Below are 144,179 nucleotides of genomic sequence, written 5' to 3' on the forward strand. Positions count from 1 at the left end.
GTATTCCCGTCCTCCGGAACTCTACAGAAAGCGCTCAGGGAACAAAAGCTCCTGAAAGCAAACCCGAGCAGATTACTCACCCCGGCCCCGGGTAAGGGCAGTGTAATTCCGCCTGGGGCAAAGACACTTGAGAATCACTACAACAGGCCCCTCCCCCAGAAGATCAACAAGAAACCCAGCCCAGACCAAGCTCACCTACCAAGGAGTGCGGTTTCAATACTAAGGAGAGCAGCAGAATTCCAGAGGAGGAGAAAGCAAAGCACGGAACTCATGGCTTTTTCCCTGTGATATTTTTTAGTCTTGCAGTTAATTTAATTTTTTTCTTTTTCATTTTTTGTTTTTTTTTCTCGCCTTCTGGTAAAATTTTTTTTTAACTTTCACCTTTTTCTTTTTTAACATATTTTAACCAGTTTATCTAATATATATATTTTTTCTTTTTTATATTTTTCTTATTTGTTTTCTTTTTTTAAAATTCTTTTCTTTTTTTTTTTTCTCTTTTCTTTTTCTTTCTTTCTTCCTTTTTGAACCTCTTTTTATTGCCTTTCTCCCCCCTCACGATTTGGGATCTCTTCTAATTTGGTTAAAGCATATTTTCCTGGGGTTGTTGCCACCATTTTAGTATTTTACTTGCTCCTTCATATACTCTTATCTGGACAAAATGACAAGAAGGAAAAATTCAACACAAAAAAAAGAACAAGAGGCAGTACCGAAGGCTAGGGACCTAATCAATACAGACATTGGTAATATGTGAGATCTAGAGTGTTCAGAATGACAATTCTCAAGGTTCTAGCCGGGCTCGAAAAAGGCATGGAAGATATTAGAGAAACCCTCTCGAGAGATATAAAAGCCCTTTCTGGAGAAATAAAAGAACTAAAATCTAACCAAGGTGAAATCAAAAAAGCTATTAATGAGGTGCAATCAAAAATGGAGGCTCTCACTGCTAGGATAAATGAGGCAGAAGAAAGAATTAGTGATATAGAAGACCAAATGACAGAGAATCAAGAAGCTGAGCAAAAGAGGGACAAACAGCTACTGGACCACGAGGGGAGAATTCGAGAGATAAGTGACACCATAAGACGAAACAACATTAGAATAATTGGGATTCCAGAAGAAGAAGAAAGAGAGCGGGGAGCAGAAGGTATACTAGAGAGAATTATTGGGGAGAATTACCCCAATATGGCAAAGGGAACAAGCATCAAAATTCAGGAGGGTCAGAGAATGCCCCTCAAAATCAATAAGAATAGGCCCACACCCCGTCACCTAATAGTAAAATTTACAAGTCTCAGTGACAAAGAGAAAAACCTGAAAGCAGCCCGGGAAAAGAAGTCTGTAACATACAATGGTAAAAATATTAGATTGGCAGCTGACTTATCCACAGAGACCTGGCAGGCCAGAAAGAGCTGGCATGATATTTTCAGAGCACTAAACGAGAAAAACATGCAGCCAAGAATACTATATCCAACTAGGCTATCATTGAAAATAGAAGGAGAGATTAAAAGCTTCCAGGACAAACAAAAACTGAAAGAATTTGCAAACACCAAACCAGCTCTACAGGAAATATTGAAAGGGGTCCCCTAAGCAAAGAGAGAGCCTACAAGTGGTAGATCAGAAAGGAACAGAGACCATATACAGTAACAGTCACCTTATAGGCAATACAATGACACTAAATTCATATCTCTCAATAGTTACCCTGAATTTTAATGGGCTAAATGCCCCTGTCAAAAGACACAGGGTATCAGAATGGATAAAAAAACAAAACCCATCTATATGTTGCCTCCAAGAAACTCATTTTAAGCCCGAAGACACCTCCAGATTTAAAGTGAGGGGGTGGAAAAGAATTTACCATGCTAATGGACATCAGAAGAAAGCAGGAGTGGCAATCCTTATATCAGATCAATTAGAGTTTAAGACAAAGACTATAATAAGAGATGAGGAAGGACACTATATCATACTCAAAGGGTCTGTCCAACAAGAAGATCTAACAATTTTAAATATCTATGCCCCCAACGTGGGAGCAGCCAACTATATAAACTAATTAATAACAAAACCAAAGAAACACATCAACAATAATACAATAATAGTAGAGGACTTTAACACTCCCCTCACTGAAATGGACAGATCATCCAAGCAAAAGATCAGCAAGGAAATAAAGGCCTTAAACAACACACTGGACCAGATGGAGATCACATATATATTCAGAACATTTCATCCCAAAGCAACAGAATACACATTCTTCTCTAGTGCACATGGAACATTCTCCAGAATAGATCACATCCTCGGTCCCAAATCAGGACTCAACCGGTATCAAAAGATTGGGATCATTCCCTGCATATTTTCAGACCACAATGCTCTAAAGCTAGAACTCAACCACAAAAGGAAATTTGAAAAGAACCCAAATACATGGAGACTAAACAGCATCTTTCTAAAGATTGAATGGGTCAACCGGGAAATTAAAGAAGAATTGAAAAAAATCATGGAAACAAATGATAATGAAAATACAACGGTTCAAAATCTGTGGGACACAACAAAGGCAGTCCTGAGAGGAAAATGTATAGCGGTTCAAGCCTTTCTCAAGAAACAAGAAAGGTCTCAGGTACACAACCTAACCCTACACCTAAAGGAGCTGGAGAAAGAACAAGAAAGAAACCCTAAGCCCAGCAGGAGAAGAGAAATCATAAAGATCAGAGCAGAAATCAATGAAATAGAAACCAAAAAAACAATAGAACAAATCAACGAAACTAGGAGCTGGTTCTTTGAAAGAATTAATAAAATTGATAAACCCCTGGCCCGACTTATCAAAAAGAAAAGAGAAAGGACCCAAATAAATAAAATCATGAATGAAAGAGGAGAGATCACAACTAACACCAAAGAATTACAAACTATTATAAGAACATACTATGAGCAACTCTACGCCAATAAATTTGACAATCTGGAAGAAATGGATGCATTCCTAGAAACATATAAACTACCACAACTGAACCAGGAAGAAATAGAAAGCCTGAACAGACCCATAACCAGTAAGGAGATTGAAACAGTCATTAAAAATCTCCAAACAAACAAAAGCCCAGGGCCAGACGGCTTCCTGGGGGAATTCTACCAAACATTTAAAGAAGAACTAATTCCTATTCTCCTGAAACTGTTCCAAAAAATAGAAATGGAAGGAAAACTTCAAAACTCATTTTATGAGGCCAGCATCACCTCATCAAGGATCCCATCAAAAAAGAGAGCTATAGACCAATATCCTTGATGAACACAGATGCGAAAATACTCAACAAAATACTAGCCAATAGGATTCAACAGTACATTAAAAGGATTATTCACCACGACCAAGTGGGATTTATGCCAGGGCTGCAAGGTTGGTTCAACATCCACAAATCAGTCAATGTGATACAACACATCAATAAAAGAAAGAACAAGAACCATATGATACTCTCAATAGATGCTGAAAAAGCATTTGACAAAGTACAGCATCCCTTCCTGATCAAAACTCTTCAAAGTGTAGGGATAGAGGGCACATACCTCAATATCATCAAAGCCATCTATGAAAAACCCACCACAAATATCATTCTCAATGGAGAAAAACTGAAAGCTTTTCTGCTAAGGTCAGGAACAAGGCAGGGATGTCCACTGTCACCACTGCTATTCAACATAGTACTAGAGGTCCTAGCCTCAGCAATCAGACAACAAAAGGAAATTAAAGGCATGCAAATCGGCAAAGAAGAAGTCAAATTATCATTCTTCGCAGATGATATGATACTATATGTGGAAAACCCAAAAGACTCCACTCCAAAACTGCTAGAACTTATACAGGAATTCAGTAAAGTGTCAGGATATAAAATCAATGCACAGAAATCAGTTGCATTTCTCTACACCAACAGCAAGACAGAAGAAAGAGAAATTAAGGAGTCAATCCCATTTACAATTGCACCCAAAACCATAAGATACCTAGGAATAAACCTAACCAAAGAGGCACAGAATCTATACTCAGAAAACTATAAAGTACTCATGAAAGAAATTGAGGAAGACACAAAGAAATGGAAAATTGTTCCATGCTCCTGGATTGGAAGAATAAATATTGTGAAAATGTCTATGCTACCTAAAGCAATCTACACATTTAATGCAATTCCTATCAAAGTACCATCCATCTTTTTCAAAGAAATGGAACAAATAATTCTAAAATTTATATGGAACCAGAAAAGACCTCGAATAGCCAAAGGGATATTGAAAAAGAAAGCCAACGTTGGTGGCATCACAATTCCGGACTTCAAGCTCTATTACAAAGCTGTCATCATCAAGACAGCATGGTACTGGCACAAAAACAGACACACAGATCAATGGAACAGAATAGAGAGCCCAGAAATAGACCCTCAACTCTACGGTCAACTAATCTTCGACAAAGCAGGAAAGAATGTCCAATGGAAAAAAGACAGCCTCTTCAATAAATGGTGCTGGAAAAATTGGACAGCCACATGCAGAAAAATGAAATTGGACCATTTCCTCATCCCACACACAAAAATAGACTCAAAATGGATGAAGGACCTCAATGTGCGAAAGGAATCCATCAAAATCCTTGAGGAGAACACAGGCAGCAACCTCTTCGACCTCAGCCACAGCGACATCTTCCTAGGAACAACGCAAAAGGCAAGGGAAGCAGAAAAAATGAACTATTGGGATTTCATCAAGATCAAAAGCTTTTGCACAGCAAAGGAAACAGTTAACAAAATCAAAAGACAACTGACAGAATGGGAGAAGATATTTGCAAATGACATATCAGATAAAGGACTAGTGTCCAGAATCTATAAAGAACTTAGCAAACTCAACACCCAAAGAACAAATAATCCAATCAAGAAATGGGCAGAGGACATGAACAGACATTTCTGCAAAGAAGACATTCAGATGGCCAACAGACACATGAAAAAGTGCTCCATATCACTCGGCATCAGGGAAATACAAATCAAAACCACAATGCGATATCACCTCACACCAGTCAGAATGGCTAAAATCAACAAGTCAGGAAATGACAGATGCTGGCGAGGATGCGGAGAAAGGGGAACCCTCCTACACTGTTGGTGGGAATGCAAGCTGGTGCAGCCACTCTGGAAAACAGCATGGAGGTTCCTCAAAATGTTGAAAATAGAACTGCCCTATGACCCAGCAATTGCACTATTGGGTATTTACCCTAAAGATACAAACGTAGTGATCCAAAGGGGCACGTGCACCCGAATGTTTATAGCAGCAATGTCCACAATAGCCAAGCTATGGAAAGAACCTAGATGCCCATCAACAGATGAATGGATCAAGAAGATGTGGTATATATACACAATGGAATACTATGCAGCCATCAAAAGAAATGAAATCTTGCCATTTGCGACAATATGGATGGAACTAGAGCGTATCATGCTTAGTGAAATAAGTCAAGCAGAGAAAGACAACTATCATATGATCTCCCTGATATGAGGAAGTGGTGATGCAACATGGGGGCTTAAGTGGGTAGGAGAAGAATCAATGAAACAAGATGGGATTGGGAGGGAGACAAACCATAAGTGACCATAAGTGACTCTTAATCTCACAAAACAAACTGAGGGTTGCTGGGGGGAGGGGGTTTGGGAGAAGGGGGTGGGATTATGGACACTGGGGAGGGTATGTGCTTTGGTGAGTGCTGTGAAGTGTGTAAACCTGGTGATTCACAGACCTGTACCCCTGGGGATAAAAATATATGTTTACAAAAAAAAAAAAAAAAAAGGAAAAAAAAATAGCCACTATCCACATATCTGCAATGAGTCTATAGTTTTTTTTTGTTTTTTTTTTTTTTGTTTTTTTTTTTACCCTTGATTTATGGTTGTCTAGTTAAATGATCTAAGTTTCCTACATAGCAGGTCAAGAACAAATATTATTGGGTATATCTTAGTATTCATTTTCATTTTATGGCAGAAATTCCCCCCATGTTTTCAGCCTATTCTTTTTTTTTTTTTTTTTTAAAGATTTTATTTATTTATTTGTCAGAGAGAGAGTGAGTGAGAGCGAGCACAGGTAGACAGAGTGGAAGGAAGAGTCAGAGGGAGAAGCAGGCTCCCTGTGGAGCAAGGAGCCTGATGTGGGGCTACATCCTAGGACGCTGGGATCATGACCTGAGCCGAAGGCAGCTGCTTAACCAACTGAGCCACCCAGGCGTCCCAGCCTATTCTTTTTATTTAAAAGATTCTAGCTCTTATAATGGCCTTATAATAATTATTAGTATGCAATCTTTCTTTTCCTCTCTGGCCTGGAGTTCTTCTGCTGATACAAATGAAGCAGGATGGGACAGATATTCTAGGACCTCACATTGTATACATTAGTGTTTAAGTGTCATGTGTTTTTTATTCATTTACTCAACAACTATTCTGGCCACTATGCTAGGCATTGGGGACAGAATGTCTTTTCACATTCCCTGAAAAGATAGGATTACTTGATGGTTCTTTTTTACTGATGCAGATCTGCATGAATAACCACTCAACTTGCTTTGAACAAACCCTAATGTGAAATTGCATGAATCTGTAACAAAATATTAAGAAATAATGACTATGAAACATTAATGACTAATGGCCATGAGCAAATGAGCTTCATTAAGTATGTTTTAATATTTGGAATACATTATTATTCATTAAATAAATTAATTAAAAGAGGTAAAAGAAGATAAGATACAACTACCTAATTACTGATGAAAAACAAAGTATCTTTTATTTGAAGATAAACTTTAGTTTAAAATTATATAAAGAATTGATACTTTATCTGTTTAAAATTATTTTCATGGGGCACTTGGGTGGCCCAGTTGGTTAAGCATCCAACTCTTGATTTCAGCTTAGGTCATGATCTCATTATGAGATCGTGCCCTGCTCAGCTCGTGCGGGGCGTAGAGCCTACTTAAGATTCTCTCCTTCTGCACCTTCCCCCACTCTCAGGCATGATCTCTCTCTCTCTCAAAACAACAACAACAACATAATTATTTTCTTTTTCTTTTTTTTTTTTAAGATTTTATTTATTTATTTGACAGACAGAGATCACAAGCAGGCAGAGAGGCAGGCAGAGAGAGAGGAGGAAGTAGGCTCCCTGTGGAGCAGAGAGCCCGATGTGGGGCTACATCCTAGGACCCTGGGATCATGACCTGAGCCGAAGGCAGAGGCTTTAACCCACTGAGCCACCCAGGCGCCCCCAAAATTATTTTCAATGAACAAATAGGTTTATGTTTTATGTAGGAACTCCTAAATATTCTTAGAAAATAAAGTGGAGTACATTTTACCAACAAAAGTAACGTTACTAACATTTATAATAGGTACCATTTATTAATATTTCCTAAGCACCATTATTACTGTTTTTCAGATATGTCACCTCATTCAATTCTATTAGAAATCCTGAGAAGTTTATCCAGATCAAGTACATGAGATTTATAAAATTTAAGCAAGTGACACACCTGGTAATTGAACCCAGGTCTATCCCACTTCATAAACAACAACCTTAATAAATATACCACATACAGGGATCCAAATATTCAGTATCTCTATAATTTAGGTGATTGGTTATCAATAAGCATCAGCTTAAAATTAGTTTAAATTCTGAAGATTAGACAAAATTATTTTTTGATGCATCATACCATTTTTTTAAATAAAACTAATGACATGTTTTTATATGAATAAAATATCTAGTTACGTACAGAAGTAACTAGTAACAATAGCTGACTCTGGAAAAGAATTAGCATGGTAGGTTGCAAAGGCATAAAGGGGATTCACTTTTGAGTTCATAGTCCCTGGACCTTTTGAGTTTTGATCCATGGCTATTTTGAGAAATTTCTCTTATTGAGAAATTTTAAAAATTACATTAACAAAAAATGGGAAAAAATTTTAAACTACTGAATTTAAACTTTTTCTGGGGCACCTGACTGGCTCAGTCCAAAGAACATACAACTCTTGATCTCAAGATCATGAGTTTAAGCCCAACTTTGGGTGTAGAGCTTACTTAAAAAAAAAAATACACATATACACACATATGTGTGTATATATATATATATATATTATAATAAAAAATATTAAGATTTTTATTTATTCATTTGAGAGAGCGAGAGCATGAGTCAGGGGGAAAGGCAGAGGGAGAAGCACACTCCCCACTGAGCCAGGAGTCAGACATGAGGCTTAATCCTGGAACCCAGAGATTAGGATCTGAGCTGAAGGCAAAGTTTAACCATGTGAGCCACACAGGCACCCTAAATTTTTTATAATCTGATAATTCAAACTGCTAAAATAGCGATATGTTATTATATAAATGATAATAATATTATGTGAATATAATGATATTTTATAGTTTTGCCTGAAAATATACAGAAAATTACTAGTAGTATGAGGACATAGTAATGTAAAACAACACATTTGAATCCCTAGTAATTGGTTTGAGTCTCAGGAATCAGCAATATTTACTGGAGAAAATCATTTAATCCCTAAGCTTGTTTGTATTTTTAATCTGTGAAATGGAGATAATACATACTGCCTTTAGAATTTCCATTATATTCAATGATATAAATTTATATAAAGCATCTGATGCAGGGTTGACTACATGTTAGATGCTTATTGTGGCTAACAATAAACATTAAATAAAAACCACTTTTATTTTTCTCTTGAGACTCATTTTCATGGTAGTTTGATTAACAAACAAGTCAAAAGAGTTAATTATGAATAGAATACTATAAAATATTGATAATTTTTTAGAATGCTACAAAAACAAATATATGTGTTATTTTCCCCTATTCATAAACTCAGATCATATTGCTTCGCTTTAGATATATTGTTCATTTTTATCAATAGGTAACATTATAAAATAAACATACTAAGCTAAATTCTATCATTTGTTTTTCATATAAAATTCACAATAATATATGGACACTTTTCTGCTTTGTACAGAAGGAAAAACTGGGGCCTTTGACTTTTGTAAGAAAACCAATTATATAGCTAAAATTATGCTACAGACACATCATAGATATATGCAACAATGAATTTGTCCAAAATTGCTATTTTTTTCTATTCTCAATGAAAATCCAATTTCCATTTTAATGAAGTTTTCTGCAAATACTATATACATATATGTTTTAATATTAAAATCTATGCTGGTTCTATTCTGTTGGTAAAGTTAGTATTTTTATTTATGTTATATCAATTCTGTCTATATTTTATAGTTTGTCCTTTGTATATAAACGTAACACTGTTAACCAGCTAACTATTGGGCACACGCATTTACTTGGTTTGTCAGTAACAATGAAAGTGTTGCCCTGAGCAATATTAATTCATACATCCAATTCTTTTTGTGACAGCATACTTTTTTGAGATATGAAAGTTTATAAGTCTATGACCAGGGAAAGCAATCATGCTGTTCATGTTTTAGCCAGGTCTTCATATCAGAAATGATAATAATTTAAGATGATAATAAAATATGTTATAAAAACTGTATTACTTAAGAGTCTAACCACTAGTAGAGATGAAGATGCTTTACACAAATTAATAATATTTAAGCTGCATAAAATAAATTAATAAATATAAAACAGTAACTCCTGATTATTGAGAAATAATTATTTGCTATTTGGAGAGGTTTATTTTTTGTTTTATAATTTACTTTTCAGAGTACACATAAAACTCTCAGATTAGTAGTATTAGTTATTTTAATTGTTGCTATTCTGCATAACCAGGATCTTTATATTAGAGGTTACTGACTATATTAAATAATCAAAAAAAGCCTGTTTTATGATATTCTCTATAGTAAAATTGTTTACTATATTTCATTTATGCAATCACCTAACAAAATTATTGAGTCCTAAGTAATCATGGAAGAGGTAAATATGTATTAGACACAGATTTATGGACACAGCAGGGCTATATTAAAAATATTTGCACACTACTTATCTTATTAGAAATATAACTGTCTATGCATAGATAACCAAATTGATTTATATAAGTAATTAAGTTATCAAAGATTCTATCAAGAGGAGAAACAGTGGGCGCCTGGGTAGCTCAGTTGGTTGAGCGACTGCCTTGGGCTCAGGTCATGATCCCGGACTTCCAGGATCGAGTCCCGCATCGGGCTCCCAGCTCCTTGGGGAGTCTGCTTCTCCCTCTGACCTTCTCTTCTCTCATGCTCTCTCTCTCACTCATTCTCTCTCAAATAAATAAAATCTTAAAAAAAAAAAAAGAGGAGAAACAGTATTATTCAATACAATTACTACTGGCAGAAACAAACAAACAAAAACCAAGTAAGGGTGAAATTCTACCATAGCATTATATTCCAAAAGAACAATTTCTCCAGGGTCTGGTCTCACACACAGAATTTCTTGAAATAAGCTGAGAAAGCACACAAATAGGAAAAATGACCAATATTACATGAAAACAAATGTTTACAATGTGTAGTTCAGTTTGGATAGTAAAAGTTCATAAATATATCCAGTGATAGCAATTGCTTACATTCTTCCAGTAAAAATTCCTAACAGGTTTCACCACACAGGCAAAGAAGATCAACTAATACAATTGCTTGAAAATAGAATGAAAATATTAAATTTAATCAATTATTTATTTGACAATTTTATTAGCAACTCTACTATGTTTTCAGCACTTTTCTAGAAAGTGGGGTTATTTGGGTGAATAAATTGACAAAGCATCTACTTTGTCAATAGAAGGATCTTACCTCCTATTCAAAACAATAGTAATAAATATGTTAATAGTAATAGTAAAAAATGTAAATAGATTTATCAATCTATTAATATACAATATTAATAAATATACAATATTAATGAAGTAACAAATAAATTAATGAATAAATGGCACCAGGGAATGACCAATTGATGCAGAGTAAAGAGAAAAAAAGAGAGGATACTTAGATGTTTTCCTTAGATATTTTGAAAATCTATTTTCTCATGTTATAATCAGTTCAGATACTTAAGAGAATTTGGGAATATATTAATATCATTTGGGAGGATTATCATTTGATCTCAAATGTTAACAGAGCCGTACTAGGGTGAAAATAAATATTTTATACAATTCTGAATGAATTAATATTTTCTCAGTATTTATGCACCAAATTGTGATATTATTGTTTCTCAAATTGATGTGTAGGACTAATATATTGGAATATGCAAAATTTTACAAACATTAGGGAGCAAAGGTCTATAACATGAATATGCAGTATCATTTGAGGTTGAGGGATATAGAAAAACTACACATATTTTTTATTTTGGGAAAGTATATATATGTATAAATATATAGTAGTAAACTACACATGATGTAAACTCATGTTGTACACTTTAAATATTTATAATACATTTGTCAATTTTTCTCAATAAAGTTTTAAAAGCTCATTAATCAGCAAACAAGAAAAAGAAGTAAAAATAGATATGTAATATTCATTAGTTAGACCTACTTGGTACTTAAAGAGTTACATTAATAATAGAATTATTTCATCTGAAGAAAGGAATTTTGAAAAGACTGTAATCGAATTGCAGAACTCAGATGAATTTTATACAGATTAATAAATATATATTTGAATAAATTTCTTTTTATATTAATGTTTTATAATTCACAAAAAAATTTCTATACTAATAACTAAACAGCTTTCAAGATGTTCATTGAAGTGGTTGTTTTAAAAATGATGAGGAAAATACCAAGTGTTAATCATGTCTGTGATTAGTATTTTACAGACTACCTCAAAATTAATTATCTGAATTCTTTTTTAATATCAGAGGGAATTATGGGGTGCCTGGGTGGCAAGTTGGTTAAGTGTCTGACTCGATTTCAGCTCATAGCATGAGCTCAGGGTTGTGAGATCCAACCCAATGTCAGGCTCCTAGTTCAGTGGGGCATCTGTGTGCCTGCGTCTCTCTTTCTCTCTCTCTCAAATAAATAAATATTTAAAATAAATCTCAGAGGCAATGCTTTTGGAGCTCACTCTGCGTCAACTTTAACTGACTTTGTCCATCAAATGTGATAATATATAGTAAAGACATTTATTATCACTTAATGATCTTCATCTCTTTCATTTAAATTTATGTTTCTTAATGTATCTGATGTTCTAAACTCCCAACATGGCTTACTCTTGTCCAGACAAGACAATCATTTTAAACTATTGTTTACATGAAAACAAATGTTTACAATGTGTAGTTCAGTTTGGATAGTAAAAGTTCATAAATATATCCAGTGATAGCAATTGCTTACATTCTTCCAGTAAAAATTCCTAACAGCTTTCACCACACAGGCAAAGAAGATCAACTAATACAATTGCTTGAAAATAGAATGAAAATATTAAATTTAATCAATTATTTATTTGACAATTTTATTAGCAACTCTACTATGTTTTCAGCAGTTTCCCTATTATAAACAGCCTTATTATACTGTTTAGAGTGAATCTATTAAATTGTCTTCAGTTCTCTCTGGTAAGGTAGTCATTAATTCATGACCTAGCATTTATTAGAACATTTAAAAGCTTCATAGAAGAACCTGTTGTATTCTAGACTCTCAGAAAAGCATTCTATTGTTCCTTTCTTCTCATTCACTGGAATTGGAGACCTACTATTACAAAAGCAAATTGCTGTTCTGAATATATTCTACCATAATTAAGGGCACAGATGACTAAGATCTCTAAAGAACTTCCTATACTACTTCTATTCCATTTATTCTCACCACTGATCACCCATAAGTTCTATGTATTTTTATACTCTTGGGAAATAGCTTTGCAACTATTAAATGCACCTGTGTCCTTCAGAAGAATTAGAAATTTTTCTATGAATTATGCAAGGGTCTAAGATACCCAATCTGGTGAAGTTTTATCTGCAATGATCCCATCTTTGTATCTAACATGCTTTATTATAAAAGCCAGGGTTTTTACCATATTTCTTTGGTAATAATACATAATATGGTATTCTAAAATATAGTTATAATAGGAAGGAATCTAATATTTTATTTAGCCACATATGAACACTAAAGTCTGAAAATATGCTAATTAAAAGGAACAAATCTTTTTTTGTTAAATCGTATCAAAGTCCCATGGCAAGTAATCTGTTAAATTTTGAAATATTAAGAGGTATTTGACTTGTATAAATGAAAATAATGTTTCTGTAATTATATATAGGATAGCAGACATTAAAATTTATATTTTATATTATTTAGCTTCACTTTTGCAGAATTTATATGGATTTGAACATGTCAACTTCTTTATTTCCAATTTAAGAACTTTACTAATATTATCTTCCTTTTCCTTATGCTTTTTTATAATATTAGAATATTTACTAAAATTTTTTAGTACCTTGTCTAAAATAAGACTAGTTATGTTTTTGTTTTTTCTTTTTAGTAGCTTTTGAACAATCTTTTTTATAACATATATCTTATGTATGAATACTATATTTAGTTTATGAGCCATTCACTTAAACTTGAAATATGTATATGCATAGAAATAGTAAGAAACATAAATCTGGTAAAATATGAGTTTGTGTGTAAAATATTTGAAATACATGTGTCTATCTATCCTCTATCATCAATCAGACAATTTATGGAAAAATAAAGTTTTTCAAAAGATTAACTGAGAGAAAAGATATATGATGCTATCATTTGAAAGAGGCTATTGAATGTCACAAGGAAAAGCAAATACAGAAGAAAGGTCCTTCTGTAGGAAGGTCCTTCTGTTAGGAAGGTCCAAGTGATTATGATTCACCATGCCCTATACTCTTCCTTCCAGCACTGTGGGTGAAAATTTCAGTTAGGTAAGATCTTTACTTCAAGAACACGGAAGTATCAAGGAGCTACTGTGTAATGTGTAGATTCCTGAAAGAAGGAAACAAGCCTATTATAATAGTCAGAATAACTTGAATTTGGGCCCAAATCTAAATAATTCAGCTGGGTCAAGTCTGAGAATTCTTGTTTCTCTCAAAAACTCAATAATAAGACCTAGGAAGTTAAAGAAAAAAAGAGAAAAAAATCTCATTAATAAAAACTTCATATTATTATTATTACAAAGCATCAGGAAAAAGTAGAATTCAAATTTTAATACCAGGAGTTTGGTTCTTTCCATTATCACTTTCCTAAAACTAGAAAAAACATGTAACTTCCCTTCACTTTTTTTTTTTTAAACCACTGACTGTGGTAGTGACCAATCAGTGTCAATCACTAATTATTGGGTTGTACACTGCTTCATGGTAATCCCCAAGCTCAAGGCACAGGACCTTCCAGATGTATTGCCTATTTCTCTTTAGAATCTTAAACTGCCTGAGTCGGTACTAGGCAATAAATTCAACTATCCATGTGTGATTCTTTTAGGAAGGAGTATCTACAGTCTTGTTCATGCCATTTACTATGCAGCCAATATTGAAACTTATGTTGCCTTTTATTAAAAACCACCATTACCTTCTTTCATTTAGCTTAGAAAGCATATATGTAAGATGAATGCAGTCCATCCACATTTCAAACAAATATCCCTTGAAATATATGAGTGATAGTTTTTTTCAAGGCTAGAAATTATAATTTGTTATTAGTTCATGGGTCTAATTCTCATGCATCCTGGATGGCAAAATCTATTGGCCTATTTTCTTAGCCTTTATTATACTGTATTACAGTTTCTAGGATAGCAAAACTGGCATCTAGATGGCTAATGAAGGGCTTACATGGTTCAAGAAGCCTAAGGCCAGTATCATAGTCTATCAGGGATCTGGATGTTGGATTAAAGCTTACTGCAAATAGTCGCTAACTGTTAAGAGGCCTGAATATTCTAGACAGCCATTCTTTGCATTACTTGATACTTAAAAATCCTGCATCTACATAGGCTGAACCCCAGTTGAAGACAGAACACTGTAATATGAAATTTAATATAAAACAATGAAGGTATGAAGAGGTCAACAGTGTTACTTTTAAAAATTCTAATTTGAATACTACAGTCATTGGTGTTGCAGAATTTTTTATTCTTTTGCTAAAAAGAGAATATAAAGAGGTTTTCACTTAAGGCAAGAATATCTATAGTTGTAAATGGCAAAAATCTACATTTACTGAATATAACTGGATAAAGAGAGAACATAATGTTATAATAAAATAACAAACTGAACTGTAAAATATGACAAACAATTTTCGTTTTAAAATTGTAGTGTCCACAACTACATGGTCAACTAGTCTTTGACAAAAAAGTAAAGAATATCCAATGGGAAAAAGATAGTCTCTTCAATAAATTGTGTTGCGAAACTGGACAACAACATGCAAAAGGATAAAACTAGGCCACTTTCTTACACAATACACAAAAAAAATAAATTCAAAATGGGTGAAAGATCTAAATGTAAGACAGGAAAACATCAAAATCCTAGAGAAGAACACAGGCAGCCAGCTTTTTGACCTTGGCCACTGCAACTTCTTACTTGGTATGTCGCCTGTGTTGGGGGAGGTGGAGAAGATAAATCTCCTGAAGCAAGGGAAACAAAAGCAAAAATAAACGATCTGGACTTCATCAAGATAAAAAGGTTCTGCACAGTGAAGGAAACAATTAAACTAAAAGGCAACCAAAATAATGGGAGAAGAAATTGCAGGTGACATATCTCATAAAGGGTTAGTATCCAAAATATATAAAGAACTTTAAAAACTCAACACCCACAAAACAAATAATCCAGGTAAGAAATGGGCAAAAGATATGAATAGACATTTTCCAAAAGAAGACATATAGAGGGGCAATAGACATAGGAAAGAATGCTCTATATCAGTCATCCCCAGAGAAATACAAACAAAACCACAATGAGATATCACTTCACACCTGCCAAAATGGCTAAAATTAACAACAAAGGAAACAACAGATGTTGATGAGGATCCAGAAAAAGGGGAACCCTTTTACACTGTTGGTGGAAATACAAACTGGTACAGTCATCCCCAGAAAAAAGAGTATGGAGGTTCCTCAAAAAGTTAAAAATAGAACTACCTGTGGTCTAGAAATTGCACTTGTACACTAGGAGTTTACATAAAAGTTACAAAAACATTAATTCAAAGGAATACATGCACCCTAATGTCAATAGTAGCATTATCAACAATAGACAAATTATGGAAAGAGTCCAAATGTCCATTGAGTGATGCGTGGATAAAGAAGGGGTGGTATATATAAACAATGGAATATTATTCAGCCATAAAGTGAAATCTTGCCATTTGAGACAATGTGGATGGAGTTAGAGCGCATTACGCTATGCGAACTAAGCCAGTCAGAGAAAGACAAATACCGAAACAAAACAGATGAACATTGAGGGGGAGAATAGAAAAAGGCAAACCATAAAACAGACTCTTAACTATAGAGAGCAAATGGAGGGTGGCTGTAGGGGCGGTGGGCAGGTGGATGGGTTAAATGGGTGATGGGTATTAAGGAGAGTATTTGTGATGAGCCCTGGGTGTTCTATGTAAGTTAGGAAGCACTAAATTCTATACCTAAAACTAATATTACACTGTATGTTAATTAACTGGAACTTAAATAAAAATTGGAAAAAGAAAACAAATATAAAATAAAATTGTGGTGTTCTCTTGTATTTTAAACCTGAATGGGCAAATCCTAGAAAACACTCGTATGGTGTTTATTAAATTTGGTATATATAAATACATTAGGATTGTAAGGTATTTGCTCTATTTTTAATTGCTTAGGTGTTCCTTTGCGGTTTTTCATTATAGTCCTATTGCCATTCAAGCAGCTAATTAACCTCTATTATTAGGTGTCTTCTCTACAAAAATACCGTTTCCTTTATATTTAATTACCTTTTTCAAATCCCAGAGCCACAACATTTATAAGATGATAAGGCAAATAACTATATGTGGAGTGGAGAGCGTGTATTTCACATGGAACAAATTATAATCTCCATTATTAGATAAAAATAATCCCAAGTAACTTAAAAGATCAAATTTAGCACTGAATATCTTTCTTACCAAAAAAAGAAAAGAAAAACAGTCTAGAGAGAAAATAGCTAGTCAGTGTATATCTAAAAAAATTTGTGTCCCTAGGAGTTCATCATGAGCTTTAAGAGTACATTCAGCATAAAATATTTGCTTATATGAAAACTGGAATGTCTATTAATTCCATTTATCAAATACTTACTCTTAATACTGCAATAGTCAAGTTAGGAACGTAGTCACTTAAAATACATAGAAACCCTGCCTATGTATGTAATTTTTTATATGCAACAAGTTATTTTGCTATTGATTCTGACTGAATAGGAAATGTTAGTAGCCTACCACTATTAAAGACAATGTTTGATACATAAAACTGCTCATGCAATCATAAAATTAGGTATCACTGTTTTTCCTGAAAAATGAATCAATGTTGCTTCATAATATGAAAGTTCTATGAAAGTTAATTATAATATTAATATTATTTGTAATGATCCATTTGAAATTTATTTCCCTTAATAAGACATTTTTATGGACAAAAGTTACATTAATTAATTAATTAATTAATTAATCTAGGTCAACAGCCTTGACTACAGTGTAGAGAATTGTTTGTTGGGTAGCAGGTGAAATAATGGGAGTTGGGGGATGCTCTCATAGCAGTCAGTGTGAAGTGATAGGTTATAGAAACAAATAACCAAGGCCAGATGTATAAAGTATATAGGAGGTAAAACTGATTTGGTGTTGTATCAGACACAGGAAGTGGAAGAGGGGAAGGATGATGAACACTTCCCAGGTTGGTTTGTAGAACTAGATGGAAGATGGTGTTCTGTTAGAGGGGCTATTGAAAATAATAATAATAATAATAATAATAATAATAATAAGAAGAAGAAGAAGAAGAAGAAGAAGAAGAAGTTGTATTCCTGGAAGGATGTGAGTTCAGTTGGTAAGTTGAATCTGAAGAATTTTTAGGACTATCTATCCCAGCTCTGGAATCATGATCATCACATAGGAAGCTTTCAAAAACACTTGTAAATGTTGTTATATAATTTTTTTCTAGGATATATTGCACATGTCAATAATTTTAAAAAGTCTGCAAGTTGGTCAACTTTGAGAATCACATCCAAAGGACAATCAAATACAGATAACTAGATATTGTGTAAATGTAAACCTTTATAAATATGCTTATATGTCAAAATCTGGTAATGAAGAACATTTTTTCCTAGTAAGAAACCATAATATTAACCCAGAATTTTCATCAGTATGTTGCTTCTTTTCTTTCTAGAGGATTTCTATATTAGTTTTTCAAAATACTTTCCTCCATTGGTAATATTGGATATTGTGATTCATTTTAGATCACTATCTATCTAAGCATGGAAAGATCTTTTCTTTTCTGGCATTAATGTTTGCTGTTTTAATTCCCACATATTGCTTTCTTATATTTTCTCAATCTTTCCTTTCTTCATTAACTCTTTCAATTATTTAAAATATTACTTACAGCTTTATCCTTTCCTCTATTGTTATTAGTAAATTCATAAATAAGCTATTGCTTTCATAACCGAATTTCCTATCAGATATTGTTTTTGGAAATGCTTAGTTTTACCCAGATGGACTTTTGTCACATTAAGTGAATGGGATTGAATTACTGCAGTTCATCTTATCCATTAGTTCACCAATTATTTGGTTAAATTAATAAACAAGTTCACAATTCCACTACATAACAATCAGTAATTTATGACTGTCAGAGACGAAATATCAATGAAACTGAACCTTTCAACCACACACACCACACACACCTATAATTCTTTAGGATATTATATTATTACAAATATGATAAATATATAAACTATTTTAGAACATTTTAAGTGTATGTGTATGTATATACACACACATATTTACCATAATTAGAAGGAAACACAGATAATTTAGAATTTTTTTATGGGAAATAATGGAGATGGATCTATTTTATAAACTAGAAAATGACTATGGAAGCAGGGATTAGATGCCATATCATTATCGTTTTTGCATTCCCCATAAGCAATGCTGAAGGAAGTATGCAGCAAATATTCTCTCTGAGACAACAGGGTTCAGGACTAACCTGCTAGTAGAATTTTAATACCAATATAATCTCATATCATCAACAGCAGCCTCAAATATAATAATTCTTTTTTTCTATTCTAAAATGATTCAAGTCTTGTCATAAAAATAAGTGTTCCAGTTTGGAAAAAAATGATTTTTTTTTTTTTTTTAGTATGCACATATAATGATTTACCTGCCTCTGTGAATCATAAAATAATAGAGTATTGAGGTTATGGATATTTCACATACCAGCACTTGTGGATCAAAATATAACTCAACTGACTTAATTTCTGAAAGGTCTACATAATTTTTTTCATGTTTATCATTAATACACTATGATGCATAGTCATTGGCAATGCAAATTCTTCATCATAAAATGAAAGATTAAATCAAATAAAAATGCAGTGTTAACTTTTAAAACCCATGTTTTAAAAATAAACATTCCATGGTTGTTTATGAGGCATCAAATAAAATAGTCACAGGAGCGTCATCATAAATGTGACTTCACAGGAGTTAAAGTCATAAATTCCTTTCCAAACGTTTAAGAGGCTAAAGAAAGGGATACTAGTACTTGAGAAGGCTAGAAATTGTTGTGTCACAAGAATTTCTAATTATTCTTTAGTCTCTAATGGATTATATTAAAAAAAAAGAAATAACTTTATTGTCTGACTTTCACCTTCAAAAGAAACAAAAATCCTATCAACATGAAAACATGTTTAATATGCTGTATTCAAATAATTTAACTGAAAATATTTGCATGATGGGAAGGGTGTGGGGTTCTACCAACATTAAACACAATGCTTTCTGTTTCTAAGTTGCTCCTTTCTCTACTCTGGTCGTTGGATATTGCTTGATACCAGTATCTGAGTACTGGTTGCTCTGTATACATATACGTATACGTACGTATACGTATATATATACTTATACATACACACACATATATACACACATATACATATATAAATAAATATACCTATTTACTTAATAATAAATTTCTGATCTTTTAAAAAAGATTTTATTTATTTATTTGACAGACAGAGATCACAAGTAGGCAGAGCAGCAGGCAGAGAGAGAAGAGGAAGCAGGCTCCCTTGCTGAGCAGAGAGCCTGATGTGGGGCTCGATCCCAGGACCTTGGGATCATGACCTGAGCTGAAGACAAAGGCTTTAACCCACTGAGCCACCCAGGCATCCCTAAATTTCTGATTTTTAAATGAGAGAACAGTGTCCAATAGGTTTATATAGTGTCTTATATAATTTTGTTCTGTTTATTTATTGGTCCATAACCAATCACCCTAAAACTTAGTAGTTAAAATATGAAGAAATAATTTTATTATTTCTCAAAATTGCTATGGGCCAGAGATTCAAGAAGGCCTTGACTTGGTGTTTCTCGCCTGGGTCTCCAATGTGACTGCAGTCAGATGCTGGCTGGCAGGAGCTGGAGTGGTGGTGGCTGGGAAGCACTTAGCTGGAGGCTGGCTAGATATCCCTGTCTAGATCTAAGCTTCTCCATGTGATTTCAGCATAGGCTACTTTGATTTCCCTCTGGGCACGGCATCCTCAGAACATGAAGATTGCTTGCTTGTCACCTGGAGGCTTTGAGAGTGAATATCCCAGAGAGCAAGGCAGAAACTTCATTAGCTTTCATGACCTAGCTATGAAAGACAGTTCATATCATTTCCAAAGTACTCTATTTATAACAATCAAAAGTTCGTTCACATTCATAATAGGAAGGTCAAGTAATTGGGGGCTACATTTTAAAAATAGAGGGTTTTGGCATTTTGTAAGAATTTTGTTCTTTACTTTGAATACATACTCTATAATATTGAAAAAAATCTGTCCAGTTTTAGTTTATTTGAATACTTTTTCATTTCTTTCCATTAGAATGTATTTTAAAATTTCTATCAGCATCTATCAGTATAATAAATATAATTATTTCATTCCAAAATATTTAATGTTAACCATGTGCCAGGATCCAAGATAGATCCTGAACACACAGAAATGAAACAGGCAAGGTCATTGTCCTTCAGCTGTTTAGACATGGCAACCATGCTGAATCATTTCAATTATTAGTTATAACCACAAACTTCCTGTTGTTCAGAGAACTATCCAACTAGCTTACATTTTGCTGAGCAGTTTTCTCTTATATTGGTCTATTCACCCTTCTCTTCTTCCTTTAGACCTGAAAACTCCCAGTTTTGACCCTCAGTTAATAATCTTGGAACCAATTTTGCTGGGTTGGGGTGGTGGAGGGACGCTATCAGTAGGTATATGCAGTATCATTTTATCATAAAAATTTCCCATAAAGCGGGGCGCCTGGGTGGCTCAGTGGGTTAAAGCCTCTGCTTTTGGCTCAGGTCATGGTCCCAGGGTCCTGGGATCGAGCCCCACATCGGGCTCTCTGCTCAGCGGGGAGCCTGCTTCCTCCTCTCTCTCTGCCTGCTTCTCTGCCTACTTGTGATCTCTGTCTGTCAAATAAATAAATAAAATCTTTTAAAAAAAAATTTCCCATAAAGCTCTAACTCCATATTCTGTTTTTCCTCCAGTTACAACGCATGAATTATTTCTGCTACTCTCTTTCCTCCTTCATTTCTGTACTAGAACATATTCCTTGACCTACCCAAATGTTATGATCCTCCAGTTCATTCCACTCTTAGATTTTATATTTGTCTATAGGATCATCCTCATTAGAATAGAAATACAGTTTTGTAGTTCTCATTTTAAAATAAGAAGATTTATATAAAATACATTTATAAATATATTTTATATATATAAATTTATAAATTTATATAAAATAAATTATATGAATCCATATGTTCTTCCATTTACTGTTCTGATTCTCTTTATAGCAAAACCCTTCAAAAAGCTTTTACTAAACTAAATGTTTTAACTTTCTCTGATGACATTCACCTTCGGATCCATAGGAATCTGCATTTTTCCTCAGAGATGACTGAAACTCTTGTATAAGTCAGCGATATGTTGCCAAATTCAATAGTCCTTTCTTAGTTCTCAGCAGCTTACTTCACTGCAGCATTTGACACAGTGATCCACTTTTTGAAAGATTTCCTTTACAGTTTTAAACTCATAGGAGTGGATTAGTTGCTCATCAACTTATTTTGTCCTATGGTCTACTAAAAATGTAAAGGCTTCAATTTATTTAAGTTTCTAAACTTATTTTGGTAAAAAAAAAAAAATAGTTGAACATCAGGGACAAAATGATCCTGATGAATAAATGCATTTCCACTGAAACATGTTTATATGTAAGCCTAAAATGCAGGTAATATTATTCAGAATTCTTTCTCATAAAATCAGTTAGAAAGATTTCTTTTTTTTTTTTTTTAATTTTCAGCATAATAGTATTCCTTGTTTTTGCACCACACCCAGTGCTCCATGCAATCCGTGCCCTCTCTAATACCCACCACCTGGTTCCCCCAACCTCCCACCCCCGCTGCTTCAAACCCCTCAGAAAGGTTTCTATTAATATACCTAACATGATCAGTTTCATTAATATAGAATTATCTATTTGTATAGCCATGTTCGAATTCCCCTACCTCCTCCATTCATCTTCTACTTGGGAACAAAAGAATCAGTAGTCCTGCAATCCATTTTCTTCCTTTATCAGGAGCAACCAGGTGAAGTAAGAAAGATGATCTAGTCAAAACCCCTTATAAGATGCTAATGATACATCTCCTGGAAAATATTCATGTTATTTACTAGTAGTCTTTATCCGGTCTGCCTAGGTTAGGATGTTAAACCAACCCGGTATCTATGGATTTATGGGATATGGCTCCCTGAAATTTTTATGTAAGTTGTGTGATTATTAGAGTTAAAAAAAAAAAAAAGAAGGTATCTTATCACTGAGATAGATCCCTTTTGTATACGTTTAAGTACCGCATGGCCACTAAGCAACTTTGTATGTTAAATTTGGGCCAAAAAGCATTCAAACATGGCAAGAAAGGATCTGGGATGTAGCAATCAAATCCTGAACTCTGTGCTTTCCCTATCCATTGCAACTCATATACATAACATTATTGGAATGTTTGGAATTGCTAAGATTTCTGATTCTCATGCGTCTGATTTGCCAACCTGGCACTTTGCACTGTTTTACTAACTCTAGTGTCAATTTTTAATTTTGACATAATTTCAAGTCTTCAGAAAGATACAAGAATAGTACAAAAAACTCCAGCACAACCTTTAACTAGAATTGTTTATATTCGCCCCCCCCATAGAAATATATTTATATACACACATACATACACACATTTGTATATTATATATAAACATATATAGCTCATATGTATTATATGCTAAAATGAGATACAAAATGAAGAGCAGGCTTAAAAATTTCCTGAGCAGACAAAACCAATTATGCCACATAAGCAAAACTTAATTTAGCCTATTCTGCTAAATAAGTAAAACATAACTGGGTTGCTGCTTATAAATGCTTCTAAAAATCAAAAACAAAACAAGCTGTTCCCCAAAAATGGCATAAGGTAAGCACTTTTAGCCAAATAACTAAATCACCTGTCACTAGAAAAACTTTAATGCTATAACCAGTCATTACAAAAAATAAACAGCATCTGTCTTTTCACTGTATGCTGTCCTGGAACAATACACTGGGGTCTCATTCCACTATTGGTTTAGGTCTCTCAGCTTACACAGTGTTTTTATGTTCACAGTAAACTCTTCCTAATTACTATTGTATTAACTTGCTGTTTTTAGTTTTGCTCCTGTTCGAGTGTAATCAAATCAAGATCATATTCATAATAATGACAGTATTAGCCTTTTCAATGTGTTGACATGTATATTTATTATGCAAAAGTTATGGTAAGTAAAAGTGTTAGTATTTCATCATCAACCAAAGAATTAACACAAAAATATAATATAGTCATCATTGTATCATCCAATCTCATAAATTTCATGGGTGAAAAAAACCCATTTTACTTAAGAATATCCTTGATGAAGGAATAAAATTGTTAAAATTATTAAATCCCAACCTTTGAATATACCTCTTTTTAGTATTCTCTGTGATGTAGTGAGAAGTAAGTATAAAGCTCTTCTCATACATACAGAGGTATGATGAATGTCTTGGAAAAAAAAAAGCATTTGTACATTTCTTTGAAGTATGAAAACTAGCTGTATTTTCATGGAATATTTTTTGCTTGGAAGAATCCATGACAGCCAAACTATGGTGATTCTGGCTTGAGTATTTGGCAGATATTTTCTTAAAAATGAATGGATTGAATCTGTCAGTTCAAGGGAATGGATAATATGTTTCCAATGATAAAATTCAGGCTTCAAAGATGAAGTTAGAACTGTTGGCAACTTGTATCCACCACCGTGACTTTGACACATTTCCAAAGCTTAAAGACTTTCAGAGGAGATCAGTGGTGATATACTATTTAATAATGAAATATGTCTATATTTGGAATATCTAAAACCTCAGTTAACCATTCATATTCAATATAATTACTGATAGATTTGGAGTTCATTTTAACATTTATCTATTTCCGTTCTATTTGTCCCACCATTTTTTTTTCTTTTTCTGTATCTCCTTCTCCTGTCTACATTGTTTTAAATGAATATTCTTTATTATTCTATTTCCTCTATGGGCAATTTATTTAATCCTTTGGTATCATTTTTCCCTATTAGGTGTTAGGATATGCATCTTTAAATTATTACAGCCTATTTAGAGTTAATTTTGTACTCATAATTTGAAATAAATACCTTGTAAAGTATATCTCTATTTACCCTCTGACACGCTGTCCTCTTTTTTGTCATATACCACATATCTACATAAATCTGTATAATATTATATGGGAAATATATCATTATAATATATATTACAAACTCCAAACTCTTCAGAGCATGTAATGCTGATTTAAAGCTAATATCAAGTAATTGGGGGAAAATACAAATTAGAAATAAGGAACTGGTTTATCCATAAGGAAAACGTTTAGATGTTCTTGACAGATAAATTCTGATAATTCTATGGTTAATGTCTACAGTTTTTCTATATCTATGGAGCATAAAGTTAATACAGTTTTGCAAGTAAAAAATATTAACAACTAAGATATTATAAATATAGTGTTAAATCTGGCAGAAGGTTGCAGTGGGAAGGAGGGAAAAAAGGTGGTGTATTAAATTAACACATTTTTCTCAAATAGAAGTGATTAGTGATATTTATTGAATTTAATGTGACAAAACAAGTAAATCAACAAGAAATATACTATAAAGCTTCTGATTTCTCAGAAGGGGAGAGATAATGAGAATTGGAGACAAGTACATAACTTTTAAACCTTGTAATTTTTGTAAAAGATGGATAGTTATTACCTCAGTTAGAAAAACCAGGAAATAGAAGCATAAGGATCATACTTAAATCTTAGAAAATGAACACCAGTAAAACTAAGCAAAAACAAAAACAAACCACAAATAAACAACAACAACTCAAAACACAAAAAACCACAACTGATTAAAAAGAGTTACTTCTAGGAGTGGATCCAGAAATAGGGAAGCACTGGAAAGGAAATTTTTAAGTTATCCTGTTTTCTTATTGATTTCTTAAAAACAAACAAAAACAACAACAAAATTGCCTTTCCATGTTGCTCCTATAATGAATTGCCACAAATTTAGGAGCTTAAATTGAATTTATTATCTTCCACTTCTCTAGGTTAGAATTCTGACATGTCTCACTGAATTAAAAATCAAGTTGTGACAGGGCTGCATTCCTTCTAGAGGCTTTAAGGGAGAATGTGTTCCCTTGTCTTTTCCTGCTATTAGAGGCTGCACACATTCCATGGCTTAGGGCCCCCTTCCTACATCTTCAAAGCGGTCAAATCTGTATTTCTCTGACAATCCTTCAGTAATTAAAATTTGTCTGGACTCTTCATATTCTGCCTCCCTCCTTCCTTGTGATACACTGGATTCATCTGGATAATCCAGAATAATTTTCCTATTTCAAAGTCGGTTGATTAGCCGCTTTATTAATTCCTCCTTTCCATATAAACTACCATATTCATGGGGATTAGGACGTGGGCCTCATTGAGGAGGCCATTATTCGGTCTACCACAGTATTAGTACTTTATGTGAATCTTAAAATAATATTAAAATAGTGTACTTGATTAATAATAAATTCACACACAACTATTCTTAACTATTCCTCAATATTTCTTTCAGCACTCATTTTTAGTATATGAAAATTTTGAAGATAGATTCCAGTACTCTGGATTCTTTAAGTCTCCCAAATAATTTTAACACATATCAAGGTTTAAAGTCTGCCAATTTAGGCCACTGAAAAAGAGTTAAGGAAATAGCATCAGCTTAGGGAGTTAAGAAGTAACAGGACACAAAGTAATTTGAATTATGTCTGTAAACTGGAAGCTCAGAGCAGAAGTGTTTAACAATTCAACGTGTACCAAAGTAAGATTTCCTGGAAGAATATAAATACCAAGTAATAAAGAGATTCAGACACAAAGAATATACAGTCTTGTACCTATTATATAATTTGTCAAATGTTTAACAAGTGAATATTGTTGATTGATGAATGTTGTTGAATGATGATAACCATACAAAAAGAAGAGAAATAAAACAAAACAAATAAAATACATTGTGGGGAAGCTTGATAATTAGAGAAAGACACAACTGAATACATAAACAATTGATCCCAGTATAAATTAGTAACAGGTACATAGTTTGTTCTGAGAGTTATTTGCTACTTTTTTAACTTATACATTTTACATAGTATATATAGAACTTAAGTTGAAAAATTTATATCACATATAAAATACATATATTTTAAAGATTTTATTTATTTACTTTTGAGAGAGACAGTGAGAGAGAGCATTAATGAGGAGAAGGTCAGAGAGAGAAGCAGACTCCCCATGGAGCTGGGAGCCTGATGCGGGACTCGATCCCGGGACTCCAGGATCATGACCCGAGCCGAAGGCAGTCGTCCAACCAACTGAGCCACCCAGGCGTCCTAAAATACATATATTTTAATTTTAAAAAGGAATCAGTGAAAATTTTAAATAGTACTATTCTTGTTTGCCTCTTTCTTATTTATGCATGGAAAGCCTGGCCATAGTAACTATACTTAATGAACAATCATTAATCACCTAGTGGCAGACACTAGCAATAAAAGCTGAATACATGGGAGGAATTTCAAAGTGACTCTAAGAATTGCCCTGAAACTTCAAGTTCTTTGAAGTGATAGAAAAGTTCACAAAGACACTGAATGCAGGAAACTGAAAATACAACTTTAAAACGTGACCAAGTCATAAAAGAAATGTGTTTCTTCATTTATTCTTTTGGGTCTCTTAAGCTCTTACTCTAATAGGCTCTCTGTATCTCTAGTGAAGAATTTATAACAGCTTTAAATTAGTGTCTCTGTGACTAAACCCAATTTTTCCTCCTAGACTATTTTCTGCTTACAGGGAAAAAATTCTCTCTCTCTCTCTCTCTCTCTTTTTTTTTTTTTGGATGTGGTGGGTGACTCTCGTGCCTTCATGCCTAGCAGAGTATCCAGCATTTAAAAAATGTTAAAGTTCTGAAGCATGCATGTGAGAAACAAAAAGAAAGGGTGAATGGCTATCCTTTAAAAGGTCATTTCTGAAATGACTTTTTTCTTTTTTATTTAAGAATAGATTCCAGGGCCCCTGGGTGGCTCAGTGGGTTGAAGTCTCTGCCTTCGGCTCGGGTCGTGATCCCAGAGTCCTGGGATCTAGCCCTGCATCGAGCCCTGCATTGGGTTCTCTGCTCAGCGGGAAGTTGGCTTCCTCTACTCTCTCTGCCTGACTCTCTGCCTAGTTGTGATCTCTGTCAAATAAGTAAATAAAATCTTAAAAAAAAAAAAAAAAGAAGAAGAAGAAGAAGAATAGATTCCATATATTTAAGCAAGGCAGCTATGCATTCTCATTTGCTGAATTGTTTATTTGATGCTACTTCCCCTCATGGAATATTGTAAATTAACTGAAGTCATATGTTAATAATTATTTAGATGCAGGAGGAATATTTTCCTTGTGAAAGTAGGGTTTACAAAAGCATTGAAAATTTTACTTCAACAAGCTCATTAAACTTAACAGAATATTTTAACGGTACAGACTCATCTTAAAGAAGCCAATATATTCCTAAGTAGGATTAACAGAAAGAAGCCTAATCCTCCAAATATAATTCCAATGAAGAAAAAATAATAATGCTCAGGATTAAATAAAGAGGTTATTAGGATTTCATGGTCCTAATAATCTGTTGATAGTACGATTTTCTTGAAATCAATGCATTACACTGCACTACAATGCATTGACTGAGGATAATATTTTCTTACATTTATTTGTAAGCTTATAACATCCTTTTAAAAATAAAAGGGGTTGGGGCGCCTGGGTGGCTCAGTGGGTTAAGCCGCTGCCTTCAGCTCCGGTCATGATCCCAGAGTTCTGGAATCAAGTCCCACATCCGGCTCTCTGCTCAGCAGGGAGCCTGCTTCTCCACTCCCCCTCTCTGCCTGCCTCTCTGCCTACTTGTGATCTCTGTCTGTCAAATAAATTTAAAAAAAATCTTTTAAATAAATAAATAAATAAAAATTTAAAAAATAAAATAAAAAAGTTTTATGTTGCATTTTTAGAATATCCAAGAAAAAAATGATTTTAAGTATATAGTGTAGGGGAAACATGTTAAATAGGGAATCTCAACCGAAGATTCATCCAGTATTTTAGTCATTAACTAAATATGTATTGAAAGTCACTGTAAACATCTAGTCACTTAAAATGAGTTCAGGTATGCTAGCTAAATCAACTGACATTCCAAAAGACCAAAAGTTTAAATGCAAATGCTGAGAAAAATCAGTGCTATATCTTAAATAGGAGTTTTGACCAGATGCTGGATTTAATATAGGGAGGAGGAAGATGAATCTAGAGACTGGGACTAGGGAATAATGTTATTTTAATATAATGTTAGCAGCTGAGGCAAAGACACTGCTCTGTAAGAAATAGGTTCTCTTTTATATTCTCAACCTTTCTTTGCAGGTGGGCTGGATATTGTACCTGGTTCTAGCCATGGACCCTGCTATAACTGAAATATATCACTTTTTGATTTCAGGGAGCTAAAAGCAGTGGTGCCTTCTCAATCTTGCTCTTATCTTGTTACACTGACATTATAATCTATGTGTTTAAAATGGGATATAATCTTGGGGAAGAGCCTAGATTTCCAATTCACTGAGAACATGATGTTTCTACCAATCCTTATCAGATCCTGCATGAGATAGAAATAAACTTTACAGAAAAATTGAAGTACAAGAGTACTTTAAGAAATAAGACAAAATATTATTTATATGTATAAATAATATATAAATATATTAAAATATATTAAATATATAAATTTATATATATATGGAGGTGTGTATATATATATTTGGAAGTTAATTCTAGTAAAACTTGAAAATCCCTCAGTGTGATTCTCCACATTAACCAAAAAATAATAAAGATATAACAATTATCTTGATAAATTCAGAAAATAAATTTGACTAAATATAACATCCAAATCATACTTTAAGAAATAAATCTATACTAGATAGATGAGAACTTTCTTCATCCAATTAAGCCTATGTATAAAAACCTACTGTAAGTTTCATGCCCAATGGTGATATAATAAATTATTGGGTATGTTCTAAAGTAGGAAAACTAAAATAGGAAATGAAGCAAGGATGCCCTCTATGGCCCTTTCTATTTAAAATTGCAATGGAATCTCTAACTAATATAACAAGCCAAGAAAAGAAATGGATGTCATAATATAACAATAACAATATAATTAGATACCTAAGAAGAAGAACTTACAGACAAACTTAACAGAATAAATATGTGACTTAGTAAAGCCACTGGATAAAAAGCCAATAGAAAAAATAAGTATATTTATAAATACTATTAATAAAATATTTGAAAATGTTACTATTTACATAAGATGAAAAAAACCTTAAAATCTAAAAATAATATTAACAAATAATATGTAAGATCACTACCCTTAAAACTCTTAAACATTAGGGCACCTGGGTGGCTCAGTGGGCTAAGCCTCTGCCTTCGGCTTGGGTTGTGATCCCAGAGTCCTGGGATCAAGCCTGGCATCTGGCTCTCTGCTCAGCAGGGAGCCTGCTTCCCCCTCTCTCTCTGCCTGCTTCTGTGCCTACTTGTGATCTCTCTCTGTCAAATAAATAAATAAAAATCTTAAAAAAAAAAAAAAACTCTTAAACATTAAATGTGATATACAAGTTTGTGGATGGAAAATTTTATTTTTCTTTAAATTCATCTATAATTTCAATATAATCCAAATCCAAATCTAAGTATCTTTTTTCTTTTACCAAAAATGACAAGTCAAATCTAAAATTTATACGAGACTGAAGCAAAACGATCCTGAAAAGATGGGGGGGGAGAGAATAAAGCTAGAGAAATTACAGTATCAAACAATAAGACCTATTACAAAGTAGCAGTACTGACTGAAGAAAGAGGAGAGACTGCAAAGGTGGTGATATATTTTACCAAAGTTGTGACAAACACAACACAGTGGTATGGGGTCAGGAGCAGGGGAGGGGAGTGAAGTGTGGGAGTAGGGAATAAAATTTGTTTGTTTTAAAGACTTTATTTTTTTGACAGAGGCAGAGTGAGAGAGTGAGCACACAAGCAGGGTGACCAGCAGGCGAGGAAGAGGGAGAAGCAGACTCCCAGCTGGGCAGGGAGCTGGATGTGGGGTTTGATTCCAGGAACCTGAAATAATGACCTGAGCCAAAGGCAGACACTCCACCTCAACTGTCTGAGCCATCCAGGAGTTCCAGGAATAATGTTCTTTTAAATGGTACTGAATCAACTGGCTAAATATGAGAAAAAAAGTATTTGCCCCTAGCTTACACAAATAATTGACTCCACATCCCAAGTTAAAACGTAAAAATATGGCTTTTAGTAGAATACATAGGAAAATATCTTTTGACTTAGAATATGCAATATCCAATGGACACACAAATGCTAGTCATATGATAAAAATATGACAAATTAAATTATATGAAAATAAAGGATTTTATTCCTCACGTCGAAAAGACATGCAGCTCAAATGGTGAAAGAAGAAATCCCTAGCACAGTTATGCAACAAAGTACTTATATCTCAAGGATATAATAAATTTCTATAAATAAATAAGAAAAAGGCAGAAATCTCCACAGAAAAATGGCGGGGGGAGGGGCTTGAAAAAAAAACCCACAACACAATAATATCCAAATAGTGAATGAACATATGATGAGGTGACTTTCCAGGAAATGAAATAGCACAATGCAATTTCACTCCACTCAACACTGACAAAACAAACTACTGAATATTGATAAGAATAGAAAACCAATGAAACTCGTTCAGTCCCAGTAGGAGTGTAAATTTATAAAACCACTACACAAAACTGGCCACATCTATGAAAGCTGAACGTTGGTATGACTTACGGCATAGGAATTTCACCCTGGATTACTATATACCCAATAAAAATGCATATGTGTTCCCTTAAAGATTTGTGTTAGCTTATAGCTTGCAGTAATTTTCATAAGAGCCCCAAACTGCAATCAACAGTAGAATGCCCATCAACAGTAGAATGGATAAACATGCTGTGGAATACTATAAAGCATCAGGGTTGAAAATCTACAACTACATGTCACCATATGAACATTTCTCACAAATAAAATGTTGATTTTTTTTTTTAAGGCAGATACAGAAGTGTTTACTGCTTCATTCCATTCATATAAGGTACAAATAAAATCAAAACTAATGTATGCTTTTAGAAATCAGGATAGTTAGTATCAGTAAGAGCAACAATTGGACAATAGAAAAGGACATTTCTCATCTGCTGGTACTGTTTTGATTCATGTTCTGGTTAGTGAAAAGACTTAATTTATGAAAACGTTTTGTTTTGTACTCTCACGAAACATAAAATATTTTTCTCTCTGCATCAAATTCAAATTCCTGAAACAGTTTTGAAGGTTATTTTTTTGTTGCTCTGTTTTGTTCAGACCTTCATTTGTTATCCTTTCATATACTTTTCAATTCTTCAATCCCTTCCAAACTGTATTATAAATCTGTTGCCAAATCCACCTGAATTATATGTCTTACCTTAGTTGATGTGTGTCTTGGTATTAACTTGTAGTAATCAACACTATTGATTATTTATTTATAAAATACTCTCTGGGGGTTTTCAGGTAGCTCAGTCAGTTAAGGTTCCATATCTTGATTTCAGCTCAGATCACAATCCCAGAGTCATGATCTCGGGATTGTGAGATCCAGCCCCTTGTCGGGCTCCACATTGGGCATGGATCCTACTTAAGAGTCTCTCTCTTCCTCTTCCTCTGTCCCTCCCCGACACTCATGTTCTCTCATACTCACTCTCTCTCTAAAAACAAACAAAAAAACTCTCTTAAATTTACTTCCATTAAACTATAAATCTCCTGGTTTGTTCTTATATCTTCTACTGGGTTATTAAATATTGGTGTTCCTGAAGACATCTTCCAATGTTTACTTTTTTCTTATTTATATAATTCACATGGTCACCACATTCACATATACAACTATAGCAAGCATGGATTAAAACAATGAATTCTACATTTTATCTTTACCCTCAAACTCTAAAACACAAAATCCTATGCATTACTCATACCTATCTATTGCACATATAAAATAGTTAGCTCAATCTTGGCAGGCTCCACATTTTTTCATGACTTTTCAACCAAACCTGCCTCTCTTCTAATATTCAAACGATCTAGAAATAGCTCAGTTAGCCCAACATTCTGCAGATGGGAAGCCAAAACTTGTCCTTGACTCATCATCTCCTTTATGTTCCATACTCAAGATATTCCTTACACTCATTAGTTGTACCTCCCCAATAATTTCTCATACTAATACTTACTCTCTATGCTCATTACCACCATTGTTCTAATTCAATTTTTAATTAACTTTGACCTGAACCACTGTATTTACTCCTATCTGGTCTTTCTCCCTTGGCATTTGATCCATACCAATACATTTTCTACATTACAGCCAGAATAATCCCATCAAAACACTAACCCGGTCTAGTCTGAAGTGACCCTCCCAAATCCCTTCTCCTATTGCGAAACAGCTACAGATATTCTCCAGTCACTACCAATAGATGCTGAACCCCTCAAAAGAAATTACTGTAGGTCTAAGTGAAGCGCTTCATCAATGTTGGCAATTCCTCCTTTTACCAGGAGGCAAGCCTTGGCCAGTGAATGAATGATACAGATTCCAAATACAAACTGTCATAATTTGGACCACTCTGAAGGATCACCTCAAAGTTTCCTGTAAAATAGGTTGCGACCCCAGCTGGAATTGCATGGTGGGCCAGCTTCTCCCTCTGCTCAAACTTGCCTTTATTTTATTATATGGTATCCCTAGAGAGCATACCCAATAAACTTACTGCTTACGACCTTCCATCTTTGCATGTGTTTCCAGAAAACTGTTCTAAGACACCCTCATTTACAAGAACGAAAACCACTGAATTGATTTCATGGTTTTTAATACAACTGTAAAGATCCTTCATTGTGGCTTATAGTGCTCTGCATGGATTTTTCTTTGCCTCTATCTCTTGCCTTGAACTCCGATCATATTCGTGCTCTTCCAATTTTTCAAATCAAGATGCCCCTCAGCAGCACATTTGTTGCATTTCCCATTCCCTGAAATGCCCCTCTCTCAAAACACTGTTACCTCCTGATCTTTCCTCAGATCTCACTATCTGTGAGTGGGAATACATTCTCCAGGCTTCTAGGCTACTTCAGTTACTCCTTCTCTGTTCAAACGTTTTATCACTATACACACATTATATGCTGTGGATTAGGGGACAACAAACTATGGTCCGTCCATGAGTCAAATCAGTCTGCCACTTGTTTTTGTAAATAAAGCCTTTACAGAAGAGTCATGCCTTTAGGCATTGTCTATGATTGCTTTCCTGATAATGGCAGAGCTGAGTAGTTGACACTATATGGGTATTCAAAGAGTAAACTGTTTATTATCTGGCCCGTTACAGAAAATATCTGTCCATTCTTTTTTTTTTTTTTTTTAAATTTTTTTATTTTTTATAAACATATATTTTTATCCCCAGGGGTACAGGTCTGTGAATCACCAGGTTTACACACTGCTTTCATTCTACACTGTATTATATGCAAACAATATATAACATAAATGTGTATAATAGATACATAATATACATATACACACTTTATACAACATAAATTACTGTTTAGGTGGCATTAAGAAGTTATTTAAGAATCTCTATGCTTCAATTTCCACAGCTATAAAATAGGAGTGATAAAAGATTATGCATAAAGCCACAGAAATCTATAAATGAGTAATGCCTATGGAATATCTGTCTAACAGAGACATAATAGTTATAACCGGTCAAAGCATAAGCACTTGAAAAGCAGTCTTCTCTTCTTTATTTATCAATATATTGAAATAAAATATTGTTATTATTAAGGATGATTACCTAAATATTTAGGGACATTATATTTTCAGTTATATTATATATATAAATATATATAATATAATATATATATAAAATATCATAAGATATATAATATTTATATATAATATTCTATTTATAAAATATATAAATAAATGTATAAATTTATAAAATAATATTAATAAATATAAATAATATTTTATATATATACACATATATACACACACACACAGGGACAGTTATATTTTCTTTTTTTTTTTTTACCTTTTTATTTAAATTCCAGTTGGTTAATATATAGTATAATATTAGTTTCAGGTGTACAATATAGTGATTCAACATTTCATACAACACCTGGTGCTCATCACAGCAAGTGCCCTCCTTAATAGCCATCATCTTCTTCACCCATCCCCCACCATCTCTCCTGTGGTAAACATCAGTTTATTCTCCATAGTTAAGAGTCTCCATCTTGGTTTACCTTTCTCTCTCTCTTTTTCCTCTGTTGCTTATTTGGTTTCTTAAATTCCACCTACAAGTGAAATGATATAGTATTTTTCGTTCTCTGACTGACTTCTTCTGCTTAGCATAATACTCTCTAGTTCCACCTATGTCCTTGGAAATGGCAAGATTTCATATATATATATATATATATATATATATATATATATATATATATATAATGGAATGTTACTTTGGATGGATATATGTAATATATATATATCACTTTTTCTTTACCCATTCATCAGCTGATAGACACTTGAGCTATTCCCATAATTTGGCTATTATAGAAAATACTGCTATAAACATCAGGGCACATGTATTCCTCTGAATTCATGTTTTTGTATATTGGAGCTAAATACCTAGTAGAACCTAGTTATATTTCCTATATGGAATTAATCTTTTTGTTTGTCTATTCAACAGTCGAGGATACTGTGATTTTTTAAGGCAATTATATGAGGTCCTCACTTGTGTTTAAAAGACTGATATTTTGCCCTATCTTTTGCAATTATTTTTCCAAGTATATATTGTTTAATTTTTACATATATATTTTATACTTTAAATGTGGATAAATTCATTGTATTTAGCATATATATTCCTTTAATTTTTAATAGTGCTTAAATAACTTATACTACTTTTACATGATTATAGAAACAACAAAGGAAGATGGAAATTACCATATGTAAAAGTCTATAATTTGATCTGAACTCACATAGCTTAGGTGGTTATTTTTAACATATTGATATCTCAGTATCACTGCATATTTTAAATAATTAAAATAATATGATGATATACATATAGGCTATTGTTCTTTATTTGGTTTGTATTTACATAATAATGCTCAATACCAAACACCTTGTGGACATTAAAATTTTTACCAAAAGTTATTAATCACAGCAACATTAATTATAATAATTACTAACAATTATTGAATAGCTTACATGCACAAACCCACTTTATCCTCCCATCAAACACATGAATGAGGGAAGTATTATGACCTGCACTTACAGTGAGAAAAGCAATAAGGGTATGGGCAGTAAGTAATTTCCCATTGTTAATGTCAACGCCAGAGCATTAGCATCTGTTCAGTTTATAAATGTGTAATAATAAATAAAAATTTCTTTGGAGAAAAAAGAAAACTTATCATACGAAGTTATGATGTAAATATTTGTATTATTCAATTTTAAAACTCATCCATTTACTCTTACTTCATTATAAATGCCTCCAAAACGGTCCTCACCTTGTGAGTCCTTCCTGTACAAATAGAAACTTTCTTATTTATACATACCCATTTCCAAATAATCAAAGTCAGGTTGTTGGTTGGTTTTGGGGGGTTTTTTTTTTGGAAATCCACTTTCCTATGCTTTAAGTAGAACAACAAACACAGGCCTAACACCTTAGGGCAGGCTGTGGTTGCAACTACATTAATCAATCTGCACAAAAGTACATCCAACTCTTGGTCCGATAAATCCTATTCCAGAGGCACTTGCCACCTGCAAAGAAAGGTTAACATTCTTCTCTGCCGTACGCTGCTGTCACAGCTCAAGACAAGGGGTCAAGTCAGCATGGTATGGCCCTGCTGAGCTGGCCATTTGGCAGTGTTGGAGAGGCTACCGTGGCTCTGTTCTGGAGCAGTGATATCTGAGGGGAATGGCTGGTATCGCTAGGGCACGCAAAATAGAACTTGCGTTTGTTCAGCACCAGAGTTCTTGTAGGTCTTCTCTATTTTATCACTCTGGTCCAAATATAAAGGAAAGCTGGTGTCAAAATTACCATCTTCCTACTTTTCTATAATTGCTCTGTTACACACCTACATAAGGTCCTGTTCCAAAATCATCTGTTTTCCTCCTGAATATTCTACATGCCTTTGCTTTCAAATTATTTCAGCTGAAATTTGATGAGGAAAGAGGCTATCGAATGAAGAAAATTGTGCTCAGACCAGGCATAAGCCGTGAAGGTAACATAAGCTTGAACTGTAGGAACAGGGTCTCTGCACATTTTTGCTGATACATGAGAATTTACTCATCACATATGCATAAGTATTTTTTTCTCAGCATTTTATGTTGTCTGTAAGCCAAACCCACCACTCTGAGGGAAATTTCCTTTGATATTTTAGCTGGAGGTTCGCTAACACTTCCCTTAAATGGATCACTTGAACTGTCCATGGTTCCTTTCTCCCGGGGTACAAGTATCAAGCAGATATTTGGGATATCGAATCTTATTTCTCAGGGAGGAAACTATGCATTTAAGAACTTCCACTCTCTTCATTTCTATGCAAGCTATTTTCCAAAAGGGAAATATGTAAGACTACTTTCCTAGATACGCATTCTGTTTCTAGTACACCGAGCAGAATTTCTTGCTTTTCAGGCTCCCCACTAACTCAATAAATTAATTTCATTGATTTTGGAGAAAGCAGCTGAAAATTGAGAAAAGGAATATATATATCTATGCCTTTTTTAAATCATTATCTTCAGTTTTTGTTTGTTTTAAAGCAAGGAAAGACATATCTGTTCTCCCGCATTATTTGATTTTCTTGTGAAATTGAAGGAAGGAGAAAATTTGTGACATCTATGTTTTAGCTTAGCAGAACAAAACTGCCTTATCTGGGATTTGTTATACCACTAGCTCAAAGACAGCCACTCCAAATTTAAATTAAAGCTCAGGGAGTAGAATTTAGATTTTTAGATTCTTAAGACTTTAGTCCTTGAGGGCTTACAAAAGGCAATTTTCTATGTTTATGATGAGATACTCATCATTTAATATGAAGCAACTTTTAAATGATGATATGAACATTTTTTAAGTCAGACTATGAGTTCCATTAATGTACTGTACAAACTAGAAAATGACAGAAATTATAAACAGACTAAACTTACTCAGATTTACTGCTGACAGGAAGGTTCAAATACTCCCATAATGGGACTTTTCAATCTGAGAAGTAGAATATGTCAGACAGGAGAGTTGGGTACTGAATGAAAATTTGTAATGCTAAGGAGAAGAAAGTAGGGGAATTGAAAGTCATTCATCATTGTAACACTTCCCTGTAGACTAAGCAGAGATAAAGGATTCTGTTCACATAAGAATTTCCAGTTTTTGAAAAGCTTTATCGTTCCTCTTCTACTACAATATAATATTGGAATGCATGAAGTGTTTGCAGATAAAAGTGACGAAGTTTAGGAGTTTATGAAAAATAGTTTCTGTGATCACCACATTGAATTCTGCATTCTAAAATCGAATAATATGAGAAATATGTTTCTTAAATGTCAACAAATACTTAACCCACAACATATCCATCTGACCACAGCAATCTGGATCAAAATATGAAATAATGTAAACGCTGGTTAGTGAATTCATGAAATGAGTATCATTTATGTAGTAAATCATGGTTTTGCTGTTATTATTTCATGCATATGTTTCCTTGTGTCATACGTTGAAGTTATGTTTCTGTCTCTCACTGAGAAAGCTTCTCTGTATTAGTTTAGACTCAAAAGTCCACAGGCCAAATTTAAACATTTCTTCCTATCTTATACAACCACACTCACATTTGCTGTTCCTGCATCAGCATACACTGTCTCTGACTTGTGAACTTTTAACTTTTGAACATCCCATCCACACAAATGAAGGGTGTGGGCCGCAGAAGTCCATGAATCCTTATGGAAACTGTGTAATTTAAAATTCTTTGGAAGTAATTAAGTTAAAGAAGTCTTTCCAATAATTAATAGGTGCACACACACACAAACCCAAACTCAACTAGCTCACAAAAGAAATGCTAAGTTAGGTGGATTCTGACTTTTTAAAAACTTTTTAATTGAACTTTTAAAAAATTATTTATTTGAGACAGAAACAGAGAGAGTGAGAGAGAGAGAACATGTTAGGTGAGGGGCAGGAGGAGAAGCAGACTCCCCGCCAAGCCGTGCTCGATTGGGATCATGATCTGAGCTGAAGAAGATGCCTAACCAACTGAGCCATCCAGGTGCCCCCCAAAATTTAACTGAACTTAAAATACATAGCCAACTTAGAGCAAGGGTAGTTTCTCAGTCCCTTTACATTGAGAAATCACATGCAAATAAGCAAACATGTAACATTTAAGTTAATTAATATTTTAATAGCAAAGAAAAATACCATTTATGCCTTTTATATCCTATAGCTTTGTGTCTAAAATCAATGACATTTAGCTAGAAGATCATGATTTCAGACTGAAAGACTCAGTTTTAATTTTCAACTCTGTCTCAGTGTTGGAGAGGATGCTGAAAGAAAGAGAAGCTTTGAACATTGTTGGTACAAATGCAAATTGGTACAGTCACAATAGGAAACAGTATGGAGGGTCTTCCATAACTAAATAACTAAATAAGAAAATAAAATAAAATAAAACAAAACAAACCTACCATTTGATCCAGCAATATCTCTTCTGGGTATACACCCAAAGGAAATGAAATCAGTACTTGTAAAGATAATTTGTGCTCCCATGTTCACTAGAGCATTATTCGTAGTTGCCAGGACATGGAAAATAGCCTAAATATATATATATATATATGTACATGTATTAACTATATGTATATATAAACCATATATAATAGGAAATATTTGTATATCTATAATAGTGAGTGTATGTGTGTGTGTGTGTGTGTAGTATTATTTAGTCTTAAAAAAGAAGGAGACTGCTATTTACATCGAACAGGATGAACCTGGAAGACATGCTAATGAAAATAAGGCAGACACAGAAAGAAAAAAAAAATATGTGTGATCTCCCTTTTATGTGGAATCTAAAAAAGTCAAATACCTAGAAGTAGAGAATAGAAGGTTGGTTACTGGGACAAGGCGGATGGGAGAAATGGGGATGTGGCCAAAGGGTGCAGAGGTGCAGTCATTTAGCATGAATAAGTCTAGAGCTCTAACATACGGCATGACGACTGCAGTTTATAACACTGTTCTGAATAGTGGAAGTTTACGAAGAGTAGATTTCAGGTGCTCTCATCATACATACATACATACACATAAAACGGTAACTAGTGAGGAGATAATACGTTAACTAGTTCTACTGTAGTAATCAATTGTTTTACAACACACATACACATATAAATGTTATATACCTTAAACATATACAGTTTTTGTTAAAAAAATATTTTTTCCATGGGCGCCTGGGTGGCTCAGTGGGTTGGGCTGCTGCCTTCAGCTCAGGTCATGGTCTCAGGGTCCTGGGATCGAGTCCCGCATCAGGCTCTCTGCTCGGCAGGGAGCCTGCTTCCTCCTCTCTCTCTCTCTCTCTCTGCCTGCCTCTCTGCCTGCTTGTGATCTCTCTCTCTGTCAAATAAATGAATAAAATCTTTAAAAAAAAAGAAAAAAAATATTTTTTTCCAAAAAATGAGGCAAGTATCTTTACTCCATTTGTTCAAAATCATCCCCTGTGATTTCCCTGGGACAACCTTTCTCTCCATGGGTGAACCATAATCCTAAATTGCCTCCTTTCTGCTTTCTTTTTTTTTTTTTTAAAGGGGAGTCCTGACTTTTTTTTTTTTTTTAAGATTTTATTTATTTATTTGATGGACAGAGATCACAAGTAGGTAGAGATGCGGGCAGAGAGAGAGAGAGAGAGAGGAGGAAACAGGCTCCCCAATGAGCGAAGAGCCTGATGCGGGGCTCTATCCCAGGACCCTGGGATCATGACCTGAGCTGAAAGCAGAGACTTTAACCTTCTGAGCCACCCAGGCGCCCCTGCTTTCTTCTTTATGGCTGATCACTCTACTCTTAATGTGGTTCATTTCAGTTCAATGTTTAAATAATATTTTAAAATTCAGAATAGCTACAACTGTTTGCATACTTAACCAATCCAGCGATTACTCGTTCATATTAAGAGGGAATTTGTAACACACATTTGCTTGCAAAAGGAAGTGAGGAAGTCTCATTTTATTTTGTACTTTAAACAAGCTGTTTTTCTCATAACCCTACAAGAGAAAATATAGCCAAACTGGTAGTTAGGTAAGTGGGAGGGGCACAGATCTCACATTGGTATCCCAAACTACTAACCACCATGTCAATGATAAAATATAATCTATGGCAGAACATAAAAATGTTTTACTTGATATGCAATAAGAGATATAGAATGAAGAACCAGGATCTTGTATTCAGGTTTGTAAATGGTTTAGCTTTGCTTGACAGTGTATCCTTGCCATGTGACCAGGACTGTGGACGATCTCTCATTCCAGCTAGTGCTTTTATTAGCTATGTGATGTTCAGCAAATGTCTTGGCCTCAATTTCTTTAACTTTAAATAAACCATTAATTAATAAGTAAATCACAAAAACGGCGAAATAAAGACAAAAAGAGAATACAAACAATATGTATTTCATAGAGATGTTCTGAGTAATAAATGGGTTAATACATGCTATTCACTTAGTACTTGTTACATGACACTTGATATATAAATATCTGATCTTCTTTTCATTATTTAAATATTATCATGGTTAATTGTTAATAACTGTAATAATAAATATAATAAATAAATAATAAATAAATAATTTATTTAAAAAAATAATAAATAATTGTTAATAATAAAAATTATCATTGTTAATTGTTATTGTGATTGGTTGGGGGGTGACTACATGATTTTAACTAAAAGAGTGATATGATTATATGTGAATATTACTAAAATTACTGAGTCTGTGATGTGAAAAATAAATTATAGGACAATGATTACAAGCTTCTTGTCATAATCTAGAGAAAGGTTGACAGTGACCTGGAGAGAAACAGTGGTGACTTGGGAGAGAAAAATAAACATATTTAAGTACTAAGGATTATTACATTATGTGAATATTTTGGTGACTAAGTATGATGGGAATAAATTGCCATCTTTAGGTACTTAACTGAGCAACTGGATAGGACTGAAATGGAGGGAACTGGCAGAAGGCCATATCTGTAAAGGAAAGTTAATTCTTTTAGTCCATTGGCACAGTGACAACAAACCACCATAAATTGGGTGCCTTATAAAGAGCAGAAATTTATTGCTCACAGGTCTGGAGACTGAAAGTCCAAATTTAGGATGCCACCATGATCTGGTGAGAGTCCTCTTACTGGCTGCAGACTACTGTTTCTGGCTGTGCCCTTCATGGTGGAAGGGGGACAGGAGTTTTGGGGTTGCTTCCATGAAAGCACTAATCCCATTCATGAGGGCTCCACCCTCATGACCTAAGCATACCCTCATGCCGGGCATCATACTGGGCATCATACTGGGCTTTTCAACGTATGAATTTGGGGCAAGAGGCAGAAACATCCAGACCATATCAGTGATCAACTTAATTTTGACTATTTTGAGTGTAAAATGGCAGTAAGAAATTAATACAAACTGTGAAGTGCATTTAGTGTTTGTGTGTATGTGTGTGTGTGTGGTGTGTGAAGTATTCCAAGAATGATGCATTCTTCCAAACTGTCAAATTACCAAAGTCAAACAAATTAGAAGTAGTTAAGTGTTTGGATTCAATGAGCATAGTTCAATGATGTAAGACATACCCAGATTTGGTGGATTTAGGAAAGGATATAAGTGGGGAAAAAAACAGAGTGGATGTGGAAAATCTACCTAACAAACTTGGTTCTAAAGCAGAAATAAGACAAACGTCCACAACCAGCATGGCATGTAGAAGTAAAGACATGATCTTCACACAATAAAAGAACTGCCTGTGTACTTAAATGCCAATGAGAATAGAATAGAATGAAAAGAACATACTTAATATCATAGACACCAAGGAATGAACAAAGGCACAATGCTGACAGGTAAAGATTCAGTGTATAGATAGGAAGAGGTCCCTTTAATAGGAGAATGGGCACTACTTTCATTATCACATGAGGGAAGAAGAAAGGTGTATATTCCTAATAATATTCTTATGGCTATGAGATTGTACTTCTGTCCACTGTAAACAGTATCTTATCTGTATTGCTTGCTGCTCAACACAACTCCTGCACAATATCCACCAAGAGATAGGAAATAAAAACTCTTGGGCACTTAAAACCATACTATTTTGGAAAAAAAGTTATGTAGATTAGAAACAAACAATGGTGTTTGTTTCATCATTTTATTCCAAAAAGTTCTACAATAATCATGTAAAATTTAGAGGCAGGATGAATGATAAATTGTGAAAGTGCTTGGCTGCAAATTTTACCTTAGCCCCAAACAGGGATATAATGCATGTTGGTTTTATCTGGCCACTGCATTCCTATAATGCCTAAGATGTATTCAGGCACGAAATAAAGAGAAATCTAAGGTACTAGGCATCTACTAGCTAATTATCAAGACTCCTAATATTGACAAACTTGTATTTGTTAGCTTGTATTTTTTCCCCATCCATGGATTAAGGACCTGGGAAAAAGTTACAAACATATCTTTAATAATATCGTATAACCTACCACAAGTTCTGAATTTCCACACAAGAGCTGAAGACCATTGATAAATTTTAAATAGACCTGATATGCACATTAGGAAGACAAATGGCACCAGTGAAGGGAAAAGTAAGTAAGATTTGACAAGGAAAGAGTTATTGTGGATCAAATTGAAGGAGTGCAAATGGAAGTAAAGTGGAGAGTGTAAAATCGAACAATGTTTAGGAGACATCACCACAACGAGGTTGCTGATTCAAGGCGATGGCTGAATTGCTAGATAGAAAGAAAATGACGTCACTAGATCCATAATTTCATGTAATCTCTGTGGAAAAGTGCTCATTGCTAATTGTAAAATAATATATTTTAACATAATCTTTAAAGAAGTCAAGGTACTTTCCTCATTGAGAACATGATACTGTGATTTAACTTCTTGCTTGATTTTACATGACCTATGTACAATTTATCATAAGATAGTATACTGTGGGAATTATTCAGTATGAGTGTTGCAGTGTTTTTTTAAATTGTAATTAACAAAATGAAAAGGGATGCTATGTATTTTGTGATTTTTACAAAGACTTTTGAATAGTAAAGAAAAATTAAGAACACAGCAATATATTTAAAATACTTAAAATAGAATCTGTAACCATATATTAATTATGTGAAAATTAATTCTTCACATTATAACAAATATCTTTTGTGCTATCTAAATCTTACTTATGAAATAATGACTCTATGGGGAGGATATTCTGCCTCACTGCCCTTTATGAAGAAAGTACATTATTTGAATTTCAATTGAAGACTTTTAAAAAGAAAAAAAACTTTTATTCTGTTGGAATAAATCTTTAGGATATAATTTAACTTAATTGTTCTTCTGTCATTCATGAACAACTTACACTGAACTCATAGTTTATGATGTCAGCAGAAATTAAATTATACCCTTGTGTTCAGTTGGGAACCATTTTTTAAAAAATAATCTGACATCAGAAATTAAAAATCTGTTTCTAATATAGAATAATTGTAGTTCATTATGAGAATGGAACAAACTGCTGACATTCTCATTTTAGAAAAGAATACAGTATGTGAGAGCTCTGATGATTTAATAAAATAATGAGTTTGAAAAGGGAATGCACCATAATCTTGTTACAAATTCTCCAGTGAAATCGTAAATTATCGAGCCTAAAGAGTATACAAATATCGTTTGACCTATTACTATTGCTAGAAACACTCCAAACCAAAAACAGTCTAAAATACTGTATTTTTAAAAATCAATAAAAGGTATTCCCCCTGATTTCCAGATAAAGCATTTCAAAGCTTAAATGATGAGTCTAAAATTAAGCAAATTTAACCTAAAGACTCATTTTTTATTTTACATTCAGTAATCACACATTTTCTCAATGACCCTAAAGAAACAATTACCCAGCGTTGCCATTGAACTTGAATGAATTTACGGTCTGTTCCTGAAAAACAGCTCAAGACATTTATAGTCATATGTTCTTTGGTCACTTGACGTAAGATTATTTATTTATATATTTAAGGGTCACTAGTATAGAACATGCTATGTAGCCAATAGAACATCAGGATAGATATTTAATAAGAATATGACAGATCAAAATATCATGCTGTCCCATATAAAGGCATTTCTCTTTGTAAAATATAAGACACATTTTGATTGCAAATTAATGTCTATTCCATTTTCCCAATTTTTATTGCATTAAATGCACATAACATAAAATTTACCAACTTAACCATTTTTAAGTGTATCGTTCTGTGGTATTAAACCTTCATAATGTTATGTTACCATCATCACCATTCATCTCCAGAATTCTTTTTATCCTGTAAAACTAAAATTCTATACCCATTAAACAATGACTCCTTATTTTCCCCTCCACCCAGACTTTAGTAGCCAACCATTCCATTTTCTGTTACTACAAATACCTCAAACACATCTTTAATAGCAATCACATAATATTCATCTTTTTGTAATTGATTTACTTCATTTAGCAGAATGTTCTCAAGGTTCATCCATGTATAACATACCAGAATTTCCTTCCTCTTTAACGATAATGTTCGTGTGTGTGTGTGTAACATTTTCTTATGCATTTCTCTGCTAATGGACATTTTAATTCCTTCCATGTTTTAGCTTTTGTGAATAATGCTGCCATGAACATGGGTACAGATATTTCTCCAAGATTACTTTCAATTCTTTTAAGTAACTACCCACAAGTGGAATTTCTACATCATAAGGTTATTCCATTTTTAATCTATTGAGCAGCTACAATGCTTTTTTTCCACAGTGGTTATATCATTGCACATTCTCAACAGTGAGCAAGAGTTCCAATTTCTGCACATCCACAAGAACACTTGCCATTTTCTGTTTTTTCTTTTTCTTTTAATAGTAGCGACCCTAATAGGTATGTGGTGGTATCTCATTGTAGCTCTTTGATTTGCATTTCCCTAATGATTTATGATGTTGAGAATTTTTTGTATGCTTATTGGCCATTTACATACCTTATTTGGAGTAATACCTATTTAAGCCCTTTGCTCTTTTTGAATTGGGTTGTTTCTACTTTTGTTTTTGAATTTTACTTTTTCTCTGTACATTCTGCTAATAATTGCTTATCACATACATGATTCACAAATAAATTTTTCCTTTAAGTTGTCTTTTTATTATGTTGACATTATTTCATGCACATTTTTAAAGATTTTACTTATTTATTTGACAGACAGAGATAACAAGTAGGCAGAGAGGCAGGCAGAGAGAGGGGGAAGCAGGCTCCCTGATGAGCAGAGAACCTGATGCGGGGCTTGATCCCAGGACCCTGGGATCACGATCTGAGCCAAAAGCAGAGGCTTGAACCCACTAAGCGATCCAGGTGCCCCCAAGAACATTTTAAAACAATTTTCATGAAGTCTATTATTTAATTTTGTTGCTTGCACCTTTGTTGTCATATCCAATATGAAGCTTTTACCCCATGTTTTATAGTTTAGTTCTTATATTTAGGTCTTCAATCCATTTTAATTTTTTATATGATGTTAGGTACATGTCCAATTTCATTCTTTTGCAGGTGGATATCCAATTTCCCACTACCATTTGTTGAAAAGACTATCCATTCCCCCTTGAATAGTCTGATATTCTCATTAAAAATCACTGAATCATGTATGTGAGGGTTTATTCTTGGACTCTAAAGTATTCCACTGGTCTACATGTCTGTCTTTATGCTAATATCATACTGTTTTGGTAACTGCAGTTTTGTAGTAAGCTTAGAAATCAGCAAGTATAAATCCTCTGGCTGCATTCTCTTTCAAGGTTGTTTTTGGCTATTCCAGTTCCTTTAAGATTCTATATAAAAGTCATTAGGATTTTATATTTCTATAAAAAAAGTTCATTAGGATTTTGATAGAGGTTATATTGTATCTGTGGGATGCATTGGTTGTATCGATTTCTTCTTCTTTTTTTTAAAGATTGTTTTATTTATTTGACAGACAGAGATCACAAATAGGCAGAAAGGCAGGCAATGAGAGAGAATGGAGGTAGCAGGCTCCCCACCAAGCAGAAAGCCTGATGCGGGGCTCGATCCCAGGACCCTGGGATCATGACCTGAGTCGAAGGCAGAGGCTTTAACCCACTGAGCCACCCAGGCGCCCCGGTTGTATCGATTTCTTAACAATATTAAATCTTCCAAAGTTATGAACACAGGATGTGTTTCCACTTATTTGTTTCTTCTATAATTTCTTTTGGCAATGTTTTGAGATTTCATTATACAAACCATGCGCCTCCTGGTTTAATAATATACCTAAGTATTTTATTCTTTTTGATACTATTATATATGAATAAATGAATTTTTATTGCCCTTTTCTATATTGCTCATTGTTATTATATAGAAATGCAACTGAATGTGCATATGTGTGCATGTGTTGACTTTGTATTCTGCTACTTTGCTGAATTCATTTATACTAATGGTTTTGTTTGTAGAATCCTTAGGTTTTTTACATATTAGATCATATCATCTGTGAACAGATGTAGTTAATTTTACTTTTTCCTTCCCATGTGGTTGTCTTTTATTTCTTTTCCTAGCCTCATTGCTCTGGCAAGAACTTCCAGTACTTTGGTGAATAGGAGCGGTAAAAGTGGGCATTCTTGTGTTGTTTTTCAAGTCAGAGTAATAGCTTTCGTTGTCGAATATGATTCAATGTGAGGTTTTCATAGACAGCTTTTATTATGGTGAGGTAGTCTCTTTGTATTCCTACTTTGTAGAATACTTTTATCTTGAAAGCATGTTGAATGCTGTCAAATGTTTTTTTCTACCTCAACTGTGTATTTTTCCCAGTATTCTATAAACATGGTGTATTACACTTTACCTTCCAAAAATAAATCCCACATGCCTCATGTTGTGTAATTCTTTTAAGATACCGCTAAATTCAGTTGAAGATTTTTGCATCAATATTCACAAGAAAAATTAACCTGTAGTTTTGTTTTTTGTTTGTTTGTTTGTTTGTTTTTTTCCTTGTAATGTCTATGCCTGGCTTTGGTCCTATGGCAATGTTAACCTTAAGGAATGAGTTAGACAATATCTTTTCTTCTCAAATTTTTTGGGAATAGTTTGAAGAATACCTGGGTATTCTTCCTTAAATGTTTGGTAAAATTCACTGTAAAACCATTTGGTCAGGGTTTTGTGTTTTAGGTTTTGTTTGTTTTGTTTTGTTATTTGTTTTAGGGGAAGGGAATACATTTTTGGTTACTGATTCCATCTCATTCATTATAGATCTACTCAGATTTTCTGTTTCTTCAAGATTTAGTCTTGGTAAGTTTTGTGATTCTAAGAATATGCCCATTTCATTTACATTGTCCAATTTGTTGGTGTATAATTCTTCACAGTATTCTTTAATAATCCTTTCTATTTCCATAAATTTGGTAGTCATATCTTTTTCATTAGTCCATGTGGCTAAAAGGTTCTCAATTTGTTGATCTTTTTATGAAACAACATTTTGTTACATTGATTTTCTCTATCATTTTTTAAATTTTCTATCTCATTTATATCTGTTTCAATCTTTAGTATTTCCTTTCCTCTGCTAGCTTTGTGTTTACTCTGTTCTTTTTCTAGTTCATTAAGTTGTAAAGTTAGGTTGCGGACTTGAGATCTGTCTTGTATTATAATGAAAGCATTTTTAGCCATAAATTTCCCCCTTAGCACTGTTTTTGTTGCATTCCACAAATTTTGGAATACTGTGGTTTTGTTTTTATTAATCTCTAAGCTTCTATTCTTTTGTCATTTCTTATGTTTCCATTGGTTGTTTAAGAGTTTAAAATCCACAAATTTGTTAATTTCCAGTTTTCCTTCTGTTGTTTATTTCTAGTTTCATTCTGTTGTGGTCAGAGAAAATACTTTATATGATAGTTACCTCTAAAAATCTACTGAGATTGAATTTGTGGTTTAACATATGTTCTATCCTGGAAAATATCCCTGTGAACTTGAGAAAAATGTGTACTCTATTGTTACTAGGTAGAATGTTTTGTATATTTCTGGTGGATCCAGCTGGTATTTTGTGTTATTTAAGCCTTCTATTTCATTAGTTTTCTTCCATCTGCTTTTTTTGTCCAGTACTGAGAGTACCATATTGAAGTTTCCAACTGTTACTATAGAATCACCAATTTCTCCCTTTAATTCTGCCTATTTTTCCTTCATATATTTTGCTGGTCTGTTAATGGGTATGTGTATGTAATTGTTATGTCTTTTTGCTGTATTATATCTTTTATTAACATAACATCTTCTTGTCTAATTACTTTTATTTAAAGTCTATTTTCTCTGACATTAGTATATCTGATATGTAACCCCTGCTCTCTTTTGGTTGTTATATGCATAAGACAACTTCTTCCATCTTTTTACTTATAACCTTTTTGTGTCTTTGAATCTAAAGTGAGTCTTTTACAGATAGTATATAGTTGCATCACTTTTAAAAAATTCATTCTGCCAATCTCTGTCTTTTAATTGGAGAAATTAATCTGTTATATTTGATTGCTGATAGGGAGGAAGAAAAAGGAAGGCACTGGCTCTTTAAATACTTGGAAGTCCTTTTGGCCTGAAGAGGAGGGGCTTGCAACAATGAGGTGTAAAACAATGGCTACTTGTCTCTTTGTCTGCACCTCTGATAGGAGAAGCAGCAATCCATGATCAGAGCACCTATTTCTGATATTTGGATAACAAGGCCCTTCTGGCCCAATTAGGTCTCAAAAGTTGTATGCAAGCTGCTCCTGGAACAGGTGCAAAGCTGCCTGCCACAGGTCTGACAGGTGATAGATAGGTTGCTGATACTGGGCTATTGACCAAAATTAATCATGATTTACCATCCAAGCCATCCCCTGAAGTTGCATGCCTTCCAAAATCTCCAGAGTTCCAAAGTAGTAACATCATACATATGTATGTACATACATGCAAAGTAGTTCCAAAATAGTTACATCAGACAGACTCTGACAGTGTAACTGTTGCCTAGGTGAAGAGACAGGTTCCAGTGCCTTTTTTTTTTTTTTTTTTTGCCCTCACCATAGCACATACCCTCCCCAATGTCCATCACGCAGCCACACCATCCCTCACACCCTCCTCCCCTCCAGCAACCCTCAGTTTGTTTCCTGAGATTTAGAATCTCTTATTGTTTGTCTCCTTCTCTGGTTTCAATTTTCCCTCCCTTCCTCTATGATCCTCTGTTTTGTTTCTCAAATTCCTCATATCAGTGAGATCATATGATAATTGTCTTTCTCTGATTGACTTATTTCACTCAGCATAATACCCTCTAGTTCCAGCCATGTCATTGCAAATAACAAGATTTCAGGTTTTTTGGTGGCTGTGTTATATTCCATTGTCTATATATAGACAATGGAATATATATATATATATATATATATATATATATATATATATGGAATATAGATATATAGACAATGGATATATATATATATATATATATATATATATATCTTGCAAATAGCTAGATTTCAGATTTTTTTGGTGAAGATCATATATATATATTATCCACTTGGCTATTTTGGACATTGCTGCTATAAACATTGGGGTGCATGTGCCCCTTTGGATTACAACACTTGTATCTTTGAGGTAAATACCAGTAGTGCAATTGGTGGGTTGTAGGGTAGCTCTATCAACTTTTTGAGGAACCTCCATGCTGTTTTCCAGAGTTCGTGCACCACTTTGCATTCTCACCAACAGTGTAGGAGGGTTGCCCTTTCTCTGCATCCTTGCCAACACCTGTCATTTCCTGACTAATTTTAGTCATTATGACTGGTATGAGGTGGTATCTCACTGGTTTTGATTTGTATTTCCCTAATGCCGAGTGATGTGGAACACTTTTTCATGTGTCTGTTGGCCATTTGGATGTCTTCTTTGCAGAAATGTCTGTTCATGTTTTCTGCCCATTTATTGATTGGATTATTTGTTCTTTGGGTCCTGGTGCTTCTCATTCACCATCTTCCCAGAATTCCTCAATGCCCATATTATAATCTACTGGGGTAACCTACCTGCATGAAAACCTGCTTCGCTGAAATATAGGTATCACTTATAACCAAACTACATCCCTTTATTCTTAGTTACTGTCAGTTACTAACAGTTACTGAAAATTATAAAGAGATCACAAAAGATTAAGATTTAGAAATCTTTTTATACTTGTTATAATTTATGTTATACCTCTATTCCTTTAGTTATCATGTTGGAAACATTAATATTTGAAGTTAATCTAAATCTAATCACTTATACTATCTATCCAATGTAGTCATTTTAGAATATACTTAAAATTTGGAAAACAATATCCTAATTTATATGTTATTTTTCCTAGAGTTTAGGTTTTCTGTTGAATTTTTATATATTCAAACTATACTATTTTATATCAATGTTTAGATACACAAATATTATCAGTTTGAGAGTTTGTATTAAGAAAATATCTTAATGTTGGTGGTAACCTCTTTTTGTATGTGTTTGTCTGGATGTGCTTTTAGTACCACTGTAATAACAAAAATCTGGAAACAAAATATTCTAGAAACAGAGATACGTATAAATAGATTGGAACATAACAGTTACTTGAAAAAGAGTTAAACAACATTCAAAAACATGGATGTATCTTTATAATATTGAGTGGAAAAATAAATTTTTATAAATATTGTTTTCTTGGGGTGCCTGGGTGGCTCAGTCAATTAAGCATGTGACTCTTGATTTGGGCTTAAGTCACGACCTCAGGGTCATGAGGTTGAGCCCAGCATCAGGCTCTGCACTCAGCACAGACTCTGTGTAGGGTTCTCTCTCTCCGTAGGCCCTTCCCACATTCTCTCTCTCTCTTTCTGAACAAATAAATAAATAAAATATTTAAATATATATATATCTAAAATTTTCTTCATATTGAGCTTAAAATGACTAATAATAACATATATTTTAGTAATACATTTATCTTGTGAAACCTTGTGTGTGTGTGTGTGTGTGTTTGAGGCATATATGAATATTAAGGGCTTGATAAAAGATTAAGGATAGTTAAGAAGTAATTATTTCTTCAGGGAAGGAAGGCAGGTTGATAAAATGGGCGAGAAACTCCTAAGTGGCGGCAATTTAGTGTCATTGTTCAAAATTCCATGCGTGGTGTTGAGTTAGGCTATTTTTACTCATTATTAAAATAAAAGCCAAAATGGTTATGCTTGGACAAATTGTGTTAAGATCGAAGTTTTAGAAATAATTTAAATCCCTCAAAATCCAGACTTTGTAGAAATACGTACAGATTCTTGATCTAAAAACTATATTAAGACAATAAGCTACTAGCAAGCAATCTGGAAGGATAGCCCAGACACAAACCATCCCTCAGGAAGGGCCATTCTTTCAGTCTTAGAGAAAATGTAAAACCTTTATAACCACAGTGAGCTACTGTTTTACAAACAACTTGAAGATCTTAAAACACTGGAAAAACCAAGTCATCTAGGAGGAAAATATATCTTCATGAATTGCTCTTCTAATGAATATCATCATAGAAAAGTTTTATATATCTAGTAAGTGAATACTATTTGACCTGTAAGATCTTTCTCAACTTACGACAGGGTTACATCTGGATAAACCTGTTGTAAGTTGAAAATATCCTAAGTCAAAAAATGCATTTAATACACCTAAGCTACTGAACATCACAGCTTAGCCTTGCTTACCTTAAGAGTGCTCAGTACACTTACACTAATTTACAGCTGGGCAAAAATCATCTGACACAAAGCCTATTTGATAGTGAATGTGAATATTTCATGCAATTTATTGAATACTGTAATAAAAGTGAAAAGCAGAGTGCTTACACGGGCACAGAATGGTTGTTAAGTGTGGAGGCTGTTTAACCTTGTGATCATGAGGCTTACTGCAAACTGCCCAGCATCACAAGAGAGTGTCCTACTGTATATCACTAGCCTGTGGAAAGATCAACATTCAAAATTCAAGTACAGTTTCACTAAAAGCAAATCACTTTCACACAATCACAAAGCTAATATATCCTAAGTCAAACTACCATAAAAAATCAGACAGTCTGCATTTTATTTGACCAAAATATTACATTCCTAAGCATATAGATTAGATTAGGAAATTTAAAATGGGTCTATATTCCTAAGATTTTGAGAACTTCCAAACAGTTGCCAGACATAAACACACACACACACACACATAACACATTTCTAGAAATTCAATTTTCCTATACATTTAGTTCTAAAATCTACTGGCATAAGAAAAGCCCAACACTATTCTTTCTGAGACCACATATTCTTCCCCAACTGCCCCTTATATCTACCCTTAATCTATCAACAATAGCCATCTCTCTATTTAGAAAAGAAAGTCATGCTCCTTATCCATCTGGAATCTTACCATGGTGCACTGCGAGAAAAGTGACAATGGAAAGATTGATTTCAGAGAAGTTTTCTTTAACGTTATCTCAGGGAACCAAAAACCTCCCTTACAGCTTTCTGTCTTCCTTATTGAACTGAAGTAACGTCCTAGTAAAGCTGTTTTTAAAAAATATATAAGTGGGAAGGTTTCAAAGAAATCAAATGTTCCAAGATTGTTTAGATGAAATGTGCAGGTTAAAATTTTACTTGATATCTTTCAGAAGCATTGTACATAAACACCGTTAAATATCTGTCCCAATCAGTTACTCATTTATTGAGTTTACCACACATTATGTTGTATGCAAGCTGCACATTATGTTACTGTTTCAAACAACCACCAACTTTCAGTTGCTTTGAACCCATGGATTTCTTTATCTTTTTCTCTACTTATTGATTGGCTTTCTACAGGTGAAGTTACATGCCACATACTTTCTTCAGTTTTGAGTCAGATTGAAGAAACACCCGTGTTTGTAACATGTCATTCCAACCCCAGAGGGAGAAAACAAGAGAGCGTATGGAACTTCTTGATATTTCTTAGAGCTTCTATTTGGAAATTGCCTACCTTGTACTTCTGATTCATCATCAGTCCAAAGACAATTCACAGCCAAGCCTAATGCCCATGGCATAGGGAAGCACAGAAAATCACATATCGGCAGGTAGGAATATATATATCCTTTATGGGAACAGTAATGAATAGTGGGGAAAAATAATACATGCCACCACAGTTATCTTATCATTAAGTTATTCAATAATTTTTATTTACAATTAACACACATCAAATAATGATGCATCAGTAGTACAAGGTAGGTTCAGGACCAATTGATGAGCATTATATACATTACCTTTTATAAAATATGTAGGAAGATTTTGAACATGAGGTTCTATTTTTATTGAGATTCTGATTATTCCCAAAAGCTGAAAAACAGATATTAACACACACCTACACATAAAGCATGGAAAACCATGCTTTATGTACTTTGCGTGATTAAAAGACCTAAATCTTATCTATTACATTGCCTTACTACAAATGAAGAGAAACACACTGATTTACATTTTGATTTTATAATGTATTATAAAAATGGATAAATTGTATTACATTTGCATGTTGTTAATCTTGGCATTACTCCTCCCTCTAAAATTCTCACCGTGTCCCTGGCTTCCCTAAAAATCAAACAACAAGGGACTACCTGCATCCTCATTGACAAAAACTAAACCACAGTGACACCTACCAAATACAGTCATCCATTATTATTCCATGCTGTTCATCCTGATATTCTGCTACTACCCATCTAAAATACAGGTGACTAGTGTCTTTTTTCATCCCAGTCTTATAGGCATAGATACAGAAACATTCTTACTATCCACTCTCTATTGGTCTATCATTTTAAGAAGACATTTCCTACTATTTCTCTTGTATTAAAACACTCTCCTCTTCGTCTTTCTAAATGGATAGTGTTTTAGTTTGAGTTCCCCAGAAGTGGATTCTTTTTGAAAAATGTATTTTTTAAAGATTTCATTTTTCTATTGTAGGGAGAGGGGTGAAGCAAGAGGAAAAGGGTCTTATCTGACTCTGCTCTGAGTACGGAGCCCAAGGCAGGGCTTGATCCCATGACCCTGAGATCATGACCTGAGCCAAAACCAGGAGTCTGATGTTTAATTGACTGAACCACCCAGGCACCCCAGCCCAGAAGTGGATTCTGAGATGAGGACTCTAGGGAAAGTAGCTTGGGTGTGTAGGCAAGAATCACTGTTAGAGGGGTATGGAAACAATCCAGGGAAGAGAAACATTCCAAAAAGGGTAAATAAATTTAGACAGCTTCTATAGTAGGTGACTAGAGTTTAATCCTGATACATCAGTCAAAGACCACTAGAACAACCTGCAGTCTGACAAAATGACATTTATTAGCTCCATCCAGTGAAGGAGGGAGCTTAAGAGCAGCCAAGGAGAAATGTACAAGAAGAGGAAGGGAAGGATATTTATAAGGTTTGTTGTTAAGGTTTGGGCTCCAAAGAAGGGCCCTGAGGGTCCTACTCCGGCAGCAGGAAAGGCAGAGGCTATATAATTGCAGTCTTAAGTCTTCTCCAATTTAGCTGTCATTAATGTTAATTTTGGTTCTATATATTTAACTTCTCTTTCTTAATCTCCATTGTTTCCGAATTTGGATGGGGAGAAATTTTAGGCCTATTCGATCTCAGTGTTGCATACCAGTGATCCACACAAACATGCAAGAATTTGTTAAGAATGTTGAAATTCACTTGTCTAAAGAATTATACACAATTTATTAAACATAGTTGTGTGCAACAATGTAAAATCTGTAATATGTGTGATTACACTGGTTCTTTAATAAGGAGACATCAAAAACATTTAACCAGTGTGGCAGAGAAAGTTTTTATGTTCTTGACTCGATTAACTTCTTCTGCCTTATGATGTTTTGTTCCACATTATTTCCTGGTTCTGAAACCTTTGTTGTGTGCTTGATATCTTTGCTTTTTGATTTTCTTTTTCAATATACAATTTTAGCAATGGATCTTTTATCAGTTGTTTTTTCAGGATCCTCTGCTTCCAAGATGTGATGCCAAATACTGTCTATGGCTGTATAATGAGTGCTACTATTCTGTCTCACTAAATTGAATCTCCCACATCTGTAGTCTCTTTGATCCTTTACTAAGGTAGCTGCATTTTCTCTATGGAATCGCTTTCCTCTTTATGACATGTTGTAGATACGAAGGTTCAAAACCTTTCTTTATAAAATGGAGAATAAACAAAAACCAGAATTTGTCATGCTAAGGAATTCCTGTGCCATGCTATGACCTGCCTTCTAGAAGCAGCAGCTCAGGACTAGCTGAGGACTTGTTAATATACCAGAAGCTTATAGTTGTATAAGTCTCATGTTGTGTGCATTATCTCAAAGTATTGCCAATCCTGACACACATTAGAGGAATAATAAATCAAAGGCAATTAAAATGACTTCTAAAATTAAATGGAAGACTTTCTGTTCCATTTAAAAAAAATAAATCTACCTTCCTCATTGTGGCTCTTGTGTATTATCTACTCTGATAACAAGCTTAATATGATTCTTATTTTCTTTTAGCAGTTTTGACCTACTCAATTTAATGCCAGTGATGGATATGGAAAAATTATAAAACTATTAAACCTTGACAACACTCTCTTATTATAATGAAACTTATTTAATAGTAAACTCATAACAAATAATCTGTAACTCTATCATTCTACTTCTAAATGCTGTATTAAGTAATTTGTAACCGTAATAAAAATGTAGTTATCCTGTACCATGTTTTTATATTTCAATGAGTATAAACTTTTAAGATCAATTTGCAAAATCCAAAAATATTCAGTAGCTTTCTTCATTGTTGTATGACTAAAAATAACAATACTAGAAAAACAACATTATAATTTAGGCATACAACTTACGCATTATCACATAAGGTTCTAGATACTAGATATCCTGTTGGTATCAACTAAAAAAAAAAGTGGAATATATATATTAATTTTTAGCATAATTATTCAAGGAAAACATGATTTTATTTTTTAAAAAACTATTCTTTATTTTTTAAGAAAAATGCCATACCACTCAACATAAAACCAGCAAAAAAAAAAAAAAAAAGAGGAATGATATCTAAGTTTCACTTTTTAAATGCCAGCAGTTCTCACAAAAAGTAAAATTTTAAAACGTGTCTAAAATCTTTATCATAATATGAATATTAAGAAAACTGCTGAAGTTACACTGTATAACTGAAATCAAACCTCAAAGTAATGAGTATTAGAAGCTCATTTGAGAATTTTACACATTTCTATTTTTTGAGAAGCTATAGTCTACCTTTGTTCTAGAACTGCCAGATTTCTCAAGGACAAGTGAAAGTATTCAGATGTGTAAAAATCTCTTAGGGGATTAGTGATTTCCAGCATATATTAGTCAGGATAATTACTAAAGCTTCCTGTTTGTGCACACCCATGCCTAAATACAGTGCCTCCCACAGGATATAATTTTCTCTCTAATGCAGCTAATCAATGTGGATGGTCAATCTCTGTGACATAAAGATTCAGGTATCCAGGCTAAGCAGATCAGTTCAGCCTTCTACACACAACTAAAGTTTGCTCCAATCACAGCCAGATACATCCAGGTGAAGAAAAAGGGAAGAGTTTGTCTAGAGAAAATATTGTTTTAAAACCTAATCCTGAAGCTACTGAACTCCTTCTTGCTCAAGCCCACATGGAAAAAAAAAATAGTCACATGACCATATCTAAGTGAAATAGAAGGAGAGTGTAGTTGGGCAGTTGTGTGCCAAGAAAAACTGAGCAAAGACTTGAGAGATGGGGGACAGTTATAAAGTTGGCCATGGGGAGCAAACAGTCTTCTCTCAAAGTAATGAAAAATGAAAGGCATGGTAAGCATATTTCTTACCAATACATCATCTGTTATACTTAGGAAGGAGATTTGATATATTTTAAAAAATAATGATATTCTTCTACCCACTTAAGCCTCCAGACCTGGGGAAAAAAATAAAATAAATACATAAAGAAAAAAATAATAATAATAAAAAAATAATGATAGTGATGATGAAGTCTCAAGACCAAGTTTTATCTGACAATAATATTTCTTCAATTGTAACTCCAGGAACATTAAATCCCATGGTGACCTATATTACATGGCGCTTGGGAGCATGAACCCAGTGTCAAAGCACCAAGGGAAAAAAGGACTCCGAAGCTGCCAAAATGACACTGGAAAACAGTCACATTAAGTTTTCAAAAAGCCTTAAAGTTTTTGAGTCAGGCTTTCATGCACTTTCCATCAAAGAAAAATTGCTGTTGGTATTCTGATTTAAATTGCAACAGATAGAAACTAATTTAATGAGAAATGATGTTTATGATATAATTTCCTAACCAATAGTATGATAAGTTGATATTTGGGGCTTTATGCCCTTTCTTAAATTTTGAGTTTTGTTCTGAATCTTATGCTCTTCTGCTCTATTTATAAGTTTTATAATACATAGTTTGAATTCTCATTGGTAATTTTACTTGCCATTTCTACTATTAATTCTAATATATGAAATAAAATCTGCATTATAACCCATATCAAATTTAATATTTTTAATATTTTGAGTTTTACCATTTACCTAGACATGGAATTTTGTCCATATCTCAATATTTATACATTTTATTTAGTTTTCTTACCTTCAAGAATTTTCTTGGATATTTGACACAAGGTACTGTAATTACAGTGGTCCTATTTTGTATTTATCTTACTAGTGATTTCACTTTATGGCTTTAGTTCTAGTAAATTAAAACATGATACATGACAAAAGATGCATTTCTGATCAAATGGGCTGGCGCAAAAATGGGGAGTCCGTGAGAAATTCTGTTAACATGTGAATGTTTGTTGAACAAGGTAGAGAGGCTACACTTGTCAAGAGTTTACATATGAAATCTGGGAGAGTCAGTCATCTCTTAGCTACCTTGAATACCTCCTATTATGTCTATCTGTCAGATAAATGTTGGATGAACCTTCTGAAGATGAATTGTAGGGATCTACTAAGGACAGCTACGTCTGTGTAGTGCTAAGTTGCTCTCACATTGGCTGTTAGGACTTCACAAGTTGCCTAGAAAATATGGTCCTGGGAGGCCTGGCTGGCTCGGTTGGTAGAATGAGCAACTCTTAATCTCAGGGTTATAGGTTCGAGCCCCATGTTGGGTGTAGAGATTACTTAAAAATAAAATCTGAAAAGAGAAAAAAAGAAAAGAAAATGTTGATCTTTACCCTAAGCTCTGTCATTGAGGCAAAACTTTCTTATGACATTATTCAATTTGAATGTCTGGTTATGCTTATTTTTCTTGTTGAGATATCACAGTGGGAATTTTTTTTTAAAGATTTTATTTATTTATTTGACAGACAGAGATTACAAGTAGGCAGAAAGGCAGGCAGAGAGAGGAGGAAGCAGGCTCTCTGCTCAGCAGAGAGCCCGATGTGGGGCTGGATCCCAGGACCCTGGGATCATGACCTGAGCTGAAGGCAGAGGCTCTAACTCACTGAGCCACTAGGTGCCCCAATCACAGTGGGAAATTAAAGGGGAGAGAGAATTATGAACCTGAGCTTAGTCCAAAATATTCCCCTAAATAGTTGACTATCTTTTTTAAAAAAATTTGCAGATGAAATGAAACAAAAAGGGAAAAAAAATGGTCTCATGTTATTTACAGAGAACATAAGGCCAGAAACTGACACTTTTGGAGAAAACCTGTTAAAAAAATGAAACTTGTTTTTAAATATAAATATGTTTTAAAATATGTAATAATTTTCTATCAGAGAAATGGTATTTTAACATATGAATTTTTCCTTAATACAAAACTGTAGTTTTTTATTTCAGATATGTATTTCAATAGTTCAATATATGTGTATATGTGTGTATGTTTGCATTTATATACTTAAGGTATTGATTAAAAAATAAGCTCCATTTAAATGGATAAAACCAAATATATACCAAAAATTGGGGAAAATTTTAAGTTTAAAGGAAGCTGAGGATACAAAAAGAAAGATAATTTTATCAAGATGAGTTATATTTTGCTATAATAAGTAATAATCCAAAATCTATGTTTTAAAACAAAGATCTATTTCTGTCTCACAGTGCATACACAATTCAGGTAGATATATATTCTGTGTTGTTCTTTGTTTAGTAACCAAACTCTGAGAACAACCTCCTCTAGAGATACAGTGAATGGTATGGAGGAAGGAAAGTTAGGACACAGCTCATCAACCCTGCACTGACTCTTCAAGATTCTACCAGAAGTGACCAATGTGCTTCTAACTGTATGTCACTGGATACAGTAAATCACTTAGCCAAACTTAACATCCAGGGAGTTAGCAAATACAATCCTACCTCACATCTGGAATAAAAAAAAAAAAATGAAACATCTGTACATGGAACTAATGCTTACAACCACTCCTCTTCCAATTTATTAAATACCCTTTAGTTCACTTTCCTTTTCTCATTAAAAATGTGAGGGAGAGGAGCACCTGGGTGGCTCAGTAGGTTAAGTGCCCTCCTTTGGCTCAGGTCATGATCCCAGGGTCCTGAGATAAAGCCCCTCATGGGGCTCCTTGCTCAGTGAGGAGTATGCTTCTTCCTCTCCCTCTGCCTGCTGCTCTCCCTACTTGTGTTCCCTCTTGCTCCATCTCTCCCGCTATCAAATAAAATATTTAAAAAATTATAAAAAAGCAATAAAAAGAGAGAGAAGGAAATTAAGAATAAGAAACAGACTTTTGGGGTGCCTGGGTGGCTCAGTCTGTTGAGCACCTGACTTGATTTTGGCTCAGGTCATGATCTCAGGGTCCTGGGATCAAGCCCCTAGTTGGACTCCACACTTTCCACAAAGTCTGCTTGGGATTTTCTCTCTCCCTCTCTCTTGGCCCTTACCCTGCTTTGCCCTATAAATGAATAACTATCTAACTAAATAAAATCTTTTAAAAAAGTAATCAGACTCTTGGTTATAGAGAACAAACTGATAGTTACCAGAGGAGAGGAGGGTAGAGGATGGGTTAAATAAAAGTCACTCATTCTCTCACAGTGGAATAAAAATAGAAATTCCTTAAATGATGGTATCAAGCTCAAAATCATGATTTTTTATGTAATTAGAGAAATAGAAATGCTATAACAACAATAGAAATTGCCATGAGCCGTCAGGGAGGGATATGGGAAACACAGCTGAATGGTCCTGAAGCCCTGTGGAAGAGACATTGAGGGGATATCTTGCTCTGGGAATAAGAAAAAAAATATTATATCTTGAGTAGACCCTGCTTTTGTCCCTTGAAAGAGGAACATGGGTTATTAATCTCTGTTGAGTTTTTATTCCACCATCTGTGTGAGTCATCTTCTTTCATTGCCATCTTTGACATGAAGTCACTAGATGCTGGAAAATGTGACTTCCTTAGCTGCTAAGCAACTTTCCAAGTTCATGTTCTACCTACAGATAACTGGTGACTCCAGGGCCATTTTAAGTCTCAAAAGCCATAGTCTTTTTAAATTAATAGTGAATTGTCCCAAAATAAAATTAAGGAAACATTATAAGAAGGTAGGCAGACAGCTGGGAAGGAAAGAAAGAAGGAAGTTGAAGGGAACAGAGGGGAAGGGAGGGGGCTTTTAGCTAAAAGAGCCAAAAAATCATTAGGCACACAATGTAAGCCTCTTAATAGAAGTGTATTGTCTCACAGTATAAGGAGAAAAAGACTCACAAAGATACAAGATTTGAAGACAGGATGTCTGAGAATTTTCCGAAAACATCAAAAACATCAAACCATGGATCCAGAAATTCTATGAAGTGAGACAGGATAAAATATAAATACATCACACACACGCACAGTTTATGTTTTTGCAAAATTTCTGTATTAGACAGTAAATAAATATTACAGCAATAATTATTCAAAGAATTCATTTAAAATTGAAATTCCAATCTTTCTTTCAGAGAGTTTTTTGATTGCTAAAGAACATTTGTTTCTGTGAACATTTAATATAAGAATTATAGGTTATCTTTTATAGTTATTTTTTATAATCTTACATATGTTTTTATTTATAGTTTATAATTTATAGTTATTTTTATAATCTTAAATATGATTTGATTTATTTTAATCTTTTTCTATATTTCAAATAGTTTATTGTTTACTGGAAATTGAAAAGAAAAAAAACTCTTAAATTGGCTTTTGGTAGCAGCAATTTATTTTGCTTAATCATCCCTGAAACTTAATTGAAAAGTCTGTAAAAAATAAGTCAGTGTTGGAGAATATTTTAATTTGCAGTTTGGGGTAAACATCAATTGATTATAAAGAGAACATCTTGGAAATAACTTGTGAATTATGTGCCAAATACTATGTAATGCTCATTTATATGCAAATAGTTTCTTATATTTAACTTTAAAAGTGTATGTAACATAAAGATACATAATGAAACCAAATATCAAATATACCAGATATTTTTTTTATATTTCTTTCATTATATAAACCTCTTATTGATATTTAATATGTCTCTCTTTAAAAATAATACGGACTTAATTTCTATAAATATATTTGAACATTGGTTCCTATTTGCACACTTGTTAATTAAATAATATCATCTAAATCAGTTAAAAGTCTTACATAACTTAGTTATTTCTGTGAATGACATAATAGTCAAAACACAAAATAGTGGATATTTCTTTTCTAAGACAGTCTATGTATACCATCAGATATTCAGTGTTTTAAAACTAGCTATCTGAAATATCACTGATATCTTCTTTAAGTAACTTTAATTTGATGCTCCTCATACAGTTTTTTTTAATAGCTGATAATATAAACATGTATTTACCTTTACTTTTCATCATAAAATAATGGTCCTAGTTATAATTTTTCATAGAAGTATCATTAAAAACCATATATGTACTCAAAAATGTTTAAATTTTGCATGCAAAGATAATTTCAAATATCTATAAAAAGGGACTATTTGCAGATTGGCAAAGAGCAATGAAAAAGCTTGCAGAATATATTCATTTTCTAACTGCCATTGTGTGTAAGAGAGTTTGTGTGCTATCCAAAATTTGTCTGAGTTGCCAGGCCTGTCTGATATGTTTGTTGGAGTTTGGAAAGGAAACCTACCACGTTCTACATTTTTGGCATTAGCATCAAGAAAGTTATAGAGAATATATTCTTGATCTCCTGCTATACATTTCAAGTTTCAGTAATAGCAATGTCAAGGAAAAACTTTTAACTTTAGGTGAAAGTAACTGTATTTTATTTCAGTTTCAGCATCATTTCCTAGAATTTCCTCTTTTTGAAAACATACTTAAAAGTTAATATTATTTATTAACATTACTGTTTTGGGAATGCCTGGGTGGCTCAGTCAGTTAAGTGTCTGCCTTCACCTCAGGTCATGATCTCAAGGTTCTGGGATCGAGTCCTACATCAGGCTCCTTTCTCAATGGGGAGCCTGCTTTTCCCTCTACATGCTGCTTCCCCTGCTTGTGCTCTCTCTATCTTTCTCTAACAAATAAGTGAATAAAATCTTCAAAAAAGCCCCAAAACATTACTGTTTTGGCTTCAAATCATACTTACCCAAATTCTTGTTTTTAAATGTTACACTTTAAAAAATTATGTGGTATGGCAGATATAGACTAATGAAATGCATGTAGTATTAATGAATAAGATACAAATCATTTTAATTTTTAGGAATAACATTGGCTTATTATTCTCAATGTGTTTCATTGATTTTGAATAAATTCAGAAAATTTAAAGGGCTATTAATAAAATAATACTTGGCAAAGTTAGTCACAAAAGTACTTGCTTAAAACTTATAGAAAATATTTATATAGTTTAGAACTATAAATATAATTTGCTCAATCTTTTCACCTATTTTGGCTGAGCTACAAAGTAAAATATGTAGAAGATATAAATCTATGATTCTTGAGTTTTAAAAACTGTCTAACATTCTTTTTTCATTAAAGATAAAATGAATTGCATAAGGGAACTCCAGAGAAGGTCAAAATCATACATTTTGAGGAACTAGAACTAATTTTAACTTAGAGTGATATTATCACCAGCTGGATATTCAAATCTGTATTTCACATAGACATTTAGATTTTCATTTCTACTTAAGCTTCGATATCAGTCCATTACCTTTACTAAGAAGGGTCAAATCCATTAACTTGGCCAACTCACATAGAACTATTCACATAAAACTACCAAGACAGAATTCCTCTCTATCTTAAAAATTTTAGTGCACTAAAAGAATAATATAGCTCACTAAGGAATAATCTAGGCCTTTCTATTTTATCAATAAGGTTTTGTAATTTATGGTTTATTGGTTAAAATTAACAGAGAGACAGATGAAATAATTTACTGAGACTCTATCTCCTTACTAGCCGGCTCTCATCTATCCTTTTATTCCCTAGCTTAGGTGACTAGCTCTTAATTATCAACAACTTTGGGGACTGCCTTCTTGGAAAAGAACACTCTTGCTGGAGGGCATGTCCCCTTCTCAGGGCAGCTTGCATCCAATGACTGATCTTTTTTTTTTTTTTTTTTTTAAGATTTTATTTATTTATTTGACAGAGAGAAATCACAAGTAAGCAGAAAGGCAGGCAGAGAGAGGAGGAAGCAGGCTCCCCGCGGAGCAGAGAGCCCGATGCGGGGCTCGATCCCAGGACCCTGGGATCAGGACCTGAGCTGAAGGCAGACAGAGGCTTTAACCCACTGAGCCAACCAGGCACCCCCAATGACTGATCTTTTTGGAGTAAAAAATTCTTGCCTCCTTTCCCTCCATTTGGGACAACTTCGTAGGGCCATCCCCACTTCAGAATTCCTCATGGAAGCCTCTAAATGAAAACTCTATCTCAGAGATCCCAGGGAATCCAACTTGTAATAGAGGTTGAAACCGTTTAGTATAGACCCAAATCTAGAACATAATAAAGCATGTATATTCTCAATGACTATTTGCAAATGACCAATTAAGAGCTTTATCTATGCACCTAAGAACAAACACGTATGCTTTTTATTTGTTTTTTTGTTTTGTTTTGTTTTTTTTGCATGATGCTGAATACATATTTAAAAGTTAGCTAAACACTTAAAGACCAAACCAGGTTGTTGGCAATACTGTAGAGAGTAACACTGTGAAAGTCCTCTGAACGACAGTAAAATTAGTACCATAAAATAGAAGAAAGCTTGATATTCTGATTAATTTTCTTATAAAAATATAAGGGCATTTTTATTAGCACATGCCTTCACAACAAGACATCTTATCAGAAAGTACAAGGAAATGTCATAGTGACATGTAAGCATGCTTTAGAGAAAAAGACAAATTTATATTTTAACAACTTTAATATAACTTTATTATATTTCTCTAGGTACTCAAAATACTATTTAGCTGCATCATTAAAGTGGTGTCAAGATTTTATTCTGAAAAGAAGCTCTTCATTCTAGTTATGTAAGGAATTTACGAACTAAAATACACACTCTTACAAACTCCAGAGTTTTCTAATGGGTATTTAAGAATGCCACTGACTAGAAAATTTCAAATTTTATATTTCAAGTGCTGCAGATATTATTGCTCGCTAACATAAACCTAATTTATTTTGAACTGATTAAATACATATTGTATATACACAATAAATATGTTCTTAAGTTCTGGGAAACCTATACGTAGGACCTTAATGTTTTCTATATCATGCTAGATGCTAGGAATATAAAGATGAATAGGGCATAGCACTCACCTTCAAGAACATCATCAATCCATTCGGAAAATTCAACTAACTAGCATATTGAGATTGAGTGAGATTTATCTGCTTCCTGTTCTTTCTCCTCTGGAGTCAACACACTATGATTTATAAACCACCAGTCTGTGGTATTTTGTTGTGGGAGCCCAACTGGACCAAGGTATCCTTATTCTTATCTAGGGCATCCTTCTGAGAGGCCAGTATGAAATCTGGTCTGATGGCAAATCTCCTGAGTCAGCACAGTCAGCAGATGCGGTGAGCAGGATTAATTCATTTCTTGAGGCAAGAAGCACAGAACAAAGCCATTGAGTAGAGGACAACCGCAAACTGCTCCACTCCCCATTATGACACAAAATCTGTGTTGCTAGTAGAGTCATGCATATTCCAAGTACTCAAGGAAGGCTTTACTAGGATGACCAACAGGATGTTTATGAGGAGTGGGAAAGAAAACAGCGGGATCATTGGCAAGTATCCCTCTCTGCCTCTTTATATTTCATAACATTATTGACTCATTTGTGTCACAGAACTGAGCAAAGGCTCAGAAAGAAAAAGAAACAAATACCATCGAAAGGAATTTTGATTTAGGTTAAGCTCAGCAATATATGATTGTAAAATTCCAAACATATCACTGAATCAAAGTTAAATTTTATTTTTCTTTTTGGAAAAAAACAAAAGCAAAACAAAACACACACACACACACACACACACACACACACACACACACAAAACAGCTGAGATACACAATCTAGGGTTTATATGGTGGTAGCCATCCTGATTCTGATTCTGACTTTCTTTTCTACCAGTCTAGTGCCTGGCCTCCTTCCTCACGTTAACCTCATGATCCAAGAGATAGCAAGTCATCACATTAACATAGCATACTGGGAGATGGAAAAACAAAAACAAGAAAAATTTAATCTGGTAGAGTTAGCAATTTTAAAGCATATGCTTTGGAAATGTCACATATAACCACCTGCATCCCACTAGTAATACAAATAGATGATTACAACTAGTTTCAAGAAAAACTAGAAAATGTCATCTTTATTCCAAAAATCAATAAAGCCAGTTTATGAATTGTTAATAGTCAATTAACAGCTTCTAACACAGAGGACATGTGAGATAGAGGTACAAAACTGAAGTGTTAAAACTTTGAATAAGAATCACTTGAACTCTAGATTCCTTTTGTTATTTTGTGTAGCACAGAACTGTGATTTCTCCACTTTCTCCACTGACAGGGCTTGGAATATTTAGTCTATAAAGATTTTGAAAATCAGATTTTCTACAATATGGACACCAATCAGATACAAGAGCTATTCCGTGCTGACACACCAAAGCAGCAGGGTTGAGTGAAAGTCTACAAACAGAACAGTAAGATATCCAGGATTTTCCCAACTCAGTCTTCCTTTCTGGAGAAATGGCCAGCCCACAAAGAAAACCCACAGAGACTGACATTGAAATGTGCTCCCTAAAGACATGGTCTTCTCCCTATTATCCTCTAATCAGACCCAACAATTAATACGTTCTCTTCTAAATAGCCACAGTTCAGAATGAACTCCTTAGATCTGAACATTATCTAACAGCAAAGGATTATCAGTCAGGGGTAAATCTCTAACAGGTAGTACTGATGAAGTCCCAGAACCTAAGTCAGGTTCGGTGGGGTGAGGTTCGGAGCTGACGACTAAAGAAAGAATTCTTAAGACATCTTTGGTGCAAAATGGTGGTTTATTAAAGCACGGGGACAGGACCCGTGGGCAGGAAGAGCTGCTGCCCCAGGTTGTGAGGAGTGGCTGGTTATATACACAGGAGTTGGATAGGTGAGGACAAAGGGGTGTCCAGAAGGGCTATTGGGGCAAAGAATACTATCAGGATATTGAAGGTTTAGTTGCTATCAAGTAAAGACAATTGGAAGTCTGGTGGAATATTACATTCCTGCTATCAAGCATCCTTATTAATGAGATTTAGGTTTAGAAGAAATTTAACTTTGTTTACTTTTCCTTCTACTTCCACCTCCTTCGTATTTTTTTTTATGGAGGGGAGGGTGACATTAGGCTTGAGGAACTGAGTTCTGTGTCCCTGGAAATTGGGCTATTGATAAGGTAACTTCTTTGTTGTAATCTCAAGGACATTTGCAAACCAAGGGAGACTCCTGTCTTGCAGGATTGTGATCTCAGCAAGTTAACTATTTATCATTTTATGGCAGTCAGGGGTGCCTGAGGAATGCTACACATATGGAGGGGAGCGGATGAAGGGGGGGGTGCATGGCGCCAGCTCTCGCTTTGTCCTCAGCCAGCCTCCTGCTCCCTCATCAGTACAAAACAAAAACAAAATAAACAAATGAAAAAGAATCCTCAAATGAATATAGGGCAATAAAGGACATAGTGGAAAAGTTCATGAAACTATGAAGAGTGTGTTTAAAATGGTAGAAGATATTGCGTTCCATGAAATATGAACAGAATATGGGGGCTTAAGTGGGTAGGAGAAGAATAAATGAAACAAGTTGGGATTGGGAGAAAGACAAACCATAAGTGACTCTTAATCTCACAAAACAAACTGAGGGTTGCTGGGGGGAGGGGGGTTGGGAGAAGGGGGTGGGGTTGTGGACATTGGGGAGGGTATGTGCTTTGGTGAGTGCTGTGAAGTGTGTAAACCTGGTGATTCACAGACCTGTACCCCTGGGGATAAAAATATATTATATGTTTATAAAAAATTAAAAATTAAAAAAAAAGAATATAGCTGTGTTCCAAAAAAGCAAATGCAAAAGAGAAAAGATATATTTAAAATTGTTGTGTTAGTGACATTCCTTGAAGCTTTAGTCTCCATCCCTCCTCCCATTTTCCCCTAACTCCACACAGTATCACAAGCATCTTCCATCTCCCAATTTATCCAGTTCCCAATCTAATCCCTTGGCTAGCATCCTACTCCAAGCCCACCAGCATCTTTGATTGAAGAATCAAAAAAAAAAAAAAGGAAACAAAGGTACTTCCTTTTGGGAAGGAGGGAGGTAACTATGGACTGGAATATTTCAACAAAATTTCATTAATAAAATATATAAGATTTTTTGTAAAACATATTTTTAAAAACTCTTTAATGAAAAATGAAGAAATGCCAAGATGTTAAGGAGCCACCAGTTCAGGATTTGGGTGAGAGCAAGAACTGAGGAAGGTATGAGAAACACTGAATCGGCAGTTGCCCTATAGCATTTTCTGTTTTGGAAAACTCCTGGGACCAGAACAACAAGTCTGAATCCCTAAGTAGAGAGTTTAATAGGAGACCCAGAGCTGTCACCATCTAGACGCCAAGACCACACACCTGCTCAGACTCACTAACACTTGTCTTAGATTTTCCCCTAAGCTCTTCTTTCTGGCCTTCCTCTTGCTCAGTCAAATGAAATCCCAAACCACCCCCCAGTTGCTGGCAACCGCCCTGACAAAATCTCCTGTCCAGAGTACCTAGACCTTTTGAGCTAAACCTGACTTGCTCCTGCAGATGGACCATGGAGTGACCTCTGGAACGACCTATGACTACATTTACCTCATTGTAATAATAAAATCTCTACCGGAGCCTCAGCCTCACTTCCATAACTTACTATGTATGTACAGGCCTGTTTCTTCAAGGTACATGTGTGACCTTATGTCCACCTCTACACAGGATGAGAAGGTTTCCCTATGTAAAAATTCATTCTAACCTTAAGCAGAAGGAACCCACTCACCCTCTCTTGGGGAGTCACAGCTTTGGAAGATCAAAGTCACAGCTTTGATCTCCTTGTTTGCTGCAAAGAGTTGACTTTGTGCAACAACTCAACCTGGTTTCTGACCCACCAAGGAACAAACTCACATTGGTTCACTGCAATGCTAACTCGAAAAAGATACACCCTCAGTGCAAGGAAAATAGAAAATGTCTTCCCATCTCTGCTTTAAGGGTACCACAAATAAATTAACCTTGATATTGAGTATGTTGGGGAGAAGAGATGGATGGTATTATATTACCTCACCATCCAATGGTTAAAGAAAAAAAAAATTATAGTGGAAATTTAAGAATATTTAAACTGATTAATAATGAGCTATGTATTACATGTTGAGAGGAGAAAGAATGAGAGCTAGTAAAACATGAATCTGAAGAATGAGAATAGTAAGGGATGCCTGGGTGGCTCAATCAGTAAAGCATCTGCCTAGGCTCAGGTTCTGATCCCAGCATCCGGCTCCCTGCTCAGTGGGGATCCTGTTTCTCCCTCTGCCTGCCTGTGTGCTCACTCTGTCTCACTCTCTACCTCTCTCTGACAAATAAATAAATAAAATCTTTAAAAAAAAAGTGAATTAGTGAGATAAATGAATAAAAGTTAATTAGGAAATAAAAAATCTCTTGGAAAAGTGAACTCTCTGATAGAAATGTAGTCAATTTCAGAAACACAGTTTTGTGTTAACTCAGTTTTGTAAAACATACAGCAAGAAAGTGTTTGACAAACTCCTTTTTCTTTAAAGATTGGATAAAAGTAGGCCAATTTTGATAATGCACTTTGGGGCAGGAGGAAATCCAATAGGGACAATTTTAAAATTAGGCCACAGGTAAAACTAGATCAGAAGGGTAAACTTAGAAATATAATATGCTTGTGGTACAGATGAATCATTCAGAATTAGACCAGATTAGAAGCTCATTTTTTCCCTCTTCTATTACCCACCCATAAACCCTATACATCAAGTAGCATAATTACATGTACGTAATTGGCTATTATGCCTGAGTGATGTGGAAAACAGGCAAAAGAAAAAATAATTAAATTTCTAACTGCCTACAGCCCACTGACAAGTCCTTGAAACAAGCAGAGTGACATTCCTCTAGGAACTCAGCTGCCTGGAATTTAATAGTTTGTTAAGGTCAAAAGACAGTCTTAGCCCAACCTCCAGGATCCTGGGAGTCTACTTTAACATATAAATATTCCTTTGGAAACTTCCTTTATCTCTACCTCTTTAGATACATGTTGGTGACCATCCTCCATGCATATAACCCATCAATGCATACCTGAAGGATCTCAGGACTAAGGTTTTATTAGGCAGTAATAAATGACCTTTTCCTAACCATAGCTAGCCCCTCAAGGTCCTAGAAACCTTGCATCCAAATTCCTTAGAGACTTTTGCTATCCTTAACCCCTTCCCAACTTGAAAGTATATAATCAGCCACTCATCACCATCCCAGTGTTGCTCTTTCTACCTTCTGATTCTGTCCCTGTGCTTTAATAAAACCATCTTTTTGCTCTGGAGATATCTCAAGAATTCTTTCTTGACCTGAACCCCAACATTTCCAACCCTTGAGCACTGGGATCTGGGAGGGGAATGGAGTGACTGATACTGAAAGGTCCCCCAATAATGGGTCTGTGATTAAAGGAGCGAGACTGATACAAAGCGAAGGTCAAGCAAAGCTTTATTCTGCACCAAGCATCAAGAATCAAACCGAATGTTCAGTGCTGCACCTCTTACAGAGAGGGCAGACCTCTCTCAGCTTCAGAGACTAGCTTTTAAGGGCAAAGTCCATGTGGCTGGGCCTGGCCACACACAGGTGGCCCATGAAATTGTAACACACAGAGAAAGCTGCACAGTCATGCCAGGTCACACATAATTGAATTACAATTTACCCTATAGTAGATATTTGAACTAGCCTATCATCTTGGTCAGAACTGGCACCCAAAAGGCTCGCAAAGGGTGGGGCCCATACTCCTTGGTAACTAGGGAGACAGTATGTGCCCCCCAACTGATTGGATGTCTCCACCTGGCCTGACCCACCCTTGTATCTGGGCTTTGTTACCTGGGACAGGTTTCCAGGACTTGTTTGTAAGTAAGTCCCTGAGCGTGGGGGGGGGGGGGGGGTCAGTTTAAGTTTTACTGCATAAACAACAAAATCACTGTTTAACCCAAGATAGAATCCCTCTGGCTAAATAGGCCCTTACAATACCAGAGGACAAAGAGGGAGGAAAGGAAGAGAGAGGATGAAAGGCACAAAGTCTACTGCATGCTATAGAAATAAAGAATAGTGGGGCCACATAGCATAGACCCCGAGCCTACAGTAAAGACCATTTTGCAACTGAGTTTTTTTTTTTTCAGTTGAATAAAGGAGAGGGGCCACTCTCAAATTTCCACCCATCGACACTACGTGGTTTGTACTAGGAAAGTTAAACCAGAAAGAAATATTTATATAACCTGATTAGAACTGACTTGCTAAAACTAGGAACATTTTTGTTTTGTTTTGTTTTGTAATGGACTTTATCATATACTCCTTCCATAATTAAAGGAGAATTTATACATATAAACCAGTTCTTATTTTCTTATTACAGTGTAATCACTATTAATTTAGGTAGAACTTTATTTGAATGTCTAAATAATAGGACAGCTCTTTCTATAAGAAGATTGACTGCTGGAGTGGATTAAAAGCTTTCAGAGAAATCCCCTGCTCATTTATATTAGAGTGGGAGAATTTGATTTTCCTTCCAACAGAAATTGCTGTTTTATCTGGTTTGTGTTTCTAAAGGGCATCCTAAAATATCGTTGATTTTATGCCATTCAACTGTTATGAAACATTTATCCAGCTTAATTTTATAGCTTACTTTCTGATCTTCTCAAATAATATTTTCCCTTCCACATTATAACAAAAGTCCTATTAGTAAAATTTTACTATCTAATGATCGTCTATAAACTACGGTATTTTATATAGTTAAACTGTGCATCTATTCTTTTTTATTTTCTTTTAAAAATGTCCTTATTGGGGTGCCTGAGTGGCTCAGTGGGTTAGAGCCTCTGCCTTCGGCTCGGGTCATGATCCCAGGCTCCTGGGATCGAGCCCCGCATCGGGCTCTCTGCTTGGCGGGGAGCCTGCTTCCTCCTCTCCCTGCCTGCCTCTCTGCCTACTTGTGGTCTCTGTCTGTCAAATAAATAAATAAAATCTTAAAAAAAAATGTCCTTATTTAGGGGCGCCTGGGTGGCTCAGTGGGTTAAGCCGCTGCCTTCGGCTCAGGTCATGATCTCAGGGTCCTGGGATCGAATCCCGCTTCAGGCTCTCTGCTTAGCAGGGAGCCTGCTTCCCTCTCTCTCTCTCTGCCTGCCTCTCCATCTACTTGTGATTTCTCTCTGTCAAATAAATAAATAAAATCTTAAAAAAAAATGTCCTTATTTAGAGGGGTGCCTGGCTTGCTCAGTCTATCTCAGAGTAGTAAATTCAAGCCCCATGTTGGGCAGGAGCTTAAAAAAAAGAAAGAAAAAAAAGTAGTTCTTATTTAGAAACTAATTTCATAAAACAAAACATCACTTCATGTTTCTTCCCCTTCAGAATGCATATTTTGTAATTATTTGAAAATATGAAGTATACAAAAGTGAGATGATCTTAATACAAAATGGTATTATTATTCTCACATTTTCTTCTCCAAACTTTCACACTTAGAAAGACAAGTTTGAACACCAGACCAGACACAGAATTGCATCAAATAGTTTAACATGAAGAAAATCCATAAGTAAATCAAGAGAGGAAATGAAGGAATGCTAGATGAGAGGCCCCAAACTGTGCCACTTTGGAACAAAGATGATTTCAAATGCAAAGTAATTAAAACCCATTAGTTGCAGAAAAAGCTCTCTGCCTCCCTCACAGCTGCCTAAATTTACATCAGAAAGGAAAGCCTGCAAGAGGAATAGAACTATTAACAGAGAACTTACCCACCTTTACCTCAGGAACTCATCTATATAATAGGGCAAGTTGTTCTTCTAAACATCTCTTTTCAGCTTCCTGCTAAGAGCGATTTCCCTTATGAATCCTCAGGCCCCTCCCCCCCTCTCCTTAGCTCATATAAGCTTCAAGTTGCCCCACTGTCTTTGGAATTTTGTGTCTGTATGGATTCCTCATACGTATACTTATTAAATTGAATTTTTTTTCCTGTTACTCTGTCTCATGTCAATTTGATTCTAAGTCCAGGTAGAAGGACCATAGGGCAGAGGAAGTTTTTCTTCTGTGACACTAAATAACCTAAAATGGACATGCAGGCAAAGAAAGGTCTTTTTTTTTTTTTTTTTTAAAGAGAGAGAAAGCGTGTTGAAGAAGGGGCAGAGGGAGAGAGAGAGAATATTAAGCAGGCTTCCTGCCCAGCGCAGAGCCTAGCTCACTCAGAGGGGCTCGATGCACGGCTTGATCTCACAACCCGGAGATCATGACCAGAGCACAAATGAGGAGTCTGACACTTAACCAACTGAGAGTCACTCAGGCGTCCCCAGGGAAGTTATATTTTCTGATTGTCCTCTGTTTTCTAAATATTCTTTATAATGCAATATGATATCCTGTAATATAACTAAGATTGTTTTCCTCTCCTTTTTTTTTCAAGTTAGGGTGTAAGGAGTGAGGAACTAAAGAGAATATAGACAGTTGACATACTGAGGCCGTCTATGAGAAAAAGCCCTGTGCTTCATGTTCCAGTTTTCAATTCCAGGGGGAGGAGGTATGTCCACTATAAATGTCATCAGATGTCTTGCTGCATTTGGGGAGAGTCCCAGAGAAGTGGCCGAAGCAGCCAGGAGGAGTCCAAGCCTGATACCCAAGCTTAATTGTGTCCTTTGTTTCTGCATAATTTCCTAGTTTGGGAGAGTTTAGCCAAGTTCCCAGTCCTTGGCACCTAAAAAAACCTTAGTAAATACCTATTAACTGGATATATAAGGTCTTCATTTTAGATATTTGGGAAGAGATTGCATCATGATAAATTATTAGTGCAAACAGATTATCCTTGATAAAAACTGTTCTTCCAGGTGTTTTGTCCTTACTTGAGTATGTTAGGGAGCACTCAGTGGGTCCTATGCAACTCTTTAAATAGGCATTGCTTTAGAAATCTGCCATAAGGCACAGAGAAAGCAGCAGGGGCAGCAGTAGAATATAAATACCTACTTCAGATTTATTTTAGTTCTTCGGTTTGGGCTATAAGGTAGTATACAGAAACAATGACTACCTCATCCTCCCACAGGACAGCACACGAGTCTACTACCACGATGGGATCAGCCTCATGGGAACCTCAAAGAAGGAACTGATTCCCATTTGATAGAGATCGTAGTAAGATGCATTTGTTACAGATGGAAAATAGTCTTTGGCTTGCTATTGAAAGACCCCTCCCCCAGAAAGCCCCCTCCCCTAGAAGATAGATAGGATAACTAACTGCTTGTTTGCTTTTCTGTGAACCGCTGGCTTTTAGGTGTAGATTAGGTTATTAATTGTGTGATTAATCGCTCTCTTGCCCTTCTGTAACTGCTTGGCTTATAGAAATAATGGAGACGCCATGATGGCGTTCCTCCCTTCCCCCTTCTTGTTCCCTTCTCCCGCCTCTCCCTTCGCGCGCGCAGGCCCTCATAACCAATCAGCTTGTTCCCCCTTCCCGCCGCTCTCTTCCCACGTGCGGGTCCTCAGAGCCAATCAGTAAAACCCAAGTATGCCTTTTTCAAAAGTTCAAATTGTCCACCAATCAGTTGCGCCCCACCCAAAACTTGTTTGTACCTTCCTATAAAAGACCCCACTTCACTCCGGTCGGTGTGCTCGGTTAGCTGGAGCTGCCAAACACCCGCCGGTACCTGCGCAACAATAAACCTCTTGCTGATTGCATCCAGTGGCAGTGTTGGATTCTTGGGTAAGGGGATCCGCGGGTCTTTCACTATCAGACACTAGTGGAGACCAAATGCCTAATCATAAGGTGGCATGACAGTGGGACCCAAGCATCCCATTAACAGTTGTGAATAATCTGATCAACAAAACTATAAATTAAGGCATTCTTTGCACCATTTCTTCATCAAGTAGGTGTGGTTTATAGAAGTCTAGGGTAAGCAAGTGCCAAAGTACAAGAAAGGTACATAAACTATTTCTTACATTTCCAAATGCCTGCGTCTGTCTTACTGCTGTCCTCTCCAGCCTACTGTTATGTGTCCTGGGAGGCTGTGCTCACTCTGATGGCTTAAGATGCAACATGAGGACTATTATTTTTTCTACTTTGTGATCCCATCCATCCAACAGCACTCAAAGTTTCTGTAGAAGGTCCTATTTTCTACTGGGCTTGTGGCAAGTCTGGAAAGAAAAGTTATAGAAGACACCACTACAGTTTTAAAGCAAGGACATGTCCTTGTGACAAATAACATGTAGCAAGTAGGTTTGAATAATACGAATTTCCCATCCCTGAAGTTGATTTGTCTGCTATTCCTACTACTAAGTGCCCGATATGCAAGAAGCAGCAACCAAAAGTAATATCTACCTTAAATATCACAGAAAAGAAAGAACATGTTCATTGCCTTGAAGCAATGGATAAGATGCACAATTAGCAACATGAGTGGATTAAAAAGAGAATTCTTAATGAAAGGAGTGTGAGATATGTAACAAAAAACTCTAGAGAAATAGCACAAAAATATGCACACAAAATACTTGTTCCCCTGTTGCAAGAATATATTTTAATAAAAATACATGAGAATGGTTTCTTTTATATGGAGAGAGGACAGTGGAAGTTGGCTACAAAACTGTATGAGTGGAATGAATGAATGATTTAGTTGATTAAATTCAAATTTGGGCTTTGCAGAGACTCCAATTCCTATCCTCATAAAGTGGGATGACACTTTAATGGGGCAAAGAGACAAACAACTTAAAACAATAAGCACGTATAATAAAATAATAGTAATAAAGACTCCAGTGATAAAACGCTGCTATCAACTTAAAAGGGGCATTTTTCTCAGTCTGTACATCTGATATCTAAGGGAAAAAGATCAGTGAAATACATATGCAGCAGTGAAATCGTAAATAAGAAGGAGAGAGGTTGGATATGGCTTCTGGGAAGTAGGAAGTGTCCCATTCACATGGTCTGTGGTAACAAATTTGAATTTCATTTTCTAATTCGGAATTTAAATGTGATCTTCTGGACGTTTTCAAGCATGGGAGAAATATGACCAGACTAAAAGTATAGTAAAACATCCTGGCTACCATATTTAAAAAAGAAAAAAAAAAAAAAGTAGATAGCATGGGAAAGAAAGTTGAGTAAGAAACAAGAGCTAGGAAGTTTCCCATTCCTCTGATGAGATTATCATGGTTAGCAACAGGACTATAGGACAAGTGGGAAAACTGATCATGTCACATACCAGAGTAAAACATGACAATTACAGTCAATAGTTTTCTGATCAAAGTCCAAAGACCTTGAAATGATATACACAGAACTTCAGGGTTTTGCCTCTACCACATTCTTTCTCTTTCTTTCTTTCTTTCTTTTTTAAGCTTTTATTTGCTTATTTGAGTGAGAGAGAGTGAGAAAGCACAAACAGGGGGAGCAGCAGGGGGAGAGGAAGAAGCAGACACCTTGCTGAGCATGAAGCCCAATGCAGGGCTAGAGCCCAATGCAGGACCCTGGGATCCCAGTACCCAGGACCCTGGGATCATGACCTGAGCGCCTAACTGACTGAGCCCTGTCTACCACATTCTTACCTAACTCTTCTGAAATACCACCCTTCCCAGAAAAGGTGTTTCTTTCTCTCAGACTCTTGTGCCTTTACACAGTCTCCCTCTTTCACTTGGGGAAATCCTACCCCTTTTCCTTGACCACTGAGTTTCCAGATTCCACTACAACTAATTTCCTCAGAGATCATATTTTAAATTGTCTTCATACCATGAACAGTTTAGTTTCTGCTGTTAGTACTTTATTGTTAATATGTGATTTTCTTTATAAAACACTTTCCTATTAATGTGAGTTTCATTATGTGTAATTTTTACCTATCTGATTTTCTAATTCGATTGTATGATTAGCAGCAAAATGTTTTTATCTTTATATAACTGTCAATCACAAAGTACCTTAAATAGCAAAGGTGTTTAATATTTGATTATTCTATCAAAAAATAATTACCAAGGACTATTTCCATTCTTCTTCTTCTTCCTTCTTTTTTTGCTTTAAGTCCCTACTTCTGAGCTTATCTACAAACCAAGATAATATACACGTCATGTGTAAATATGTTTCTGTCATGTGATATTTGCTATAAAAATGAAATATACAAACAGTAAATGAGATAAGTAATATATTCAGATATTTAGTCCTTTCATTTAATCCTTCAGAATTTACTGGTAGCTATACATATGGTACTGCTGAGCACCACAGATGACACAAAGAAAACATCTTACAAGTAAGGTAACACTTTTCTAGGACAAGCAGATGAACAAATTAAAACAAAAGCACAGTGAACCTAGAATAAAATTATGACAAAACTCCCACAAAAAAGTGCAAATGAGGGGCGCCTGGGTAGCTCAGTCTACTAAGTGTCTTCTTATGGCTCAGGTCATGATCTCAGGGTCCTGACTTTAAGGCCCCCATCGGGCTATCTGCTCAGTGGGGCGTCTACTTCTTCCTCTTCCTCTGTGTTCTCTCTCTATCTCTCTCTCATTCAAATAAATAAAATCTTTTTAAAAAGTACAAATTGATAAGGAATACCACGCTTATCCTTTGTTCATTCTTACTTGTCTATTGCCATGTTCTTTATTTATCATAAAACTCAATAAAAAATAAAGTGTTATACTACTCAGGATAACACAAGCTGCTATAATAAATATGCACTGGAGTTCAATTGTTTAATTCAGAGGATTCTTACTTCTCTGTCACATACATATTAATTGGTACTGAATGTGACAGAGTGGGGAGAGGGTGAGTTAACACTGCTCCATAGACTCTGGCCCAGACCCCAGGTTGAATGTTCTCATGTTGTCCAGCTACTAGGTGTGGGATGAGAGCAAGTGAAGAATAAAATGGGTCAGGTCTGGAAGTTGTATACATCTTAGCTAGGATAAAAGTTAAGAGATTCAATGAATTGTCCAATTGCTGCCACAAATGTACTTTGTGAAGCACTTAATACAAGTAACTTTAATAAAATATGAATAAATAAAGGGTTTAGTCAGTGGTAAAATTTAGGGTCGACTTTGTTTTTATCCAATTTATAAGAAAACAGGGCAAACATACTATGTATCAAATATGATGAACTACAAAGTAAATCTTGTCCAAATACACATGAAAATATGCATAAATAAAGATTTACAATAAATATTTGTTAAAGGAAATAAATCTGAAAAGTTTCATTATATCTGTAAAAATAAAAAGGGTTTTAAAAACATGATTTTATATGTTTACTGCCTCTGCCCTTTTATCCTAGTCTGTCAAATTTGATGGTGCTCATGCCAAAATTTAAAAGAAACTGTGAATTGTTAGTATATTTCAAATGTCAATGTCATTATATGTATAGTTTTACTTCATCACATTATTATGTAAAACAACAAAAAGAATGAAATAATGTAATAATTATGAGATACTGCTTCAATTGAGCTATTCAATACTAAATTACTTGATGTGCAGATCTTAGATGTTCCGTCCTGTGTTTTTTCCATCTTTTTTTCTCTATTCATGTTTCACTTTTGTTTTTGTTTGTTTGTTCGTTTTTTAAAATTTTATTTATTTATTTGACAGAGAGAGCACAAGCAGGAGGCGTGGCAAGCAAAGGGAGAGGGAGAAGCAGGCTGCCTGCTAAGCAGGCAGCCAGAGCCACTGGATCCCAGGACCCTGGGATCATGACCTGAGCGAAAGGCTGATGGTTAACTGACTAAGACACTCTTTGTTCCATTTTGAATAAAGTTTATTAACTAGTCTTTTAGTTTATTGATTATTTACTTCACTGTATCTAGTCTATTGTTTGCCCACTGAATGAATGCTTCATTTCTATTACCATGCATTTCTATTTTTTATAATTTAAATTGCTACTAAAATGATTTGTTTCTCAATGCTGTCTATATTTTCTATTGTTTCCTCTAACACTTTATTTTTTAAACTTTCTTTTAAAGGTTTATTTGTCTATTTTGGAGAGAGAGAGAAAGAGTGGGGATAGGGACAGCGGGAGAGAAGCTTCAAGCAGACCTCAGCTGAGATTATGACTTCAGCTGAAATCAAGCACCAGACCCTCAACTGAGCCACTCGAGTACCCCTCCGTTAACACTTTAATAGTTATTTTAAAATCCTTGTCACATAATTTCAAATTCTCAGTTGTCTGTCTACTCGTTTCTACTCGTTCCTACTTGTCCATGAGTTTATTTGCTTTTCTGCATTTCTCATATATTAATTTTACTGTATTCCACACATTGTGGAAGATCAATAGAGATAGAAATAAAGACAGTTTTGCAGAATATTGCATAGGGTCACTAGAGTTGGGTGAGTCTAGTCCATAGTTTAGAAATGCCTGGACCTTGCAGCAGCTCTAGATAGATTCAATTACCATTTGTAAAATGTTTTGAGGGTAAGATCACTTTTCCTTCAGAAGGTCATGGGATCTAAAAACAGGTTAGACTCAGAGATCTCTTTATGATTTAAAATTCAACGGCCAGCTTTCCAACTCTTCGGTCATTTAATTCAATTTTACAGTTTGGCTTTCATCTTTTCTGTGTTCCAGGCTGTTCTTCTGTGTTGGAATCCTCCCTCTAGCGTTCTGCTCAGTGGATCACTCTTCGGCTGACTGCCTGGACTCCAGCCCTTGGAGGGCTAGGGCACTGCACTTAGTAAAGGTCCAGAGTGTGTTACTGGGTTTTCTCTAAGCAATTCGGTCCTGCTCCATTCATTGGAGGTTCACTGTAGTACCTGCAGGGCAGTCTGGAGGTACTTTAAAGAATTATTTTAACCCTTCAGCAAACCACTTTCTTGACCTTGGGACAACCTTGTGCAAACCAGGAGGGTGGAGCTCAGCTCTTCTGCGCTGCTCCCAGCCTTGGGTTTGCTTCCTTCTGCACTTGATGTCAGCTCCTGGGAAAGTATCAGTGGGTGAAGGTAGACTCACTCTGGGGCTGAGGCTATACAAATATACAAAATATTTATTTGGCATTTCAGCAGGCATATGCTACCAATCAGCATGTTTTTCCTCATTCTTCTCTATGGTGGGTGTTCCTTCTATCATTCAATCAGGGAAGAAAACAGCCACGGGTCTCTTTGTTCCTAGAAGGGAATTTAACTCTTTGGCTCTTCACTACTCTGATGGTTTTTAAATACTAGTATTTTGTAGCTTAGCCCCCTTGTTACATAGGCTAAATGGGAGTGTTAGTCCATATAGTAAAATTCTTAAAGGTTGCACTGCTTATTCTATATAAGCAAACTGAAGAATATTTTGTGGACAATTAAAAAACAAGAGTAAGGGGGTGTCTGGGTGGCTCAGTCCTTAAGTGTCTAACTTCAGCTCAAGTCATGATCCCAGGGTCCTGGGATTGAGCCCTGCATAGGGCTCCCTGCTCAGCAGAAAGCCTGCTTCTCCCTCTCTCACTTTCCTGGCTTGTGTTCCCTCTTTCTCCCTGTGTCTCTCTCTGTCAAATAAATAACTAAAATCTTAAAAAAAAAAAAAAGAGTAAGAATTCTGCATAATTAAATGACCTTAAGATATGACGTTGCCAAAACAGGCCATTAGAATAAAAATTAACATTTATGTAAACATAGTTAAACTGCATGAATGTATAGATTTTTGATATATTTACCCATTTACTTAAAGGCTACAAAATCAAACTCAAATTTTACATATCCCTTCATAGTCTACTCAGATATGGCTATTAGATTATCTTGTTTTGTGAAATACCTGAAAATACCATTTATTCACGGACAGAGAAAACATTAATTATATTAGATGACTAAATTTGAAAACTCTCTCAGGTTATAATAACATCATAAATTGAATATTTCAAGAGCAAACTACTAAAGTCTTCAGATCTAAGTAGCCAATTTTCCAGTTTAGAATAAGTAAAAACTCTTAAAATTAACATTAACATATAATTTTGTCTGTATTAACTGATGTGCCAAGAATCCCATCTACTGTTTCACCTTTCTCCAATGGCTATCATAGAAATTAGAACATACAGTATAATTCAAAGGAAATAATGATTATTACCTAAAGTCCTTAGGGTTCAATAACATTTAGGGTTCAATAACATTTAATAGCATCCTTTTAAGCTTTCAGTGAATGTCTTAGTCTTAAAAAAAATATATATATATATATATATATATATATATATATATATATATATAGTGATCTACATTACCTTTCTCCAGAAGAGACATAAAGAAGAGAACCCTCACCTTAGGGGTTGGCTTAAATGAAGCTTTATCACACCAGCTAACTTCAGTATTCCCTGAACAGTGTGTATTCCTATGCAGAATCAGTTAGAATCAGTCCAAGAGTTAGCAGACACTTTAAAGTGATTTTAAGCTGCCCTTCCCCAACAATTTAGGTGGTGAGAATATCAAGGACATGAAACTGCTATGTCACATCACAGTCATTTGAGTAGAATAAATGTGCTTACATAGGATTGTTCACTCACCAGATACAACACAGCCCTATTTACTTGGACACGCCAACAACTAATGACAGGCAAATTACCTTAAAAACACAGCTGCCAAGTGTTTAAAAATAGAAAAAAAAGGTGGGGGGGGGGAGACTGTCCCCCGTGTAATTAGTATTCCCAGCACCACTCAGAATTAATGCCTCGGTATAGAATTTACGGATTCAAATATATTTCAGTGAAGAATTCTGAAAAAGCTTCAGAAACTAAGACCTCAAAAAGGAAATAAGCAAAAAAGTCTAGGAAAAGTTTACCTCTCTCATAATTGCTTTAAAAGTTACATTGAATGATAAATACTGTTTATAGAAATTTTACACATTTTAAAAATTTGAAAAATAACAGAGGAAAGCACTCAGGATAAAAATCAAGTTATCACGGCACCTGGCTATTTCTTGGTAGACACTGTTGATGCCACTGTTGATCCAGGGTCATGATTTTTGAGCCTCATTTTAGGGGTAGAGATTACTTAATAAATAAATGTTTTTAAAAAATCAAAAGTTACTGTTATCTTCATTTTCAAGATAATATCAGGGTTTTTGTTTTTTTCAAAGATTTTATTTATTTCTTTAGAAAGAGATTGAGAAAGAGAGAGCATGAGTGGGGGACAGGGTAGAGGGAAACAGAATCTCAAGCAGATACTGCGCAGAGCCCCACTGGGGCTCCATCTCAGGACTCTGAGAGCACGACCTAAGCTAAAACCAAGAGCTGGATGCTTAGCCACCCAGGTGCCCTCATAGGTTTGTGTTCTGTTTTATTTTCTTTCAGTTGATTTCTGTATAAATCTTAAATTGATGTACCATACATATATCTAGATATCTACATCTCTCTATCTATATATGATACATTTATATATATTTTGTATAATTCCTTTTACTTAATGTTATCTGACAAACATAATTCTATGTACTTTTTTCACAAAACATTTTAGTAACAACATACTACTTATTTAATATTTTTATTTATTTTATTCTATTTGGGGATAATTAAATACCTAATTACTGATTCTCAATTTGCTGATTTTTATATAAATGATAAAAATATATAGATCTTATGAATATAGTTCACATAAAACAATTGTTTTATAAAATGTTGTTTATATCTTTATTCGTCCTTGGAAAATACTATTGAAAGTCAAGTTACCGAGTCAAACCCAAAGAATATGGATATTTTAACATGCATGTTAACTGTTTACAAACATATTTCCAGAAAGACTACACTGACTTATAATTGATGCAATATAATATGTCCAACTCATCATACTCTTAACATTTTTGTCATCATTTTTTAATACTTTGCTGGTTTGGTTATAAACAGAAAAGATGTCATAAGATCTTTCTTTACTAAGATGTTTAATGATGTATTTTAATTTCTTAGAACTACCTTCCTAATTTGCTTCCTGGTGCCTCATATTACCCTGAGCTGCCCAATAACAATAAACTTCCAAGCCCTTTACAACTGAAACATTGTTTAAAAACCCTATCTACTTAGTATTCTATATTCTCTTATCTTGGTCTTTAATAGATTATAGCTGGTTCATGTGATAAATGAGTACCTGCTAATAGAATAAAGAAATTTGCTAGTGTACCTTTGTAATCCGAAAAAAGAGGCCAGGTACCGTAAGGATGGTGTGCTGGTCCATCTGTCACAAAAGCTAGATGTCCTGCCTATCCCTGAATGCTTCTTGGCCTTTTGCTTTGCCAAATCATGGGTCTTGGTTACCTCATAAGTGAAATGGTTATGTCTGGTCTACTTATGTAAGAAGAAAATTACAATGACTTGGTAAGAATAAATTTTGTAAAAAGAAAAAAACCTACTAGTACATTATATTTTAGTTAGAGATCTCTTTGCAAATTGTAGACTTTTATACACTTAAACCTCTAGACATTATACAATTGGATAACTCCACTAATGGTTTAGTCCTGTGGAGAGACCATTTTGAGGGGATACTGCCCTCAAATCAGAGCACTAAGAACAGCTCAAACAGATCGATCGATCTATCTATCTATCATCTCCTACTGGTTCTATTTCTCTGGAGAATGCTAGCTAATAGAGAGTATACATGAAAATGTGTTTAATGTATAAATTCAAGATTAAGTCACCTTTTATACTAATACTATCTGTATTAGTATAATACAGTATAATACTATATATATATATATATATATATATATATGTATCTGTGGTACATCCTAAATAAATTGTATAATACTATTCTACCTCAATAATGATGTTTATTCATTTAGGAATCATTGCTGGATTCAGCTTCCATTAAGGTATGTGCTATGGTGAGTGCTGTGAAATGTGTATGTCTGGTTCACGGACCTGTACCACTGGGACAAATAATATATTATATGTTAATAAAAATATTTTTTTAAAAGGATAACATATATCATTTCCATGTAATGATATACCATTTCAGTCACTGATAAATAAAACACTCTTTCTGATCATATAATCATAAAATAGTAACTAATCAATATTACTATCACATGTATTTATTGTCTAATAAATCATGATTTATTATTTTAAATAATAAGAATTTGAATATTCTATAGAATTGATGGCATACATATTTTTAACCCACTGAGCCACCCAGGTACCCCAATGGCATGAATATTTTTGAAGATGAACCATAACTAAAATTTGGGAAGTGTTCTTTCTTCTATTTTAGTCACCTCATTATCAAAATATACAATTAAATGCTTTCTTATTTTCAACTGTGATTTCTATAGTTCTTTTTTATTTACCTAAATGACTTTTGATTTGATGACTAAAGAATTCTAGAAACTTGGTCATCTATTGAAAGCTCATTGAAACCAACACTCATTGGTTCATGAATGGAAGTTTATAGATTAGATTAAAACTGTTGGAATGCACGACTGATACTAGTATACTAGTGTACTAGTAATACTAATACTAGTATAAAACTAGAAAATACAAACCCTCCCACAAATATAAAAATCTGACAAGATCCTATAAAAAATATGATATTTAAATCTCAAACAGGATAGTCATGGTGTAGAAGTTGGACGCAGCCACAGAGGTACTCCACTCCTATATTCATACATTCTAGGTACCCTGGAAAAACAGTAGCATCTATGTCCAAAGATGGACATAGATGGACAAAGACGAACATTGTATCCTGCACTGGGTATATAAAGCAGTGATACTCCAGGCTACTGGTAATACCTAAGAAATATGAGGAGCATCAACTCCAAAACTATGGACCATAAGTTCTTCTGTGACACAACCAATCCCTCTTTCACTCTTAGAAAAAAACAAACAAGCAAAAAAACCCAAAAAACAAACAAAACAAAACAAAAAACAAAAAACAAAGAACGGCTAAATGCAGATAGTAGAGGTACTGGCTCCTCTTCTTTACATAGATATATAAATATGTAACACAGAAGTTCACACAGAGTTCACTCTCATCTAAAAATATCTTAAATGACAGTATTTTTTGAAATTAAAGAAAACCTCAATAAATAGAACATGCATACAAGTAAGAAACAGTACAACCATAAGATAACATTAAATAAATATAATAATTATTTTCTGAGGATAATGGAACTTCATTACATCAGTGAAATTCTATGATGGAAAAGTCAATTGAAGATCAATATAAATATATAAATATATATTACTATATATATTTATTGTAACATAAATATATATATTTCTATATATCTGTATAGTAGTTATTAGAATGGACAAAGATGCAGAGCAAATTGCTAAGTTGTTACTAAGCTTAAAAGATAATGTCAAGGGGTGTCTGGGTGGCTCAGTGGGTTAAGCCTCTGCCTTCAGCTCAGGTCATGATCCCAGGGTCCTGGGATCAAGCCCCACATCCCAGGCTCTCTGCTCAGCAGGGAGCCTGCTTCCTCCTCTCTCTCTCTGCCTGCCTCTCTGCCTACCTGTGATCTCTGTCTGTCAAATAAATAAATAAAAATCTTAAAAAAAAAAAGATAATGTCAACAATTTTCCCAAGATATAGTCTGAAGAGGGTCTTAGATGGGAGATATTGTAGGAAAGTTTACAATATTGTAGATTAAAAGTGTAACTTGAAAGATCTAAATGTTAAGCACCCCAGAAAAAGAAAATAGAGAGTATTCATGTAGGTTATATTTAAAGTGAATTAAAATAAACTAAACTGATGAGGATTTTTTAGAACTGAAGATAAACAGAAATGCAGAGATTAAACACAAAATGAACTAAGCAGCATTTATATAAGTTTAATAAGAGTAAAAACATGTTGCCAATTCAGAATAAGTTAGAATTAAATTATTAAATTGCAAATGATTATACTAGAAGGAAAAAAAAATCCTCAAAGCACAGATGAAGAGGAGAAATAAAAAGATATAAATAATAAGAATCAAAATAACAGAGGCCTCATCTGAACACTAAATGCAAAACAAATCATCATATTCAATATATTAAAAGTTTACTTAAAATTATAAAGAAAAAATAACTTGCAACACTTTTCTGACCAGGTTAACATTCAAGTATGAAGGTGAAATGACATATTAAAGAGTTATTTTATTTATTTGACAAAGAGAGACTGCAAGGGGAGTGAGTAGAAGAGAAGCCAGCTTCTCTTATTATTATTAATTTGACAAAGAGAGACTGCAAGGGGAGTGAGCAGAAGAGCAGCCAGCTTCCCACTGAGCAAGGAGCCCCATGTGGGGCTCAATTTCAGGACCCTGGGACCATGACCTGAGCTGAAGGCAAACACTTAATGACTGAGCCACCCAGGTGCCCCAAAATGACATATTAAAACTCAAAAAAGTTCAAGACTTCTATTCATTTCCTAAGATCATATATTCCAGAAAGAAAAAGGAAATTCCAAACTGAAATTAATAACAGAGTAGCAATTTTACACTTGGTAAAATTATACCAAATTTAAGTTTGTGTTTTGTTAAAAATAAAATAGTAAGATTTTTTTTTTAAATAATGATAACCTGAACACAGGAGTTAGGTGGAGATACGAGAGGAAGGACTCAAAGCCATCTAAGGTAATTAGGTCATTGATTGTAAAAATATATGTACATTAATTAGAGTTAATCATTTTTAGGAAACTTAAAACTTTTAGGGTGATTACTAATGTGATAGAAATAAATGCATTATCTTCTAAAATATTAAAGAAAGAACAGAAGCAAGAAAATATAACCAGTCCCACAAATGGTAGGAAAGGGAAAATAGGCATCAATAAACTATGATAGAGAAAAAACACTAAATAAAATAACATAGATATCTCAAATATTTATTAATAAACACAATAAATATGACATAGTTCAACCATCTAATAAAATCTGAGATTCTCTGGCTGGATCCAACAGATTCTAGCTCTGTGCCAATTTTAAGAAGAATTCAGAAATAATGTTCTCAAAAAGTATGAAAAAAATAAATTGGAAGAAGGAAAAAAAAGATATTTCATACACAACTGAGCACTGAGAATTAACATGTAAGTGATGACTCACTAAATTCTACTCCTGAAACCAATATTACTAACTAGAATTTAAATAAAAATTTGAGAAAACAAATAAAGAAAATAAATAGGTAAATAGCAAAATGAAGACATGTCTAGTAAAACATGTGAACAAATGCCCAATCTGACTAGTATCATAAAATATCCAAATTAAAGCAATAAAAAAACGCTAAAAAAAAGAAAAAATAAATAAATTATACATTCGGAAAAGGAGTAAGAATAGAGCTGCAAAATAAGAACACAAACTGATAAAGTTCAAAGGAGATATAGAGTCCACAATCATAATGAAAAACAAGTAGATGACTTAACATTAATCATGATTTAACATTAACAGATGAAGCAGAATAAATATGAGAACACAGACTATCAGAATAGTAATAACCTTTGTCTGGGATGTTTGACACATATAGACACTCACAGAAATAAACTTAAAACTAAATATGGGATAGTCTCTCTTTAAATTTTTAAATATATTATGTATTTTGTTTCCCAAAGTCACTAACCCAATTTCTACTCCCACTAGCAGTTTATGGAAACGTTAGCTTTCTCACATTTTGACGACATCCAAATTACAACGCCTTAAAAATGCCTTCTTGTCTTAGGGTTGAGAACATTATTTCATTGCCTTTTCAATCTGTATTTTTCCGATTAGTAATAAAGTTAAGGAATGTTGTATACATACAACAACTATTTGTATTTCTTTTTTTGTAAATCCCTTTCTCATAATTTTCCCCTTTAACATCAATCTAGTAATATCAATAAATAATCTTTAGATTATTCTGCTGATTGAATTATTAGTTGATTCAAAATCAAGTAGTGTACCATAATTGTATCTTCTTTTAGATAGTCCCCTCTTTACCCTCATGACATTACTGTCTTTGTTTCTTATTGTGACTTTCTAATAAACAACCAAGATTAAGTACCCAGGAAACAAACACACTTATTCAGGAAAGCATTTTCAGATGAAAACTGATAGACCTGCACAGTAGCAAGTGCCCGGGGTCCCCATTTCTCATTATATTCTGAAGCATTTTAGGTATCATGCTAAACATCCATAAATAGAACATAGTCTTTGGGTTACATGTTCATAAAATTCAGAGCTAGAGAACTACATCTCTTTGCTTCCTCAAGTGTACAAAGAGCTGGAGATAAATCCCAGGATTACAGAAATATGATGTAGTGGAAACATGATACCTCTGTATACCCCACATTATCTCTTGGGAGTACACTATGTCTTCCCCTTCTAGGAATAGTTTCTGGGATACAAAACTGGGTCACTGTAGCAGTATGTCATAGAGGTCTAATAGCTCCCAGCCATATTGTCAGCACTCTGTCAGCTGAGTCACCTTACACTGCTGACTATAGCATATTTATAGGAACCTCTGTAGAGAGCCCTGGCCCAGTCTGTGGTCAGTCTTGAATAAGGCTTACCGTCCAGTTCATCCATCCTGAATCTTTGACGACTCTCTAAGTATTTCCTCCCATGATGGACCACCATATCATTTCAACCCACATGTGTTGTCAGGATAGTTGCTGAGCTTTCTGAAGGGGAGAGTGAAAAATAAGAGTAATGAATAAACGAAAAAATCCTTGAACACCTGAAGTTCTCCCCTAAAGGAACCCCATCCCAGAAAGAAAAATGTTAAGGTACTGATTGCGGAGTTTTAGAAAATCTTCTGCCAATTCCCACACTCAGGAAATGGATTTATCTACTTAGCCATTCTGTTTTAACCTACATTTAACTTGAGTTGCTCCATGCAAACTCCTACATGGTCAACCACAGAGTGTTAGAGATGGTTTTGTTGTTGAAGCTACTCTGGCTAAGGAAAGCAGACTAATCCACTAGGCCTCAAAGTCTTGCTTGGTATCACTGACTATTTGGCCTTACAAGGCTAAGAGAATATCGTTGTGATCAGCTCAACTACATCCACCTGAGAGTAGTTCCGTGTGTGCAGTTTTGCACTCCATTATCTCCTATGATCCTTTCCTTTCCCAGGAAGAGAACTCCCTAAAATCCTGACCAGCATGTGGAAATGGGGCCCTGGAAAAAAGTCTTAATTTAAAATCTTGGAAGAGCTACATACGTCACTTGGGGTGCAGGTCATATCTACGCATTACAAAAAAAGGAAGGTTCTCGTCCTCATTGAAAGAGTCCAACAGGCAGGTAGTTCAGTTTAGAAATTTGCATATATCATCATGACACATAAATGTTGCTTGGAGCTGAACAATGCTAGTATCACTCGTCGCATCCTAGGGATGAAGAAAAGGCTGATGAAGTACCACTTCAGTCTTCCCAATCATCTATAGCGTCTGTGAAGTTCGTGTCTATTTGGAGGAAGGGAGAATCACCTGCAAAGTTTTCTCATACTTGGCTTCTGAGACCCAGTGTATTGTTAATAGTCTTTTATTGGCCGTTACTGATTGGTAAGGAAAACAGGAGTTTGCCATTAGCCAACACTGGTGTGGCTGATAGCTCCGGCGACCTGGGAGTGTACCAGCATCTCAACAGACTAGCAGGTTCAGTTCCTGTCTTAAGAGTTGCACAAAACAAGTTACAGATGCTCTATATGACAAGATTCCTGAAGGGAGGGGCACCTGGGTGGCTCAGTGGGTTAAGCCTCTGCCTTTGGCTCAGGTCATGATCCCAGGGTCCTGGGATCAAGCCCTGCATCAGGCTCTCTGCTCAGCGGGGAGTCTGCTTCCCCCCCCCCCCCCCACTCTCTCTCTGCCTGCCTCTCTGCCTACTTTTGATCTCTATCAGATAAATAAAATATTGAGGGAAAAAAAAAAGATTCCTGAAGGGACCCAGTGCATGACTTTTAACATAAATTCCATACCCTGCTTTTGGTGCTTCCTGGTGTTTTGTTTGTTTTGTTGTTGTTTACTAACAGATGAGGGGCATCTTATTCCAGAATTATCTTTGTGTACCCTAGTTGATCATCTCACGAAAGTGATCTTGTCTTTTTGGTAATATCGTTCTGACATATGTGAGGTGATATGTCATGGTGGCACTTTTTTTTTTAACATATTTTATTTATTTATTTGACAGAGAGAAAGCACAAGCAGAGGGAGCAGCAGGCAGAGGGAGAGGGAGATGCAGACTCCCTGCTGAGCAGGGACCCTCAATGTGAGACTCGATCCCAGGACCCTGGGATCATGATCTGAGCCAAAGGCAGACACTCAACCAACTGAGCCACCCAGGTGTTCCTGTCATTGTGGCTTTGATTTGCTTTTCCTTGATGATTAGTGATGTCGAGCATCTTTTCATGTACCTGTTGGTCATTTTTGGGTCTTCTTTAAGTAAATGTTTAATTAGGTCCTTAGCCCATTTTTCAATCAGAATGTTGTTGTTGTTTCTATTAAGGGATATGAATTCCAAGAAGTAAAAAAATATATATATTTTTCAAAAGTTTAATGATAAACATAGAAATTAAAAGGGGAATCAGACATATATGAAGATATTGTACTGTAGTAAGAAAAGTCCCAAACAAAGTGATAAACCAAGAGAAAGAAAAAAATAGAATGAACAGACCAGACTATTAATAACAGGCATACTACTGAATGCTTATTATACGCCAAGGAACTCCAAGTGCTCTATATGTATCCCATGTGTAACCTAGTTAGTCTTCCTAATAATTCTGTGAGGTAAGTGATATTATTACATCCAATTCTAGACAGGAAAACAGAAGTACAGACTGATTGATAATGTGCCTATAGTCATATATCTAGTAAGTAATGGAGTTAGAAATTGAGCACAGGTAGACTATTACAATAGCTCTAACCATTATTACACGTTGTTAAAAAAAAAAATAGGGTAAGAAGCCAGGATGCTCTAAGAACCTAGCTGAGACTGGAAAGGATGAGATAAGAGAAATGAAAAAGATTAATCTTGCAAAGTATACTTTCTGAAGACTGGGAGAAAGGAGACATATATAAAACATGTACTGAATTTTAACCGTATATACTAGACAATAAGTTAAGCCCTGAGAATACATTAAAGAACAAAAAGAGAAGGAACAGCAACAACAAAAAATCCTTTTCCTTTGAATCAGGAGAGAGGGAGAAGAGGATTATTCAGAATATGGAGAAATGTTTTTGTGGATCAGATTAAAGTATTATTGGGTTTATAGCAGCTAGCTAAGCGTTCCAGTGAAAAAGATTAGAACCCTGTGCTTAAAGAAGGTTGGAGGAAGCTTTGGGAGAGGCTGACTGAATTAGTTTGCATGATCGGTGGCCAGGGTTATCTGGCCAGTCTGCAGCCAAGAAATAACATAGATGTGACTGATGGTTAAAAATAGATTTAAATTAATGACGTGGTGAAACAAATGAGTTAAACCACAACAAAAGCTCAATACCACCACAAAATGAGTTTTTATGTTTAAATATATTAAAAGAAACAGGGAGGTTTCACTGTTTCAATGGAAATTCATTAAATTAGAATAAACATTCGACTATGTCAAATATCACCTCTGAGTGTATTACACATGAGCCAGAATTTTCCTTGCAGCCTGACGGTTTAGGATCTTCTCTATCACTAAGAATGCCTCCAAGGTTTAAGTGAATAGGATGATCTTTAAAGGCATCCTTAATAGTTTAAATAATAAACATACTGAAGGATGAAGTCTGCTAGTAGTCACTTGCATTCCAAATAGTATGTTTATCATACACTGATTATCTGGTCACAAAATGATGGTCCTAAAACCAACACAAACTCTCATACAACATTCAAACCTGGCTCTTCCTAAAAACTCCCTTAAAGATGCTGGTGCTTGATGCCCCAATTTTAGAGTCATTGACAAGTAGCATTAATTTCTTTTCAGATAAAATATCAGCCTCAGCAGTAGACATTGGTTGAATTAGCACTAGGAATATACATACATATATTGGTTCTGTTTCTTCCAGAAACTGTATATTTATGTCACAGATAATTTCATTTTATTTTAAATTATTTCATATATGTGTGTGTTTTTCAAATGATTGCATATATATGTGTGTGTATATATGAAGCATATATACATGCATATATATTGTATATATATGCATGCATATATACATTATATACACACATGCATGCATGTATATTACATATATACATGTATGTGTATATGTCTATATACGTGCATATATATATGTGTGTGTGTGTATATATATATATACATATATATATATATATATGGCATGTATGTTTTTAAGTTTTGTGTTTTTTTTTTAATTAATTTGACAGAGAGAGAGATCACATGTAGGCAGAGCGGCAGGCAGAGAGAGAGGGGGATGCAGTTTCCCTGCTGAGCAGAGAGCCCAATGCAGGGCTTGATCCCAGGACCCTGAGATCATGACCTGAATCAAAGGCAGAGTCTTAACTGAGCGAGCCACCCAGGCGCCCTGGCATATATTTTTAAGAAGTCCACAGAATGTAAGGAAAGGCCATTATTTCTTTTACATGCTTGAGTTTTTAGTTTCTTTTGGATTCAAAATTAGCAACATGTCTTGAAAAGAGAGGGAGGAAATAATCAAGAGAAAATATCCTTGTAATTACTAACATCTCAACCTCCCATCATTGGAACAATGGCCTGAGTGCCAAACACAGTGATTTTGCCTCTGCAATTATACCTATTTCTTTTCTTTCTTTCCCTTTTTTAATTGCATAGAACTTGTTTCATAACTTTCACTTTTTGTGTTAAGTCACTCAAATATTTTTGGCTAGTGAAAAAAATATGTTACCTTCTCTAAAACACTGTCTAATTATCTGCTGGCATACTTTGGGCTGCCAGAGCTAGCAGAGGTCTGGGGATGCATCAGTGCAACATCCCATAGGTCACTTCTGTAGACTGACTTCTACTTGGCACTCATCATAGTGCTTCACAATTTTTCTTTATGTGTTAGTTTCTGCTATGTTAGTCTCTGGGTTAGAAGTAAGTTCTATGATGGAAAAAGTAAATTATTTATTTTGCTGTTCATATCCTGTGATATAACAGATATGTAACATAGAAGATATCCAAGTAATACTATTGGATTTATTTAATTTATCCACAGAAAATTTTTTAAATGGGTAAAAAAATAAGTGAACAAATACACTTCTTGCAATAATAGTTTTTACTTTTTAAAATTAGATTATCTATACTATATATCAAAGATTGCTATGTGGGAAAGGTTTCCTAACTTAGAGTTCCCATTTCAGAGGTAACTAGACTAAAACTCAGAGTTAAATATGGTATAGTTTCTTGTGACTGCAATCACAAATTAACACTAATTTGGTATCTTAAATTTATTCTTTCAGAGTTTTAGAGGCCAGAAGTTTGAAATCAGTATCATTGGGCTAGAATCGCAGTATTGGTAGAGTCACCCTCCTTCTAAATGCTCAAGATGAATATCCATTTCTTGCCCCTGTCAGCTTTGATGACTATGGCTCTCTTTTGTTTATGGCCACATCACTCCAATTTATACCTCCTTGGTTGCATTATCTTCTTCTCTAGTTTCTTTTTTATTATTTATTTATTTATTTATTTGTTTTATTATTTATTTATTTATTTATTTTCAGCATAACAGTATTCATTATTTTTTCACCACACCCAGTGCTCCATGCAATCCGTGCCCTCTATAATACCCACCACCTGGTACCCCAACCTCCCACCCCCCTGCCACTTCAAACCCCTCAGATTGTTTTTCAGAGTCCATAGTCTCTCATGGTTCACCTCCCCTTCCAATTTCTCCCAACTCCCTTCTCCTCTCTAACTCCCCATGTCATATTCCCAAATTCCTTCTGACCCCTCACCAGAAACATATTTAGTGTGTATATCTCTACCAACAGTCTTTTTAAGGCAATCTAGGGTTTTTCTATCATGGGCCTCCAAATTCTTTCAGAATGTACCCATTACCTAATTCCAAAGCCATACCCACATTTTAAGGTATTTGTCATAACAGCAGCATCCCATTTGTCAGTACCATGATTCTTGGCAAAACATATTTTACAAAGAATGGTAGACCACCATAGTAGATTTGTATGCTGCAAATTAGAATGCTTCTATAAGTGAAAGGGACAAGATAAAAATGAATTTTTTTTTACCCAGTAAGCTTGTATGAATTTTTTTTTTTAATTATTACTTTCTGGAAATGACATTGGAAAAAAGAAACTTAAAATTGGGGACATAAATTTTTAAAAGTTGCATTTTTATAATTAATATATTAATATTTAATTTTTTAAAAAAGCCTTTCATTTCATCAGGATGTATTTTCCTATGAGTTTTATAATTTCTGTCTAAGAGAGAATTATAATTTCTGTCTAAGAGAGACTAACTTTCTTAGGCTAAGAATATATGTGAACAAAGAGAGAAAATTAACACACTAAATTATTGGTAAAAAATAAGTTTAAGACAAAGAATGTTATTACCTCAATGTGTTTATTTTTCTAACAATTGTTAATTTTAATCACATATGGTAAAAAAAGTATATTCTGGGTATGAAGAAAATCACAGTCCTATCAAGGACCACTGATGTGAGGATGTTGGTGGCTTTAAGAAGAGAATTAAAAAAAGGGCTGATGGGAGTGAGCTATTTTCAATAACAACTCATACCACATATTTACCTTAAATAGAAATATATTCTTACTTATTTACTATTTATTCTTATTCAAATAATGGCTAAGTCTGATGCTGCAGCAGTTGGAGGGTGAAAACAAAGATTTTATATGTGGGAATCTCCAAAAAGAAACTGGTGAAGAGAGCACTTCCAGAATGTTGTTATTAGTAGCTCTGTGGACCCTCTTCCCAGCAAAACAATAACTTATGCAAATTATCATAAAGATGACTGTTTAAAGTATTTGGAGATTGCTTTCAGGGCATAAAGAAAGTATAGAAACCTTTACTCAAAAAGTCCTTTTAAATCTCCATTAAAACAATGAGGGTCAGTAAAACCAAACCACCTCATTTCACCAAGTCCCTCCAGGCAACTGTGTCAGGAACTCTATTCCAGGTAAGTATAACCAAGAAGGAAGGAGACACCCCACCCCCCACCCCTGCCACCTAGCCTTCCAGTTTAGGCTTACTCCAAAAGGACCAGGCTACCAGCCTTTCTCATCTACTCCAACTCCATATTGCAAAAGTACTATTTCAGGCAAGGGGAGATAAGAGGTCTAGGCTTACTTCCTCTCTCCAACACCTACTTGTAGGGTAAAAGCTCTAACCCAGGCACTGAAGGCTCAGAATACTGTGCCCCTATCACCTTTGCCTAGCTTATCTTTTGGTCAAAAGTTCCATATTATACAGGAAACGGCAAAAAGCTCAGAGACTACTAAACTGCCCAGGCCCATATAGCAGGAGTGACACTGTGAGTGATGTAGATTGTTGTTCTCACACCCATTTCCCAAATGATGGTACAGAGATTCTGAGAGGAGAGAAGCATTTCTTAGGAACAGAGACCTCTGTGGCTCTATGGTAAGCAGGTAAAAATGAGTGGAACCTAATGGTTGTGTTTGAATCCAATAGAGATAAAAAACTTAAGAGAGAAATTAGGGAAAGAGATGATGGTCAAAGAAATCCTATTAATAACATTGCTATCCCTGGGGATTTGGGGTTGGAGTGACTCACCCACACCAAGGCTACAGTCTTTTCAAATCAAGATTAGAGACTTGGGGGCGCATGGGTGGGCTCAGTGGATTAAGCCACTGCCTTCTGCTCAGGTCACGATCCCAGTGTCCTGGGATCAAGCCCTGCATCAGGCTCTCTGCTCAGCGGGGAGCCTGCTTCCCCTTCTCTCTCTGCCTAACTCTCTGCCTACTTGTGATCTCTCTCTGTCAAATAAATAAATAAAATCTTAAAAAAAAAAAAAGATTAGAGACTTGCTCTACAGGGAAAATTGACTACACTGGAATGGCCTAGAAAAGTTACTGAGCAAACTTGCAACCAAAAAGAGATAAGAAGAGATCAAAACACAATATTAGGAAGAGATAAGAATACAGTATTGCTACAAGACATTATGTGATATGTCCTATTTTCAACAAAAACAACAAAAAAAATGAGACATGCAAATGAACAGGGAAATAAACAGGAAATGTGATTCATATACAAGAAGAAAAATAGGCAGTAGAAATTGCCTTTAAGGAGGCTCAGTTTGCAGAGTTGGCAGAAAAAGACTTAAAAGCAGCTATTAAACCCCTAAGGTCAGGAACAAGACAACGATGTCCACTCTCACCACTTTTATTCAACACAGTATTGGAAGTACTAAACATAGCAATCAGAAGAAGAAAAGAAACAAAGACATCCAAATTGGTAAGGAAGAAATAAAACTTCGACTATTTGCAGATGACATGATACAATTTATAGAAACGTCAAAAGACGCCACCAAAAAACTACTTGAACTGATAAATGAAATCGGTAAAGTTGCAGGACACAAAATAAATTTGTATAAATCTGTTGCCTTTCTGTATACTCATAACAAAGCATCAGAAAGACAAATTAAGAAAACAATTCCACTTATAATTGCACCAAAAATGATAAAATACCAAAAATTATACTTAACCGAAGAGGCAAAGGACCTATATTCTGAAAACTATAAAACACTGATGAAAGAAACAGAAGACAACACAAAGAAATGGAAAGACATTCCCTGCTCGTGGATTGAAAAAACAAATATTGTTAAAATGTCTATACTAATCAAAGCAATCTAGATCGAATGAAATCCCTATCAAAATACCAACAGCAGGGTGCCTGGGTGGATCAGTCAGTTAAGTGTCTGCCTTCAACTAAGGTCATGATCCTGGGGTCCTGGAATTGAGCCCCACATCGGGCTCCCAGCTCAGCACGGAGTCTGCACCTCCCTCTTTTCCCTGCTCGTTCTCTCTCTCTCTCTCACTATCTTTTCTCTCTCTTTCTCTCAAATAAATAAATAAAATCTATTAAAAAATACCAACAGCATTTTCATTGAACTACACCAAATAATCCTTAAATTTGTATGGAGCCACAAAAAACCCCAAATAGGCAAAGCAGTCATCAAAGAGAAAAAAACTAGAGCTGTCACAAATCTAAACTTCAAGTTATACTAAAAAGCTACAGTAATCAAAACACTTTAGTACTGGCACAAATATAAACACATAGATCAATGGAACAGAATAGAAAGCCCAGAAATAAGCCCCAAATTACATGATTAATTAATCTTCACCAAAGGAGGAAAGAACATACCATGGGAAAAATATAGTCTCTTCAGCCAATGTATTGGGAAAATTAGTCAGCTACATTAAAAAGAATGAAACTGCACCACTTTTTTTTATACCATATACAAAAATAAACTCAAAATGGATTAAAGATCTAAATGCGAGACAGGAAACCACTAAAATCCCAGAAGACACCACAGGAAATAATTTATTGGACATTGCGCATAAGAACATTTTTCTAGTTATGTCTCCTGAGGCAAGGGAAACAAAAGCAAAAATAAACTCTTGGGACTAAAGCGAAATAAAAAGCTTCTGCACAGTGGAAAAAAAAAAAACAATCAACAAAATTAAAAGGCAACCTACGGGTGGGAGAAGATCTTTGCAAATGACATAGCCAATAAAAGGTTAGGATCCAAAATACATTTAAAAAAACTTATAAAACTCAACATCCAAAAAACAAATAATCCAATTAAAAATGGGCAGAGGACATGAATAGACATTTCTCCAAAGGAGACATCCAGCTGGCCAACAGACACATGAAAAGATGTTCAACATCATTAATCATCAGGAAAATAAAATCAAAACTGCAATGAGATATCACCTCACTCTTGTCAGAATGGCTAAAATCAAAAACAAATAATAGGGGCACCTGGGTGGCTCAGTGGGTTAAGCCTCTGTCTTCAGCTCAGGTCATGATCCCAGGGTCCTGGGATGGAGCCCCACATTGGCCTCTCTGCTCAGCAGGAAGCTGGCTTCCTCCTCTCTCTCTGCCTGCCTCTCTGCCTATTTGTGATCTCTGTCTGTCAAATAAATAAATAAAATCTAAAAACAAAACAAACAAAAAAACAACAAACAACAAACAAACAAAAAAATAATAATGGGCAGGGAGGCAGAGAAAAGGGAACCCTCTTGCACTGCTGGTGGGAATGCAAACTGGCAGCCACTTTGGAGAAGATTATGGAACTTCCTTAAAAGTTAAAAATGAAACTACCCTATGATCCAGTAATTGTACGACTTGGATACTTATTAAAAAAATATAAAAAAACTAATTTAAAGGGATGTCTGCACCCCTTGCATTTATTGAAGCATTATTATAATAGCCAGATTATGGATATAGACCAAGTATTCAAGGGCAGGTGAATGGACAAAGAAGAGGCAGTGGAATATTATTCAACCATTAAAAATGAAATCTTGCCATTTGCAATAGATATGGATGGAGCTAGAGAGTACAACGCTAAGCAAAATAACTCAATTAGAGGAAGACAAATATACAATTTCACTCATATATGGAATTTAATAAACAAAACAAATAAGCAAAGAAAGAGAGAGAGAAAGAGACCAAGAAACAGATTCTTAACTACAGAGAACAAACTGATCGTCACCAGAGGGGAGGTGGGTAGGAGATGGATGGTGGGGGGGGAAGCCATTAAAATATATTCAAAGAATATAAAAGAAGGAAAAGCAAGATATATGTTCATGTCTCACTGAATAGAGAATATCATTTAAATACAAATTACATATACCTCAAAATAGAAATCATGGAGTTTGAAGTGTATAATTAATGAAATGCAGTTTACACTACAGGGGGCTCAAATATAGACTTGAGCTGACAGAGGAAAGAATCAGTGAACTTGAAAATAAATTGATAGAAATTGCTCAATCTGAGGGACAAAGAACAGAACAGAGAAAGAAGAGGCCCTAAGAGAAATGTGGGACACCATAAAACATGTCAATTTGCATGTACTAGGAAAGCCCGAATAAGGGAAAATTAAAAAAAAAAAAGAAGAAGAAAAGAAAAGAAAAATATGCAAATAAATAATGGCTTAAACTTCTCAAATTTGAGATAAAACATTAATTTACACACTCAATAAACTCAATGAACTCAAAAATAAATAAAAAGAAATGCACACCCTGATGCATCCTAGCCAAAATATCAGAAAACAAAACCCAGAAAATCTTGAAAGCACCGAGAGCAAAATGACTCATCATATGCAAAAAACCCCACAACCAAAACCTAAATCCAAACCAAAACAAAACAAAAAACTCCCAACAAAATTACCAGCTAAATTTTTATTAAAAAAAAAAAAATAGGGGCTCCTGGTGGCTCAGTTGGTTAAACATCTACCTTTGGCTCAGGTTGTGATCCCAGGGTAATGGGATCGAGCCCCCCATTGGGGTCCCTGCCTGGTGAAGAGCCTGCTTCTCCCTCCTCTACTCCCCCTGCCTATAATCTCTCTCTCTCCATCAAGTGAATAAATAAAATCTTAAAAAAGAAAAAAAATGGAGGCCAGAAGTCAGTAGGTTGACATATTCAAAGTCAACATATTCAGACATATTCAAAGAACAAACTCAGCCCAGAATCTAATAACTAGGAAAACTGTCTTTCAAAAATAAAAGTGAAATATAAACATTCATATATTAATGAAAGCTGAAGAATTTGTTGCTAGAAACCCCATAAATATTCAAGGAAGTTCTCCAAGCTGAAATTTAAGTGACACAGAATAGTAATTCTAAGCTCCACAAGAAAAAAAGTACCAATTAATAAGTTATATAATCATAAAAGATAGTATAATTACATATTCTGCCCCTTTCTAACATACTTATCAGCTCCTACAAAAACGGTATGTGTATAATTGCAGTTAGTCATAAAAATACAAATATGCCATGTATCTGATTATAATAGAATAAGGAGTTAGGTGGGAATAAGTGATACTGTAGTAATCAAATAAATGACACTAGATAATAACATGAAGAAATGGGGGGTAAAAAAAAGCAATGGTAAAGATAACAAATTCTATAAATACATACTAAAAGCATATGCTCCTACTTCTCTTAACTTGTTTAAATAAAATATTACAAAATAAATATAAATAACAATGTATATTTAAGTATATGACATATGTTATATATGTATATATGAATAATAGTAATGATAGCACACAAAACAAAAGAGGGATTAAAGTTATAGAAGAATAAGATTTCTAGTTCACTGAAATTAAATAATTGGAAATCTGAGGTAGATTTTGATTAAATTTACTCTGTGAACCCAAGGTAATCTTTAAAAAAAAAATAACTCAAATACATAGTTAGAAATCATTAAGAGAATTAAAATGTTACACTAGAAAATATCCACTTAATGCAAAATAAAACAATAAAAGAGCAACAGAGGTATTAAAACTATGAGACATATTGAAAACAAAAAGTAATGTGGTAGCATGTATTCAAATATATCGATTAAAAATACTAAATGTGATTTCATTAACAATTCAAGTTTGTTTACAGATTTAATGCAATATCTGTTAAAAGTCCAGTGGTTTCTTTTTCAGAAATTAGTGAATTGATTCTAAAATTCATGGAAATGGAAAGTCACATAGACTAGCCTTAACAATCTCAGCAAAGAATCAGGATGAAAGATGTTCATTTATCAATTTCAAAACACACTATGTTTTGATACTATGTATCAATACAATGAGATTATAGCAAGAGAGTTAAAACAAAAAAAATCAATGGAATAGCACTGAGGGTCCAGAACTATACTCTTAGAATTATGGTCATTTAACTTCTGATAAGCATACTAAAACACTTTGATGGGAGGAAAGAATAGTCTTTTGAACAGCTAGTGTTGCAACAGTACATATCCACAGACAAAATGAAGAAATTGGACCTGTTCTGTATTCCATAAATTAACGTGAACTCAAAAAAAATCATAGACCTAAACATATAAACTAAAATTATGAAACTCTTAGAAAAAAGCATTAAATCTCATAAACCTGATTTAGACAAAAGTGTTCTTAGGACGCCAAAATCACAACCAACTAAAAAAAATAATAATACTAAATTGGACTTAATCATATCTAGAAAATTTTACGTTTTTAGGATACTTTTAAGGAGACTTCAAGAAAGGGCAAGAATCACCCATAAATTGGGAAAATATATTTGAAAATCATATATCTAATAAGGGAACTATGTTCAGAAAAATAATTAAAAGCTCTTACAACTCAACAGAAGGAGACAACTCAATTAAAAATGAACAAATATAAATGTCATTTATGCAAAACTACATTACAACTGGCCAATAAGCACATAAAAAACATGCTTGACACTAGCTTTCATGGAAATGCAAATAATCCTCCACCACCACCCCACTAATATTCCTATAATCAAAGATATAAAATATCATGCATTTGTGAGAGTGTGGAGAAATCTGAACTCTCATGCATGGCCTGAGAAAACACAAAAACAGTTCAGTCTCTTTGGAAAAGAGTTGGGTAGTTCCTCGGTCAAACATAAAGTTACCATATAACCCAGCAATTTCAATCCTGGATCTATACCCAAGAGAAATGAAGTCATACAAGATAAATGAAAACAAACAGCTACTTAAAAACTTGCACACAGGGGCGCCTGGGTGGCTCAGTGGGTTAAGCCGCTGCCTTCGGCTCAGGTCGTGATCCCGGGGTCCTGGGATCGAGCCCCGCATCGGGCTCTCTGCTCAGCAGGGAGCCTGCTTCCTCCTCTCTCTCTGCCTGCCTCTCTGCCTGCTTGTGATCTCTCTCTGTCAAATAAATAAATAAAATCTTTAAAAAAAAAAAAAAAAAAAAAAAAACTTGCACACAAACATCCATAGTGAAATGATTCATGAGAGCCAAAAATTAAAAACAGTTTAAATATCCAGCCACTGATGAATGGATAAATAAAAAAAAGGTATGTCAATAAATTAATATTACTTAGAAATACAAATGAATGAAGGATGAGATGTGGATAAACATCGAAAATATTATGCTAAGTGAAAAATGGCAGACACAGAGGATCACAGATTGCTGAACTCCATGTATATTAAAAGCGTAGATTTGGCAGATCTAGAAAGAAAGAGCAGTGGTTGCTGAGAGCTCAGGATGGGGAAGCAGGGGTTGTATCTACTAATGAGCTTAAGATGTCTTTTGGGGATGATGCCTGTACAAGGCAGTGAATATCCGAAAAATTTTCTATTATATGCTTCAATTGTTTGCTGTACAATATACATCTAATAAAGCTCCTAAAAATAGAAAACCAAATTTGTTAAGAAAAAAAATATATCAGACACATCCTCTGAGGAAAAGTTTCTTAGAAAAATATATTTCACCTCTTGTTATAATATAGACAAATAAATTGCAAATATTTACCCTCACAATTCTTTCTGTCATTGTCAAATGGCTGTACTTTAAGGCACTGAATGTAATGTATACATTTCCTTACACAAATGGGGCTATGTAGATTCTTTATTTCTTCCAACATAATCAATGATGTTTGAAATCTTCAAAAGTTTATTTATACATGCGCGTAAAAACCCATGACTCTTGTTAAATGTGTATTTTTTGTTGGTAAAGGAGAACTTGAAAGAAAATTACCAAATATGTACCAGTAGCTAACACGGCCTCAGAGAAAGAAGAGAATATAAAAGCAAAATTATTTTTCCACCCACTGAATTTTGACTGTATATTAAAGAGACAAATCTTCTGTTTGTTTATGCCAAAATGAATATTCCACTAGGCTTGGACTGAGTAGAAAGAAGTCTGAGCTGAAGCATAAACTGGGCACCACAGGAGTGATTAGGCCCTAATTTAACTCTTTAGCTACTGATTTGTATAAAGGATCATTCATATAATCACATAAGAGAGTATATGGGTTTTTCTCTGCCTTCTTTAGAAGAGCAATTTTTTTTTTTTTACTTATTAGTTAATACGTAAACATTCCAAAGTATGCTGCATAATGAAATGCAGTTATTTGCAGAAAAAAAAAAAAACTGACTTATGAAGTAACTGCTTTTGTTCTTGACTTCCAGAATGCAACCATGGGTGTGCTTCTAACTTTTATCATTTGGGTCACATATGCTGTTCCCACATGAATAGGCTTCACTATGATGGTGCCAACTCCAGCATCACAATTCCCTTTTATATGGGCTTCCTTGGCTTTTGTAGATTTGCTTAAGGCTTCTTACTTTGAAGGGATGTGTTTTTCAAAAGAGAGGACCCGACAGAGCCTTTTGCGCATCACCAATGACAGCACTGGGCTTCTGATTCTAAAGCTTCACATTTTAACTCTGATACAGCCGTAACACCCAACTACTGCACTAAAAAAGGGAACTGATAAGCTACTGGTAAATACAAGTAAAAAATGTGATATATTTGTCAACAAAACAGTATGCTGAAGTAGACTAGCCAATGCTGTTTCAATGGCACAGAGTGTCAATGACAAAAAGGTACCTAGCCCAGCAGCAAAAGGAATTAGAGTATTAATACAAATTGTATTTTAATATCGTGTTTCCTGTCCTAATTACTTTAAGAATTTTAGAACATGGAATAATTACTTTCACTTTTAGGAATCGTTACATTTCCTATATGGCTTAAGAGTATATCATACAGAGTTGAGAATCAATTAATGTTTCATAACTGAATTACCAAACTTGTGAAGCTATTCTCAGTGAATACATACACACTTGAAAATCAAAAATGCCTGAAGGCAAAAAATGAATGTAGATGTTTGAAGTACCACTCTACATCTATAACAAAACTGAATATATTTAATTTGGTAGTATGTTCTTGCCAAATATAATGTTATTATTGAGTCTTTTTTCCATTAAATAACAGATTATCTTATTTAAAATGATGTTTGGTAAAATAAAATTTATGTAAAACAATTATTTAGGAAATAACAACATAAAAATTTGTGAAGAAAATGTTTGCATTAATCAGATTAATACTCTTTTTCTGTCTCTCCATGTTTTTCATATGTATATAAATACATATGTATGTATGTGTGTACATATGTATGTATGTATGTATGTGTATATACATGTGTATATATGTATGTATATATGTATATATCTCTGCATATTACTACTTATACTGGCACTCAACTATTATATATACAATACACCTATAATATTGAATGCAATTCAAAATACTGTATTTATGTAATGTTCATATATTTTATATAACAGATTATGTAAAATTTATTAAATATTTTAGTTTGTAAATATTTAATACAGTTATTGAAGTATGTCTTCTTTGTTTCATTTCCTTTATTTAGATCAATACAGATGGCCTTCATGGGAGACATTAAAGACCTGAGCATCATACACAAATAATTCATTGTATGTATATGTGTACATTTTTTCTAAGTGAGGTCCTATAAATTTCATTATATTCTTATAGGTTATCCAAAAAAGATTGAGTCATTAGACATAGGTTTATTCCATAGAACTTAATACAAATATTATTGGATTTTGTTTAAAATTTTAAGTGTTAGAAATTGGGATTCCTGTATAGCTTACTTTATTAAGAGTCTACCTTCAGCTCTGGTCATGATCCCAAGGTCCTGGGATTGAGTCCCACATCTCCGACAAGGCAGGAGGGTTGCAGGGGGTGGGGCGGGGAGGTCCTTGCTCAGCGGGGAGTCTGCTTCTCCCTCTCCCTCTGCCTGCTGCTACCCTGCTTGTGCTCTCTCTGTCTCTCTCTGACAAAAAATTAAAAAAAAAAAATCACAGGTGTAACAAAGTGGTTGCAAAGGGAATTATAGTCTCCTGGCTGTCAGTCTACACTCATGGTAAAAATATGTCAGTCAGATATTTTCAATGCTATTTTGCTCTAGCACCATTATTAGATTTGTTGAGCATAACCACACATGAAAGCAGGTTGTTTCACTGTATATTTATGTACTTCTAGCCAAATTCAGTAATAGTGACTGTATCTTCTATTGCCACAAGCAGCAAGTCATCTCAAGATCCTATGGTTGAGGGCGCCTGGGTGGCTCAGTGGGTTAAGCCGCTGCCTTCGGCTCAGGTCATGATCTCAGGGTCCTGGGATCGAGTCCCGCATTGGGCTCTCTGCTCAGCAGGGAGCCTGTTTCCTCCTCTCTCTCTGCCTGCCTCTCTGCCTACTTGTGATCTCTCTCTGTCAAATAAATAAATAAAATCTTTTAAAAAAAAAAAGACCCTATGGTTGAAAATTATATTTATATACTTACTATAGAAACTTTAAGTTATGGGGACAAAGGAGGGACAGAATAAGAGTGAGGAAGAAGTAGAACCAACAGAAAGACAAAATGGCTTCAAGTCTGTATATTAAAATTTTGTTGATAGTGATTACGATACCCAGTTTTCTTTAAAAAAAATTAAAATAATTAAATTATTCTATATAATAACACTTATTATCAATCATATGTCTTATATATGTATATTTATCTAACAACACCGACATTTATATACCATAAAGAAATGTATCTCCCACAATAACTTAGATACTATTATCATGTTAATTTTACAGATAAAGATGGTGGAGTTTCAAGAGGTTAGGTGACCTGTTTGAGGCCATACAGAATTGCTGGTCTTTAACCCCCTGTCTGTAACAGGTAAAATATCTCCACTTTCAACATTTATGCCATTATTACATCACAATATTAAACTGTCTCTTATATGAAAATAGTGACCCCGAGTAAACATGGGTACTCAGTTGTGGTGGCCTCTGTAATTATGATACCCAATAGTTATAGCTGTCTGCTTTAAAACTAATAAATAGTTCAGATCTAAAAGAGTTAGATGCAGAAAATAAAATTAGTCTCAGGTTTTTTCTTCTGTGAACAAACATAAACACGGTTTTGAATTTCACCAACCCACACCATTCTTTTTGAGATAGAATTTAAAAAGAGATTAAGCACTCACTGACTTGATCTTCTTTCATTCACTAACACAAGTAAAAATATATGCTACAGTTTTTAAGGAACTGAGGGTTTTCACTGGGTTCTTAGATTTCAAAAACTACAGTTAATTTCTGAATGTTAACTTGAACTCAGAGCATGGTTGTGTTCTCAGCCTGCAGAGTAAAAGTAAAGTTAATGACCATTAACTGGAGGGGCATTAAAGATGCTGTTTGACTATAACCTTCAGTCATATGAATAGCGATTTTACTTGGTAACGTTAGTAAATTCACCTCACTTTTAATTAGATCTCTCGGAGTGTCCTCAAATAGATGACATGGAACTAATCTAGATTTCTGGAGACTATGGCTTAGATTTCAACTGTTTATTCTGATATGGATGTGTAGTTTCCTTAAGCCAACTCTGTTCTAGTTGTTCAGTTTTTCTGTTTTGCGAACTGTTAAATATTAGTAGTACAACCCTAGGTTCAATTTCAATGATCCAGTCATTTTGTATATTTTTACTGGCTGATTATTCATAAACCAAAATATCATTGACTAGCTGTGCAAAATGTAAATTGTGTTTCTCTTTGAAGAGAATATTTTAATCAACAACTTGCTTGAACTTTTGTATCCCTAGGCAAGAGGAATTCTAAAATGTGTAATAAAATATCAAAGACATTTTCAATGACAGCTCTGGAACCAGTAAATATGGAAAACTTGAGAGGTATGTCAGAAGTGACACACAGAATAAGATAAATATATTTATGTCTATCCCAATGGTCCAAATGCAGAATCCTCTATTCCCTTTTAATTCTTGTTTCTTTTCCATCTGCTGTACTCAGGCAAATTTTAGCAAATTTTACTTATTCCATATGCCTAGAACTAGGACAGATTTCCATAATCCCATCACCATCATCTTAATCCTATTGGTGTTCACTGTGAATCTTGATCTCCACGGAAGAATCCAGTTAATAAGTTTCACTGATAAAGTTCTTATCAGCCCCCTACTTGAGCTGGATACAGTCCTTAAATCCATTTAAATCATGGCATTTCCCAGCCTCAGAAAATAGAATATTATAAAGTCATATTTAAATTTTTAACCCGGCTGTTTTAGATATTTCAGAAGTATTCTAGCCTTATCCCACCAATCTTATTTCCCACATATCTTCAAACATAAGCCATTCATTCCAGTAAATCTGTCAGGTAAGGGTCCTCAATGTGGTCAACATTTGCATGCTCACTCTGGTCTCTGCTATTTATTTTTGCTTTAGTCTTGCCTAATCTTTCCCTATTACTCTGATTATTTAAATCTTGCATTTTCAACCTTTTTGGTTTAAGAATTCCTAAATGCGGGGATGCCTGGGTGGCTCAGTTGGTTGGACGACTGCCTTCGGCTCAGGTCATGATCCTGGAGTCTAGGGATCAAGTCCCGCATCGGGCTCCCAGCTCCACGGGGAGTCTGCTTCTCTCTCTGACCTTCTCCTCGCTCATGTTCTCTCTCACTGTCTCTCTCTCTCAAATAAATAAAGAAAATCTTAAAAAAAAAAGTTTAAAAAAAAAGAATTCCTAAATGCTTTTGTTTAAGTGGATTTAACATAATGGTATTTATCATCTTAGAAGTTAAAACTAGAAAAAATTATTAATACATTTTAAAGAAACACCGTTAATCTATTATATGTTTAATAAGTAACAGACCTCTATATAAAAAAAAAGGTACTTTTCAAAATCTTCCAAAATTAGTGATCAGAATGTCATTGCCTTTTTTTCCAAATCTCCTTAATGTCTGGCTTAATAGCAGAGAGCTAGATTCTCCTATCTACTTATACATTTGGTTTGTTACAGTATGTTGTTTTGGTTGAGTATATAAAAACAAAAATCCAACCCCACACACATCCCCTGAAATATCCTTAGTACCCCTTAAAGGTCCTCAAATTACACTTGGAATTTGCTACTTGAAGTTTCAAGTTAAGACTTAGTTCCTCTATACATTGATACTTTTTTTCTGAGCTCTTGTAAACATTAATGCATGCACTGACACAATGTCATCAAACACATTTAATGTTATTTCTTTATAACTTACACCCTGATTTTATAAAGTATAAAGTATATTTCATTTATATTTCCAAGGGAAGCAGTACAGCATAGTGCTTCCATACCAGGTTTCCAAAGCAAGGTGTCCTGGGCTCCATTCCAGTTCTGGATCAGCCATTAACTAGCCATAGGGTAAGTTTCCTCACCTCTAAGTGCTTTACAATTTTCATATATAAGAAAGACATTCTAATAGTACATTCATACTGTATGCTTGTTTTGAGATTTAAACGTGTGTGTGTGTGTGTGTGTGTGTGTGTACACATAGAGGCATGTACACTTAAAAGTAAAGGCATATACATGGAAACACACACACAACTGAATTGCTTTTACTATTCTTGTTTTCTTTTCTTTTCCCCAGTGTGGTAGGGAAATTATGGTATGATGTTCAGAAGCAAAATGTCAACTATATTATGTTCTAAATCACTTCTCTAGTAACATTCTTTATTTTTTAATTTTTTAAAAAATAATTTAAGAAGATTATTTATTAATTTTTGAGATAGAGAGAGAGAGAGAGCACAAGCAGGGAAAGCAGTAGGCAGAAGGAGAAGGAGAGGCAGACTCCCCGCTGAGGAGGGGCCCCGATGTGAGTGTCTATCCTAGGACCCCAGGATCATGACCTGAGCTGAAGGCAGACACTTAACCAACTGAGGCACGTAGGTGCCGACTAGTAGATTTTTTAATTAATGAAAATAAGAGCACATGAAATTTGGAAGAGAACCAGAATTTTGAAATGAATCCATCTTGTACAATTGTAAAAAGAAATAATAATAATAATGGAGCCATTTCTGCACAATTAGACTCAATTAGGTGATTATCTATTTTAACTTAATCATAGTCAAATAGTTTATTTTAATGGGCCTTTCATTAATGGGGTCTATCTTTCCTATTCGCTCTGTCATACTAATCTGCCCCATGTGCCAAGTTCATAAGATAACTAAGAAGTTGCCTAGAATAAAACTACTTAGATTGATTATGTACAAGTTAGAATACATTGATTATACTCCACATTCAATAATTAAACTTTGAAAAAAGTAACTAAAGCACCAAAGTATCTCAAACATTTAAGGTAAGATTAAATGTTCAAAATGTGATATGCCTCAAAAACATTGTTTTGGGATTTAAAGTTTGGAAAAAAGTTCATAGCTTTATTAATAAAGCTGAAATGGTGTCTTAGGTGTCTCCCCGTTCCCCACAACACACACACACACACACAAACACACACACAAACACACACTCATACACATTCCTTCTCTCTCACCATTATACCCCAAAGTCTAAGGGATTAGGTCCTATAAATAGGTCTACCAGCCTTTTTTGTGTTAGTAACTTCTCAGGTCCTCCCAAGACATAGGACAGCCTTCATTATATACTGTAACAGTTAAGTAACCCCTTCGTGAGCTACCATTGCCAGGTGTGTTTAATGTGCTTACACAGAATATATCATGATGTGGTGCCGCCAAAGGCCCACTTTCATTTCAGAATATGAACAAAAGTGAACATGACAAGTAAATAAACTGTAAACCAAGCCTCTTTGATCCAGGCAAACACAGGGAATACAACAGGCCAGGAAAATGTTCCTTCGGGAAAAATTTGCTCTAGAATAGCAGAAGTCCTCCCTTAGCTTATCTAGCCTTCAAAGTCCAATATACCCAACTGAACACTGCTTGTACTTGGTAACTTTCATACTGTTAAACAGGTCTTGTCTATGCATGTATTTTTGAAGGGTGGCTCAATTAGATTTAATAACTTTCTGAATATTTGTTTCCGTTCTCTCAAGCCTGCCAGAAATTGTACTGAATTAATTATTTTCATGGCTGGCAATTTAAAAAGAAAAGAGCTAATTTTTTGGAGGTTGTGGTAATCAAGGAAAAGGTAGAATAAAAATAATGTATAATGATAATGATCACAGTAAATAAGAACATGTTTAAATTTCTTTCTTACCCACTCAAATGGTATAGGACACTGAAAGACAACCAAAAAAACTTCCTAAACAATAAAAATAGTTTTTAATTGTTATATTTTAGCTGTCTGTATAAATAATATCCTATAGCATTGTGTTAAGGTATATTATTACATTTAGTCACTTTTAAATAAAACAAGGCAGTTTGGTGAGTAAACTTTAGCTGATCCATCCAAACATTCAATAACTGTCCCAAAGTATTTTTACCCTTAATTTTTCCATAGCATTTTTCTCAGATTACAAATTTAGGTTATAATATTATAATTATAAATGGTGCATTGTCAAGATGAAAATGGAGGGTGTGAGTCAGGATCATATAAAACATGCAAATTCCTTCTACAGTGTCCAAAAAAACAAAAAAAACAAAAACAAAAACAAATAACTCCAAAAGCCCAACAAACCAAACAAAAAAAGAACCTTCCATTGATCTCAAGTCTATCTCCATGAAAATTTGTTCTCATTGCTTCATATACTGGGCAATACAGGGGTAATACAGGATAAACCAAGTTCCCTTTGAATAGATTTTTAAAAACATTAATTATAGCAAAATATACACAAGTTTTCATGTATTGATTTCAAAGACAGTTCCTTTTATGGTGAGTATATTTAGGTAAAATGATTTGTTTTAAACTACATATACTACAACATTTCAATTATATATGACAAAATACATTCTATATCTGCCAATTGTAAACAATTCTTGTGTTACAGTGTTCAAAGTCAAGTGGGATTTAACACTATAAGATATTTATAAGGAGAGAAAAGAATGGTTTTCCATGACTAGGAACAATCATAATTGTATTTTACTCTTAAATGCCTAGGTATGGTTTTTAAGTGGCTTTGTGCTTAGTCTGCTTATGGGTTCCTAAGTTACCTGCTCCCTTCTTTTCTATAATGCACTGTAGATATTACCTGTGTGTCGGAGATTTTGAAAGTTGGACTAGGATCACATGTTTCCAGTTCTTGTGTTCACCTGTCTCTCCATTCCATCACTTCCCTGTCACCCACCCCAAATTTTCCTTAACAATTTCCCATTAACCTTATCACTCATACTGGCAGTCTCAGATAAATGATGCAAATTCCGATTTACATTACTGAAGCATGATCAGCTTTTTTTTTCCCCTACATACACTTTAAAAATCAAATTCTTAATCATGATTTTATAAAATCTGAACTCCTTCAACAATGTACTCTCCGTTTTTTTTCTTTTCTCTGTCAGCAAAAGATATTTCATACCTACTATGAATATAATCTAAAAAATTAAAATAATAATAATCATAATGAAAGCCACATAGCCCATTGGCACTTTTATCAGTTGTTACCAAGGGAATATTCTGCTCTTGTAATGTCTATGGATTTGAAATAGCAAATTTCTTTCTACTCTGGGATCGCTCAGCTGCAACTTCAAAATACTAACAATCGTAGTATTTGCTTCAGAGCCACATATTTTGTACTCAAATCAGCATAAAATTCTAGATTGTTTCTCACATATAATATTTATATACACAAATGAAACAGTTATGCTGTTAGAGAGCAATTAGTGAACTTCCCAAACGAACATAACAATTTTTTTTTTTCTTTTCAAAAAGTGCTCCCATTTTTGTTTCAAACATTCTGGATTTAATTTCACAGGCTTAAATCAGTTCCACCAAAGTAAGAAAAAGAAAAATCAAAAGCAGAGGCACGTAGCTCTGGGTCAGGCCAAATTGGAAGAGCTTGACACATCAAATAGAAGAATATATGAGTCACTGGAAACCTGCAAGGTTAATTAAGGAAAAAGGTTGAGAGACACACAATAATGTGAATTCAAAAGATAATTCTAAACAAATGATCAGGCAAAGAAAACGGAGAGCCAAGGGAAAGATCTAGGCCTTCAAACAAATGGGGCCAGGAGGAGTTGAAGAAATTCAAAGAACTGCTGGTTTTGATCTTCTCAGTTATCAGTGAGGCAAAAACATCCACATGTGTGTAAAATCCCTGAAAGAAGATGAAGGGTTTGTGAGGAAGTAAAAGACACTAATTGGTACTGTAGAAAATGTGAAAAGAACCCAATTAGGGATAAATAAGATTGCAGAGTAGGGTTGAATACCTAGCCAGGGTTAGAAATCATTAATGTTGATGAAGCAATTAATACTCTTATGTGATTTCTCTCTTAAGGCCTTGACTGTCCAGGGGCAGGGACATAAACTGGTAAAGGGACATTCAGTGGGAATCCAAAGAGAGGAAGTATGAGAGGTTGTTAGAAGGTAGGCGGTTTCCAGTCTTAAGCCATTCTTCAGGTGACTTAGAGGGTCTTTAGACTGGTGCTAATAACGAGTTTTTTCAGAATGTCCACTATATGTGAAGCTTGGATTGCACAATTCACATTATGTAAGGAGTGAGTGGAGGGGTTAACACTCTTGCTTAGACATGGCTACACTTAGTTGGGGAAGGTGAATCTGCATTCCAATGGAAAACAGTGACTTGAGTGGCACCTCCTGATTCAAACACAAACTTTTTAATACCACAGCCCATGATTAGACAATTAAGGTCTCTGGCTCTTCTTGAGACTTTATATGTTGACAATTTCAAGACCTGGCTTTAAAAAAGCCAGGCTTTAAAAAAAAAAAAAACCTGGCTTTACAAAAGGCATACAATGAATTGAGAGGATGCCTTTGTACAGGTGTGTTCAGTTTGTGAAAATTCAGCTAGCTAGCTATATAATTTTGATAGGTGGGCTTGTCCAAATGTATTTGATACCTTAATGTAAAGCAGTAAAAGATGAGAAAGCTGAGGTTGACTGGCTTTGCTGAAGAGGTTCTGAAAGAAACTGGAAATTCCTTTTTAGTGCCTGATGAAGTACATAACAATTTTTACTCATATAATTAATGTCTTCTCCACGATTCCACTTCTATTAGATGTATTATTTTGGGTGACATGGTTTACCTCTGTACTCTCATATTATCTCATCTGTAAATGAGAAGTTTAGAATTGTTGAGTTTTAATGAGTCTTTGAGCTGTATAATTCTGTGCATCTTTTTTTTTTCCTACCTCAATTTTTACTTTGAGTTTGCAAAGTTTGGACAAGAATACTTGAGTTCTCATGAAATGTACAAGGATATTCCAAGTTTTATTACATGTGTTAATCCTGGGAATATGTAATCATTCTATCATATCTATTAGAAAATAATCATCCAAGCCTTCTAAAAATAGGCCTTCTAAAAATAGAATTTTCATTTACAAGAAGCTTGAGTCAAGATATCATAATTATACATTTAAGTTCAACTGAAACAATAAGAGAACTGTCAAATAAACAAAACACTGAAACAAAATTAATCCGGGTTTAGTAAGGAGTCACTATTCAAAAGGATGACTGCACTGTGGAGGAAGGCTATTAGGGAGAATTCTCTGATCATAAAATCTCAAGGGTCTCAAAGGTCACGAAAAATGAGATTTTCTCCTATAGAGGAGTAAACAAGGCTAAAAATAACCATGTTCAGGAGTGGGATGAAAAAATGGTGTGATCAGACAGGACAGAGAATATTGTACCCTAAAGCTAGCCTATTTTTCAGGAAGGCCCATTGAACAAAAGTTGTCTGTTGGTTCTGAATAAGGGTGAGCCAGGAGATCCTGGGTCTGGGAAGAGGAGAGTATCTTAAACAAAGTTTGTTTAATAAACATTTCATTCCAGCTGATCAATGGGAATTAGCAGTTCAGCTAATGATTTATGAAGCAGAGAATGGGAATTTGAAGAATTCGTGTTTGGCTCTCTCATAGGTAAACAAAGGGGGCAAAATCTTATCTAAGACATATGGGGAAGGTTGGTTGTTTGTAATGAGTGGTTTTCCAGAGCAATAGGGCTGGGGGATTTCTTGATCTTTGCTGTTCTTCAGAATCAGGGCATCCAGGTAAAGTCACTAATTTTAGAGCTATATAATAACTGGCAAAGCCTTTTTGCAGGAATATAAAGACAATATGTAGTGATGTAATAAAAATATATTTTATTATTGAATCCTTATGTTGTACTGACTCTGACCAGGAAATGTAGATTCAGCATCTTTTACATAACTACAGTGATAGGAAAGGGAGAAATGTCTTAGTGTGTACAAGTAAAAGCTGGTATATATATTAGGATCTTACAGTAAATCTTAAACAAACTCCACACTCAGCAGAGAAATGCAATGTAATCAGAATACATTTTTTGTTTATTGTGAAGAATACACTGTATTGAAAAAGTTATAAAAATAAGGATTGTACAATCAAAAATGAAATTTCTGCTTCGAAATTGAAGTTGTAAGGTGAAAGTAATCCGTAACTGATTTAAACATACACTTTAAAGAGAGATATTTAGTTCTTAATTGATTATTCAAATAATTATTTTGTAATATGTCTGCCAACATACCATCTATTTGCACCTGTTTCCCAAAAAAGAGCAGATTAAATAATTTTATCTAGATATTTTTATATTCCTTGATGTTACTGTCAAACTGAATTAAGAAAAAAAATATGAATTAGGATAGAAAGCCTACGCATATTCTTACTCTGTAGAGCTCATACTAAACATCTGTTTTTATTTTTCTTTGCTTTTGTTGCTCTAGAATTAATAAATTAATATATTTTTCTGCATTTATAATTAGTTTTTGATTCTGCTCATTCTTTCAAATGAAGCCAATGGCCTCATTTGAATATTACATGCAGAGCTCTTTGTGAAACATTCTGATTTTCCTGGGCCCATCTTCTAAAAATCTTCAAAACATCATGGGAAATGTATCTACTCTGTGAATACATTCATTCCACATATTATCTCCTTGAGTCTATGAGTCTCCATCATTAACGTTCCTGGTAAAGCAAAATGTATCCATTTGATCAAGAGAGTTCAACATCTATAAAGGGGACTATCAAAGGGAGATAAATAATTAATATCTAATCAAATTTTTTGTTCCTATAGTGAGTCTTTAACTGTAATTAAATTTTTAGTATCTTTTACATGCCAAAGTCTATCATATATAGAAGAAATCCTTACATTTTTAGAACACATGTACTGGAAGAACGAAATAAGGAAAGAGAGAAACCAAGAGTGGGAGGGAGGGAGGGAGGAAGGAAGGAAACCTTGCAATAACTCTATGGAATCGAAATTATGAATCTTATTTAAATATGGGAATACTGAAGGGGTGAGAGATTACTTGAGTTTAATGACATCATACATTCTGGGAGTCAGAGCAGGAACTCAAATCGAGAGCTCCTGCTTACCTCATCCATGTTCTTTTGCCACCAAAAGCGGCAAAGACTATTTCTTTCTTTACTCATAGCTTCAAATAGAAATTTACATTATATTGGTCAATAAAGTTCACAATAACCATAATTATGTTAAGCATATTTTATGGGTAGCACTGTCTGAGCTCAATTCAACTATTATCTCATTCAGTTCTCATAGTCATTCTAGATTTTTGGTATTCTCCCCTATTTTGCAGATGAGGGTGAAAAGGCATGGAATTTAAATGTACCCAGTTGGCAAGCACTGTAAGTGAACAAATAAAATTCAAACTCAAGAAGTTTGATTTCACAGCTCACACTCAATTATGATTTCATAAAATGACACCACATATAGTGATAAACAATGATCAAGGGAGTTGTACAAATAACTATGTGTTGCAACCAGTAAATAACACGGGAATAACAAAATGTAGAACAGTGATAGAAAGAGCCACCTTGTGCTAGGCTGAATCAAAAATGTCTTCTCCTACATCATCCAACCTTTTATAGATCCTTTTTTAAGGGTTTTATTTATTTATTTGAGAGAGAGAGAGAGAGAGAGAGAGAAAGCACGAGGAGACAGAGGGAGAGGGAGGAGCAGAACTCCCTCTGAGCAGGGAGCCAGGACCCAGAGATCATGACCTGAGTGGAAGGTAGATGCTTAACTGAGCCACCCAGGTGTTCCTAGAAATCTTTTAGGAACATTCTGTCAATATTTCTGGTGCACATATATAGACACCTATGCTTAGGAAGTATCTAAGAATGGAATTGTTAAAGGTAAGTGTTCATATACATATTTATAAAATGATTTTACAACATTAAAAATTATTTGGCATGTTGAAATGGTAAAGTTAATTTTTATTTTGGGACCCACAAAATGAAGGCCACCCCAGTGGCCCAGCCCATGTCACAAACCTAACATACACCAATCACAATCTTCCAACTCAGATTTGGGTAGCTTGTATCACTCTATATGAGAACCTGCTAAGCTTTATGAGGAAATCACTGACTTCCTAGACAATCATGCCTCGTTTCCATGTTGCCTTTTCTAGTATTCTATGAAGCTCACTCTTGCCCAGATCTCTGAGGAAGAGTGCCCCACTGCTTGTGAGCTCCTCTATTTCCCCAGTGCTATCCCTTAAATAAAGGACATCAAACCCATTACTAAATTGTCTTAGTTCTGTCATTTGACAGAAGGTTGCTAAGGTGTTTTGGTCTACACATTTGCAATTAGCTATATATTTACCATTTCCTCACAGTGACATGACTGCACTAGAATATATTTTTTTTAATATTTTATTTATTTGAGAGAGAGAGAAAGAGAACAAGTAGGGGGAGGAGCAGAGGGAGAGAAAGACGCAGGCTCTCTGCTGTGCAGGGAGCCCCATGCAGGGCTCAATCCCAGGATCCTGGGATCATGACCTGAACCAAAAGCAGACACTTACCCAGCTTAACCACCTGAGCCATCCAAGTGCCCCACATTAGAATGTTAATGGATATCAACATCCAAAGCAACTGAAACATTTAACCAAAATGACCATGTTCCTTGTATCCTGTTGACAATAGACCACTCACTCTTTAATTATGTAAATAAACATAGCAAAACCACTCTCTGGATTAGAATTGTAAGGTAATTGAAATTATGCAGATTTGAGCATTGTGAATTTTAATACAAAGTATCACTCTGTTAACCCATTTTTTTGAATACATTCTACATCCCCAACAGTATGCTAAAAGGAAAAGGTACAGGAACGAATAAAATAGACCTATGACTCCTGTCCAGGCATTGAAGTTCAGTGAGGTAAACATTTTTTTATTAAATATGCTATTTATATTCATGTAGATAATTACATCAATCATTAAAATAATACAAAAAAATTTTGATGGGGAAATATGGACACAATGGAACTTTCTGGGGGAAGGTGGCCAAAGTAACCAACTTGGGAAAATTCCCTGGGAAATTTACTGTTTTTCCATAAAATATCTCTTTGATTTGAACGAGGGCTTGAAAGAGATATTTTTAGATATCACTCAGCATAATCTTGTATGTATAGAGAAATGAAAGAAACTACAATAAAACCCTGCATATCATACATTTCTTGTATGTGTCCTATTTAAGGGAGCGGAATGAAGAATAGAAGTGAAACTTCAAAAGTTCCCCCACTAATTTACTCTTTTCAGCTCTATATTATATCAGAGATATCTGTAAGACCTGTAGAGGTATGTTGGATGGTTCCAGATTTCTGTTTCATCAGATTTCCTGGTTTGCTTTCTCAGCTACTGTCTCCTTCTCTTGCTATAGATTCCTTTATATCATCTCCTTCTCCCATACTTATCTGACTCTTGTTTGTAGAACAATAAAACCCATGCCTAATTCTAATTCTAAACATTTCAGAGCCTGTTCCTTCATGTTAAAAACAAGTATTGAGCACCTTCCTTTATTAGCCACTATGATAATTGCCATTTAGGAGAATTGAAAATACCTGGTGACTCCTGAAGAAATTGGTGGAATTGAAGACACAATTATTAATACTCACTAAAATACAGACGGGTGATTTTTAGCAGATGGATAGACTGGTGTTATTGAAAACATAAACAATATTTTTAAATTAATATGCTGTTAGTTAATCCAATATGTATAGAAAGCATCACAAATCATAGTTATATAGCTGAATGAATGTCCACACAGCAGACATAGCCATGTTACCAAAAGCCAGATGCACAGATTTAAAAAAAAAAAAAAAAAAAGCATTAACAACCTCAGGAAAAAACCCTCAATGCTATTCTCAATCACTATTCATCCTTATGACAACTTAGATTGGTATTATCTCTTTATGAACTTCATCTGTCAATGGAATTATGTAGTATTTATTCTTTTACTTCTATGCATGTAACAATAGTTTTTTTTTTTTCTATTACTATGATCAATTCATGTACATGCTTTTTGGTGCATGCATGTATATTTCTGTTGAGGCATGGGTATGTATATCTTCAGCCTTAATATATTTATGGAATGATGTTACAACATCATAAATCATTTGGCAGACTGAAGATGACCATTTTTCTAATCCATTTTAATCTATACATTAAAAAATCTTGTCTATGCATGATAGGGTCACACAATTGTCATATTAGAGACCTCCTACATGCTAACAGAAATCTACTTGGAACTTTATCTAAGAAACATGTGTATGGACCCTTTATAATTTGTTCAACTATGTAAAAATATAGTCAATCATTTTGTTGAAACTATCTTTAACTATATATTTTCTGTTACTTCTTTTCACCATATATAGTGCGTAGAGACAAAGCATGATAACAAAGGGAAAATACAACATACACAATGCCATTTCCCCCCAAAATATGTAATGATTAAGTCATATCGCATTTCTGGAATCAGAGAAAAGCAGAGCCCATTCCTGTTCTGCTCCTTGCCTCACCCTTCTCTGGAGAGTGAAACAATTTGCTGCCTCACATTAGGCATGGGAGCCCTGGCTGCAGTGTTAGCATAGCAACAGAGCAGGAGAGCAGCTGCAGAGGAAGCTGGGAAGAAACTGTAAGAAAGCAAAAAAGCAATTACCCAATTTGGAGTCTGACCAGGAGAATGGAAGTAATTCTTTTTTTCATTTAACTTTCAGACACTTTTAATGAACAAATGCTCTTTGTACTTTAGTTTTCCTCTTCTTGCAAAAACAAAACACAAACATAGCCAATACTTTTCCACATTTAGTTATTGAAAGCAGTCTTCCTTTAACTTAAAATTGAGAGTGTCTGTATGTACAACATACCAAAATTATATTGGCAGGTTTTGACAAGCAGTATATTGAGTGATTGTGTATATTCTAAAAGGACAACAACAACAAAAAAAACCCAACAAGCAAAACCTCCTCAAGTTAAAATGATTCACGCAGTTTTTCTACATAAAAAACAGAAGTTGGAAATGGATTTAAGGGTCACAAATATCCTTGTCGGTACCTAATTCCTCAGTTCTGGTATGTTCTCAGGTTTTACTATTTTCTTTTAACTAATAATAAAGAATTTATTAATTATGGACCTATAAGGAATATGGAACAATCTCAAAAATATTTGTATTGAATAGGCTGGCTGGCTGCTATAATTTTTGGCCTCCAATTAGGTTAAAATGGAAGGGGAAATATATTTGTGGTAATTTATTTGTTGTTCAAAAAGATTTAATTTGTGAGCAAACTGGTTTTAAGGACATTATTCCTTACAATGTCATTCTCTTTAAAATAAAATCAGAAAAATAACTTTGGATTTCATTAGTGGCATTGTAGGATACTAGGGCAATGAAATTCAGGTTTGACGCCACTTACTAGTTGAGTGATCTTGGAGAAGGTAGCTCTACAGGTGCTAAAATATTTTTACAAACTTACACAGGTCACTAAGAAAACAAAGCTGATTTTTCTAGCAAGGCTGCTTTGCAGGCAACAACGTCAAGGTTCCTAACTTGGGAGATGAGATGATACTCAGGACCTCACTCGCGGGCCTGGAGTGTGATCAGAGCCGTAAGAGAAATGCTCCCCCTGTGTGATCAGACCCATAAGGGAAATGCTCCTCCTGCTCTTCCTCTTGGGTTCTTCTCCTTTCATCAGAAAATCTTCCCAAAGTTCTCTCCAAATCCTTTCACCAAATGTTACACCCTAAATTACTAGCTACTCCTTCTGTGACACTCTTCTTCAGCATGAAATCATTCTCAGGAATCTGATGGTTCCTTGTAAGGGAATCGTAGTGCCACAGGCTCAGTTTCTGCACGGTGTCAAACCCCAACTCTGTATTTTTATACAGTTGTTTTATGCAGGCGATCCCATACCTAGGTCACCGCTGTCTCCTTGTGTGACTTGTGTCTCCTAAGATCTCACCAACCCACTATTTAACTATTAACTGATTCTTGTTCTAGCTACTCACATTGATACCTTTATCTTTGCTCTAGCATCCCCTTCTGTATCCTACATTGAATCATCACTGCCCACTCTACAGACTGGGGCTGAAAGAAAACTCACGTTTGCTAGAGCTACCTACTTTAGACACAATGGGAACAATTATACAATTATCCAGTACCAAATAGATATCCATTAGCAAGTATCCAGGAGCAAATGTCTTCCCAGTTTGTGGTAAGGCATTTTTATGGCTTTCATAAAAGGGACTGTGAACTCAATTATTCATGCCAGCCATGTGGTAGCTGTCCTTTGCCACTTAACTTTCATTCACTTCCCAACTCCTATCAATCAACAAATCCTCTTTCAACATCTAAAGACTTCTCAAAACTAATTTACAGTGATCCTTGCTGTCAATTTCCTAATCTAAATTTAAGTTACATCTCACCTGAATTACTGCAATAAACACATAATGAACCTTCTCACATCTTTGCTCAATGTGGCCCGTATATCCATTCTCCTTCAGAATTCTAAAAGTGGCAATTTCTGTGGTGTAAATATCCTTGCCATGGCTGATCTCAAGCTAACAATGTGAATGTGGCATTAGAAAGACATGTGCAGATGGGAGCTGTGAGGCCGTTGTAGACCCTCCGAATTCCTGCCACCACTGTGAGTCTCACATCACACAGTGACTGAAAGCTCCTCTATGGTTTTGCCTCTGTGGTTCTCACTGAACCCAATCCTGTTATCTCTCCCCTTCACCTCTCCTTTCCCTCTATTCTACAGATACAGTGGATTCACCCCAGTTCTTACATCGTACTGCTCCTTCTCCCAAATTTCCAATGTCTGCTCCTGTTTGAGTGAAAAATGCATGCTCCCAACTGCTACTCTAGTAATGTCTAATAATTTCAGGTCATGAATCAAAATGTATTTCTCTGGAAACGCCTGGGTGGCTCAGTGGGTTAAAGCCTCTGCCTTCGGCTTAGGTCATGATCCCAGTGTCCTGGGATCAAGCCCCACATCTGGCTCTCTGCTCAGCAGGGAACCTGCTTCCCTTCCTCTCTCTCTGCCTGCCTTTCTGCCTACTTGTGATCTCTGTCTTTCAAATAAATAAATAAAATCTTTAAAAAAGAGTATTTCTCTGGAAATCTTTTACTTTCCAGATTATGTCATACATCTTTCTCTACTCCGGTAGCATCTTGCAGGTCACTATAACAGTCACCAAAAAGCGAACCCTGCGCTTGCTATATGTATTTCTGTATACTTCTTTTGGCTACATGATAGCAGTAGTGCCCTCTCCCTTTTTTGCCATCATTTCTTTGCCAGGTATTGTAACTCTCCCTTAGTAGATACCCAAGAAATACTTGTTATGAACTTGGAACACTGAACAAATAAAATTAAATTTTTTTAAAAAAGGAAAGAAAGAAACTGCAGGAGTTAAGGAACCTATTCTCCCCTAGAGCCAAAGGAGGGAAAGCAGTTCTGCTGACACCTTAATTTCTACTCAGTGAAAATGATTTTGGACTTCTGACCTAGTAACTATAAGAGAATAAATGTATATTCTTTTAAGTCAGAAAAAAATTGTTAATTACCAAGTGGATTTATATATGTATAAATAGATATGATAATATGTAAAATTCCCAAAGTAAACTATTAAAAAGAACCTCAAAAATAACTAAAAATGCAATAAATAATACTAGTCTTATTAAAGACAATGGTTTGAGGACAGAAGAGAGTCTCACAATTTGGGTCATAGTTAAACACTTCTTACTTTGTAACTGTGGTACCTTGAGGAAGCTGTCTGAAATGTCTCCATCACAATCTTGTGCCAGCTTTATTATCACAATTAGCACAATATATGGCAATATGCTCTGCTGGTGATGATGTGATACACATGTTTCTCATCACCATCATTCTTGTCTCAATGTGAAGAAGAAAGCACAATGAAACTAAAAATTCCACATTGTATATATCACAACAAAAATGCATATTATAAAACTAACATTTTGTAGCAACATATAGCTATATGATTATATAGAAGTTTAGGTGCTATAAGGATTTTAACATGTGAACAATACTTTTTCTTCATCGTTATTATATTTGTAACCAATTTATAGATGTTTACTTTAAAATGGCTATTATTTTCACACAGATTGTTAAGGTCTGTTCAGTGCCAAAACTAGAAACCACTTAGAGCCATCAGTCCTTTTTCTCCCAGGAGAGCTATAGTTTCACTTGATCCTTCTTTGACCTAAATCCAATAAAAGAGGGGGGAAAATGTCCCTATGTTCTTAACATGCTGTTACACCACAAAAGCTCAGGAATTTATTTGGCTTTAGACTTTACAAGCTGACCCTCTGCAGTTCCAACCTTCTAGATTTTATGTATTCAGTTTGAAAAAGGCCATTTTCCCCCCAAAAGAAGCTAGCTGTTAACAGAAAGAAGAGAAAAACAAGATTTATCTTATCCAGTTCCATCCAAAACAAGGTGCTATGCTTTCTGTGACTTCAATTTGACAAGTAAAGCCTTGGGCAGGCATGTAGCATCACTGCTTGTCACTAGAAGGCAACAGAGTGGAAAAGATAGTGTAGGAATAAGCAAGTGTAGCAGGTAACTAATTAAGATTAGGCATCAACAGTGAAAGATTTTCTAAATCCAAAACACCCAATCCTGCCATATCTACCATAATACAAAGCATACCTCACTGCCGTGCAAGAAACTCGTCTTGGAAAATATGAACGTTTTTCTGGAAATTTTAAAATAAAATGGAAGATGAAATGAAAATCTGCAAGTGAGGTGAAAAAGACATGTAGTAACTCCACCTTCACTGTACAAGTCTGTCACAATCTGACATATTGATTTATTCCAAGTGAATCAAATATTCCTGTTCCCAAGTGCCAATATTGAAAATTATTCTCTCTCTTCTTTCCTCTTTTTCTCTCTCTCATTTCTCTCTCCTCCTCCCTCTGACAGCATACATACATATCTTCAAGTTAATATATTTCATCTATGACAGATAAGACATCACATGGAATCCTATGTAATCTAAGCCCTCACTGTTAATTTTTCCCCTTATTTCTTTCTCAATGGAATTTTCTCTGATATTTCTTCATAGTTGCTCCTATCCGTTTCCTCTCTTTTTTCATCCCTTTTCTCATACCAGAAAGCATCATACAGAAAAATTATTAACAATTGTATTTTGGAAATCAGCTGCTAAAATTGTGCTAAGAGATACAACTCGGAAGCATCCAGTAAAATGATTTTCTTCTTCTCTCTCCATATGTTTTCTCCCAAGTCCAGTCATTTCCTGACATCTAGCCCTAATCTTCCATTATGCAAATTGTCAGATGTTGAAAAACTAAGTCTCTTATATTATTTGTTGTATTTCCTATTTTTTCAATGGGATATAATATCATTACCATAAGCCAGCTGACAAATGTTCAGAAATGATGATAATACAAACAACATAATCCCTGTCCTCCAGGAAATAATGAGTAGGAAAAACTCACAACTGCTTTAGTACCTTTTTTCTGACTTTCTTATGTATTACTCATTAGTATTCTATGAACTTCCTGGCCAGGTTGCTGAGAATTGAAAGTCAAGTTATGCTGCTACCATTTACAACAACTGAAGTTCAGTGTCAGTATATACGAGGTTGAAAAGGAATTACCTGAACAGTGGCAGTGATGTACAAGAATTCTTTACACATTAGTATATACATGTGACCTGCTAACAAAGAATAGCAGTTCTGAGCGGAATCATCACACTCATTTTTCTCTTTCCTGAAACTATACTTCTAAATGGAGAGTATGATTGATTTATTTCTGACATGGTTATTAATAACAAATGGATTGTATTTCCATATGTAGTTGCCTTGGGTTTATGGAATTGTCTGTATTGCAACTCAAAGGTTATACTCAGCTTTCGAATCAGGATGTTACAGATATTTTAGAGTACCTTGATGTGACTTTTAAGTCTTAGAGTCCATTATCACATGGCAATGGCAACTTGTGTTCATTTATCATAGCGATTCCATTTGTATGAATGTATCTTGCTGGTTTGCAACCTGTGAACTAGTGGTGACCATTTGTCACTGTATTTTTGTAATTTCTTTCAGTTCCCTTATTCTTGCCAATTTTGCTCTGCAGATTAAAGCATTAGCGCTTTGAATACTGTTTAAGAAATGTAAAAAAAAAAAAAATGACAGTGGACAGATCTTTTAAATTCTAAGTACCATACTCACTAGTAACAGAAAGAACACAAACATAAAATATAAGCCCAAATCAAATTTTTCACAGTGCCAGTGATATTACTGCTTCCCTCCTCCACTACTACCTCCAGGTTTCTCTTGCTTTTTTCTCTTTTTTTTTTTTTTTTGGCTATTTCAACTTCCCTTGTCTAGTAGAGAAGACTTAACTTCTACCTTCATAGCTTCTGAGCAGTGCATTATGCATTTAACTGAAATAGTTTCCATTTGCTTTATTTATGGAAGTGGCAGCACAATGACTAAATGATGATTATGTTATATATCATCTGTTTTATATATAACAGATCAGCCTCTACTCACAAATCCCATGAATTCAGAGTATACCATAGCTTTCCTTTCTTTCTATTCTTCTAACAACATAAGAAGCCTGGAATATCCAGCTGATAGTATTCCTACCAACAATCATAAAACCTGAGATCAAGCGACCCATTTCAAACGTGGGCCATCATATGCGATTGTCACTAACTCCAACCCTTCATAATAAGGTGAGTATTTGGACTACAGCTAAGCATCATTCAGAACACGGTATCCTTCAAAGAAGACCTGTAATTTAAATGTAAATAAATAAAAAGAAATGAGGTCATCCGTCATATTAGCAAGCTCTGGATAACAATAGTGGATGGCAGGACATAGCACTTTAAAAGATCATCTGTGGGCGCCTGGGTGGCTCAGTGGGTTAAGCCGCTGCCTTCGGCTCAGGTCATGATCTCAGGGTCCTGGGATCGAGTCCCACATCGGGCTCTCTGCTCAGCAGGGAACCTGCTTCCTTCTCTCTCTCTCTGCCTGCCTCTCTGCCTACTTGTGATCTCTGTCTGTCAAATAAATAAATAAAATCTTAAAAAAAAATAAAAATAAAAAATAAATAAAAGATCATCTGTACCCTAGCATATTTTTTTCTGCTCATCATTTTCCAGCCTATTCTCCAAAGCGATTGCAGTTCAATTCCAGCTAGTGCCATGGTATCAGGTAAAACCACACATAGACTGAGATCAAGTATTTCTTTGCATATTCATTTCCTGAGAGAATAAGAAATATACTAAAAAACATTGAGCATATTAAAATGTAAGAAACCTGATCATGGATCTTTCTTGTGTCTGCTGAGACTCTAACAGCTTGTTTATGTATGGTATATGTTTAGTGATGTTGGATTGTTGTCAGGACATAGAAGTGCATTCCCACTTCTAAGAGCATGGTGTTCCAACAAAATTAACAAAGGGAAAATGGGACTACTCAATGTGATTCTTCTGTTAGGATCTGTTGTAATTCCTCACTACCATAACCCAATCTATTAGATTTCAATAATTGTCATTTCTGACATAAGAGAGTTAGGGACATTGAGAAACGTGGATTTGCTACAAAAAAAAAGTCTCTGATTATGAATTCCTTTAAGAGTGAGCAATTTTGGGACACCTGGGTGGCTCAGTTGGTTGGGCGGCTGCCTTCAGCTCAGGTCATGATCCCAGGGTCCTGGGATCGAGTCCTGCATCGGGCTCCTTGCTCAGCAAGGAGCCTGCTTCTCTCGCTGCCTCTGCCTGCCTCTCCCGCCTGCTTGTGTGTACACTCTCTCTCTCTCTGGCAAATAAATAAAATCCTAAAAAAAAAAAAAAAAAAGAGTGAGCAATTTTTAAAAATTTTTTTACTTTTTATAAACATATAATATATTTTTATCCCCCGGGGTCCAGGTATGTGAATCGCCAGGTTTACACACTTCACAGCACAGAGTGAGCAATTTTTCTGGGCACATGGTAAATAGCTTAGATAAATACTGCCTCCATAATTAAAAGAGCTCTTTGTTAGTGATATATGGTGGATATCAACAAACTACTCCAAGTGAATTCCCAGAAGGTCAGGCCTCTCTGTTTGTGCTAATTATTTACAAATTCCTGTTATGCAAGGGTCCTTTCAGTGGGTCTGAGGAGTACTTCCAAACTATTATCAAATGATTAGTTTATTATTGTTATTATTATCTTTATATTTATTTATATTTATCCTATTATTGTAGTCCATTATATATTATTATCCATTCTAATACATTATTCTAATGTATTATGAAACATTATTTTGTATATACTACAATTAAAAAAGAATTACTAGAAGACTGCCAAATACATCTAGAATATGAATCCTCATTTTTATCAGTAGATTCAACAAACATTGTCATTCTACAATTAGAGCTAGAGTTCATAAGTAAAATATTAATTCCTTATATGAAATGTTTACACACACACTCTGAATAGAAATATCCTTGCTAACATATTTTATCAGTCTTTTTGACTCTGATGCATGGGTGTGTAGTAGTTTTCAATGGTAGCTTTAATTTTTTATAGTAGCTTTAATTTTTAATTCATATTCTATCATTTGTTTAGATGTAGCATATTACTAAGAAGGCTATATGGAGGCTATATGCCCTAGCGAAGTAGTAGACATGTACGGAAGTATGCTACTAAAATGGAGACAGACTTTCTATTATAAAAATAAGTGACGTTTATATTCTATAGCGCTCTCATGTAAGTTGTTTTCAAAAACAGCCTTAGCTGTTCTGTTGGCAAAGGGGGGAGTTATAAATATGCATCCATGCATATTCCCTACATAGAATTTATAGATGAAATCTAAGTAGATTATAGGTCTAGTTCCCATAATTATTATAAATGAATTATATTTTAATTTCTACAGATAATCCAATAAAGATGTTCACTCCAGTTTTATAACATTACTAAGTGCCTCCAGACTGTTCTAGTTATTATGAGAAATAGAAGAAGATTAAGGCATTTCTTGCTGTTCTCTATAAGCCACATATTAATAGAGAATCCATAAACATTTCAATTACTAAAGTGTAAGGCACACCATGATAGTGCTATAGAGCAAGAACCAAATTCTGTAGGAGGTTAGGGAGAGATTGCTTCGCATTGGATGAAATGATCTTTCTAGAGTGCTCTGCTGACAGAGTTTATTTATTTTCAGATATGGTTGGAGGAAGGGAATTGAGAAAAATCAAAGTTCCCTGATCTTATTCTCATAATTTTCTGGGCTAGAGTTCCCTTTGTTCATCAAATGGGGAAATACAATTGCATGTCTAGAACTTACAATAGGCAGGCAGGCATTTGGAAATAGGATTTGGGACTCTATTGAGAAAGACAAGTACTAAAACGTGTGTGTGTGTGTGTGTGTGTGTGCGTGCGCATTTTTTAAAAAATTTTATCCTGTACACAATGGGAATCCTAGGTGTAAGCCTCTATTAGCCTGAACCCATGAAAATTTGTCAAAAGAAAGGAAGACTGTAAAATAATAGCACTATGATTCAATAATATGTAATCAGTTGGTTAAAGAGAACATTTTAAATAACTCATCTGAGAAGAGGTATGAGGACAAGGACCATGAAGGAAAATGTAACTTAGAGAGACACAGTGGGGTAAAGCAGTTGATGTGCTGAATTTATGAAGGGGGGGTTGGGGGAGCATCTAGCAGGAAGTTAGAAAAGGAAGTGTGGCATTCAGAAGAGAGCTCTTGGCTGGACAAATATGGGAATACAACCATAGAAATGTTAGCTGAGGTTATGAAAAGAAATGATAGTTTTAAGAGAATAAAATACATACACTCAGGAAAGGGAGAATCTGAGAGCAGTGCTTTGGTGCTGTGTTTTCTGTGGCTGAGTAAGGACAGATGAGTCACTCAAGGAAATACAGAACAAATGAAAAGGTTAGGCACCCTAGGAGATTTATTTAATATAGAAGCCAGGTTATTCGTGGCAAAGAAGAAAGAAAATAACACCTATTTAACCTCTATTTTTACAGCAAAGGTATTGTTCAGTGATTAATATTAGCAATTTACAGAAGAAACTGCAGAGAAGCAAAGATATTAAGTATCTTTCCTGGGTTAAGCGAATAATAAAACTAAGATTTTATTCAAATGGAATAACAGCAACAACAACAAAAGAATAGAGCCAGATAGAACAAAAAATGGATCACTGGGGTATTCATCAGGATAAATTATATCATGCTGCACTAACATACTAACCTTGCAACTTCCCTTGCTTAATACCACAAAGAGTTGCTTGGTTTTCCCCAACTATGCGTCTAGTGTGTTTCAGGGACAGGGTTTGGGGTGGGGGCCCTGGTCTGCAGAGTCACTTCCAAGTCACTGCAGGCTGTATTATATGGGTGGCATCATTGTTGGCAGGGAAGAATTCAACTGCAAACTTTGTAGTCCCTTCTATGCACTGGCCCAAAGGTAACACATGTCATTTTGGTACATGGCCCATTCTGTAGAACTCACAGGCAAGTTCTGATGAACTGAAAGGGGGCTAGGAAACCCAGAACAAATGTTCTCTGTGAGGAGTTCTGCTGGTCACTTAGATTGAGAAGGAATGAGAGTAAGTGACCAAATCAGGATCAAAGAACAGTTGAAATTCATCACGTTTACAAACTCAGGAAAAGCAAATTAGAGGAAAGATTTCGAAGATATAAAAAAAGGAGGGATATACTGATGAAGAAAGATGACAAATAAGACTCCCGTTTGTGTGTGTGTGTGTGTGTGTGTAAAACAGAAATTATTGTTTTTAATTGCAATATTCAGTCTCTATAAAGTATCTTTAAATTGAAAGTTTCAGATGAGTATCCCTAGCCCATAATAGATAACAGTTATTTTTCAAATAAGTTACTTTTTTTTTCAAGGTTTTACTTATTTATTTGGCAGAGAGAGAGAGAGAGAGAGATCAAGCAGAGGGAGAGGCAGTGGGAGAGGGAAAAGCAGGCTCCCTGCAGAGCAGGGGAAGCCCGATATGGGACTCCATCCCAGGACCCTGGGATCATGACCTGAGCTGAAGGCAGTGGCTTAACCCACTGAGCCAGCCAGGTGCCCCCATATTTTTCACATAAGTTAATGAATCATCTTGGTAAGTTCAAAAGAGGTTTAATGATCTATTTTCTAGTACTGTTGTACAGAAGAAATCAGAACTTCAGAGTTTGCCAAAGCTTAACAAGAAAAGAAAGAATCTTATGGGGATTATCATTTATCCTAATGTATCTCAATCATATTTTTTAAAAGACAAGTAAAATATCTAGTGAAATAAGGATCTCTAGGATAACATATACCGTGGCACATGTACTAAAATTATATACTCTAGCCAAAACAAAGGGGATATTTGAAATTCTTTAAAACATTAATGAACTTTGTTAGGCTTCCAAATAAAAATAAATCTCTCATTCAATTAACTTGAAAAATCTATTTTGAAAAAAAAACACCACTTATTCCACCCTACTTTCTCTTCCTCAAGGTAATAACTAATAATAATTTTTTGTAACATTCCTGGAAAGTGTATAAAATACTTTAAGATATATAAATTAGAAATACCTGAACAGATAGATTTATGCTATTTTTTTTACTTAACATAATTTACATAATTTATTTTTTTACTTTAACATAATTTACATACCTTCCATATAAATGTCTTTAAAAATAAAGAAATATGAGTTTATAATGAGAAATAAAAATATGTTTTTCAAATATGGGCATACTAGATTGATTTTTAAGTCTTACTGATATTGGTTATTATAGAACACACTCATTTTTCAAATATAAGATCACCATTTACACAATATTGTTTATATGATATACTATTTTTTGTTATATATTACCAAGTTGCAATATAATGTATTCTTCCTAATTTATCTTACTCTTAGGATTAAAGTACAGAATAAATGCTACATAAATGCATTCACTTGAAACTATCAAGCTATTGATTTCTTCTTCAGAAAACTTACATAACAAAGAATAATATTATTTGGGCAACTTTATAGAATACTTAATTAAAAATATTTATGGTTTTGGGCACCTGGATGCCTCAGACAGTTAAGCATCTGACTCTTGCTTTAGGCTCAGGTCATGATCTCATGGTCATCTCAGGCCCTTGGTAGGCCTTAGCTCCACGCTCAGCAGGGAGTCTGCTTAAGCTTCTCTCCTCTCATTCTCCCTCTGCCCCTCTCCTCTGCTTACACACATACACTCCCTCTCAAATAAATAAATATTTAAAAAATAGTGATTTTTTTAAAATATAAGATTAAATACATACTCATTAAACTGTTTGCCATCTTTGGTCATATTTCATAGCCTTTTGCTGAGTCACTATCCAAGCAATATTTTTTTTTAATATTTTATCTATTTATTTGACAGACAGAGATCACAGGTAGGCAGAGAGGCAGTCAGAGAGAGAGAGGAGGAAGCAGGCTCCCCACCAAGCAGAGAGCCAGATGCAGGGCTCGATCCCAGGACCCTGAGATCATGACCTGAGCCGAAGGCAGAGGCTTTAACCCTGAGCCACCCAGGCGCCCCCTAGGAATCTTTTTATCTTCTTATATGACATACATTCAGTCGGGTGTTGCATGGATGTGGAAAAAAAAATAGAGGATTATGGGATATGAATAAACATATTACTGTAGAGTATCAGTAACTACAATAAATTCACTTAAAGTTCTAGTAAGAAAAGACCTTTCACCAGACTATGAGCAACTGAAGAAAGTAGACCTCATTCATGCTTGTAGTCATAGTGTCTAAGATCTCTTTGGCACTTAAAAGTTTAATGAAAAATTTATAAGGGAATTAATAATTCAATGAGTAAATTACTATTTAGTGAGCAGTCATATAAATCAGTCCTTCATCTATGACAGTAACTGGCATTTATGAAGCACTATAATGGGGCATATAGGATTATACATGATAGGCATGTAAGACAACAGATGACTCTACATATTTTCTAATATTGTTGATGATTTCTTCTCTTGGACATTTGTGAAAATATACTTGCATATAAATATGATTTTTGCCATTAGACATGTACATTTCCCCCTGAATTATAAGTAAAACTGCTTTTCTATATGTCATACATTGTATGCTATGAAAATATTTAGAAATAATAAAGAATGCAAGAAAACTGTATTATTATTGCTGCTGGAAAAAAACACATTATTAGTCTACATAGAAAATATCAGCAGGGGCGCCTGGGTGGCTCAGTGGGTTAAGCCACTGCCTTCAGCTCAGGTCATGATCTCAGGGTCCTGGGATCAAGTCCCGCATGGGGCTCTCTGCTCAGCAGGGGGCCTGCTTCCCTTCCTCTCTCTCTGCTTGCCTCTCTGCCTGCTTGTGATCTCTCTCTGTCAAATAAATAAATAAAATCTTAAAAAAAAAAGAAAATATCAGCAGACACAATGTAGGATTCAAACATAAGAACCATGAGATAAATATTTTACGACAGAGTTCAGAAGAATGCCTAATTCTAGAATGACTGAGTTTTAAAATAAAATATTTAAAATTGGGAGAGTGTATAAAAAACCATGAAGAGATTGAGAAATATGTATTAAAATTAAATTCTCTATTAACTTTGAGTTGAAAATACTAGTATAAGACAAGGAGAAAATTACTCATGTGAAAGTTAATTTAATTTTTATTTAATGTTTAACATTTTTCACATGCCATTCAAGAGGTCTATGTTAATATTTCTTCTTTCAAACTTTTAAATATGTACAGGAAATTCCCTGGAAATATATTCTAAGTTTTCAATCAGAAGTAGTTTTTTATAATAGAATATGATAAGATTTTAAAATACATTGTTCAGCTCTAGTCTGAGCTGTTGAAACAGAGACCTGTCACGAATATCCTCACTCACTGATAGGGCAATTGCTTTGTGTACTTCAGAGAAGATGCCCAAGAATATAAATTAATAAAACTTGCAATTATGTAAAATTAATAATTTCCAACTAAACAAAATATTACAATATTTATACAATTCTTTATTAATAAGTTACTATTTATATTCAAATTTTTCTTATCTTGACTCTTTATAAAGAAACTGAAGATATCATGCTATTCTTCTCAATTCAGAGAAATAAACCTACTAGCAATAAGCTAACAAAAGAAAGCCTATTCTACCATTTGTAGTTTTAGAAATGTCTTTTTGGAAATATACTAGAAAAATCTTCAAATGTGCCAGAAAACTTCTCAGCAACATTCCTTTGAATTTGTGAAAAGCTTCAGAAACCAAATAATATCTAAGTGAGTCTTTCTATGACACTCTTCCTGATTGCCATTGGCCACTTCCTTAAATGCAAGAATCTTCCAAACAACTCCAGTCATATGTTTTCCTCTCCACATTCCTACTCATCACTGTGCCCTGATTTTTATACACCTATCTTCATTCCCACTCTTTGCTATGTGGTCATACATTGCCTTAAATAGTCAACCACTTCACAGAATCCTCCTTTCGCCCCTAGACCCTAACCTGAGTTGCATTACTGTTCCTCCAATACACCTTTTCCTTTGAAGGGAAGCCACCCACCCACAATCTTACCTTACAGATCCTCAGGTTGGGAGGTTGAATTGTGCCCCCAAAGATATATCCACTCACAATCACAGATTATGACCTTTTTGGAATTAAGGTCTTTGCAGTTGTGTTTAAGATTAAGATTACAAAATGAGATGACCCTAGATCAGAGTAAGCCCTAAGTCGAATAGCAGGTGTCCTTAAAAGAAAAGAAGAACCAGACACATGATGAAGCCCATGTGAAAATGGAGACAGAAATTAGAGCTATGTTACAATCCAAAGAACACCAGGAGCCACACAAAGCTGGAAGACATGAAAAATGATGTCTAAGATCATGGGCCTGCTGACTTTAATTTCAGACTTTAGGTGTCCAGAAGTATGAAAATGCATTTCTCTCATTCTGGAGCTTGCCATACTGCCAATTTGTGCCAGTTGGTGATGGCAGCTATGGGAAGCTATTACAAAAAGGTAGAATTAATGTTATTCTAAAAATTCGGAAAATAAAGTTAAAATATATATTAAGCTCCTATTATAATTTTTGTGAATTACATGTTCTCTTGAGTAACCTTGATCTTCCCTCTTCCAGCTTTATGCTTGCTACTTATCTATTTCAATCTCTAATCAAAGAGGAATCCCTACCACCACTCTTTGGACATTGTCCTCAATACATCATCTTTTTCTTTGTTTTTAAGCTACAGACCACCTACCTTGGATCAACTACCCGAGTCTCTGCTTTTACTCTCAAGCTCTCTGGACGGATTCACGAAGTGGTGCAGAAGAAAAGCAAAACAAATTCATTGTCCTTGTTGTCGCAAATGGCAAGATTTCATTTCTTTTGATGGCTGCATAGTATTCCATTGGAGGGTTGCTGGGGGGAGGGGGTTTGGGAGAAGGGGTGGGATTATGGACATTGGGGAGGGTATGTGCTTTGGTGAGTGCTGTGAAGTGTGTAAAACCTGGTGATTCACAGACCTGTACCCCTAGGGATAAAAATATATGTTTATAAAAAATAAAAAATTAAAAAAAAAAAGATTTCATTTATTTGACAAAAAAAAAAAAAAATTCATTGTCCTTAACTTCAGTGGTTTGTTTAGTCCTTAATAATAACTGTACCATAGATCAGATATTCATCTCTCTTTCTGGGCTATCCATTTTTAGCCTATATCTTAGCTTTTTACTTTACAGGGAAATTCATTCAATTCCCATGCTTGTTTTTATCTCTAGATAAACCTTTATGTTTGCTCTTCACTTTCCTTCTGCAGTCTTGAAGGACTAGACATACATTATGGTTCAAGATTAATTTTCTCACCTAAGTTTTGATCCAATCTCTTGTCATCTTTGACCAGAAATTATACATTTAATTATTTGGCTTTCTCTCTTCCCTGAATTTGCAATATCTATTTCTTTTTTCAAGTGTATCTATCCTTTTGTTTAGGCTTATTTTCTTTAGCTTCTCCACAAGAACGTAAAAACAACAGAACAAAAACTCTTAATCTGCCTTCCCTTTTAGCTCCCCCTCCCCCTCCCTCTCTCTCTAAAACTACAGTACAAGCTGATTTCATCACTCTTGTTCTTTCCTACTTAAATTTTACTTGTGCTTTTTACTACATTAGAATTATTCTGAAAAAAAAAGTTTTGCCAATGTCATTTAATTAACTTAGAAAACTTTTCAAAATTTAAATATATATATCTTAGATTAATTAAATCTCTCATATCTAACTATCCCCCATTTTTTCATAACATCTTTGCAAATATCTGAGCATTCACTCAATGTTCCCCCATTTTTCTCAGCTTACAAATGCCCATGGTCTTGACAGTTCCTTCATCTTTTCTCATTCCAGCTAGAGAGAGATTTATCCACTGTCACTAGCACAGTAGTTCCTAAAATATTATCCTTGTTCACTCCTAAGCTTCAGAATGATTCATTCCATTTTTACACCCAACATATTAAATCCCCAGGGGTCATTTACACCTGAATTCCACGAGGGTATCACCAACTGAACAACACCCAGCTAAATATATTACGTTTGACCCTGTTACTGAAATTGAGTATCTGGAGAGCCTGGGTGGCTCAGTCAGTGAAGCGTCTGTCTTCAGCTCAGGTCATGATCCCAGGGTTCTGGGATCAAGCTCCCCATTGGGTTTTCTGCTCAGGGGAAAGCCTGTGCTTGTGCACACACACACTCTCTCTCTCTCTGACAAATAAATAAAATTTAATAAATAGATACATAAGTAAGTAAGTAAGTAAGTAAGTAAGTAAATAAGTTGGTTATTCTGTGTGTCTCATTTCAAAGAATAGCATGAGCATCCCCTGGAGTACCCAGACAGACATCTGGAGGGGGTCCTGTAGCTTTATACCTCATCCACACTCTGAATCAAACATTACCCTCATTCTTCAGGTTTCACCTCCTAAATATTTTCTAAATCTGTCCTGTTATCTTTATCCACATTTGGTTACTTTAATGCCAGACTTCGTAACATTTTTTCATTATGGAAAGGCTTCTACTTTGTTTCTTACCTCAATTCTATCTTTTCCCTTCAAGATCTCACGTGGATATTACTACTAACAGAAGGATCCTATTTTAATGCAATGTTGCCTTTAATAATAATCTTTCTAATGACCTTCGAAAAATACTGTTTTTACATAGTATGTTCAAATTCAACAGGAGGACAGGCAAGACTTCCTCTGTATGAGGGGATTGTTAGTTTCTCTGGTGGTCTTAGCTCTCACCACATGCTTCCTGGCATCCAATAATCTAGTTTTATATATATATATATTTGCACTGCCCATGCATGCCATGCTTTTGCACTAACTAGAACTCTTCCTCTATAGTTTGTCTTCTTTCTATTTCTCATTTTTTACCAGTTGACCTATCACAATTGTGACCTACTTGATAGAAATTTCCAAAACATTTAAAAATACAAGTAAACACTATTTTGCACCACACCTTATACAAAATTCTCATATTCACTTATTAGTAACTTCTTAACCTTTGAATGGGATATGCCTTTAGATCATGTTCAATTTTAATTGATATTGAAAAGACTAGAGAATCTGAGATTGACAGTTTTTTGTTTTGTTTTGTTTTGTTTTCTATCAGCACTTTGAAAATATTAGTCCATTATCTTCTGGCCATTAAGAGTACAGTTGTGAAAACTACTGTCAGTCAAATGATTGCTTCTCTATGTTGTAATGTGTCTTTTCTCAGTTTTTCTTTTTTAAATGGAAAATTTTCCTTTGCCTAAGAGCAGTAAGAATTGCATAATAAACCACATACATGCCTCATCCAGCTTTAAGAATTATAAACATCCTTCCAAACTTTTTTTTAAAATCTATGTTCCTCCTCTTTTGTTCTTATTTGTTTGGTTTTTATTTTCCTATACACTAAAGTATTCCAGAGAGGTTTTTTTTATTTTACAAGTTAGTAATTTAATATAGATCACAAATGCATGAGTTTTGGGTTTTGTTTTTATACCAATCTCAATGACATTATCAAACCTAATAAAAAATAATGCTTTAACATATTTTAATGCCTAGTCCATATTCAATTTTTTTTTTTAAAGATTCTTTATTTCTTCAAGATACAGAGGGAGAAAGAGAGCACAAGAGGAAGCATGAGCAGGGGGAAAAGGCAGAAGCAGGCTCCCTGCTGAGCAGGGAACCTAGTGGGGGGCTTGATTCCAGAACCTTGGAATCTGGAATCATGACCTGAGCAGAAGGCAGATGATTAACCCAATGAGCCACCAAGGTGCCTCCCATGTTCAAATTTTTCTGACTAAAATGTCTTTCTACAGTTGATTCATCTAAAGAGAGGAACCAAAACAAAACTCACAAAGTATATTTTTTGGATGTCTCTTAAAACTTCTTGTTCTGTACCATTTGTCTTTTCCATATCATATTTGTTGAAGACATTGCATCAGTATCACAGATACTTCCTGGATATATGTGATTGCTTCATAAGAGAATCCTCAAACTTTCTACTCTCTTCATTAAAAAAATTAATTTGTAAATATATTTAGAGACTTTCTTAAATAATTTATTTATAAAAGTAATTAATAAGTGATGGTCTGTATTCTCACTGTGTTTTGTTAATATACACTAAACATGCATGGTACAACTTTGAGGATGCTAAGATGGATGAGAGATCACCAAGTAAAGTTGTCATCAGTATGAGTCAACCATTATAAAATTTCTCACTAATCTTTCACTTGATTACTGTAGCATCCACTTATGATGGCTGACCAACTCTATTCATCCTTTAAAAATGTATTTTTCTGTATTTATTCTGCAGGAGAATATTTTCCCCCCTTACCATTAGTTTGTAAGAAAGAGAGAAGATCGGCTTAATTTCCCCCTTATTAATTTTGAGAGTAAGACATTGGTTTTCTTGAAACCCAAATGGATTATCTATATTTAATATATTATACTAAATGAATATAATAAATTATATTAAATGAATATAATATAAATGAATAGTGATTCATGATATTCATTTTCATGCTCAAACTGTTCCATTCTTGTGTAGTGAGAGTTTAGTCAAGCTTGTTCTTCTGTCCTTTTGAACATAATACCAAATATTGTACCAGAAAGCAAGTAGCTTCTTGCTTTCTAGTACAAGATTCCTTAATGCATATAAACTTTTCAGCCTGATATCTAAATGCTTCCATTTTCTTTCTAATTTGCATTTCTTTTAGGAAGAATTGGCATTTGGAAGCCACAATCTGAGTGTTTAGGATGCAGTTTTTTTTTTTTTTAAGATTTTATTTATTTATTTGACAGACAGAGATCACAAGCAGGCAGAGAGGCTGGCAGAGAGAGAGGAAGGGAAGCAAGCTCCCTGCCGAGCAGAGAGCCCCATGTGGGGCTCGATCTCAGGACCCTGGGATCATGACCTGAGATGAAGGCAGAGGCTTTAACCCACTGAGCCACCCAGGGGCCCCTAGGATGCAATTTTTTTTTTTTTTAATTAGAACATCATTTTCCAGATATGTCAGTGGGGAGTTAAGAAATACATCTATTTCTAAAAGACAAAGTAATTTTAGTTTTAAGATTACAGTGATTTACTTACACTTTGAACATTTTTAACTCTGATTTTGTTATACTAAAATCACAGCTCTTAAAACACCATATTTTTTTGCTTGTTTTATGCTACAATATATATAGGATAGTTTCAAATGGAAAAATATTAATACTAAAATGAGCCTCATATGTGATATTCAACATTTCTTTGCATATCTATTTGTATTCTGTGCTAAGCTTTACAGCTTATAGGTGTAAGGAGATATCTCATCATTGTGGTTTGATTTGCATTTCCCTGATGACTAGTGATGTTGAACATCTTCTAATATGCCTATTGGCAATCTGTAAGTCTTCTTTGGAAAATAAAAAAAGTCTTTCAGACCTTTTAATTTTAATCAGATTTTTCTTTTGCTATTAAGTATTATAAGTCTTTATATATTCTGGATATTAACCTTTTATCACATATATGACTTGTAAACATTTTCTCCCATTCACCAGGTTGTCTTTTAATTTTGTTGATGGCTTTCTTTGATGCACAGAAGATTTTTAGTTTCATGTAATACCACTTGTTTATTTTTGCTTTTATTACTTTTGTTTTTGGTGTCAAATTAAAAAAATCATCATGGAGACTGATGTCAAGGAGCTTATGACCTGTTTTCTTCTAGGAGTTGTATGGCTTCAGGTCTTACTGTTTAGTCTCACCAACACCATTTATTGGAAGGACTGTCTTTTCTCCATTGTATAATCTTGACTCTTCTGTCATAAGTTAATTGATACTTACAGGTGTGGGCTTATTTCTAAATACTAATGGGTACTAAGTATTTAATCCATTTTGAGTTAATTTTTGTGAGTAGTATGAGACAGGGATCCAATTTAATGTTTCTGCATGTGGTTATCCAGTTTTGTCAACATTATTTATTAAGATATTATCCTTTCTCCATTGAATATTCCTGGATCCCTGGCCAGATATTAGTTGATCATATATGTACAGGTTTATTTCCATTTCCTCTACTATGTTTCATTGGTCTATTTGTCTATTTTTATGCCAATATTGTGCTGTTTTAATTACTATTCTGTACTGGAGTTTTATTTTTACTTTATTATTATTTTTTAGGATTTTATTTATTTATTTGACAGAGAGAGAGAGAGAACAAGAAGGGGGAGCAGCAGAGAGAAAGAGAGAAGCACGCTCCCTGCTGAACAGAGAGCCAGACATGGGACTTGAGCCCAGGACCCTGGGATCATAACCTGAGCCAAAGGCAGAAGCTTAACAGACTGAGCTATCCAGGCAAACTGTATTGGAATTTTAAATTAGGGAATCTTATGTCTATAGCTTTGTTCTTTCTTCTCAAAAATGCTTTAGCTTTTCAGGTTTTTGTTTTTTTGTGGTTTCATAGAAATTTTAGGGTTTTTTGTCTTAGCTCTGTGAACAATGCCATCAGAATTTTGATAGGACTTACCCTGAATCTACAGATTGCTTTGGGTTATATGAACATTTTAGCAATATCAATTATTCCAGTCTATGAGCATGGAATATCTTTCCATTTACTTGTGCCTTTATCAATTTCTTTCTTTAATGTCTTATAGTTTTTGGTATATAGGACTTTCATATTCTTTTTTAAAATTTTTTATTTTTTATAAACATATAATATATTTTTATCCCCAGGGGTACAGGTCTGTGAATCACCAGGTTTACACACTTCACAGCACTCACCATAGCACATACCCTCCCCAATATCTATAACCCCACCCCCTTCTTCTAACCCCCCTCCCCCCAGCAACCCTCAGTTTGCTTTGTGAGATTAAGAGTCACTTATGGTTTCTCTGGACTTTCATATTCTTGATTAAATTGATTCCTAGATACTTTATTCTTCTTGATGCAATTGTAAATAGGGCTGTTTCCTTAATTTCTCTGATAATTCATTACTAGTGTTTATAAATACAGCAAATACTTAATTAGTGATTTTATAACTTGCAGCAGTATAGAATTTGTTTATTATTCTATCAGTTTTTGATGAAATCTTTAGGGTTTCTACATATAATATTGTGTCATCTGCAAATAGTAATAGTTTTACTTATTTCTCTCTAATTTGGATGTTTTTTTTTTTCCCATATATGTTGTGGCTATGACTTCACATATTATGTTGAATAAAAGTGGCAGGAGTGAGCGTCCTTGTTTTGTTTCTGAACTTAGAAAAAAGATTTCAGTGTTTCATAATTAAGTATGATGTTAGCAATGAGGTTGTCATATAAGGTCTTTATTATGCTTCGATGCATTCCCTCTATACCTGCTTTGTTGAAAATTTTTATCATAAATTGATGTTGAATTTTGTCAAATGTTTATTCTGCATTCATTGAGGTGATCATGATTTTTTTCTTCATTTCATTAATGTGATGTATCCCAATGACTGAGTTGTAGATGTTGAACCAACCTTGCACCACTGGAAGAAATTCCATTTGATCATGGTTTATTTTCCTTTTAATATATTGAATATATTGTTGAATTGATTTTGCCAATATTTTGTTGAGATTTTTGCATCTATGTTCAGCAAGAATCTTGGCCTACAATTTTCCTGTCTTGTGGTATCCTTGTTTGGTTTTGGTATCAGGGTAATCCTTGTAAAATTTAGAAGCAATGCCTCCTCTTCTATTTCTTGGAAGATTTTGAGAAAAATTAGTATTAATTCCTTGAATGACTAGAATTCACTAGGGAGGTTTTTGAATACAGATTCAGTCTCCTTATTAGTAATCAATCTTAACAGATTTTCTATTTCTTCATGATTCAGTCTTGGCAGGTTGTATGTTTCTAAGAATTTATCAGTTTCCTCTAGATTGTCCAACTTGTTGGCATGTAATTGTTTATACTTACTAGTCATATGATCCTTTGTATTTCTGTGGTATTAGCTGTAGCTTTTCTTTCATTTCTGATTTTACTTATTTAAATTATTTCTCTCTCTCTTCCTCTAAAGGTAAATATTTGATAATTTTCTTTTCAAAGAACCAGCTCTTACTTTTATTGACCTTTTCTATTGTCTTTGTACTCTCTATTTGTTTTTCCTCTAATCTTTGTTATTTCCTTCCTTTTATTTATTTTTTTTAAAGATTTTATTTATTTATTTGACAGAGAAAGAGAGAGAGAGATCACAAGTAAGCAGGGAGGCTGGCAGAGAGAGAGGGGGAAGCAGGCTCCCTGTTAAGCAGAGAGCTCGATGTGGGGCTTGATCCCAGGACCCTGAGATCATGACCTGAGCCGAAGGCAGAGGCTTTAACCCACTGAGCCACCCAGGTGCCCTTACCCCCCTACCTTTTTATTCCTGGAATTTTTCTATAGTACTATTTTCTAATATGTGCTTTTCCTTTCAGAACAATTTATTGTTTTATCCAATTGAGTTTAATATTTTATATACTGCTTAAGATTTTTACACACATATTTTAATGGCTAGTTGATTTGGAGATGGAAGTAATGCCTCTTAATAGAAGGTTCTTTCAGTGCAAAGGAGCCCAGATACTGTTGGAGGCCACAGCACGGTTGGAGTTGTGGATCAAACCAGGCCCTGACTTGTGTCTCCTTTAAAGTCCAGATGCCTTGATAAGGGGTTAAGGACAGGAAAGTTGAGTAACACTGAGAAAGGGTCTGTGCTATGTGTTGTGCACTCACCTACGTGACTTCCCACACACTCTCCCTACAGAAGGGAACAATGTGGTCAGGGTCCTGAATTCTTAGTTGGTCCTTGTTGTTCCTGTACTTCCCATTATCCGCTCCCTGGTTGATTGTAACATCTTGTATCAATAGTTGCTAATGACATTAGCCATGATTACCTGGCATCACGAGATTTGTTTGTAGTTAATGTAAGACTTGTTATAGGAACTTGCGGTTATCTGACTAGATACTGATGTATTACTCCTACTATTGTGCTCTGCCTTATAAATGCTTGTAAGATATGGAATAAAATCAGCACTGTTGGACATCCTCCTCAGTGCTCCTCCTGCCCCCAACTCTTTGTCTCTTAATTTCTTTTCATCACCCTCTTACCCTCAAGTTCCTGGTCGATTTGTCATGCCTGCCGCGACAAGATACCTTTCTCAAATCTATTTCTGTGTCTTTGTGTTGACCTTGAGTATAAGGGCAAATTTTCACACATTGAGTCATCTCTTCTGACCCCATGTGGTTAGGTTGAAACTGACCTCCTGAAAGAGGTCCTGATTTCTGGAACTTATGCATGCTACACTATATGGTAAAATGGTCTTCTCAGATTAGACTAAATTAAAGATCTTGAGATAGAGATATTATTCTGGATATATGAGTGAGCCATACATACAATCACATATATTCTCATAAAAAGGAGATGGGAAAAGATTTTAGACACACAGAGGAGAAGGAGATGTGACAACATAGCAGAGGAAGATTTTAAGACCCCAGTCTTTAAGACTGGAGTAATGCAGCCATAAGCCAAGCAAGGAGAGCTGCCACAGAAGCTGCAGTAGGCAAGGAACAGATTCTCCCCCAGAACCTCTGGAAGGAGCATGGCCCTGTTGACACTTTGGTTTTGGCCCAGTTATATTGATTTCAGACTTCTGGACTTCAGAACTGTGAAAGAGTAAATGTGTGTTAAGCCACATCGTTTGTGGTAATTCATCACAACAGCCATTGGAAACTAATGAACTCCATGTCACAGAAATTTCACTCAGTCTCTTTTAAAATTCATGATGTAAAAGTCAATTACCAACACATTTCTCTGCCCAAACTCTAGGAGTCACATGATAATATCACCACTCCATGATCAGAAATACTACATATTCCATTATGTTCAGAAACACCAGACTTCTGTAGCTTAGAGATTATTTATTTGGGAGTGAGGGGACAGACTTCCCTCTGAAAAGCACTGATACTCTAGAGAAGGAATTTCTTGAATCTATGTAAAGGTCTTGACAATGGTTGGAAGAATGACAAGAACTCTGACAATCCCTCCCAAAGGCTCTTCTGTGAATCTTTCTCACATCAATTCCTTGCCTTACTTCACTTTACCCAGACTCAACATTCTGATGAGAGTCTGTGTATTTCCAGTGCCCTATAGAGTTCCAAAACAAAATGTCCTAACCCACTTAGAAAATTATGTAAATTCATACAACTTCAAGACATACTTCTGTTGCAGATAATGTTTGAGATGAGTAAGCATATTTCAATGATAAGGTCCATTAATTTAGAAAAACATCATACTATTTTAGACTTGCATTTTGTAACTTTGCTTTTAAAACTATCTTATACATTTTTAAAAATAAGAATATTTAAAATACATGCCTGAGCCCCAGAAAAATCTATTCATTTCATTTTAGTGCTATTAGTTTATCAGTTAAAACTCTTGGTTTGATGTTCTATCTTATTCTAGATAAGGATACTCATTATTCTTCATTTGCGAAAAAATACTATGATTTATAACTCCATATTTACATCTGCTATATTTTTATCTAAACACAAACATGCATCAGAGTGAATATTTACTCAAGTATATTTTTCATTACAGATAGGCATTTACATACTTGGTAAAGCTATATTCATTTTTCAACTTTTTTCTACTCTTATAAAGTATACCTTTTAAGCTGTCAGAAGGACTTTTACACTAAAATGCAATCTTTTATGTTATATATCTACCAGTCTCTGCTTAATCGGCTCATTGTCAAGTGCAGTGATGAAGTAACAGCAAGCTTCAAGAAAAGCTTAGGGAACCTATCTTTTTAAGCATTCCATTGATTTCCCTCACTTCATCTCATCAATAGTGGATATATTACTTTCTGAAAAGCAATAATAAAATAATGATAATACTGGATAATAGCTATAATGTTAAAAATCACTTCTAATCATTAGCATCTGAAAATGAGATGAGCTAAGATTCATTTTGCTTTTTAATTCATAAGAACAATCTGAAGGTCAACTTTAAAATATAATTGATATGTTTTTTACTTGAAAAGATTTACCTTTCATTACCAATGCCATAAGTCATTGTCCTTGCAGTTTGAGGGGAACGATGTAGCATCATTATTATGCTTAATTTCCTCCCTGGGTATAAGTTTAGTATTGAATGTAAGTACATAATTAGGAACTTAATAACTTAGAATCAGGATGTGTACTCTTAAAAAACAAGTGAATTTACTGTCAAAAAAGAAGTTGATAATTCAAAAATCACAAGTATACAATTAACGATAGCAACCTGCAACATCTCTCCTGCACATGTACTATCTATGCATCCAATCCTGAGGAAAATACAAGACCAAAGCTAAACTACGTTAGACAAGGAAT

Source organism: Mustela lutreola, chromosome 14 (assembly GCF_030435805.1).
Source record: "Mustela lutreola isolate mMusLut2 chromosome 14, mMusLut2.pri, whole genome shotgun sequence".
Taxonomy (NCBI): domain Eukaryota; kingdom Metazoa; phylum Chordata; class Mammalia; order Carnivora; family Mustelidae; genus Mustela; species Mustela lutreola.